This window comes from Epinephelus lanceolatus, chromosome 5, assembly GCF_041903045.1.
Source record: "Epinephelus lanceolatus isolate andai-2023 chromosome 5, ASM4190304v1, whole genome shotgun sequence".
In the NCBI taxonomy this organism is placed as follows: Eukaryota; Metazoa; Chordata; class Actinopteri; order Perciformes; family Serranidae; genus Epinephelus; species Epinephelus lanceolatus.
In genome coordinates, this window is record NC_135738.1 from 601,870 (window position 1) to 746,048 (window position 144,179).

Genomic DNA, 144,179 nt, shown 5'->3' on the forward strand with positions numbered 1-144,179 from the left:
GCACGTTTGTTTCTGCACACGTTTGTTTCAACACGTTTGTTTCAACACACGTTTGTTTCTGCACATGTTTGTTTCAACACATTTGTTTCTGCACACGTTTGTTTCAGCACGTTTGTTTCAACACACGTTTGTTTCTGCACACGTTTGTTTCAACACGTTTGTTTCAGCACATTTGTTTCTGCACACGTTTGTTTCAACACGTTTGTTTCAGCACGTTTGTTTCAACACACGTTTGTTTCTGCACACGTTTGTTTCAACACACGTTTGTTTCAGCACGTTTGTTTCTGCACACGTTTGTTTCAGCACGTTTGTTTCAACACACGTTTGTTTCTGCACATGTTTGTTTCAACACATTTGTTTCTGCACACGTTTGTTTCAACACGTTTGTTTCAGCACGTTTGTTTCTGCACACGTTTGTTTCAACACACGTTTGTTTCAGCACACATTTGTTTCTGCACACGTTTGTTTCAACACGTTTGTTTCTGCACACGTTAATTTCAACACGTTTGTTTCTGCACACGTTTGTTTCAACACACGTTTGTTTCTGCACACGTTTATTTCAACACACGTTTGTTTCAGCACACGTTTGTTTCTGCACACGTTTGTTTCAGCACTCGTTTGTTTCTGCACACGTTTGTTTCAACACACGTTTGTTTCAGCACACGTTTGTTTCTGCACACGTTTGTTTCAGCACATGTTTGTTTCAGCACGTTTGTTTCTGCACACGTTTGTTTCAACATGTTTGTTTCAGCACATGTTTGTTTCTGCACACGTTTGTTGCAACACACGTTTGTTTCAGCACACGTTTGTTTCTGCACACGTTTGTTTCAACACGTTTGTTTCTACACACGTTAATTTCAACACGTTTGTTTCTGCACACGTTTGTTTCAGCACACGTTTGTTTCAACACACATTTGTTTCTGCACACGTTTGTTTCAACAAATGTTAGTTTCTGCACACGTTTGTTTCAACACGTTTGTTTCAGCACACGTTTGTTTCTGCACACGTTTGTTTCAACACACGTTTGTTTCAGCACACGTTTGTTTCTGCACAAGTTTGTTTCAACACACGTTTGTTTCAACACACGTTTGTTTCTGTACACGTTTGTTTCAACACGTTTGTTTCTTCACACGTTAATTTCAACACGTTTGTTTCTGCACACGCTTGTTTCAACACACGTTTGTTTCTGCACACGTGTGTTTCAGCACACGTTTGTTTCTGCACACGTTTCTTTCAACACACGTTTGTTTCAGCACACACTTGTTTCAACACGTTTGTTTCTGCACACGCTTGTTTCGCCACATGTTTGTTTCAACACGTTTATTTCAACACACGTTTGTTTCAACACACGTTGTTTTCTGCACACGTTTGTTTCTGCACACGTTTGTTTCAGCACACATTTGTTACTGCACACGTTTGTTTCAACACACGTTTGTTTCAACATACGTTTGTTTCTGCACAAGTTTGTTTCAACACGCTTGTTTCAACACACGTTGTTTTCTGCACACGTTTGTTTCAGCACACGTTTGTTTCAACACACGTTTGTTTCAACATACGTTTGTTTCTGCACACGTTTGTTTCAACACGCTTGTTTCAACACACGTTTGTTTCTGCACACGTTTGTCTCAGCACACACTTGTTTCAACACGTTTGTTTCAACACACGCTTGTTTCGGCACACGTTTGTTTCAGCACACGTTTATTTCAGCACACGTCTGTTTCAGCACACGATTATTTCGGCACACGTTTGTTTCAACACACGCTTGTTTCAACACACGTTTGTTTCAGCACACGATTATTTCGGCACACGTTTGTTTCAACACGTTTATTTCAGCACACGTTTGTTTCAACACACTTGTTTCAACACATGTTTGTTTCAGCACATGCTTGTTTTGGCACACGTTTGTTTCAACACGCTTGTTTCAACACACGTTTATTTCTGCACACGCTTGTTTCTGCACACGTTTGTTTCAATACGTTTATTTCAACACATGTTTGTTTCAGCACACGTTTGTTTCAGCACACGTTTCTTTCTGCACACGCTTGTTTCAACACACGTTTGTTTCTGCACACGTTTGTTTCAACACGTTTGTTTCAACACACGTTTGTTTCAAAACGTTTGATTCAGCACACGTTTGTTTCTGCAAACGTTTGTTTCAACACACGTTTGTTTCAACACGTTTATTTCAACACACGTTTGTTTCAAAACGTTTGTTTCAGCACACGTTTGTTTCTGCAAACGTTTGTTTCAACACACGTTTGTTTCAACACACGTTTGTTTCAGCACACGTTTGTTTCAACACGTTTGTTTCAACACACGTTTGTTTCAACACATGTTTGTTTCAAAACGTTTGTTTCAGCACACGTTTGTTTCAGCACACGTTTGTTTCAACACGTTTGTTTCAACACACGTTTGTTTCAAAACGTTTGTTACAGCACACGTTTGTTTCAAAACGTTTGTTTCAGCACACGTTTCTTTCTGCACACGCTTGTTTCGGCACGAGTTTGTTTCAACACGTTTATTTCAACACACGTTTGTTTCAAAACGTTTGTTTCTGCAAACGTTTGTTTCAACACACGTTTGTTTCAACACATGTTTGTTTCAAAAGGTTTGCTTCAGCACACGTTTGTTTCAGCACACGTTTGTTTCAACACGTTTGTTTCAACACGTTTGTTTCAACACGTTTGTTTCAGCACACGTGTATCAACACGAGCTTGTTTCGGCACACGTTTGTTTCAGCACACGCTTGTTTCAACACGTTTCTTTCAGCACGTTTGTTCCAACACACGTGTATCAACACGAGCTTGTTTCGGCACACGTTTGTTTCAGCACACGTTTGTTTCAACATGTTTCTTTCAGCACGTTTGTTCCAACACACGTGTATCAACACGAGCTTGTTTCGGCACACGTTTGTTTCAGCACACGCTTGTTTCAACACGTTTGTTTCAGCACACGTTTGTTTCAACACACGTTTGTTTCAACATGTTTGTTTCAGCACACGCTTGTTTCAACATGTTTGTTTCTGAACACGTTTGTTTCAGCACACGCTTGTTTCAACATGTTTGTTTCTGAACACGCTTGATTCAACTCACGTTTGTTTCTGCACACGTTTGTTTCAACACACATGTGTATCAACACGTTTCTTTCAACACGTTTGTTTCAACACACATTTGTTTCAACACGTTTCTTTCAACATGTTTGTTTCAACACACATTTGTTTCAACACGCGCTTGTTTCAACACGTTTCTTTCAACACGTTTGTTTCAACACACGTGTTTCAACACGTTTGTTTCAGCACACATTTGTTTCAACACACTTGTTTCAACATGTTTGTTTCTGAACACGCTTGTTTCAGCACACGTTTGTTTCTGCACATATTTGTTTCAACACGTTTGTTTCAACACACGTTTGTTTCTACACATGCTTGTTTCACCACACGTTTGTTTCAGCACACGTTTGTTTCAACACGCGTTTGTTTCAACACGTTTGTTTCAGCACATGCTTCTTTCAACATGTTTGTTTCTGAACATGCTTGTTTCAGCACACGTTTGTTTCTGCACGTTTTTTTTCAACACGTTTGTTTCAACACACGTTTGTTTCTGCACACGCTTGTTTCACCACACGTTTGTTTCAACATGTTTGTTTCAACACACGCTTGTTTCAGCACACGCTTGTTTCAGCACACGCTTGTTTCAACATGTTTGTTTCTGCACACGTTTGTTTCTGCACACGTTTGTTTGTACACACGTTTGTTTCAACACGTTTGTTTCAGCACATGTTTGTTTCTGCACACGTTTGTTTCTGCACACGTTTGTTTCAACACACGTTTGTTTGAACACACGTTTGTTTCTGCACACGTTTGTTTCTGCACACGCTTGTTTCACCACACGTTTGTTTCAACATGTTTGTTTCAACACACGCTTGTTTCAGCACACGCTTGTTTCAGCACACGCTTGTTTCAACATGTTTGTTTCTGCACACGTTTGTTTCTGCACACGTTTGTTTGTACACACGTTTGTTTCAACACGTTTGTTTCAGCACATGCTTCTTTCAACATGTTTGTTTCTGAACATGCTTGTTTCAGCACACGTTTGTTTCTGCACGTTTTTTTTCAACACGTTTGTTTCAACACACGTTTGTTTCTGCACACGCTTGTTTCACCACACGTTTGTTTCAACATGTTTGTTTCAACACACGCTTGTTTCAGCACACGCTTATTTCAGCACACGCTTGTTTCAACATGTTTGTTTCTGCACACGTTTGTTTCTGCACACGTTTGTTTGTACACACGTTTGTTTCAACACGTTTGTTTCAGCACATGTTTGTTTCTGCACACGTTTGTTTCTGCACACGTTTGTTTCAACACACGTTTGTTTGAACACACGTTTATTTCTGCACACGTTTGTTTCAACACACGTTTGTTTCAACACGTTTGTTTCAGCACACGTTTGTTTCTGCACAAGTTTGTTTCAGCACACGTTTGTTTCTGCACACGTTTGTTTCAACACACACTTGTTTCTGCACACGTTTGTTTCAACACGTTTGTTTCAACACGTTTGGTTCTGCACACATTTGTTTCACTACACGTTTGTTTCAACACGTTTATTTCAACACACATTTGTTTCAACACACGTTTGTTTCAACATACGTTTGTTTCTGCACACGTTTGTTTCTGCACACGTTTGTTTCAGCACACGTTTGTTTCAACACACACTTGTTTCTGCACACGTTTGTTTCTGCACACGTTTGTTTCAACACACACTTGTTTCAATACACTTTTGTTTCTGCACATGCTTGTTTCAGCACACGCTTGTTTCAACACACGTTTGTTTCAGCACACGCTTGTTTCAGCACTCGTTTGTTTTGGCACACGTTTGTTTCGGCACACGTTTGTTTCTGCACACGTTTGTTTCAGCACACGTTTGTTTCAGCACACATTTGTTTCTGCACACGCTTGTTTCAACACGTTTGTTTCAGCACCCATTTGTTTCAGCACACGCTTGTTGCAGCACACGTTTGTTTCAGCACACGTTTCTTTCTGCACACGCTTGTTTCAACACAAGCTTGTTTCGGCACACGTTTCTTTCTGCACACGCTTGTTTCAACACACGTTTGTTTCAGCACACGTTTGTTTCTGCACACGCTTCTTTCAACAAACGTTTGTTTCAACACACGTTTGTTTCAGCACACGTTTCTTTCTGCACACACTTGTTTCAACACACACTTGTTTCGGCACACGTTTCTTTCTGCACATGCTTGATTCAACACACGTTTGTTTCAGCACACGTTTGTTTCAGCACACGCTTGTTTCGGCACACGCTTGTTCCAGCACACGCTTCTTTCAACACACGCTTGTTTCAGCACACGTTTGTTTCAACACATGTTTCTTTCTGCACACGCTTCTTTCAACACACGCTTGTTTCGGCACACGTTTGTTTCTGCACACGCTTGTTTCAGCACACGTTTGTTTCAGCACACGTTTGTTTCTGCACACGCTTGTTTCAACACACGTTTGTTTCAGCACACGTTTCTTTCTGCACACGCTTGTTTCAACACACGTTTGTTTCGGCACACGTTTGTTTCAACACATTAATTTCAACTCACGTTTGTTTCAGCACACGTTTGTTTCTGCACACGTTTGTTTCAACACGTTTGTTTCAGCACACGTTTGTTTCAACACACGTTTGTTTCAACACATTTGTTTCAGCACACGTTTGTTTCAGCACACGCTTGTTTCTGCACATGTTTTTTTTCAACACGCTTGTTTCAGCACACGCTTGTTTCAGCACACGCTTGTTTCAACATGTTTGTTTCTGCACACGTTTGTTTCTGCACACGTTTGTTTGTACACACGTTTGTTTCAACACGTTTGTTTCAGCACACGTTTGTTTCTGCACACGTTTGTTTCTGCACACCTTTGTTTCAACACACGTTTTTTTGAACACACGTTTGTTTCTGCACACGTTTGTTTCAACACACGTTTGTTTCAACACGTTTGTTTCAGCACACGTTTGTTTCTGCACACGTTTGTTTCAGCACACGTTTGTTTCAGCACACGTTTGTTTCTGCACACGTTTGTTTCAACGCACACTTGTTTCTGCACACGTTTGTTTCAACACGTTTGTTTCAACACGTTTGGTTCTGCACACATTTGTTTCACTACACGTTTGTTTCAACACGTTTATTTCAACACATATTTGTTTCAACACACGTTTGTTTCAACATACGTTTGTTTCTGCACACGTTTGTTTCTGCACACGTTTGTTTCAGCACACGTTTGTTTCAACACACATTTGTTTCAACACGTTTGTTTCAACACACGTTTGTTTCTGCACACGTTTGTTTCAACACGTTTGTTTCAACATGTTTGTTTCAGCACACGTTTGTTTCTGCAAACGTTTGTTTCAACACACGTTTGTTTCAACACATGTTTATTTCAAAACGTTTGTTTCAACACACGTTTGTTTCAGCACACGTTTGTTTCAACACGTTTGTTTCAACACACGTTTGTTTCAACACGTTTGTTTCAAAACGTTTGTTTCAGCACACGTTTGTTTCAGCACACGTTTGTTTCAACACGTTTGTTTCAACACACGTTTGTTTCAAAACGTTTGTTTCAGCACACGTTTGTTTCAAAACGTTTGTTTCAGCACACGTTTCTTTCTGCACACGCTTGTTTCGGCACACGTTTGTTTCAACACGTTTATTTCAACACACGTTTGTTTCAAAACGTTTGTTTCAGCACACGTTTCTTTCTGCACACGCTTGTTTCGGCACACGTTTGTTTCAACACGTTTATTTCAACACACGTTTGTTTCAAAACGTTTGTTTCAGCACACGTTTGTTTCTGCAAACGTTTGTTTCAGCACACGTTTGTTTCAACACGTTTGTTTCAACACGTTTGTTTCAGCACACGTGTATCAACACGAGCTTGTTTCGGCACACGTTTGTTTCAGCACACGTTTGTTTCAACATGTTTCTTTCAGCACGTTTGTTCCAACACACGTGTATCAACACGAGCTTGTTTCGGCACACGTTTGTTTCAGCACACGCTTGTTTCAACACGTTTGTTTCAGCACACGTTTGTTTCAACACACGTTTGTTTCAACATGTTTGTTTCAGCACACGCTTGTTTCAACATGTTTGTTTCTGAACACGTTTGTTTCAGCACACGCTTGTTTCAACATGTTTGTTTCTGAACACGCTTGATTCAACTCACGTTTGTTTCTGCACACGTTTGTTTCAACACACATGTGTATCAACACGTTTCTTTCAACACGTTTGTTTCAACACACATTTGTTTCAACACGTTTCTTTCAACATGTTTGTTTCAACACACATTTGTTTCAACACGCGCTTGTTTCAACACGTTTCTTTCAACACGTTTGTTTCAACACACGTGTTTCAACACGTTTGTTTCAGCACACATTTGTTTCAACACGCTTGTTTCAACACATTTGTTTCAGCACACGTTTGTTTCAGCACACACTTGTTTCAACATGTTTGTTTCTGAACACGCTTGTTTCAGCACACGTTTGTTTCTGCACATATTTGTTTCAACACGTTTGTTACAACACACGTTTCTTTCTACACACGCTTGTTTCACCACACGTTTGTTTCAGCACACGTTTGTTTCAACACGCGTTTGTTTCAACAGGTTTGTTTCAGCACACGCTTCTTTCAACATGTTTGTTTCTGAACATGCTTGTTTCAGCACACGTTTCTTTCTGCACACGCTTGTTTCTGCACACATTTGTTTCAACACACAGTTGTTTCAGCACACTTTTGTTTCTGCACATGCTTGTTTCAGCACACGTTTGTTTCAGCACACGCTTGTTTCAGCACTCGTTTGTTTTGGCACACGTTTGTTTCGGCACACGTTTGTTTCTGCACACGTTTGTTTCAGCACACGTTTGTTTCAGCACACATTTGTTTCTGCACACGCTTGTTTCAACACACGTTTGTTTCAGCACCCATTTGTTTCAGCACACGCTTGTTGCAGCACACGTTTGTTTCAGCACACGTTTTTTTCTGCACACGCTTGTTTCAACACAAGCTTGTTTCGGCACACGTTTCTTTCTGCACACGCTTGTTTCAACACACGTTTTTTTCTGCACACGCTTGTTTCAACACAAGCTTGTTTCGGCACACGTTTCTTTCTGCACACGCTTGTTTCAACACACGTTTGTTTCTGCACACGCTTCTTTCAACAAACGTTTGTTTCGACACGTTTGTTTCAGCACACCTTTCTTTCTGCACACACTTGTTTCAACACACACTTGTTTCGGCACACGTTTCTTTCTGCACACACTTGATTCAACACACGTTTGTTTCAGCACACGTTTGTTTCAGCACACGCTTGTTTCGGCACACGTTTGTTCCAGCACACGTTTCTTTCAACACACGCTTGTTTCAGCACACGTTTGTTTCTGCACACGCTTGTTTCAACACACGTTTGTTTCAGCACACGTTTCTTTCTGCACACGCTTGTTTCAACACACGTTTGTTTCGGCACACGTTTGTTTCAACACATTAATTTCAACTCACGTTTGTTTCAGCACACGTTTGTTTCTGCACACGTTTGTTTCAACACGTTTGTTTCAACACACGTTTGTTTCAACACACGTTTGTTTCAACACGTTTGTTTCAGCACACGTTTGTTTCAGCACACGCTTGTCTCTGCACACGTTTGTTTCAACACGTTTGTTTCTGCACACGTTTGTTTCTGCACACGTTTGTTTCAGCACAAGTTTGTTTCTGCACATGTTTTTTTTCAACACGTTTGTTTCAACACACGTTTGTTTCTGCACACGCTTGTTTCACCACACGTTTGTTTCAACATGTTTGTTTCAACACACGCTTGTTTCAGCACACGTTTGTTTCAGCACATGCTTGTTTCAACATGTTTGTTTCTGCACACGTTTGTTTGTACACACGTTTGTTTCAACACGTTTGTTTCAGCACACGTTTGTTTCTGCACACGTTTGTTTCTGCACACGTTTGTTTCAACACACGTTTGTTTCAACACACGTTTGTTTCTGCACACGTTTGTTTCAACACACGTTTGTTTCAACACGTTTGTTTCAGCGCACGTTTGTTTCTGCACACGTTTGTTTCTGCACACGTTTGTTTCAGCACACGTTTGTTTCTGCACACGTTTGTTTCAACACACACTTGTTTCTGCACACGTTTGTTTCAACACGTTTGTTTCAGCACGTTTGGTTCTGCACACATTTGTTTCACTACACGTTTGTTTCAACACGTTTATTTCAACACACATTTGTTTCAACACACGTTTGTTTCAACACACGTTTGTTTCTGCACACGTTTGTTTCAGCACACGTTTGTTTCAACACACATTTGTTTCAACACGTTTGTTTCAACACACGTTTGTTTCTGCACACGTTTGTTTCAACACGTTTGTTTCAACACGTTTGTTTCTGCATACGTTTGTTTCAACACACGTTTGTTTCAACACACGTTTGTTTCAGCACACGTTTGTTTCAACACGTTTGTTTCAACACGTTTGTTTCTGCACACGTTTGTTTCAGCACACACGTTTGTTTCTGTACACGTTTGTTTCAACACACGTTTGTTTCAGCACACGTTTGTTTCAACACACGTTTGTTTCAGCAAACGTTTGTTTCAACACGTTTGTTTCAACACACGTTTGATTTAACACACGTTTGTTTCTGCACACGTTTGTTTCAGCACACGTTTGTTTCTGTACACGTTTGTTTCGGCACACGCTTGTTTCAACATGTTTGTTTCTGCACACGTTTCTTTCTGCACACGCTTGTTTCAACACGTTTGTTTCAACACACGTTTGTTTCAGCATACGCTTGATTCAACACATGTTTGTTTCTGCACACGTTTGTTTCAGCACACGTTTGTTTCAACACGTTTGTTTCAACACACGTTTGTTTCAGCACACGTTTGATTCAACACACGTTTGTTTCTGCACACGTTTGTTTCTGCACACGCTTGTTTCAGCACACGTTTGTTTCAGCACACGTTTCTTTCTGCACACGCTTGTTTCAACACACGTTTGTTTCGGCACACGTTTGTTTCAACACATTAATTTCAACTCACGTTTGTTTCAGCACACGTTTGTTTCTGCACACGTTTGTTTCAACACGTTTGTTTCAGCACATGTTTGTTTCAACACACGTTTGTTTCAACACGTTTGTTTCAGCACACGTTTGTTTCAGCACATGCTTGTTTCTGCACGTTTTTTTCAACACGTTTGTTTCAACACACGTTTGTTTCTGCACACGCTTGTTTCACCACACGTTTGTTTCAACATGTTTGTTTCAACACACGCTTGTTTCAGCACACGCTTGTTTCAGCACACGTTTGTTTCAACACGTTTGTTTCAGCACACGTTTGTTTCTGCACACGTTTGTTTCAACACACGTTTGTTTCAGCACACGTTTGTTTCAACACGTTTGTTTCAACACGTTTGTTTCTGCACACGTTTGTTTCAGCACACACGTTTGTTTCTGTACACGTTTGTTTCAACACACGTTTGTTTCAGCACACGTTTGTTTCAACACACGTTTGTTTCAGCAAACGTTTGTTTCAACACGTTTGTTTCAACACACGTTTGATTTAACATGTTTGTTTCTGCACACGTTTGTTTCAGCACACGTTTGTTTCTGTACACGTTTGTTTCGGCACACGCTTGTTTCAACATGTTTGTTTCTGCACACGTTTGTTTCTGCACACGTTTGTTTCAGCACACGTTTGTTTCAACACGTTTGTTTCAACACACGTTTGTTTCAGCACACGTTTGATTCAACACACGTTTGTTTCTGCACACGTTTGTTTCTGCACACGCTTGTTTCAACACACGTTTGTTTCAGCACACGTTTCTTTCTGCACACGCTTGTTTCAACACACGTTTGTTTCGGCACACGTTTGTTTCAACACATTAATTTCAACTCACGTTTGTTTCAGCACACGTTTGTTTCTGCACACGTTTGTTTCAACACGTTTGTTTCAGCACATGTTTGTTTCAACACACGTTTGTTTCAACACGTTTGTTTCAGCACATGTTTGTTTCAGCACACGCTTGTTTCTGCACATGTTTTTTTTCAACACGTTTGTTTCAACACACGTTTGTTTCTGCACACGCTTGTTTCACCACACGTTTGTTTCAACATGTTTGTTTCAACACACGCTTGTTTCAGCACACGCTTGTTTCAGCACACGCTTGTTTCAACATGTTTGTTTCTGCACACGTTTGTTTCTGCACACGTTTGTTTGTACACACGTTTGTTTCAACACGTTTGTTTCAGCACACGTTTGTTTCTGCACACGTTTGTTTCTGCACACCTTTGTTTCAACACACGTTTGTTTGAACACACGTTTGTTTCTGCACACGTTTGTTTCAACACACGTTTGTTTCAACACGTTTGTTTCAGCACACGTTTGTTTCTGCACACGTTTGTTTCTGCACACGTTTGTTTCAGCACACGTTTGTTTCTGCACACGTTTGTTTCAACACACACTTGTTTCTGCACACGTTTGTTTCAACACGTTTGTTTCAACACGTTTGGTTCTGCACACATTTGTTTCACTACACGTTTGTTTCAACACGTTTATTTCAACACACATTTGTTTCAACACACGTTTGTTTCAACATACGTTTGTTTCTGCACACGTTTGTTTCTGCATACGTTTGTTTCAGCACACGTTTGTTTCAACACACATTTGTTTCAACACCTTTGTTTCAACACACGTTTGTTTCTGCACACGTTTGTTTCAACACGTTTGTTTCAACACGTTTGTTTCAGCACACGTTTGTTTCTGCAAACGTTTGTTTCAACACACGTTTGTTTCAACACATGTTTGTTTCAAAACGTTTGTTTCAACACACGTTTGTTTCAGCACACGTTTGTTTCAACACGTTTGTTTCAACACACGTTTGTTTCAACACATGTTTGTTTCAAAACGTTTGTTTCAGCACACGTTTGTTTCAGCACACGTTTGTTTCAACACGTTTGTTTCAACACACGTTTGTTTCAAAACGTTTGTTTCAGCACACGTTTGTTTCAAAACGTTTGTTTCAGCACACGTTTCTTTCTGCACACGCTTGTTTCGGCACACGTTTGTTTCAACACGTTTATTTCAACACACGTTTGTTTCAACACGTTTGTTTCAGCACACGTTTGTTTCTGCACACGTTTGTTTCAGCACACGTTTTTTTGAGCACACGTTTGTTTCAACACGTTTGTTTCAACACGTTTGTTTCAGCACACGTGTATCAACACGAGCTTGTTTCGGCACACGTTTGTTTCAGCACACGCTTGTTTCAACACGTTTCTTTCAGCACGTTTGTTCCAACACACGTGTATCAACACGAGCTTGTTTCAGCACACGTTTGTTTCAGCACACGTTTGTTTCAACATGTTTCTTTCAGCACGTTTGTTCCAACACACGTGTATCAACACGAGCTTGTTTCGGCACACGTTTGTTTCAGCACACGCTTGTTTCAACACGTTTGTTTCAGCACACGTTTGTTTCAACACACGTTTGTTTCAACATGTTTGTTTCAGCACACGCTTGTTTCAACATTTTTGTTTCTGAACACGTTTGTTTCAGCACACGCTTGTTTCAACATGTTTGTTTCTGAACACGCTTGATTCAACTCACGTTTGTTTCTGCACACGTTTGTTTCAACACACGTGTATCAACACGTTTCTTTCAACACGTTTGTTTCAACACACATTTGTTTCAACACGTTTCTTTCAACATGTTCGTTTCAACACACATTTGTTTCAACACGCGCTTGTTTCAACACGTTTCTTTCAACACGTTTGTTTCAACACACGTGTTTCAACACGTTTGTTTCAGCACACATTTGTTTCAACACGCTTGTTTCAACACGTTTGTTTCAGCACACGTTTGTTTCAGCACACACTTGTTTCAACATGTTTGTTTCTGAACACGCTTGTTTCAGCACACGTTTGTTTCTGCACATATTTGTTTCAACACGTTTGTTTCAACACACGTTTGTTTCTACACACGCTTGTTTCACCACACGTTTGTTTCAGCACACGTTTGTTTCAACACGCGTTTGTTTCAACAGGTTTGTTTCAGCACACGCTTCTTTCAACATGTTTGTTTCTGAACATGCTTGTTTCAGCACACGTTTGTTTCTGCACATGTTTTTTTTCAACACGTTTGTTTCAACACACGTTTGTTTCTGCACACGCTTGTTTCACCACACGTTTGTTTCAACATGTTTGTTTCAACACACGCTTGTTTCAGCACACGCTTGTTTCAACATGTTTGTTTCTGCACACGTTTGTTTCTGCACACGTTTGTTTGTACACACGTTTGTTTCAACACGTTTGTTTCAGCACACGTTTGTTTCTGCACACGTTTGTTTCTGCACACGTTTGTTTCAACACACGTTTGTTTGAACACACGTTTGTTTCTGCACACGTTTGTTTCAACACACGTTTGTTTCAGCACACACGTTTGTTTCTGTACACGTTTGTTTCTGCACACGCTTGTTTCAACACGTTTGTTTCAGCACACGTTTGTTTCAACAGACATTTGTTTCAACACGTTTGTTTCAGCACACGTTTGTTTCTGCACACGTTTGTTTCTGCACACGTTTGTTTCAACACGTTTGTTTCAACACGCTTGTTTCAGCACACGTTTGTTTCAGCACACGTTTGTTTCAATACATGTTTGTTTCAACACGCTTGTTTCAGCACACGTTTGTTTCAGCACATGCTTGTTTCTGCACACGTTTGTTTCAACACGTTTGTTTCAAAACGTTTGTTTCAGCACACGTTTGTTTCAAAACGTTTGTTTCAGCACACGTTTCTTTCTGCACACGCTTGTTTCGGCACACGTTTGTTTCAACACGTTTATTTCAACACACGTTTGTTTCAAAACGTTTGTTTCAGCACACGTTTGTTTCTGCAAACGTTTGTTTCAACACACGTTTGTTTCAACACATGTTTGTTTCAAAAGGTTTGTTTCACTACACGTTTGTTTCAACACGTTTATTTCAACACACATTTGTTTCAACACACGTTTGTTTCAACACACGTTTGTTTCTGCACACGTTTGTTTCAGCACACGTTTGTTTCAACACACATTTGTTTCAACACGTTTGTTTCAACACACATTTGTTTCTGCACACGTTTGTTTCAACACGTTTGTTTCAACACGTTTGTTTCTGCATACGTTTGTTTCAACACACGTTTGTTTCAACACACGTTTGTTTCAGCACACGTTTGTTTCAACACGTTTGTTTCAACACGTTTGTTTCTGCACACGTTTGTTTCAGCACACACGTTTGTTTCTGTACACGTTTGTTTCAACACACGTTTGTTTCAGCACACGTTTGTTTCAGCAAACGTTTGTTTCAATACGTTTGTTTCAACACACGTTTGATTTAACACACGTTTGTTTCTGCACACGTTTGTTTCAGCACACGTTTGTTTCTGTACACGTTTGTTTCGGCACACGCTTGTTTCAACATGTTTGTTTCTGCACACGTTTGTTTCTGCACACGTTTGTTTCAGCACACGTTTGTTTCAACACGTTTGTTTCAACACACGTTTGTTTCAGCACACGTTTGATTCAACACACGTTTGTTTCTGCACACGTTTGTTTCAACACGTTTGTTTCAACACACGTTTCTTTCAGCACACGTTTGATTCAACACACGTTTGTTTCTGCACACGTTTGTTTCTGCACACGCTTGTTTCAACACACGTTTGTTTCAGCACACGTTTCTTTCTGCACACGCTTGTTTCAACACACGTTTGTTTCGGCACACGTTTGTTTCAACACATTAATTTCAACTCACGTTTGTTTCAGCACACGTTTGTTTCTGCACACGTTTGTTTCAACACGTTTGTTTCAGCACATGTTTGTTTCAACACACGTTTGTTTCAACACGTTTGTTTCAGCACACGTTTGTTTCAGCGCACGCTTGTTTCTGCACATGTTTTTTTTCAACACGTTTGTTTCAACACACGTTTGTTTCTGCACACGCTTGTTTCACCACACGTTTGTTTCAACATGTTTGTTTCAACACACGCTTGTTTCAGCACACGCTTGTTTCAGCACACGTTTGTTTCAACACGTTTGTTTCAGCACACGTTTGTTTCTGCACACGTTTGTTTCTGCACACGTTTGTTTCAGCACACGTTTGTTTCTGCACACGTTTGTTTCAACACACACTTGTTTCTGCACACGTTTGTTTCAACACGTTTGTTTCAGCACGTTTGGTTCTGCACACATTTGTTTCACTACACGTTTGTTTCAACACGTTTATTTCAACACACATTTGTTTCAACACACGTTTGTTTCAACACACGTTTGTTTCTGCACACGTTTGTTTCAGCACACGTTTGTTTCAACACACATTTGTTTCAACACGTTTGTTTCAACACACGTTTGTTTCTGCACACGTTTGTTTCAACACGTTTGTTTCAACACGTTTGTTTCTGCATACGTTTGTTTCAACACACGTTTGTTTCAACACACGTTTGTTTCAGCACATGTTTGTTTCAACACGTTTGTTTCAACACGTTTGTTTCTGCACACGTTTGTTTCAGCACACACGTTTGTTTCTGTACACGTTTGTTTCAACACACGTTTGTTTCAGCACACGTTTGTTTCAACACACGTTTGTTTCAGCAAACGTTTGTTTCAACACGTTTGTTTCAACACACGTTTGATTTAACACACGTTTGTTTCTGCACACGTTTGTTTCAGCACACGTTTGTTTCTGTACACGTTTGTTTCAACACGTTTGTTTCAACACACGTTTGTTTCAGCACACGTTTGATTCAACACACGTTTGTTTCAGCACACGTTTGTTTCAGCACACGTTTGTTTCGGCACACGCTTGTTTCAACATGTTTGTTTCTGCACACGTTTGTTTCTGCACACGTTTGTTTCAGCACACGTTTGTTTCAACACGTTTGTTTCAACACACGTTTGTTTCAGCACACGTTTGATTCAACACACGTTTGTTTCTGCACACGTTTGTTTCTGCACACGCTTGTTTCAACACACGTTTGTTTCAGCACACGTTTCTTTCTGCACACGCTTGTTTCTGTACACGTTTGTTTCGGCACACGTTTGTTTCAACACATTAATTTCAACTCACGTTTGTTTCAGCACACGTTTGTTTCTGCACACGTTTGTTTCAACACGTTTGTTTCAGCACATGTTTGTTTCAACACACGTTTGTTTCAACACGTTTGTTTCAGCACACGTTTGTTTCAGCACACGCTTGTTTCTGCACATGTTTTTTTTCAACACGTTTGTTTCAACACACGTTTGTTTCTGCACACGCTTGTTTCACCACACGTTTGTTTCAACATGTTTGTTTCAACACACGCTTGTTTCAGCACACGCTTGTTTCAGCACACGCTTGTTTCAACATGTTTGTTTCTGCACACGTTTGTTTCTGCACACGTTTGTTTGTACACACGTTTGTTTCAACACGTTTGTTTCAGCACACGTTTGTTTCTGCACACGTTTGTTTCTGCACACCTTTGTTTCAACACACGTTTGTTTGAACACACGTTTGTTTCTGCACACGTTTGTTTCAACACACGTTTGTTTCAACACGTTTGTTTCAGCACACGTTTGTTTCTGCACACGTTTGTTTCTGCACACGTTTGTTTCAACACACACTTGTTTCTGCACACGTTTGTTTCAACACGTTTGTTTCAACACGTTTGGTTCTGCACACATTTGTTTCACTACACGTTTGTTTCAACACGTTTATTTCAACACACATTTGTTTCAACACACGTTTGTTTCAACATACGTTTGTTTCTGCACACGTTTGTTTCTGCATACGTTTGTTTCAGCACACGTTTGTTTCAACACACATTTGTTTCAACACCTTTGTTTCAACACACGTTTGTTTCTGCACACGTTTGTTTCAACACGTTTGTTTCAACACGTTTGTTTCAGCACACGTTTGTTTCTGCAAACGTTTGTTTCAACACACGTTTGTTTCAACACATGTTTGTTTCAAAACGTTTGTTTCAACACACGTTTGTTTCAGCACACGTTTGTTTCAACACGTTTGTTTCAACACACGTTTGTTTCAACACATGTTTGTTTCAAAACGTTTGTTTCAGCACACGTTTGTTTCAGCACACGTTTGTTTCAACACGTTTGTTTCAACACACGTTTGTTTCAAAACGTTTGTTTCAGCACACGTTTGTTTCAAAACGTTTGTTTCAGCACACGTTTCTTTCTGCACACGCTTGTTTCGGCACACGTTTGTTTCAGCACAGTTTTGTTTCAGCACACGTTTGTTTCTGCACATGTTTGTTTCTGCACATGTTTGATTCAACACACGTTTGTTTCAGCACGTTTGTTTCAGCACACGTTTGTTTCAACACGTTTGTTTCAACACGTTTGTTTCAGCACACGTGTATCAACACGAGCTTGTTTCGGCACACGTTTGTTTCAGCACACGCTTGTTTCAACACGTTTCTTTCAGCACGTTTGTTCCAACACACGTGTATCAACACGAGCTTGTTTCAGCACACGTTTGTTTCAGCACACGTTTGTTTCAACATGTTTCTTTCAGCACGTTTGTTCCAACACACGTGTATCAACACGAGCTTGTTTCGGCACACGTTTGTTTCAGCACACGCTTGTTTCAACACGTTTGTTTCAGCACACGTTTGTTTCAACACACGTTTGTTTCAACATGTTTGTTTCAGCACACGCTTGTTTCAACATTTTTGTTTCTGAACACGTTTGTTTCAGCACACGCTTGTTTCAACATGTTTGTTTCTGAACACGCTTGATTCAACTCACGTTTGTTTCTGCACACGTTTGTTTCAACACACATGTGTATCAACACGTTTCTTTCAACACGTTTGTTTCAACACACATTTGTTTCAACACGTTTCTTTCAACATGTTCGTTTCAACACACATTTGTTTCAACACGCGCTTGTTTCAACACGTTTCTTTCAACACGTTTGTTTCAACACACGTGTTTCAACACGTTTGTTTCAGCACACATTTGTTTCAACACGCTTGTATCAACACGTTTGTTTCAGCACACGTTTGTTTCAGCACACACTTGTTTCAACATGTTTGTTTCTGAACACGCTTGTTTCAGCACACGTTTGTTTCTGCACATATTTGTTTCAACACGTTTGTTTCAACACACGTTTGTTTCTACACACGCTTGTTTCACCACACGTTTGTTTCAGCACACGTTTGTTTCAACACGCGTTTGTTTCAACAGGTTTGTTTCAGCACACGCTTCTTTCAACATGTTTGTTTCTGAACATGCTTGTTTCAGCACACGTTTGTTTCTGCACATGTTTTTTTTCAACACGTTTGTTTCAACACACGTTTGTTTCTGCACACGCTTGTTTCACCACACGTTTGTTTCAACATGTTTGTTTCAACACACGCTTGTTTCAGCACACGCTTGTTTCAACATGTTTGTTTCTGCACACGTTTGTTTCTGCACACGTTTGTTTGTACACACGTTTGTTTCAACACGTTTGTTTCAGCACACGTTTGTTTCTGCACACGTTTGTTTCTGCACACGTTTGTTTCAACACACGTTTGTTTGAACACACGTTTGTTTCTGCACACGTTTGTTTCAACACACGTTTGTTTCAGCACACACGTTTGTTTCTGTACACGTTTGTTTCTGCACACGCTTGTTTCAACACGTTTGTTTCAGCACACGTTTGTTTCAACAGACATTTGTTTCAACACGTTTGTTTCAGCACACGTTTGTTTCTGCACACGTTTGTTTCTGCACACATTTGTTTCAACACGTTTGTTTCAACACGCTTGTTTCAGCACACGTTTGTTTCAGCACACGTTTGTTTCAATACATGTTTGTTTCAACACGCTTGTTTCAGCACACGTTTGTTTCAGCACATGCTTGTTTCTGCACACGTTTGTTTCAACACGTTTGTTTCAACACACGTTTGTTTCTGCACACGTTTGTTTCAGCATACGTTTGTTTCAACACACGTTTGTTTCAACACACGCTTGTTTCAGCACACGTTTGTTTCAACACGTTTGTTTCAACACACGTTTGTTTCAGCACACGTTTGTTTCTGCACACGTTTCTTTCAGCACACGTTTGTTTCAACCTGTTGTTTCAACACATGTTTGTTTCAGCACACGTTTGATTCAACACACGTTTGTTTCTGCACACGTTTGTTTCAGCACACGTTTGATTCAACACACGTTTGTTTCTGCACACGTTTGTTTCAGCACACACGTTTGTTTCAGCACACGTTTGTTTCAGCACACGTTTGTTTCAACACGTTTGTTTCAACACACGTTTGTTTCAAAACGTTTGTTTCAGCACACGTTTGTTTCAAAACGTTTGTTTCAGCACACGTTTCTTTCTGCACACGCTTGTTTCGGCACACGTTTGTTTCAGCACAGTTTTGTTTCAGCACACGTTTGTTTCTGCACATGTTTGTTTCTGCACATGTTTGATTCAACACACGTTTGTTTCAGCACGTTTGTTTCAGCACACGTTTGTTTCAACACGTTTGTTTCAACACGTTTGTTTCAGCACACGTGTATCAACACGAGCTTGTTTCGGCACACGTTTGTTTCAGCACACGCTTGTTTCAACACGTTTCTTTCAGCACGTTTGTTCCAACACACGTGTATCAACACGAGCTTGTTTCAGCACACGTTTGTTTCAGCACACGTTTGTTTCAACATGTTTCTTTCAGCACGTTTGTTCCAACACACGTGTATCAACACGAGCTTGTTTCGGCACACGTTTGTTTCAGCACACGCTTGTTTCAACACGTTTGTTTCAGCACACGTTTGTTTCAACACACGTTTGTTTCAACATGTTTGTTTCAGCACACGCTTGTTTCAACATTTTTGTTTCTGAACACGTTTGTTTCAGCACACGCTTGTTTCAACATGTTTGTTTCTGAACACGCTTGATTCAACTCACGTTTGTTTCTGCACACGTTTGTTTCAACACACATGTGTATCAACACGTTTCTTTCAACACATTTGTTTCAACACACATTTGTTTCAACACGTTTCTTTCAACATGTTCGTTTCAACACACATTTGTTTCAACACGCGCTTGTTTCAACACGTTTCTTTCAACACGTTTGTTTCAACACACGTGTTTCAACACGTTTGTTTCAGCACACATTTGTTTCAACACGCTTGTTTCAACACGTTTGTTTCAGCACACGTTTGTTTCAGCACACACTTGTTTCAACATGTTTGTTTCTGAACACGCTTGTTTCAGCACACGTTTGTTTCTGCACATATTTGTTTCAACACGTTTGTTTCAACACACGTTTGTTTCTACACACGCTTGTTTCACCACACGTTTGTTTCAGCACACGTTTGTTTCAACACGCGTTTGTTTCAACAGGTTTGTTTCAGCACACGCTTCTTTCAACATGTTTGTTTCTGAACATGCTTGTTTCAGCACACGTTTGTTTCTGCACATGTTTTTTTTCAACACGTTTGTTTCAACACACGTTTGTTTCTGCACACGCTTGTTTCACCACACGTTTGTTTCAACATGTTTGTTTCAACACACGCTTGTTTCAGCACACGCTTGTTTCAACATGTTTGTTTCTGCACACGTTTGTTTCTGCACACGTTTGTTTGTACACACGTTTGTTTCAACACGTTTGTTTCAGCACACGTTTGTTTCTGCACACGTTTGTTTCTGCACACGTTTGTTTCAACACACGTTTGTTTGAACACACGTTTGTTTCTGCACACGTTTGTTTCAACACACGTTTGTTTCAGCACACACGTTTGTTTCTGTACACGTTTGTTTCTGCACACGCTTGTTTCAACACGTTTGTTTCAGCACACGTTTGTTTCAACAGACATTTGTTTCAACACGTTTGTTTCAGCACACGTTTGTTTCTGCACACGTTTGTTTCTGCACACGTTTGTTTCAACACGTTTGTTTCAACACGCTTGTTTCAGCACACGTTTGTTTCAGCACACGTTTGTTTCAATACATGTTTGTTTCAACACGCTTGTTTCAGCACACGTTTGTTTCAGCACATGCTTGTTTCTGCACACGTTTGTTTCAACACGTTTGTTTCAACACACGTTTGTTTCTGCACACGTTTGTTTCAGCATACGTTTGTTTCAACACACGTTTGTTTCAACACACGCTTGTTTCAGCACACGTTTGTTTCAACACGTTTGTTTCAACACACGTTTGTTTCAGCACACGTTTGTTTCTGCACACGTTTCTTTCAGCACACGTTTGTTTCAACCTGTTGTTTCAACACATGTTTGTTTCAGCACACGTTTGATTCAACACACGTTTGTTTCTGCACACGTTTGTTTCAGCACACGTTTGATTCAACACACGTTTGTTTCTGCACACGTTTGTTTCTGTACACGTTTGTTTCTGCACACGCTTGTTTCAACATGTTTGTTTCTGCACACGTTTGTTTCTGTACACGTTTGTTTCGGCACACGCTTGTTTCAACACGTTTCTTTCTGCACACGTTTGTTTCAACACACATTTGTTTCAACACGTTTGTTTCAGCACAGTTTTGTTTCAGCACACGTTTGTTTCTGCACGTTTGTTTCTGCACATGTTTGATTCAACACACGTTTGTTTCAGCACGTTTGTTTCTGCACATGTTTGATTCAACACACGTTTGTTTCTGCACACGTTTGTTTCAGCACACGTTTGTTTCGGCACACGTTTGTTTCAACATGTTTGTTTCTGCACACGTTTGTTTCTGTACACGTTTGTTTCGGTACACGCTTGTTTCAACATGTTTGTTTCTGCACACGTTTGTTTCTGTACACGTTTCTTTCAGCACACGTTTGTTTCAGCACACACTTGTTTCTGCACACGCTTGTTTCTGCACACGCTTGTTTCAGCACACGTTTGTTTTAGCACGCGTTTCTTTCTGCACACGTTTCTTTCAGCACACGCTTGTTTCAGCACACGCTTGTGTGTACCATCCTTAAACCTCCTTAACTTTACTTGAGATGAATAAAGTATTTATCTGTCTGTCTGAGACGAAGATGTTCATTAGTTTTAGTCGACTCTTAGTCCTGAACTTTTATCTGTGTTTTCTCTTTAATCCAGTGAGTCTAATTCATGTGTCAGAAATCAGACTCAAGGTGACAGGTTGTATGAAATAATGTGTGTGTCATTTCTTAAGGGCTGGTTTACTGATCATCATTTGAAAAGCTTAACATTTCTATTCATGCTCTCCACAACTTCATAAACTTCTTGTCGAGCATTGTCCAACTGTCTCATGGAAATACAAACACAACTATTTTAAGACAAAGCATTATTGGATTATTCTCCTGTGCAGTCGGTGCAAAGGAAACGCTTTGCTTGAATTGTGTTGTTTCTCTAGGAGGAAAATATCCAGTCTCATCAAAATCAAGACCAAAATGCAGCTCTGTCTCTGTAGGGCTCCTGTGAAGCACAGATACGTCACATTTATTGTGCACATTTTCAAGAACACTGGTTAAAGTGTGGTTGTGTTTGGTCGCTGGTCAGGAAAAGATCATGCTCTGACTGCTGACACCATCTGTGTCGGTGCAGCAAAGGCTTCACGTCTTTCCTTGACAAAGCAAACCTTCTGTGCAACACCGTCAGGTAATGTCTCCAGCTGAGGACAAGCTAAACATGTCATACATAAGGAGCAAACTAAAGGTGCTGCGACCTGTGACGCTCACACGTATCAGAGTGTTTAAAACCATCCAACAGACAGAAACACAAGGCTGAAATAATTCAAACTGATCTCCACAACATGAGCGTGATGTTCATGAAGGCAGCAGCCTGATGCAGCAGCAGGACACATTGTGGTTAATAAAACAGCAGCTCCTCCCTCTCTAAGCCTCTGCGTCTGTTACAGCATCATCTTTCAACTCAGCATTTAAAGATCATTTTCATTTGTTGCAGCAAAAACACAGAGATTTAAATCTGAGTGTTTGAACTCACCTGATGACATCATGTGACCTCCACCTCTGACACACGCTGCGTGCACTTCCTGTCTCATCACAAGGCTATTCAAGAGAAGGCTGAGACACAGGGTCAAACATGGGGGGATTGCACATGCGCAGTGTAACTTGAGCTGCGATGCTGGAGGGTGACAGCAGGGGCGCTAGATAAAAAGCGCAGGATCCGCTCAGGCAATCAAGGAGTGCGCTTGGTGCGGTCTGCTTGGACTTTTGGACGGCGGCTGCCTGAAGTTGTCGGAATTGCATCTCTGTCATTCTCACCCACAACACAGGCCACCAGTGACAGTTCAGTAATAAGATGTGAAAATGACATGCATGCACATCCCCCTTATTCCGCGGTCTCACGCCATCTACTGAGCCTTTGAGGAAGTGCAGACCAGATTTTACTGTGCATGTGCAATCCCCCCATGTTTGACCCCGTGTCTCAGCCTTCTCTTGAATAGCCTTGTCTCATCAAACATTTCTTCTTCTTCTTCTTCTTCTTCTTCTTCTTGACAGACCAGCTCTCAGGTGCATCACTGCCACCTGCTGGTCTGGAGTGTAGCAGCAGACTGACAGTAGATTGTTAAATAATGAAGCAGCAGTTTGAGAACATACTTTGGTGTCTCCCTCACAGATTCCCTGGTGATGTAACACCTCTTCTGTCTGTCAGTCAGTCAATCTGTCTGTCTGTTAGTTCATGTTTGACTGTGTCCTGTGTGTCACAGTGTGAACACAGTACAGCAGCATGCTTCATGTTCTGTGGTGAGTTTCATTTAATCCTCAGACGGATAATGTCCATCTCTCATCTCTCTGTAATCTGCCAACAGCTCCATGTCTCTGAGTACAGGTGACTTCCTGTGTCTCCTCCTGACAGCTTGTGTCCTTTATGATAGTTTTAACCTTACATGTCATTTAACTGTGGTGTCAGTGATTGTCATACATGTCTCCTGTCTCTTTCCTTCCACCTCTACATGAGCAGGAGATATTTGTCCCCTGCAGTGTAGTCTGAGCAGCACATGGTGATTCTCATACATCATATCCTGTCTGCATGACGACTCTCCAGATTTAATGCTCTCAGAGGTGATCACAACACTGACTGGATATTTTCTTCCATCTGTTGTAACGCTGATCATCAGTTCATCAGCTGTTTCTCTGACAGCTGATGTTTCTGTTTAATTAAACCCTAAAGTCGCCCAACTGGGGGACTTTGAGAGTGACTTTGCAAGCACAGTGTGAAACAATACACTGATCAGGAAGAATATAGTGATGTTGCACATCAAATTAAACAGCAGAACCTCTACATGGCTGTAAAAACCCTTTTTTCATGCCCCAAACACAGCTCAAACAACAACTACATAAACAACAACAACAACAACTAACTCCAACAACTCCATACAGCACCGATATCCCGACCCATTCGGTTTATTTCAGGCTCTAACTCGACCACACGTTATTCAAAACACAGGCTGTTTATCTCAAATGAAAGCTGAGACTCCGCTGTTTCCACACGTATGCTCCAAAGAACCATCGGAGAGCTACAGGCCAAAGAACAACAACAACAGAAATCTTTTCGCTGAAATATATTTGTAATATGTCTCTTACCTTATTATTGTCGCCGTGAAATGCTCATTCTGCTGTTAAATCATGCTCCATTCCCGTATTACCGGATGTGGTCTGTCATTCAAATGAATCCGGGCGGGAAAAAAGGTTCCAGGGGAACCAAAACAATGACCACTCACAGCAGCCGACATCTCCCCACAAGGCGTTCTGCTGACTCTGATTGGCTTACAGTGCTGTCAATCTCGTGTTGGTTGGTATAGCATCATTCTATTGGCTCTAACAAATCAAACGAGGTGTCAATCACTCAGATCAGCCAAGCCGTCGCGGCGATACAGGCCTCCAAAGCTCAGAATAGAAACTCAGGTTCAAATGTAGTAGTAGGTGCATATTGGTCAGTTTGCAGTGGGAAAAAAAACAGTCAGTCAGTTGTATGTGTATATCCTAAACATCAGTAGGGATTTACAGAAACAAAACATGAAAGATATGAGACTGTACATGACAAAAATCACATGCAAACATGGAGCAATTTTGGAGAGCTCTCCTGAATTTTCTGTACTAAAACCTCTCTAATATTGTTCTGCTTCAGTTTATCAGAATCAGCCTTTGCAGAGTTCATGTTCACATATTGTACTATGATGTGATTGAGGTTTAGAGCTGCAGCTGCATCATTACAAACTGATACTCATCCTGAAAATGCTTTTTGTTTTAGGCGAACCTCAAAATGTTTAATTTGTGCTGTGTGCCATCTTCATTTACTCCTCACATATAACACACATACTGATATTTACACATCTTAACAAATGTCACAAGTGTCCCCTTTACCATGACACCAGGAGTATTCAATAGACCTTGTGGTTGCAGAGACATATGCATTTCCTTATGGGGATGCAATTTTCGAGCAGAGGCCTATAAAATATGCTTAGCTTTGAAAAGGTTAATTACTTTAGTTTACTTTAGTCTATTTTCCACCTTATGTACACAAATGTACTAATAGAACACATAAACATTAAGTTATTTCTTTATTAACATCATAAACAAGAGCACAGCAGGATGTAAAGGTGTGAGCTGAAGCCTCAGCTTATCACACCTGCCCTTTAAACATTTACTGTTTATATCAGCTCCCTGTAAATTACACACAGCAACAGGAAACTGACGGACTGAGTATATAAACAGTATATCAGCTGATTTCTGCCCAAATATCACAAACACATTTTATATGTGTTCATCATCCTGTGTTTAAATAATGTCTTAAATCTAATGTGTGTATTTGACATTTTCATTTGTTTCTCACATATTCCATTAATTTTACATCCTGAAACACACACACACACACACACACACTCATACTTTCTTATTTGAAACAAGCTCTGGATGCAGTTTGGTAACATGCTGTTGTGTGCTCTGTACATTAGTGACGCTATTTTAAAATCAATAATAATTTATTTGTCAGTTCACAATAATCGTCTCTGTTTATAATTCTGAAGCAAATAAATCAGGCTGGTGCTTGTTTTATATGTTTTTCCCCAAACTTCCAACAGTCAGTATGTGGACGTATGAAAGACTGATAAAATATCTGAATCTGAGTTAAGATTGTCTTTTGTTTTATAGAACATTACAACAGACTTTGATATTTTGGTTTTTATACGATTAACATGCAGTTTCCAGAATAATTTGTAATCTGTGACGACTCTAAAAAGTTGTTCTCATATACTCTCCTATTTCAGTATTATCTTCCATAATTTGTACTCGTTCATTAATGAGACGCTGGCTCTCATTAAAGGACCCACTGCATGATACATGTGAGAAAGAAAACGAGAACACAATTGTGTTTTCGTTTTCCAAATATTATGTTCTTTCTCACAGTGAGACAAAGACTGCAGGTCCATCATCTGTGAACATGAATATGTGGTGTTGGTGATGATCAGTGTATCTCTGCACTGTCTTAGGGTTCTCTTTTGGTTCCTGTTGTAGGCTTGTATCTATGGAGGCATCATGGATCTCCACAGAGGTGACGTTCAGGCTTCTTCTTCTTCTTCTCCTTCTTCTTCTTCTTCTTCTTCTTCTTCTTCTCCTCTTTCTTCTTCTTCTTCTTCTTCTTGTGTCATCTCTGCAGGTCTCAGTGTGTCACCGCCCCCTGTAGGTCAGAGGAAGAGCTAAACAAAGGAGCGTCTCCGGGTGGGATTGTCCCGTTGTTCCTCCACAGACTCCAGACTGTGTGTTTTTCAGGCGATGACAGTATTTCAGAACCACTTTGTTATTTTATCAAACTCAGTTTAAACAGTTCAAACTCCACTCAGACGCCAGCTGTCATAATTACTTTCATCAATGTTAAATGAAGGTCTAAAAGTTCAGATTTCTTTTCTTTACATAAAGTTTATCTAGAGTTTGTGCTGCTGCAGTCTGGAGGGACATTCACAGGAGTGTGTTTAATCAGAGTTTGTGATGCAGCTGCAGGATAAAGCTGTACGACCACTGTACACAGACCCAGAACATTTTGGCGTTAGCTTTTCACCCTCCACTGACTCCGACCAAAAGTTGTGAACATACAGTGCTGATATTAATTTATTCTCAGTGTATTTCAGCAATTAAAATCCCCAGTGGGTCCTTTAATGGGAGCCAGCTGGGGACTGGACAGTAAACAGGAATATTACTCTGTTAATTGGCTGTCCGACGGGTGACGCCACTTAAAACATAATTAGCACTGTGAGGTCTAAATGTGCTGCAGCACCATGTTAGTGCCAGGCTGGCTCTTTAGTTTCAGAGGCAGCATGATACATGTGAGAAACCGTCCACTCTGCTCAGATCACCAACAGATAACTTTATTTTCATGAGCAGCAGCACAAACAGCTGCAGACCAAGAACTGAAGCTAGGTATCCAGGTATAACTGTAATATTTATTCATTTATCCAAAACCACACCTGAATCTCAAACTGATCTCACAAAATGTCAGCAAAGCTATAACTATAAACTATAACAGTTGTCAGGGTCCTGCAGCAGTCAGGCACCAATGGGTAACCCACTAAAGGGATGGGGGGGGGGGGTGCTTCATCACGGATGCGGCTCAGGTCGCAGGACTTTTGTCAACGAGTGTGAGCAGGTGTGGCTTCAACATAATGACGACCCAGAGCTCCCATTTCTTCAGAAATACAGACTCCCTGCTGGTGAAAAACCAATCGACAGAAAAAAATTGCATTTTACATTTCTGTAAATCACAGATATGTCACTTTTGTTATTTTATAGCAGATACGTTAAAACATTTCAGCAGCACTGTGGTGAATGTGTGGCTGGGTCTGAGCACAGGAAAGATGTTTTAGCTGATAACACATTTGGTGCCTCAGAAGCTGCAGGGACGGGTCAGTGGGAAACACCCGGGACTGCTGGCTCAAACGCTGCAGAGTTACTTTCATGTATTAACATGTTATTAGTGAACCGCTCCACAGAAGCAGCTCAGCGAGGCTCAGTATGAGGTGTGATAACGAGGCTGCAGTGGTGGCAGCATGTTGGAGTGATGTGTGTCAACACTCCAAAGACAGAATTACAGGAGCTTTTCCCATTTTGCTGACACTGTGTGAAAGCAGTATTGAACCACTGCGTTGACTTATTGTGTCACAAATAAAACCTCTCGGCTCCATCAGAAGGCTGGATGAGCCAACAAGCACCTTTGATGGCAATACAGGTTGTGTTCTGCAGCTGTTCTACAAAGTCTCATTGGCACCGCTCATATTGAGCCAAATATACCAAACTAACACACTTCGTCACACCTTGGAAATAACCTCCCTCTCTTTGTTGACGACAGAGCTGTTGTGCCTCTGATCAGTTCAGGTGAAGGTCATCAGCCCACCAAAAACTGATTTATACTCCTGTTACGTATTAAAATAGATACGTCACTGCCCTCAAGGTTATGATGTCATAGATACAGCCAATAGATGGCACCAGAGGGCGGAGTCAAAGGTTTCACACAACAACAAGCAACAGTGGACGAGGTCTTAATGTTGTACCTTTAAATGGAAGCAGTGATGTCATCACACGGAGGACACCTTTACACCATTATTTACATTTCTACGGTCGTATGTCTCCTGAACTACGCTCCGTTGCCTCCATCATCTCTGGTGATTCTGCACCGTTTCATCTGTATCTGTAAGATTTCAGAAAACCTGCACAAATATGGACAAAATGAAGCAGAAGTCTCCGTCAGTCTCCATATCTAACGTTGAGCATAAATGAGTCGCACCACTGGAAACAAATGTCGACACTTCTTTGTGTGAACGAGTGAAGACTCGTTTCACTTTTCATCTCTTTGCTGAAGAAATCCGACTTTTAAGTTTGTCCAAATGATTCGATCCTAATTTGTGAGTTTGAAGTCGTAAAGTTTCGACTTCTGAAAGCAGTTTCAAAGAAAAAGAAAAAGAAGTTTGCGTCCCTGTGAAAAGAAAACGAGTCGGACAGAGACAAAGTTTTGTGTGTCAAAAGCAAAAGATGTGGCCCATGAAATATTAAAGTGTCGGGGGGGGGGGGGGGGGGGGGGTACTTTACACTTTACATCCTTTTCTTCCACAGTGTGTGATTTATGGAGACAGAGCTACTGCCCTCTCATTATCCTGGTTGATTTGTGACGTGCTTTTCGTGTATTAACAGTGATGGTTCATGAGAGACCTCGTCTGATTGGATGATGAAACATTATCTTTTCTCCACCTTGAAACTCTGACAATGATACAGTTGGCAGCAGCATGCAGCGAGCAGAGCGAGAGGGAGAGGGAGGAAAATGAAAGTTCAAGAGCTTAGAAAGTGAAAAACCCAGAGCTACAATCCTCGGCATCGCGGCCATGGTCCAACCAAAACAATATCAAAGGAACCTGTGTTTTTAGGCCGTCTGTTTAGTTCTCCTCTGCGTCAATACATATTTCATTGGGCCTCAACAAAGCCAGGCAGGAGCATATTCTATCACAAAGGCCTGTGAACACAGTCCCACGTGGACACTGGACAACACACACAAAGCAGCTCAATTGTCTCAACTCTGGGTTGGAGTGTAACAAGTCCAGGCTCAGCATCAGTGCCCTTAGGTTAAAAAGAAGCTACAGAGAAGCAACAAGAGCCTCAATTGTCTCTCCAAGGAGAGGAGGCCTGATGGAGGGGGAGATAAAAAAACCTGAGTGTTTCTATCAGAGAGACGACGACACAAAGGACGAGTTTGACTCATCACAGATCTTCCTCTGTAATCAGCCTCTCATGATGATGATGAAGATGATGATGATGATGATGTGTTCAAACTCTCATTAAAACCCGTCTTAAATTAAATTTCCTCTCCATCATGTGTGAAACTGACATTTAGATGACAAGTTGATCTAACGCACACACATACACTCTTCATGCTCTTCCTCCCAACGAGACCTGTGTTTGTGCAAAGTTGGAGGCTTGTAGCAAACAGAGGACCAACAGGTAGACCTCTGGGTCCTCCTCCTCTTCGTCTCTTAGCCTCTTCCTCTCGCTGTGAACCTCCTTCAAAGCTCTTCTCATCCCTGTGCCTGCATCTGTGCAGAAAACAGAGCTCCTCTGAGATAGCTGGAAGTCGGGAGGCCTCCGAGGAGCGCGAGCTGGCCCCTGCCTGGACTCTGCAGAGACGTGTCACTGTGTGTGGCTGCTTTAAATACCTTGTTTACCTGCTGCACGCTCCCTCTGACCACAAACATGAACACTAACTCAGCTGCAGTCTGTCAAGTTAAACTTTACAGTGAGCAAATAAAGGAAGCAAAGATGTCATGTGATGGCGTCCTGAGCAGAGAATGAAGTCACATTACCTCCGTGTGTGTGCGTGTGTGTGCGTGTGTGTGCGTGTGTGTGTGTGCGTGTGTGTGTGTGTGTGTGTGTGTTGTAGTCCGCTCCTCTCTGTGGTAGACAGTCTGGCCGTGTGTCCCGCTGGCGAGCTGATCACGGCGTCCCAACCCACAGAGACTGAACGGCGCGGTCATCGTAGAGTAACACCCACCCTCCAGTTCTCCCCCATGCTAACCCTCATTAGCATTGTTCATGCTGTTAGCATCATTAGCTACTAGCAGCCAGCTCAGCTGCCTCCATTTTGAGAGCCAGATGGAGACAACCAGGCTTTAAATCATAGATATGCTCTGAACATTGTAAAGCGTCGTCACCAGAAACGTCTCACAGCAGATTCTTCAACATAAGTATCAGTTTGAAAACTATGTGGATCTGCACACACACGGCCTGAATGTCCAACAACTGGTTTCAGCCACCAGGGGGCAGCAGACGCCGTTTATAAAGAGTCCAATATTCACTGTCTTTTGTCCTGTTTTTGGTCTCCACGACTTCCTGAAGGAAATATCTGTCTCTGTAGTTTTCACTGTGTTCAGCAGCTGCATCTGTCTGTTGTTGGTGCTGAGCAGGTTGTGTACAGGAGGCTGTGAGGCGCTGAGACTGAAGCTAAACACTTAACAGCTAAAACTCATGAATGATATTTCAGGGTCACTGAAACACAGCAGCATCAGGCTTCAGTCTGAAGCTGTTTGGTTTTTTTTGTCTTCATTTAAGTCCTTTGATTTTCTTTTTATGTTGTCGTCATGTATGTTGTTGTTTTTTTTCTCCAACACATGAACTACGTGTTCTTGTTGGTTCCCCGTGTCGGAGTTATTTCTGTTCTGACTTTGCTTCATGTCAAACTGCAGCTCTGTGATTTTTTCACAGTGACACACTGACCGTCAGCTGACTGCCTTCACTCCATGCGTGGCACACAACAACTCACTCTCTTTAAATAAAGACCATTTATTTAAAATCAAAAGCATTTCTATAGATCCATTCTCCAGTGGCAAATATAATATCTGATATTAATGGCGAACAAGACAATAAGAGCTCAACATGCCATAAAATGCACTTTAACTATATTTTGTACACGAGGCCAAATTGATCCCTTGGCCACGCCATGCATCATCTGAACATCATTTTAAATACTCAACAAGCCCCGCCAAAGTTTACAAGCATGAAAATATGAACTGATCCTAATAAAGTGGCTGCTGACTGCAAACAATAAAGAAACAGGAAATATATTTGAACAGGTGTATGTTTGGAGACATTATAGTGCATCATCCAGAGACGCGTCAGAAACATGATCAGACATAAGAAGACACAAATTAATAATTAATAATTAATAATTGCACATAATAAAGTGTTTTAACCCAGAACAGGTTAAATTTCTCTTTTAGAATCAGCACCTGCTGGAACAAAATGACTGATATGAAATGAGCCTACAACACTGTCACATTCAGCGCCTCTAACATGACCACTGACACATGTATGTACACACAGACGTCTCCTGCAGCCACACACACACACACACACACACACAGATTCACTCCACTCTTCATGTCCACGTTGACATTTGGACAAACAGGAAGCTGCTTGTTAGTCGTCTCTGTGTTGTGAAACGGTCCGTGTTCACGACCTCGTGCACGAGTTCTTCTCTCTGCTAACGGTGCAGGCCGTCACACAAAGCTCTCCTCCATGTTGGAGCACAGCAGGAAGGAGTCGACCAGCCGCGGTTTGATCAGCTGCTGGTGGTCGGCTGCCTCGATGCTGTCTGGACACCCCGCTGCCAGCCTCCTCAGGGCAGCCTGCAGACACACACACACACACACACACACACACATGCATCAGTATGCGTGTGCGCACACACACACACACACACACGCACACACACACACATCATCATCATCATCATCATCACAGACCCTGCTGCACTGCAAACAGCAACATTATTTAAACTCACACACACAGACACCTGTGCACATTTCAGATATTTAACCCTTTAAACTCTGCAGTAGAAACAGCCTGAGCCCACTCTGTATTTTTCCTTAGTGTGACATCATCGCTCAGAGTATCTTTAAACACTCCACATCCCTACAGTGTGCACAGCCGGAGCTAAAAAGATGTGGAAATCAATAAACCATAATGATGATTAAAGTACTGAAAATGCTTCATTAAAAGATTCATAAATCGATTAGATAGATCGATAGATTTTACAAAATAAAAACACAAAACATTTTGATCCAAAAGATTTTTAAATGTAGTAACATACAGTAAATATTTCTCTTGAAGTTATTTTAACAATGATCATTATTTAGTTTTTGAGATATGATCATTTTTATGAATAGACATTCATTTGTTCAGCGGATGAAGTTTTATGTGTCGTATCCGAGGGAAACGCTCCCACTGACCCTCTCTGTCACAGCTACGCTTCTCTGAAGCTCTCTGACTAACAGTGCTTCTATAATTATAATCATATCTGTAACTTTGTATTTCAGCTCAGCAACATGAGACAAAATAGAGAGGTGAAGTTAAGTGCAGGAGCTTCAGTGTGACTCTCAGAGGTCAGCAGGAGGAACGAGACTGATCACAGTGTAGAAATATCATCATCTGTGTCTGTTTTCAAAACCAGTCTGAATGAGCTGCCATGTGTCTCTGTTCATGTTGTGTCACGTATCAAACCAGTTCAGACTGATGGAATAAATGTGTTTAGTAGTTCAGCATCAGGTGAGTTTAGTCTCCAGGTGTGTGGAGTTGTGTAGATTATAAATGTGACTGTATATTATCTGCACTGTCTTTTCTTAAATCTAGATAACATGCCCATGAACACTTTTTAAAATATAATTTATGTCCTGGCTCCTCTCGTCAAGCTTTAGATCCCATTTCACATCTCTGTTATTTATCACGATGAACTGGACTTGTATTTTTTTTATCTGTTTTTGTGAATGAAATGATGAATTAATTGTTCCTCTGGTGCATTTTCATGCAGTTTTGCACCACGAGTCACGAAACGAGGACAGAAGCTTCAGATTCCTGCTGCACAAAGACTTAATGTTGCTGTTACACTTTTAATTTTAGATTTATATAAATCTAGGATCATGCAAACAACTGTTGCAGTCCAGCATGATAATGACAAGATATTATGTTTGTGCTGCATTTAATGTAAAGTAACTTGAGTTAACGTCATGATGACGGAAAGACAGAAGACTTTTTTTGCAAAGGGAATAAATGTTTGAGATATTAAGTTTGTACTTAAAGAGGATCATGCAAACAGCTCCTGCAGCCGTCCTCAGGATGCTCCATTTTACAGCTTATTAATAATAAAAATAAAACCTGTGTGTGTGTGTGTGTGTGTGTGTGTGCAGACTTACAGTAAATACAAACTGCAGAGATCCTGGATTCAGATCTGCCTCAGCAGAGTACTGGAGTAACACGTGTGACGTGTGAGGAGAGCCGTGAGCCTCCCTCCAACATTTACATTTAAGATTACAAACGATGTGTGAAAGCTCAGCACACTTTGAAGGTAAAAACTCAGCACCCACAAACGGCGGACTGGACCGTGGGCTAAAAGGATAAAATAGAATCACATTAATCTGAATAGACGGACGAGTGTGGCTGCAGTGAAGAGGAGGGCATTTCTCAGCCTAATTAAGCTCCTGACCATTACGGGCTGTGAATCCCCTCGTCGGCTCCCAGATCTGCTCTCAATAATTACCAGCAGAATGAGAGGGAGTCCGAGCAGCCATATTATTCATGAGATGTACATATTTAAACATACGACGTTTGAGCTGATGGGGAGCGGTCAGCCATCGTGGCTGCTCACATATATCTGCCCTGTGGATGTCATTAAATCGGACGGTGATGTTCCACCAACAGGCCGGCAGTGTGACGCCCTCAGTTTGTTCTGTGGAAGTACGACATGTCGAGTGCAGCTGGAAACGTGCAGTGTGTCAGGGCTGAAACTGACACCCCAACATTGAACCGCACATTTATATTCAGGACAGGCAGCAGAGCTTTACACATATGTGTAAGGGCATGGACACACACACACACACACACACACACACACTGCGTACGTACCAGGCAGGCGACCAGCACAGAGTCGCTGTTATTCCTCTCAGTGGGGGAGCGACACAGTTCAATCAGACGAGGAACAGCTGAAGAAAATATCAGATATATGAAAGAGATGAAGACACAACAGAGACGTTCAGTCACAGTAAAATCACTTTTCAGCATCTGACTGTTGTCTTCATTTTCTGTGCACTAACTAACAGCCGCCTGTAAAATCTGTAAATGAAATCACCGTCAGCACAAAGTTTCTTCTTCTGCTCCTCTGAACGATGCCGTCTGTGTTTCCAGGTGACGCATCACCTCCACCCAGGTCATCACCTCCACCCAGGTCATCACCTCCACCCAGGTCATCACCCACCTCCACCCAGGTCATCACCTCCACCCAGGTCATCACCCACCTCCACCCAGGTCATCACCCACCTCCACCCAGGTCATCACCTCCACCCAGGCCATCACCCACCTCCACCCAGGCCATCACCCACCTCCACCCAGGTCATCACCTCCACCCAGGCCATCACCCACCTCCACCCAGGTCATCACCCACCTCCACCCAGGTCATCACCTCCACCCAGGTCATCACCTCCACCCAGGTCATCACCCACCTCCACCCAGGTCATCACCTCCACCCAGGTCATCACCTCCACCCAGGTCATCACCCACCTCCACCCAGGTCATCACCTCCACCCAGGTCATCACCTCCACCCAGGTCATCACCCACCTCCACCCAGGTCATCACCTCCACCCAGGTCATCACCCACCTCCACCCAGGTCATCACCTCCACCCAGGTCATCACCCACCTCCACCCAGGTCATCACCTCCACCCAGGTCATCACCTCCACCCAGGTCATCACCCACCTCCACCCAGGTCATCACCTCCACCCAGGTCATCACCCACCTCCACCCAGGTCATCACCTCCACCCAGGCCATCACCCACCTCCACCCAGGTCATCACCCACCTCCACCCAGGTCATCACCTCCACCCAGGTCATCACCTCCACCCAGGTCATCACCCACCTCCACCCAGGTCATCACCTCCACCCAGGTCATCACCCACCTCCACCCAGGTCATCACCTCCACCCAGGTCATCACCCACCTCCACCCAGGTCATCACCCACCTCCACCCAGGTCATCACCTCCACCCAGGCCATCACCCACCTCCACCCAGGTCATCACCCACCTCCACCCAGGTCATCACCTCCACCCAGGTCATCACCTCCACCCAGGTCATCACCCACCTCCATCCAGGTCATCACCTCCACCCAGGTCATCACCCACCTCCACCCAGGTCATCACCTCCACCCAGGTCATCACCTCCACCCAGGTCATCACCCACCTCCACCCAGGTTATCACCTCCACCCAGGTCATCACCCACCTCCACCCAGGTCATCACCTCCACCCAGGTCATCACCCACCTCCACCCAGGTCATCACCTCCACCCAGGTCATCACCCACCTCCACCCAGGTCATCACCTCCACCCAGGTCATCACCCACCTCCACCCAGGTCATCACCTCCACCCAGGCCATCACCCACCTCCACCCAGGTCATCACCTCCACCCAGGTCATCACCTTCACCCAGGTCATCACCTCCACCCAGGTCATCACCCACCTTCACCCAGGTCATCACCTTCACCCAGGTCATCACCCACCTCCACCCAGGTCATCACCTCCACCCAGGTCATCACCTCCACCCAGGTCATCACCCACCTCCACCCAGGTCATCTCCTCCACCCAGGTCATCACCTCCACCCAGGTCATCACCTCCACCCAGGTCATCACCCACCTCCACCCAGGTCATCACCTCCACCCAGGCCATCACCCACCTCCACCCAGGTCATCACCTCCACCCAGGTCATCACCTTCACCCAGGTCATCACCTCCACCCAGGTCATCACCCACCTTCACCCAGGTCATCACCTTCACCCAGGTCATCACCCACCTCCACCCAGGTCATCACCTCCACCCAGGTCATCACCTCCACCCAGGTCATCACCCACCTCCACCCAGGTCATCTCCTCCACCCAGGTCATCACCTTCACCCAGGTCATCACCTCCACCCAGGTCATCACCTCCACCCAGGTCATCACCCACCTCTACCCAGGTCATCACCCACCTCTACCCAGGTCATCACCCACCTCCACCCAGGTCATCACCTCCACCCAGGTCATCACCCAGGTCATCACCTCCACCCAGGTCATCACCTCCACCCAGGTCATCACCCACCTTCACCCAGGTCATCACCTTCACCCAGGTCATCACCCACCTTCACCCAGGTCATCACCTCCACCCAGGTCATCACCCACCTCTACCCAGGTCATCACCTCCACCCAGGTCATCACCTCCACCCAGGTCATCACCTCTACCCAGGTCATCACCCACCTCTACCCAGGTCATCACCTCCACCCAGGTCATCACCTCCACCCAGGCCATCACCTCCACCCAGGTCATTGAACTTTAACTATGCAGAGTCAGCGGTAAAAACATACAAATCTAAATTCTGCTTTCTTTCAATTTATTTGGATTCAGTCAGGATCCAGAGACTCAATTCTGCTGCTGAGCTTTGGTCGACTGTAGAGAAGAGAAGGCAAAACATTTTTTAATTTTCATTCTATTTTTTTCTTTTCTTTTCATTGATAAATGAAAATTGAAATGTTAAAAAATAACCGTTATTTATTTCTGTATTATTATTTTTTGTTATCAAAGTCGAAGGGAGCCACTGGAGAGGAGCCGCCGACCTCTGACCCACACCGTCACCTCCACCTCTCACAGCTTCACGTCTTAGTTCCTCTCGTCGTTTCAAAGCTTTTAAACACAATCATCTGTCAAAGAGTTTTACAGCTGCTCTTTGTCATCAGGTGGAGTTGCCCCTGGTTTGTGGACTTTATTTGGTTCACTTACAGCAGATATTAATCTGTAATCCAATTAGGTGTCTGTCTGTTTTAGAGCTGAGTAGTTCTGATTTTGTTTTAGTGTTCTCTGTCTGTAACTGACGTCTCTGTCTCTCTGTCTGTCTCGGCCAGGACAATCTTAAGAAAGAGATTTTAAATCTCAAGAGGTTTTTCTGGTTAAAATAAAGGTTCAATAAATCCATTTAGAAAATCACCTCCATCAGTACTTGTACTGTGGAAAAGGATCTCCTCCTTGAGGATGAATAAACCGAACGCCACTGAAGTTAAAAGAAAAATAATAATTTCTGTCTTCTGTTATGAAACAGAGACACATGTTATGACATGTTAGGTGTCATAAAGAATCCACAGTGAGCTGCTTCTCATCAGACAAAGACGTCTGCTGACAAATGGACTCACAGTCTATTCTGTCTTGTCCACTGAGGGGACACAGGGACATCTGGACTGTGAGACACTTTTTACTCCTTAAAGGTTCATTGTTTAGAATTTAGTGACATCTAGTGGTGATGCTGCGAACTGCAACCAAGTGAAACTTCTGTGTGCCAAGCGTGTAGGAGCAAACATGAAAATGTGAATGGGCCCAATGAGCATGTGTGTGGTTTATTACTCTGGGCTGTACATGGTGCCTCAGTGGACGAGGACCTGCTCCCTGTGTCGATACAAATGTCTCCTTCAGACGTAAAGAAAACTCAACCATTCTAAAAAAAAAGTGTTTCTCTGAACTGTATTCTTGAAATAAAACTGGAGCTGCACCTTTGAGCTGGATGGCAGTTTGAGCCACATCAGGGTCTCTGCTCAGACGGGCCAAAGTCACTGCAGCTTTCTGCTGAACGCGCTCGCAGGCGGCGCCCTCCGATGGACTGGAGGAGGACGGCTTTTCTCCCAGCAGCAGCAGCAGGCGCTCGATCCCTAACAGACACCACACACAGTGCACATGAAGCAGAGAGGCGTCAGGGAGGACGGCCACAACAGACACGTGCTGTCAGAAGCTACAGACAGACTCAAGGAAACAGAAGAAGACAGGAAGCAGAAACATAACACAGCACAGTGATGAGTTTAAAATATCCACACAGGTTACACACGTCACTGTCAGAGAGGATTCAGACCCACAGGACAGTCGACAGTCTATAAATGTTCAGTGTGCAGGTGGCTTCACACACAGGTCTTCACCTGAGACTCAAACAAAGTGACTTTAATGTGCAGGATGTAAAAGAAGAACTCGTTTCATGGACCCTCACTACAGGAGGCCGGAGTGAGACATGAAGCTTATATGGAAATGTAAAGTGACTGATGGAGCCAGATTCAGCCCCGGCTGCAAAATTTGGTTCCCAAGACATTCTGAGAATATGTGGGAATGAATGGGTATGTTCCCAAAATGTTGTGGGACAGTTCTCTGAAGACATAAAGGTCTGTTTAGTTCAGAATAAATGAAATCACAGAGACAGAGGAACATGTAGAGGAGGATGGACTCATGAAACACACGATTAATGAGTGAAAATATTACAGTTAAAATGTGAAGTTCTGCCAGACTTCCTCACAGACTTTATCTGATACTGCCCTCTTCAGGATCAAAGAGGTATTACACCTGTTTCCTTGCTTGTACTTTAAAATAAAATAAATGTTGCATATTGGGAGAAGTTCAAGTGAAACGTGCAAAGATAAAAGAGTGCAAATATAAAAAGTATAAGAAAACAAGGTTTTAAGGTTCAGTGTGAAATACAACCTGAAATACAAACAAGATATAAAATGATCAAATCAGACTGGATCCTAAAAATGTTTGTCCTTCATCCATCTGCAGATTCACCCATTAAATATAATAATATGTAGGATGTAATCAACAGTAACAGCTGTAATCAGATTACCTTGGTCCTGCAGGACTTCAGAGGCACACTGCTCCAACACTGACAGGTTCGCCAAGATGGTCACCACCTGACAGTAAAACAATAAAGAGTTAATGTTATTTGTTCATCACGATTCACACAGCAATAAAATATTAAACATAATAGAGGATACAGATTATTTACAAAAGAGTAAAGACAGAGGAAGATATTAAAATGAAATACTGAATGAGTTCCAGGTTTAAAAATCACTATTAAAAATATTAAAAGTGCAGACAAGAGGTCAAAGACAAAAAAATTAAAATGATTTAAAATAGAGTTTAAAGATATTTAAGCAGTCATTACAGAGAGGAGGAGGAGGAGTGAGGAAGGAGGCAGCAGGGTGACTCACTGTGCTTCAAAATAAAATCACACATGACAAAAACAATTCAGATAAGAAGGTATTATTATTATTATTATTATTATTATCATTATTATTTTAATATTATTATTATTATTATTATCATCATTATTATTTTAATATTATTATCATTGTTATTATTATTATTTATATTATTATTATTATCAAAGGGGAATAATAGTTATAATAATAACACTGATTGTAAAATAATGTTTGTACCTGTGAACCTCACAGTTTAAACTGAACTGAAGCTTGTCAAAATAAAAAGATGCTTCCAGTGTTCCTGCAGCTCTTCATCATCATCTTCATCATCATCTGCTGCTGCTGTTTCACTACAGAACAAGTTCTGCTCAGTTCAGAGTTATTAATGTTCACCCTCTGTTTAAAGTTCATGTTGTCACTGTTCAATTACTGTTTTTTGTTATCTATAATATTTCAGATTTATTGAGCAGCACCTCGGAGCACAGTCACAGTGAAACAGATTTATTGTCACGTAGCTTTGTACAAATCAATAACCTGAAAAATGTGGAGCACAGAGAGGCAGTCAGAGCTACAGGCTACCGTGAGGCTAAAAACAGAGTTCAACAACTTTTTATGTCGGGGCTTCAGGACACTTGGATCACTACGGACGAGCAGTATGGAGATATTTTGTGGTTTCAATTATGTGTTCTTGGACGTTTGAATCTGGGGCGCCGTCAGCCTCCATTAGGTGTGCTAGCTGCTCCCCTTGGATCTCTGCAAGGGATGTGAGGACTCTGAAACTTCACCTGAGCCTCCCTCGGCATATGGGTGAGTAGATAATGGCTGAATTTACATTTTTGGGTGCACTATCCCTTTAACCAAAGGTCGTCCAGGTAATACTTTGTGTCCTCACATTGTTCCTTTATCTTGTCTCAGTATTTCATAATTACAACATTCAGATTGACCCGTTCATCGCCCTGTTTGGTTGTTCTGAAGTTTCTCTCGCTCTGACACAGACTGGACAGAAGTCCTGTTTACTTCCTGTTTATGAAACGGGTGAAATGTTGTTTTTATTTCAGTCAAGTCTTTGTTTCTCTGCGTGGGTTGAGTATGTTTGTCTAATTTCTGAGGAAAATTAAATATAATATGAAAAAATATTTATGAGTGTGTGTGTGTGTTTTTAAAGTGAGGAGCTGTGTGTGTGTGTGTGACTGTGTGTGTGTGTGTGTGTGTGTGTGTGTTTTTAAAGTGAGGCGCTGTGTGTGTGTGTGACTGTGTGTGTGTGTGTGTGTGTGTGTAGGTTGTGCACCTGGTCTTTGGAGTACGGCGTGTCGACTCTCTGGCGGTCTCTGCAGGCCTGCAGCAGGATGTGGATGGCGTTGAGCTGCAGCAGGATCTCACAGGCCATGCTGTCAAAGAAGGTGATGTTGGCCAACGCTGCAGACGCCAGGAGGAAGACTTCACCACAGGAGGCGCTCTCACACAGCTCTGACACAGGAAGACGTCACTCAGTTAAGATACAGATCATCACATGTGACACTATGAAGAGCGCCGACTGACTGACTGACTGATTCTTATTCACCACAGTCTGAGATGCAGTCTCTGAAACAACAAAGAACAGTCTTAAAATATTTTTAATTTGTTTTATAATTCACTTCATTCATTAAACTATTTGATTATAAAATATTCGTTGTAAAGAAACATCAAATATCTGCTCTGAACCTGATAAAAACTTAACTAAAATAAATCCACAGTGAACGATCCTGAATGATCCTCAGATTGGGTCGAAGGTTCCCTCAAGAGTTTCTGGATCGTTTGTCTCTTTGGGCTTTGACTTCTTCTTTTTCCCCGACCTCATAAAACATTTAAAGATTACATTTTTTAAATCCTGCATTAGCGAAGGAAACCCTGCACCATCTTTTATGGAGGACAGGAGACAGTGGCGTCCCACAGTTCCCTCCAGCAGCAATATTTTAAGTTCACTAACATCCACTGTCACATCACCACGTGGCCCAGTGCAAGTGCAAATGGATTCTCTGAAGCCATGTTCACACTGCGAGCGACAAAGCAACAAGCTACAGGTTATTCTCAGTGACATGAAGCTTCAAACTAACGCCCAACACTTCGCTGCAGACAGGCGTGCCACACTGCAGCGTCTTAATGTTTTACTGCACCAGTACATGAGTGAGGAGTGTGACAGAGAGCGTGTACGACCTCGCCCTCCGCACAGATCCATCACATCACCAGACGACAAAACAATCCTGTGAGTCTAATTTTCTGAACTATTCATTGTTGGTTATTTGTTAACCTGACAACAACCCTTGGTCAGGCTGACTATGGGTCAAAGGTCAAAGGTCAGGGTGACATCATCAGTCCACTCACTGATGAGCGCGGTGACGATGTCATGCATGCTCTCCAGGAAGCTGGCGAGGTGCTGTGTGGACGTGTGGTGAGGCGAGGTGATCTGGGCCACCACCGCCGCTGCCTCCGCCCTGGCTGCTTCCACGCTGCTCTCATCGGTCAAGATGTCCGCCAGGCACAGGATCCCATCCACCTGCACGCCACACAACACACAGGATGCACCGTCATCATCGTCATCATCATCATCATCACCATCATCTGATCTATCAACAGTCATCTGTTTGAGACAGACGAGACGTTAAAGGAAAACAGCTGAGACACTGTCAGTCACTGAGAGTCACTCATGCTACACGGTTTCATCCCGAGCTGCCGACCTGTGTTGGTTTAATTCTTTACCAGGATTACTACGACTACGCGTCAGCTCACAGAGAGACGCAGCAGAGACCCCAGCTACAGATACTGAGCCGCACATGTGATGATTCTCTGGATAGTTTTGGGTTTTCTCTGGTTTGTGTTTGGTTGTAGCTGCAGCTGCAGATGTAGCATGGCTACATGTGTTAGCATCACTGTGCTCGGTGGTTTCTGTCAGAATCTGTCACTCACACAGTGAGTGGTTTGCTTCCTACCTCCAAAGCCGCTCAGCCTCTGTCCAAATTGTTAATGTGTACTCCTCCTCTGCTCCCATCTCCTATGGTGCTCCCCAAGGCTCCATTTTAGGCCCAATTTTATTTTTACTATACATGCTTCCATTAGGCTCTATACTAAGGAAATACAATATATCTTATCACTGTTATGCAGATGATTCCCAGTTGTACCTCCCTTTGAATCCATCAGATCCTTGCAGCATTAATTCACTATTACTCTGTATTAATGACATAAAATCTTGGATGGCACAAAGCTTTCTTCAGCTGAACCATGACAAAACTGAGGTCCTCATCTTTGGCCTTACAGACACTTCTGCCTCTGTTACCAGTGCTCTTGGCCCTCTGTCTTCACATTTAAAATCTCATGTAAAGAATCTTGGTGTCATCTGACTCTGGCTTTAAATTTGATAAACAGATCAACTCAGTTGTCAGCTCAAGCTTCTTCCATCTAAGATCCATTGCAAAACTTGAATCATTTCTGTCCATAAAAGATTTAGAAATTCTGGTTCACGCTTTCATCTCCTCCCGGTTAGATTATTGTAATTCCCTCTACACCGGCATCAGCCAGTCAGCTCTGTCACGCTTGCAGCTCATTCAGAATTCAGCAGCAAGACTCATTACTGGTACCAGGAGAAGTGCTCACATTTCCCCTGTGTTGGCCTCGCTTCACTGGTTACCTGTAAAGTATAGGATTGATTTTAAGACTCTTTTATTTGTTTTTAAAGCACTGCATGGACCAGCACCAGATTATATTTCAGAACTCCTCGCTCCCTATTCCACCTCTCGTCCCCTCACTGACAAATCACTGCTTTCTATCCCACTTACAAAGTTGAAAACCAGAGGTGACAGAGCTTTTTCAGCTGTTAGATCCTCACCCTCTATAAATACATTCAAAGCCCGGCTAAAAATCCATCTCTTTGCCTTAGCTTTTGGTGATTCATCACGAGAACATATTGTTTGATATTCATCTTTTTCATTGAATTTGCTCAAGACGAACTCTACTGTCTTGGTTGATTATCTTTCTTGTTGTGCATAATTGTGTCCATTGTAAAGCACTTTGGTCAGTGATTGTTGTTTTTAAATGTGCTCTATAAATAAAGTTGACTTGACTTGACTCAAAGATCCACTGATGCTCACAGGACACCTGAAATATTAACACAGCTACTTCACCAATATCTATCAATGGTACATAACTGTTGGCTAACCAGCTCATCTCACTGTAGTGGACAGGTGCTGCACTGTCAGTTAGCATTAGTGTTAGCGTTAGCGTCAGCTCGCTAACATATTTATTTTCAATACAACACAGAACAAAGCAGCTGCAACATGACAAATAAACACATAGCTGAAAATAAGACAATAAGAAAGTGTATTTTCAGATATGAATTAATTTCTGAAAACATCAACTTGGTGTCCACAAACAAACAAACAAACAAACAAACAAACAAACACACAGCTACATCTCCATCTCTCAGACAGTCAGCGTGAGTCACCGACACACGACTCAAAATTATTATTTACTTTATTTGTTTGACTTGAAGCGATTTTATCAGGATTATATGTGTCTTTACTGCGCTGCTTTGTTGATCTGCACCTCCTGAAATCAACTTTCATGTTTTAAGGCCTTGAAGCCTCTTTAAGGATCTGCAGACGCTGCGCTCTGGTTGGTTGGCTGACAGCATGATGTCATTGACTGCAGGTATCTTTACTCTCCTCACATCAGCGACCTCGCTGGAAACAAGTTTCAGACTTTATTGTTTCATCCGTGACATTTTTGTAGTTTTGTGTGATTTAATGTCTTTTTTATAACGTCAAATAAAAATGAACAAAAACATAAAAACAGATTTATTGAAAGTTATTTGTTAAACAGTCCGACAGCACAGGAAACAGGTCTGACACGTGTCACAGGGACCTGAGTCCTCGGCGTCCTCAGTGTCAGCTCACAGCTCCGCCCGTAAAACACCATCCCAATTAAAACTGTGATTTAATGGCCGACAACAAACTGTGGTATACGAGTCAGCTGACATCACTCAGAGTGTGAACATCATCATCATCATCATCATCATCCTCATCATCATCCTCTGTTCACAGTTCACTCAGGGCCACAAGCTCATATTTATCTCACCTGGCTGTTTGTGTTTGCTTCTGTGTGTGTGTGTGTGTGTGTGTGTGTGTGTGTGTGTGTGTGTGTGTGTTAGGTAAATGATGAAGATGTAGAGCAGACGTTCCTCCACTGGGGGGCAGTGTTGCTCCAAAGGTTCCTGCAGCAGCTGACTGTAGTTCTTATTAAACTCTGATCACATGTCAGTGTGTGTCATCAGCACACACACAGTCTGATACACACAGTCTGACACACACAGTCTGATACACACAGTCTGACACACACAGTCTGACACAGTCGTCCATATTATCAGTTTAAACTCAGAGTCATGACCTGCAGGATGTTGGTCTGGAGGGTGGAGACCGACACCTTCATCATGTCCTGGAGAAAACTCCCTGACGCATCACAAACATGTTGTTTTCAGTCACTTTTCAGTCTTCAAGTGAAAGTGAGCGTGTTTGTGATGCCAAGCCGCCGCCAGCCGCCTCTCCTGCAAACTAAAGTTTAGAGGATCCAGACGGAGGCGAGGCGTCACACCTGTCAGTCTTATCTGCTGACGAGCATCAGCGCTCAGCTTCACAGGGCACTTCCCTATTTTTGTCTCTGTGGACGTCAGCAGCACTGTGCCATCGCGACCCACTGACGTGGAACAATCCACTCTCCTCCACACCCCCGCCCCTCCTCCTCCTCCTCCTCCTCCTCCCTAAAATAGGATATTCCCCATCTCCTCATTTATCGTAGAGCGGATGGATCTCATTCAGTTTATTTTCTGGGCCCACGCCAAATAACTTTTCTGCATCTTCAGGAGTCACAACAAAGTTTACGACGCCTGCTCTCAGGAAGTGCTCACAGAATCTCAGCCTGTGACCGACGACAGAAAACACCTCGACCTGTGTGTCTGTTTCACACTTTATGAACTCTTTGACTTCATGAAGCACAGAATCTACAGAGAAATAAAGAGCAGCACAAAGAAAAGAAAAGACAAATACATGCTGACGGGATGATTTAACGTGGACATCACATGAATCATGTGACGTCTGTCTCACTGGCTGAATAAACACAACATGTTCTCCTCTGTTTTTCTCACAGCTCTTCTTGGAGTCGTGACGAGCAGGTCGTCTGTTCCACAACATCTAAGTAGTGTTAACAAAATGGCTGACAGTCTTTGTGGAGCCAGGCTTTAGTAACGGCCTCTTTACCTCCTGCCAACGAGGTCTTTAGCAGACAGGGATCATCTTCACTGATCTGTCTGAGACAAAGGGAAGTGAACCTAAAGGTTATGAAGCTCTTGTTGTTTCTTCTGTCCAGAACGTCTGAATAATAGGATGAGAACAGAGGACATGGACATGGACATGGTGGACCATGATGTCTCCACACTGCCTCCAGCAGCAGGACTTGATTCTGAGTTAGTGGACTGTCTTTCTCACATTCAGCAACACGTCCTCACTTATTTCAACATTCAGCTCTTTTCCCATCGTCGTTTCACATCATGTGCAGCGTCCTTAATAACTGAGCGTCTCTCCTTCCTAGAGTCCTCTCCTTCCTAAAGTCCTCTCCTTCCTAAAGTCCTCTCCTTCCTATAAAACAAAATAAAATCATATTTCCAAGATGTTATAATGAACGTCAGTATGAAGATAACATTTTCATGCAGCTTGAACGTCACTGCAGCTGCTGGAAACAGGAAGTGCTGAGTTAATGCCTGTGATCTGTCCGCTTTCAAAGTTTGAGACAGACTCCATGTTGTCTTCTCGTCTGTCCACACACAGCTGATGGCAGACATCTTGTTGTTGATAGCAGAGCCTCCAACAGGTGAATTTGTTGAAGGAAGTTACTGTCGTGCTGCTGAGTTTTACATCCGCCCACAGGACGACGTGTTTCTGTAGTCACACATATATTTGTAATTTAGGCATTTTAGTTTGACGCCTACAACTTTATTGGTTTGTCCTGTTTTGATATTTCTCAGGAAACAGGAATTGGTTTGGAGGTATATTAGTTTCTCAGAATTAAACCCTCCTCTGGAGTCATGTGACCACCCCCTCCAGGCCACCGTAGCCTCACGGCTTCCTCTATCAAACGATTTTGAATTTCATTCTAAGTTTCAGAGCTGGGGGGTAAAGTCAGTCTGAATCTCTGATGGTCTGTACTCCATGTTAAAGTTGTGTTTCTTTATGTGTGTGTGTGTGTGTGTGTGTGTGTGTGTGTGGCAGCTGTGTTCCTGATCAATAATCATCGTGTTGTGGTTACATAATGTTCCAGTTGGGGATAAACTAAGTTAGTGTGCTGAGCAGCACAGATTCGTGCCGGCCTCTCCTCTCCATCACTGACAGGTGTGTTTCTCAAGCCTGAGCGATCTCTGCTGAGCGCTTGGTGGCGCAGACTCGCCTGACAGCGTCTCTCCCGGGACGGACGGGGCTGCTAATCTGGGGCGGACTTTGGTTCCCGTTAAAGAGTTTCCACACTTGGATGATTCACGCCGTCCCAGCTGCTCTGTGCGTGAACACAGACGCCGCTGTGGCGCTCGTCATCATCAGCAGCAGGAATCAGGTTATATTTGTCTTTCAGGTGTGTCTGTTGTTTCTGTGCTTGAATTCTCCACAGAGAACAAACGAGGACAAACAAAGACGCATGTATCATTATCTCTGTGTCTCTGTCTCACACACACACACACACACACACACACACACACACACACAGGAGTGACTCAGGTCTGAGTGTTTGTGACCTGTCAGGAGTTTCAGAGGTATGATGACCTCATCTCTGCACTCTGCACTGTAAATCATGACTCATCTGTGTGTGTGTGTGTGTGTGTGTGTGTGTGTGTGTGTACTGTATCACAGTCAGACACCTGCTTTCTCTGCCATCCTAAAATTATAGGCAGCTCCTGGTCCGCCCTCGGCCAGCTCAACCTGCTCAACTCATTCATGAAAATTTAATCCAGCTAAAGCTTCGAAACGTCGGCTGCTGCAGACGAAAGTTTCCCCTGAACACAGGAACATGACAGAAACATGACAGAAACATGACAGCGACAGAGACGACAGAGGCTGTTTGTGTCAGCTGAACATTAATTATTCATCATGAGACATAAACAGACGACTTCTGACCCAGTCTGTCAGTGTCAGAGGATGAACTCACCTGTAACAGGTGTTTCCTCCTGATCTACAGGACACATGCTGTTGATTCAGGTAATTACCAGTTTCATCATGTTTCAATGGTAATTAAATGGTTTTCTGTACGTGTCAGCATGTCAGTGTTCACTCCGCACTAGGGGACCGACCGTTATGATGAGAGGGGACAGTTTGTGTTGTGAAACATACATCAGATAATGAATGAAGCACTGAGGAGGACGTGTGGTCTTTACCTGGGCTGAGTGCAGAGGCAAACTAATTAAATGGTTTTATTTTTAATAACTTCTGAACCTCAAATACTTTGAAAGACATTTTCTTCTCTCTTTCTTTGCTGCGTGTCACCCTCATTCTCACTCCTCCCTCGTGTCACTCTGTGTCACACCGTAACAAAGGCAGTAAAAAAACAAAACAAACAAACATTAGTACGAATTCGATCCTGTAAAGATCATTATGACCTGTGTTCATTCTGCTGCTGAGCAGAGCTCCATACTTCAGCTGGCTGGATCCAACATGGCGGCCGGGTCACAAATCTGTCTCTGGGAACAGTTCACGAGTTCATGAGCAGCAACTGACGGCTCGACAGACGCTCCTCAGCTCTGATTGGATGTTTTCATTGTGCTGTGGTAGATTCTAGTGAACAGCATCAGGAGCAGCAGGAGGAGGAGGAGGACGAGGAGGAGGAGGACAAGCAGGAGCAGGAGGAGGAGGGACGTGATTGGTTTCACAGACTGTCTCATGCACGTACTTTGGATTATTTCCTGGTATAGAAAGCCTTGTCTTAAATCACTGTGTTTCTGTGCAGCCACAGCCTCCTCCTCCTACTCCTCCTGCTGCCTCTGTTGGCCCACATTCATTCACCTGTGAAAATAAACTGTCCTGGCAGTCATAACACAGAGACGGCGTGCAGTAGTTCAGACGTTACTGAGCTCCGTCAGCTGATCAGGGTAAACACAGTCAGTGTGGACTGAAGGGACGAAGACGTCTCACTGTCTCTGTCTGTCTCTGTCTGTCTCTGTCTGTCTGTCTCACATACATCCACATCACCACTTTTATCCATCACAACAAAACTCATGAGATATTTTACTTCCTGTTTTTATACATTTGGATCTGACCCTGAAATAAAGAGTGAAATCTCTCCTCTGTGAATCAGTGACCTCTGTCCCTCATGTTGTGTGAGCGTGTGAGACTTGACTGACCTTGTCCAGCTGGTTGATGCCCTCCTCCACGCAGCAGATGGAGGCGACGGTCCTCAGAGCGTGAGCGTACAGCTCTCTGAAGCGGTCCTGCCTGCAGATCTTGAACAAGGCCACCACAGCTCCTTCCTGTCGAGGAACCAGACACTCATCAGATCTTTGTAGTAAAAGAGACGTACAGTGATTCATAAATCTGCTCCGACATCAACCTGAGATCAGCTCAGTCCCTAATTCACAACAGTAAAACCATCTCAGGGTTCATCCACTGTGTGTGTGTGTGTGTGTGTGTGTGTCTGTGTCTGTGTGTGTCTGTGTGCGTGCGTGTATGTCTGAACTGACCATGAGTCTCTGAGTTAAATAAAGCTGCTACATCCTGATAAAAACTAATAAAAATAAGTTGATGAGAAATCAAACTTTTTAAATTCCACATGATACAGACAGAAATGTTGTTCATGAACACATCAGTCAAGTTTCATATTTCACATCAAATATCAGCTCATGTAATATCTGCAGGCAGTGAGCGTGCACGACGTGTTCAGACAGGAGCAGCACTGTGTTCAGGTCAGAGACAGATCCTGGTGTTGGTTTGACAAAGAACAAAGTGTCTGCAGTTTTATAGAAATGTATGAAATAAACTACAATCCTCCTCCGTCCTGCACCAGCCGCTGCTGCTGCTGCCTGAACTTAACCACACAGTCTGAATTCTGCTGTAACTGTCTTCACCTCAACTCAGCTGTATTCATACAGCAGCTTTCCTACAAGCGCTCAGTCTGAAGTGCCTCACATGGTCAAACTGGAACGACCCAGACACAAACAGCTGAACACAAAGTTCTCCAGGACCAGAGGGTGACGACAACAAGACAATAAAATATCCAAAAATCAAACCAAACAACACAGAACAAACTGACAACAGAAAAGAGATGATTAACAGTCCAAAAAGAAAGTAAACTAATAAAATGGCGTGACGCCTGTGAGCTCCTTCAGGCCGTCAACTGGAGTAGCACTGACTCACACGTCACACACGTCACACGTCACTCTCCATCATATGTCATCACAAACACACCCTCCCAGTCTGGCGGTCCATTTAAGCTGCAGAATCTTCCCAGCTCTCTCCTCGCCTTGTGAACATGTCCTGCATCAGTGCTGATTCAGCCCCACCTCCACCCAAAGGCTGCGGCTACAGGGGGAAATATTCAGTCATCACCCTCAGTTATCTCAAGTGAACTTCTCTGTGGGGAGCGCTGAGGCCGGAGATGCTCTGCTGTTGAAACAAACATTCAAACCTGAGCTGTCTGACTGAGACACAGTCACAATAAACTCGACACATTTAAAATCCAGATAAAAAAAGATCAATGATCGCAGAGCTGGAGGCGGTGAGGACACAGAGCGCCCTCAGCAGGACTCATCTGGGACACACGAGGAACATTTAAAAACAAAGCAAAGGAGGACGTTTCAGATCTGAGGGGAACATAAACTGATATCTGATGTACGGAGGGCCGAGGGCCGACACAGGGAACCGGTGTAGTGAGGTCAGCAGTGAGGTCATGTGATCCATTTACTTGTTTTAGTTAACATTGAGCTTCGTGTGTCCACCGTCCGTCCCTGATCACCTGTCTCTGGATGTGATGTCAGCCATCACTACATGTGACAGCCACACTAAGTTATTAATATGTAAATGAGGTGTAAAAGAGAGCGGGCTGCACATGTAGACACTGCTCATGTGGAAACACTTTGTGAGACGTTGTGTGTCCAGCAGCAGCAGCAGCTCAGGACCAGGTGTCCAACGTTTGAGAGGATGCTGTGTTTGTTGTGATGTGGGGCTGCAGCACAGAGACGCTGATGTTACTCTTCATCCCTCCGTACGTCATCGTCAGCTCTTGTCTTGAAGCACACATGATTGTGTGACCTGATGGATCAAATATCTGCGTGCTACAGGAGCTGCGGGCTGTGAGAGCCGACAGCGGGACGTTAAAGAGTCCACGGGACCTGATGTGACTGATCACACTCATCCTGTCACGATATACATATTTCCTGAAAACAGATGATGAGCTCTCTGTAATGGCTGAGCATTTTCTGCTGGATGATGTTTGGTGTAAACAAACAGGAACGTGTCGGCTCGCCGTCGACACCACAGCGCCGCTGTGACAACAAACACTTGCAGGTATTGAGTCGTATTCAGCGTGTGGATAGGCTGAATTACCAGGAGGAAGACGAAGCCTGTAACTACCACCATTATCCTAACAAGGCCATTATACCGGGCCGCCGTGTGAGGCCGTGCTGCCGGGGCTCCGAGTGACTAATCATGCTGCCCTCCAGCCTGACCGCCCCGCCCCGCTCGCCGCCTACGCAATAATGTTCCAGCGCCGTACCTGGAGGAACGCTGACAGACAGCTCTCAGTAAACTTTGTCAAACTCCAGAGACTCAGAGGACGATGGGAGCTGAAGAGGGTCAGTTCCTGTGACGCACATGAATCATGCTCTACTGATGCTCAGTTTATTTTGTGACTGTAAAACATTAAAGCTTTTTACAGCTGCGTCACGTTCACCTCTCCTCATCATGCACAGCTTCTCTCTCTTTACACTCATACTGTGAACTTTTCACATTTCTGCACAAAACTACCAAACCCTCTCAAACTGCACATGAAGCAGATTTTATTTCTTATTCTACATAATCTGAATCAGACTGTTTATATTGTTTGTTCTGTTCTGTATTTAATATTTATTGCAGTATTTACTTCTATCTGTATTTCTCTCACTATATTTATCTTTATGCACCAAAACACTGAGGCTAATGTCTTCTATGTGAAAACTTGTTTGTGATTCTGACACCAGAGAGTTGCAGAAACACACCACAGAGGAACCGTCAATCAGTTTGCTGTCAGAAAGGAGACATGTTGGATTCAGCTGACGGTGAGATCTCCAGCTGCACTAACACAACGGCCAATGTGACGAGAGAGCAGATCAAAGTGTGGACAGTAATAACTGAACCTTTCTAACGTGAGTGACGTCGGCAGAAATCCGAACACAAGTGGTGAGCAGATGTGTGATAGACACAGGTGTGTATGGTGACGTGTGCTGGACCTGTGCTCAGATCAGCATGTTAACAGCAGGTGTGACAGCTGGCTCCTCTGCAGGACTCTGTAGTTCACTTTAACTGAAGCTGCTCATACAGAGAGCGGACTGCAGTCACGTGTAGAGTCCTCACCGCGTTTCTGTTCCTAAACCTGACCTCTGTAACTTTACATTAATTATGTCACTGAAGGTTAAAGATGTGACGTCATTCGTGGGGCGCAGATGTGTGGGACATCATGTGACCTGTTCAATGATAAACCTTGTCTAGCTACAACAGTGTCTGCAGTTATATGTGGAGTGATATTTGTACATTTGACGGCAACAGCTTGTGTAGACATGCAGTAAAGCAGCAAGAGAAGCCAGTGTGTAAAAGTCACTCAGCGATGTTTCTTTAACACATCAGACGTCCATCCTGACGACCACTTTGATTCAGACGATCATCAGCGTACAGCAGAGACACCTTCCTGTTTGTTTCCTCCTCACAGACTTCTTCTTCTTCTTCCTCCTCTTCCTCCTGCTGCTTCTCCTTTTCACAGCTGGTTGGTTGTTTCTTGCAGTTGTATTGTTTCCACTGACTTCATCCTCACTCCTTCAGTGAAGCCCACAGAACACATTTATCCTCACACTGCACAAACATCCTCATGTGAGACTCCACGACTCGTCTGAAAACGCATCTCTCTCTGTTGTTTGCATGAAGGCTGACACAGCGTGTAATTTCTTTCCATCTCATCGTTTCCTGAACTGAACTCTGTTCACATGACGCCTGCAGCCTCCCGACACACCAGGCACTTCACTGCTTCATTTACACACAGAAAGGTTTAAATTAAAAATGTTTAGTTTCTGCTGCGTTCAAGAAAAGGTTGGTGGACGAAGCTCAGCCGTGATGCCTGCTGGACTCAGAGACACTCTTGTCTTTGTGCTGATTTAAACTGACACATCTTAAGTTTTTACACCGTATGATGTCGGTATTGATCATTTCTGTAAACCACATACATTTTAATGTTTAATACATGTCAGATCAGGGTGTTTAAAGTGACGCGTAGTATCTGAGGAGGTGGAGGTGATGGTGTGACACTACGCCAATCAACAAGTCATTACAGCAACGTTCTAGCCACCAAAGGCAGCTGTCTCTATCACTGTGTTTCCAAAAAACACGTTTGGTTTTTGAAAGAGAGGTCGCTGCATCTCCTGTCAGGATGAAGCCACAAAAAGTGGTTGTTTTTTCATTGGGTCACAGCTGTGTCTCCAGCAGGGACTGTCCATTGTTCTGACAACCCAAAATCCTGAAGCCTGATTAGTCCAAAAAAACCCACTTTAGATCAAGAGCCAATTTCATGTTTTGACTGAACACAGGCAGCGCTGGGAGCGCTGGGAAAGCAGGAGCAAACTCCTGAGATCAGAGGCTCAAAGTGGGAAACTGAAAGTAGCTGCAGAGACTGTGTGTTTTCAGAGAAACTGGACTCCAGAGTGAAAGGTGTTTGCTTTTGGGACAAGGGTCACATGACTGGTGTGTGAGATGAGGACCTTCTGTCAGTTATCAGCAGTCTGACGAGGAGCCGCCAGCTCCACACGTCACTCTGCATTAAACCCATCTGAACAGCAGCTGCTGATTTGTTTTCTACTGTACCAGATGTGTCGTTGGTCCAGCACACACTCACCTGGACATCTGGGCGTGTGACGACCAATGGGGCGTCAGAACGAAGGCCTGGTTCCTCAGACATGAACATGTAGAGCCATAACATGATCTTTTCCTTTTAACCATAAGGAAGTGTGTCGAACCGTAACACAACATTTACCACAACGATGTCGAAACATAAAGAAGCGTGTTAATGTTCCCGCTGCATAATGACATGTCAATGACACGTTTGCAGAAACATACAGTGGTCATATTTACTGTTGACAGGTAATTGTCTGTGACCTCTCTGCCGGGGTCGGTCTGACCACACGCTGCCTCTCAGCAGGCGTGAGTTATGGCCGCATCATGATGTCATCACAGTGTCAGGGCAGCGAGGACACGTGTGGATGAGTCTGCGTCATGACAACAGGTAAACAGTGAGACATGATGTCACAGTCGCTCTGTGATACTGCAGCTGTGTGACTGATGAAGAGACTCAGTGTTAAACATGTAACAAGCCTGGTGTCTGCTGTGTGGCGTCAGCGTGTTCTCACTCTGTCTGTCAGACTGTGTGTGTGTGTGTGTGTGTGTGAGATTGACCTCTCACTGTCAAACTAAAGAAAATGTTTTGCTGTATAAATGTGAAGCTTTTATTTCGTGGTTATGAGCGGGTCATCAGACGAACTGTTTGAAAATCATCAGCGTGGTACGTTGTGACCCGCTCAGTTCACCTGACGAGTCGGGATCATTCAGTCGAGATGAATCAGTCACGATCATGTGATCAGTATTCACAGTGTGAACAGGAAAACAATTAAAGGATCCTGCAGCAGTTTCAACCAACAGACTCTACGAGAATAAAACTCTGAATATGATTTAACACCACGAGTTTTAATCAGAGAAGGAGAGGAGAGGCCGACAATCGTCTCACACTCGTTTTGTTCACTTCAACAACACAAAGGTTTTAGTTCTCTTCATGTAGATGAGTCGTGCTGCTCTCTTCATCATCATCATCGTCATCATCATGCAAATATTTAATTTAATATGTGCAAACAAATTAAATGACTCATACACAAGTTAATGAAATCTAAATATTACATTTTAATCTGCATGTTAAACATTAAATCTAAATATCGAACTAAAATCTTTTTTAAATAATTTAAATTCTTAGTCTAAGTGTTCATGTGCATATTGGCTAAATGTTTAAAATTAATGTTTAGATTTAATATTAAACATTTAGTATTTACATTTAATTTAAATATTGGCATGACATTTATTTCTTTTAATAAGAAAAGTAAATATGAAGTATGTTGCTGTAAATCTGGTTAAAACTGATTTTTTAAAAAATCCCACCAACTCGTACTACAGCAAACATCAACAGACGCAGCTTCAAACACTCACATCTCTCTCTGAGTAAACTGTAGTGTCACTGAGTCCATCCTCACACTGTCAATCTGTTGTCTGACTTCATGACTTCATGACCCGACAACAACCCTGACGTAATGTGTCAGCAACAAACAAATACAAAGAGCAGAAGGACGTGCTGCTGTCAGACGGAAGGAAATGACCACTTCAGACCTAATTATCACACAGAGTGCTCATTTTCCCCGACGACCTGCCAACGCCTCAAACTGTCTGAGGTCCATTATTCTGCTTAACATTGTTAAAACCATCTGCTGCTTCCAGAGATTATCCACCACCATGCATCTCTGTTCATCATCATCATCCATCTCTGTTCATCATGCTGCAACAGTGACACACACACACACACACACACACACACAGATACACTGGTACAGAAAGTATCAGGTATCATATTACATATATCAAACATGTAAACGTCTCATTAAACACAGTGTGTACACAGAGACGCAGACGGAGCATCACACAAATATTTAAACAGCTCACTGCAGCTTTTCAAAACAAGAGCATGAATAACGTGATGCAGAGATGTGAGCCAGAGAATACTGTGACAGGGAGTCCTCCACCTGCTGCAGACCACAGTGGGTGGAGGAGGTTGTGTAACGACAGGTGGAGGATGTCTGTATTGGGTATTCATTATCAGGAGCCTCTCTGAGGGCCCACAGGACCGGCGGCACTGCACAGCGACTGAAAGAAGGTAAAGATGCCTGAACAACCTGCGTTTGTCACCACTGCTGAGTCCTAATCGGAGCTGACAGGATCGATCTGACTCTGTGTGTGTGTGTGTGTGTGTGTGTGTGTGTGTGTGAGGCCCATCAGGAAGAGTCTTATCAGTGGACTCACTAATGGCTGGTTGAGACTTGCTGTCTGGTGCGTCTGGTCTTATCTCACAGTCAAATAGATTTATGGAGACCTGCACAGAGAGACAGCTGCAGGTCTACAGGTCTACAGGTCTGCAGGTCTGCAGGTCTACAGGTCTGCAGGTCTACAGGTCTACAGGTCTGCAGGTCTGCAGGTCTACAGGTCTGCAGGTCTGCAGGTCTACAGGTCTACAGGTCTGCAGGTCTACAGGTCTACAGGTCTGCAGGTCTACAGGTCTGCAGGTCAGGATCTATGACCTCACCGGTCTCAGCAGAAAGAATTTTGTCTCAGACACATTTCACTGGGTGCTGCTGGGAATTAATCTCCACCCAGTCAGACTGGTGGTCTGGGTGGTGTTAGTGATGTCAGCAGGACACCAGGGTGGTGTTAGTGATGTCAGCAGGACACCAGGGTGGTGTTAGTGATGTCAGCAGGACACCAGGGTGGTGTTAGTGATGTGTGTCCACAGTACCTTGGCGATGATGCTGCAGAGCTGAGGTCCGTCCTGTGTGAGGGACAGCAGGTTACTGATGGCGCTGCCGATGGTGTGAACGCTGTCGGAGGACTCGATCTGTTTGATGAGGACCTGCAGACACACAGTGTGAATGATTTAGCAGCTCGGCACAGGGAACAGGTCCCCGTCTACAGAGGAACTCTGACCAGTTTCAGATGGTTTTACTGGCACCAAACTCGGAAACGTGGAACAGGATCTTTCAGATTTTTTCCTACATCTTATTTTTAATCTCAGTGAACCCAAATCATATCTGAGGGCCGTTTATTAGAGAAACACATCAGTCGCAGTCAAATGTGAGGTGGTGCAGAGGTTAATGAATTACTCTGAAGTTACCATTTTATTTTTATAGACATTGTCTTCAGCATTATCATTCCCACACACTGAGCTGCTGTCCTCAGTTTGAACACCTGTCACAGCTCACGTCAGACAGAGACACAGCTGAACATGTATCGGTCTCTCAGACAGTCGGAGGTCATGACTCAGGTACGTACCCTGATCTCATTGGCCAGAGCCATGTCGATCATGTTACTGAAGGAATCACTGACGTCAGTGAGGATCTCATGGATGGCCTCCCTCATGGACTTCAGGAAGAACTCGTCATCAGTGTGGAGACACCTGTGGGAGGACAGACATGTTGGACAGCATGATGTCCCACAGACACACCTGGATGTTTATCAGTTCGTCTGTGATGTCAGAGTTTTACCTTTCTGTGATGTTGGTCAGCTCCATACATTTGTCCAGCAGAGACTTCTCATACTGCAACAACAGGACACACAGAGCGTCACACAGAGCGTCACACAGGATCACACAGAGAATCACAAAGGGCGTCACACACATCGTCACACAGGGCGTCACACACATCGTCACACAGAGCGTCACACCGAGCGTCACACAGGGCGTCACACAGGGCGTCACACAGAGCGTCACACCGAGTGTCACACAGAGCGTCACACAGAAGGTCACACAGAGTGTCACACAGAGCGTCACACAGAGCGTCACACAGGATCACACAGAGAATCACAAAGGGCGTCACACACATCGTCACACAGGGCGTCACACACATCGTCACACAGAGCGTCACACCGAGCGTCACACAGGGCGTCACACAGGGCGTCACACAGAGCGTCACACAGAGCGTCACACAGAAGGTCACACAGAGTGTCACACAGAGCGTCACACAGGATCACACAGAGAATCACAAAGGGCGTCACACACATCGTCACACAGAGCGTCACACCGAGTGTCACACAGAGCGTCACACAGGGCGTCACACAGGGCGTCACACAGAGTGTCACACAGAGCGTCACACAGAGTGTCACACAGAGCGTCACACAGAGTGTCACACAGAGTGTCACACAAAGCAGCACACAGAGTGTCACACAGAGCGTCACACAGAGTGTCACACAGTGTCACATAGAGCATCACAAAGAGTGTCACACAGAGCATCACACAGAGCGTCACACAGAGTGTCACACAGAGCAGCACACAGAGTGTCACACAGAGCGTCACACAGAGTGTCACACAGAGTGTCACACAGAGCGTCACACAGAGAATCACAAAGGGCGTCACACACATCGTCACACAGGGCGTCACACACATCGTCACACAGAGCGTCACACCGAGTGTCACACAGAGCGTCACACAGAGCGTCACACAGAGCGTCACACAGAGTGTCACACAGGGCGTCACACAGAGTGTCACACAGAGCGTCACACAGAGCGTCACACAGAGCGTCACACAGGGCGTCACACAGAGCGTCACACAGAGTGTCACACAGAGTGTCACACAGAGTGTCACACAGAGCAGCACACAGAGTGTCACACAGAGCGTCACACAGAGTGTCACACAGAGTGTCACACAGAGCATCACAAAGAGTGTCACACAGAGCGTCACACAGAGTGTCACACAGAGTGTCACACAGAGTGTCACACAGAGCATCACAAAGAGCGTCACACAGAGCATCACAGAGCATCACAAAGAGTGTCACACAGAGCGTCACACAGAGTGTCACACAGAGTGTCACACAGGGCGTCACACAGAGTGTCACACAGAGCATCACAAAGAGTGTCACACAGAGCGTCACACAGAGTGTCACACAGAGTGTCACACAGAGCATCACAAAGAGTGTCACACACATCGTCACACAGGGCGTCACACAGAGCGTCACACAGAGCGTCACACAGAGAATCACAAAGGGCGTCACACACATCGTCACACAGGGCGTCACACACATCGTCACACAGAGCGTCACACCGAGTGTCACACAGAGCGTCACACAGGGCGTCACACAGGGCGTCACACAGAGCGTCACACAGAGTGTCACACAGAGTGTCACACAGAGCAGCACACAGAGTGTCACACAGAGCGTCACACAGAGTGTCACACAGAGTGTCACACAGAGCGTCACACAGAGTGTCACACAGAGTGTCACACAGAGTGTCACACAGGGCGTCACACAGAGTGTCACACAGAGCATCACAAAGAGTGTCACACAGAGCGTCACACAGAGTGTCACACAGAGCATCACAAAGAGTGTCACACACATCGTCACACAGGGCGTCACACAGGGCGTCACACAGAGCGTCACACAGAGAATCACAAAGGGCGTCACACACATCGTCACACAGGGCGTCACACACATCGTCACACAGAGCGTCACACCGAGTGTCACACAGAGCGTCACACAGGGCGTCACACAGGGCGTCACACAGAGCGTCACACAGAGTGTCACACAGAGTGTCACACAGAGCAGCACACAGAGTGTCACACAGAGCGTCACACAGAGCGTCACACAGAGCGTCACACAGAGTGTCACACAGAGTGTCACACAGAGCATCACAAAGAGCGTCACACAGAGCATCACACAGAGCGTCACACAGAGTGTCACACAGGGCGTCACACAGAGTGTCACACAGAGCATCACAAAGAGTGTCACACAGAGCGTCACACAGAGCGTCACACAGAGTGTCACACAGAGTGTCACACAGGGCGTCACACAGAGTGTCACACAGAGTGTCACACAGAGTGTCACACAGAGCATCACAAAGAGCGTCACACAGAGCATCACACAGAGCGTCACATAGAGTGTCACACAGAGCGTCACACAGGGCGTCACACAGAGTGTCACACAGAGCATCACAAAGAGTGTCACACAGAGCGTCACACAGAGCGTCACACAGAGTGTCACACAGAGCGTCACACAGAGTGTCACACAGAGCGTCACACAGGGCGTCACACAGAGTGTCACACAGAGCATCACAAAGAGTGTCACACAGAGCGTCACACAGAGCGTCACACAGAGTGTCACACAGAGCGTCACACAGAGTGTCACACAGAGTGTCACACAGGGCGTCACACAGAGTGTCACACAGAGTGTCACACAGAGCGTCACACAGAGTGTCACAGAGTGTCACACAGAGCGTCACAAAGAGCGTCACACAGAGCATCACACAGAGCGTCACACAGAGTGTCACACAGAGTGTCACACAGGGCGTCACACAGAGTGTCACACAGAGTGTCACACAGAGTGTCACACAGAGCGTCACAAAGAGCGTCACACAGAGCGTCACACAGGGCGTCACAAAGAGCGTCACACAGAGCGTCACACAGGGCGTCACACAGGGCGTCACACAGAGTGTCACACAGAGTGTCACACAGAGTGTCACACAGGGCGTCACACAGAGTGTCACACAGAGCATCACAAAGAGTGTCACACAGAGCGTCACACAGAGTGTCACACAGAGTGTCACACAGAGCGTCACACAGAGTGTCACACAGGGCGTCACACAGAGTGTCACACAGAGCATCACAAAGAGTGTCACACAGAGCGTCACACAGAGTGTCACACAGAGTGTCACACAGAGTGTCACACAGGGCGTCACACAGAGCGTCACACAGAGTGTCACACAGAGTGTCACACAGGGCGTCACACAGAGCGTCACACAGAGTGTCACACAGAGTGTCACACAGAGCATCACACAGAGCGTCACACAGAGCGTCACACAGAGTGTCACACAGAGTGTCACACAGGGCGTCACACAGAGTGTCACACAGAGTGTCACACAGAGTGTCACACAGAGCATCACAAAGAGCGTCACACAGAGCATCACACAGAGCGTCACACAGAGCGTCACACAGAGCGTCACACAGAGTGTCACACAGAGCGTCACACAGGGCGTCACACAGAGTGTCACACAGAGTGTCACACAGAGCGTCACACAGAGTGTCACACAGAGTGTCACACAGAGCGTCACAAAGAGCGTCACACAGAGCATCACACAGAGCGTCACACAGAGTGTCACATAGAGTGTCACACAGGGCGTCACACAGAGTGTCACACAGAGTGTCACACAGAGTGTCACACAGAGCGTCACAAAGAGCGTCACACAGAGCGTCACACAGGGCGTCACACAGGGCGTCACACAGAGTGTCACACAGAGCGTCACACAGAGTGTCACACAGAGTGTCACACAGGGCGTCACACAGAGTGTCACACAGAGCATCACAAAGAGTGTCACACAGAGCGTCACACAGAGTGTCACACAGAGTGTCACACAGAGCGTCACACAGAGTGTCACACAGAGTGTCACACAGAGCGTCACACAGAGCGTCACACAGAGCATCACACAGAGAATCACAAAGGGCGTCACACACATCGTCACACAGGGCGTCACACAGAGCGTCACACCGAGTGTCACACAGAGCGTCACACAGAAGGTCACACAGAGTGTCACACAGAGCGTCACACAGGATCACACAGAGAATCACACACATCGTCACACAGGGCGTCACACACATCGTCACACAGGGCGTCACACAGAGTGTCACACAGAGCGTCACACAGAGTGTCACACAGAGTGTCACACAGAGCGTCACACAGAGCGTCACACAGAGCATCACACAGAGAATCACAAAGGGCGTCACACACATCGTCACACAGGGCGTCACACAGAGCGTCACACCGAGTGTCACACAGAGCGTCACACAGAAGGTCACACAGAGTGTCACACAGAGCGTCACACAGGATCACACAGAGAATCACACACATCGTCACACAGGGCGTCACACACATCGTCACACAGGGCGTCACACAGAGTGTCACACAGAGCGTCACACAGAGTGTCACACAGAGTGTCACACAGAGCGTCACACAGAGCGTCACACAGAGCATCACACAGAGAATCACAAAGGGCGTCACACACATCGTCACACAGGGCGTCACACAGAGCGTCACACCGAGTGTCACACAGAGCGTCACACAGAAGGTCACACAGAGTGTCACACAGAGCGTCACACAGGATCACACAGAGAATCACACACATCGTCACACAGGGCGTCACACACATCGTCACACAGGGCGTCACACCGAGTGTCACACAGAGCGTCACACAGAAGGTCACACAGAGTGTCACACAGAGCGTCACACAGAGCGTCACACAGGATCACACAGAGAATCACAAAGGGCGTCACACACATCGTCACACAGGGCGTCACACACATCGTCACACAGGGCGTCACACCGAGTGTCACACAGAGCGTCACACAGAAGGTCACACAGAGTGTCACACAGAGCGTCACACAGAGCGTCACACAGGATCACACAGAGAATCACAAAGGGCGTCACACACATCGTCACAAAGAGCGTCACACAGAGCATCACACAGAGCGTCACACAGAGTGTCACATAGAGTGTCACACAGGGCGTCACACAGAGTGTCACACAGAGTGTCACACAGAGTGTCACACAGAGCGTCACAAAGAGCGTCACACAGAGCGTCACACAGGGCGTCACACAGGGCGTCACACAGAGTGTCACACAGAGCGTCACACAGAGTGTCACACAGAGTGTCACACAGGGCGTCACACAGAGTGTCACACAGAGCATCACAAAGAGTGTCACACAGAGCGTCACACAGAGTGTCACACAGAGTGTCACACAGGGCGTCACACAGAGTGTCACACAGAGCATCACAAAGAGTGTCACACAGAGCGTCACACAGAGTGTCACACAGAGTGTCACACAGAGCGTCACACAGAGTGTCACACAGAGTGTCACACAGAGCGTCACACAGAGCGTCACACAGAGCATCACACAGAGAATCACAAAGGGCGTCACACACATCGTCACACAGGGCGTCACACAGAGCGTCACACCGAGTGTCACACAGAGCGTCACACAGAAGGTCACACAGAGTGTCACACAGAGCGTCACACAGGATCACACAGAGAATCACACACATCGTCACACAGGGCGTCACACACATCGTCACACAGGGCGTCACACAGAGTGTCACACAGAGCGTCACACAGAAGGTCACACAGAGTGTCACACAGAGCGTCACACAGAGCGTCACACAGGATCACACAGAGAATCACAAAGGGCGTCACACACATCGTCACACAGGGCGTCACACACATCGTCACACAGGGCGTCACACCGAGTGTCACACAGAGCGTCACACAGAAGGTCACACAGAGTGTCACACAGAGCGTCACACAGAGCGTCACACAGGATCACACAGAGAATCACAAAGGGCGTCACACACATCGTCACACAGGGCGTCACACAGAGAATCACAAAGGGCGTCACACACATCGTCACACAGGGCGTCACACACATCGTCACACAGAGCGTCACACAGAGCGTCACACAGGGTCACAGTCAAGAATCACCTTCTGCATCTCAGGCGGCGTGCTCCGGGCGGCGCTGTACTCGTGCACCAGTGAGCGCACATGGCAGTTGGCCCTGACGGCGGTGCTGTGGACCCTCTGCCAGCGGCCTTTCTCCAGACGCTGGAACATCTTGCCGAGCTCCGTGCTGACCACCAGCGCTCGGCGGAGCAGCGTCTGCAGGTTGTTTCTGGCCACGTGGTCCCCCGCTCCGACCCCAGAGGCCACGATCAGCTCGCCCTGCTGGGCGTCCTCCTCCACCCCGATGGGTTTGGCCTGGAGGACGCACATACACTCCACCTCCGTCATGTGGCGGAGGTCCTCCATCCAGCGCTGGACTGAGTCCACCTGGAGAGACTGCATGCGGGTACTGTGGGAGGAACAAACACAGGGAGATAAAGGAGGGTTGAGACAGAGCGTTATCAGACAGAAACAGCTGAGTGTGAGGACGACCTGATGAAAGACACACAGGACACAGGAGACATGTGGACTTCACGACATCAAGATTCATCAAATGCTGCAGATTTTTCTAAATGACTCGTCCATGTTTAGAGTTTATTGGAATACAAAGCATCAATATTCAGTCTGTCCATGTGGATCCATCAGACTGAGGTCAGGTCGCTCAGACCAGAGTTCACTCGTCTCCATCGATCTGTGCTCGCAGACTAAATTCATTCTTTGCCTCTGAATCGATTTACAGACAGAAAATCAACATAAACAGTCTGAACGGTTTCACAACAGGAAATCAGTGTTCATATAAAAATACTGAGCTCAAACAGAAACATGTTGCTGCAACACCTGACCTCAGGGACAGACTGTGTCCATGCTGAGGACAGACTGTGTCCATGCTGAGGACAGACTGTGTCCATGCTGAGGACAGACTGTGTCCATGCTGAGGACAGACTGTGTCCATGCTGAAGACAAACTGTGTCCATGCTGAGGACAAACTGTGTGTCCATGCTGAGGACAGACTGTGTCCATGCTGAGGACAGACTGTGTGTCCATGCTGAGGACAAACTGTGTGTCCATGCTGAGGACAGACTGTGTCCATGCTGGGGACAGACTGTGTCCATGCTGAGGACAAACTGTGTCCATGCTGAGGACAGACTGTGTCCATGCTGAGGACAGACTGTGTGTCCATGCTGAGGACAAACTGTGTGTCCATGCTGAGGACAGACTGTGTGTCCATGCTGAGGACAAACTGTGTGTCCATGCTGAGGACAGACTGTGTCCATGCTGAGGACAGACTGTGTCCATGCTGAAGACAAACTGTGTCCATGCTGAGGACAAACTGTGTGTCCATGCTGAGGACAAACTGTGTGTCCATGCTGAGGACAGACTGTGTCCATGCTGAGGACAGACTGTGTCCATGCTGAGGACAGACTGTGTCCATGCTGAAGACAAACTGTGTCCATGCTGAGGACAAACTGTGTGTCCATGCTGAGGACAGACTGTGTCCATGCTGAGGACAGACTGTGTGTCCATGCTGAGGACAAACTGTGTGTCCATGCTGAGGACAGACTGTGTCCATGCCGAGGACAAACTGTGTGTCCATGCTGAGGACAGACTGTGTCCATGCTGGGGACAGACTGTGTCCATGCTGAGGACAAACTGTGTCCATGCTGAGGACAGACTGTGTCCATGCTGAGGACAGACTGTGTGTCCATGCTGAGGACAAACTGTGTGTCCATGCTGAGGACAGACTGTGTGTCCATGCTGAGGACAAACTGTGTGTCCATGCTGAGGACAGACTGTGTCCATGCTGAGGACAGACTGTGTCCATGCTGAAGACAAACTGTGTCCATGCTGAGGACAAACTGTGTGTCCATGCTGAGGACAAACTGTGTCCATGCTGAGGACAGACTGTGTGTCCATGCTGAGGACAAACTGTGTGTCCATGCTGAGGACAGACTGTGTCCATGCCGAGGACAAACTGTGTGTCCATGCTGAGGACAGACTGTGTCCATGCTGGGGACAGACTGTGTCCATGCTGAGGACAAACTGTGTCCATGCTGAGGACAGACTGTGTCCATGCTGAGGACAGACTGTGTGTCCATGCTGAGGACAAACTGTGTGTCCATGCTGAGGACAGACTGTGTGTCCATGCTGAGGACAAACTGTGTCCATGCTGAGGACAGACTGTGTGTCCATGCTGAGGACAAACTGTGTGTCCATGCTGAGGACAGACTGTGTCCATGCTGAGGACAGACTGTGTGTCCATGCTGAGGACAAACTGTGTGTCCATGCTGAGGACAGACTGTGTCCATGCCGAGGACAAACTGTGTGTCCATGCTGAGGACAGACTGTGTCCATGCTGGGGACAGACTGTGTCCATGCTGAGGACAAACTGTGTCCATGCTGAGGACAGACTGTGTCCATGCTGAGGACAGACTGTGTGTCCATGCTGAGGACAAACTGTGTGTCCATGCTGAGGACAGACTGTGTGTCCATGCTGAGGACAAACTGTGTGTCCATGCTGAGGACAGACTGTGTCCATGCTGAGGACAGACTGTGTCCATGCTGAAGACAAACTGTGTCCATGCTGAGGACAGACTGTGTGTCCATGCTGAGGACAAACTGTGTGTCCATGCTGAGGACAGACTGTGTCCATGCCGAGGACAAACTGTGTGTCCATGCTGAGGACAGACTGTGTCCATGCTGGGGACAGACTGTGTGTCCATGCTGAGGACAGACTGTGTGTCCATGCTGAGGACAAACTGTGTCCATGCTGAGGACAAACTGTGTGTCCATGCTGAGGACAGACTGTGTCCATGCTGAGGACAAACTGTGTGTCCATGCTGAGGACAAACTGTGTCCATGCTGAGGACAGACTGTGTGTCCATGCTGAGGACAAACTGTGTCCATGCTGAGGACAAACTGTGTGTCCATGCTGAGGACAGACTATGTCCATGCTGAGGACAGTCTGTGTCCATGCTGAGGACAAACTGTGTCCATGCTGAGGACAGACTGTGTCCATGCTGAGGACAAACTGTGTCCATGCTGAGGACAGACTGTGTGTCCATGCTGAGGACAGACTGTGTGTCCATGCTGAGGACAAACTGTGTCCATGCTGAGGACAAACTGTGTGTCCATGCTGAGGACAAACTGTGTGTCCATGCTGAGGACAGACTGTGTGTCCATGCTGAGGACAGACTGTGTGTCCATGCTGAGGACAGACTGTGCGTCCATGCTGAGGACAAACTGTGTCCATGCTTTGGACAGACTGTGTGTCCATGCTGAGGACAGACTGTGCGTCCATGCTGAGGACAGACTGTGTCCATGCTGAGGACAAACTGTGTGTCCATGCTGAGGACAGACTGTGCGTCCATGCTGAGGACAGACTGTGTGTTCATGCTGAGGACAGTCTATGTCCATGCTGAGGACAAACTGTGTCCATGCTGAGGACAAACTGTGCGTCCATGCTGAGGACAGACTGTGTCCATGCTGAGGACAAACTGTGTGTCCATGCTGAGGACAGACTGTGCGTCCATGCTGACGACAGACTGTGTGTCCATGCTGAGGACAGACTGTGCGTCCATGCTGAGGACAAACTGTGTCCATGCTGAGGACAGACTGTGTGTCCATGCTGAGGACAGACTGTGCGTCCATGCTGAGGACAGACTGTGTGTCCATGCTGAGGACAGTCTGTGTCCATGCTGAGGACAAACTGTGTCCATGCTGAGGACAGACTGTGTCCATGCTGAGGACAGACTGTGTGTCCATGCTGAGGACAAACTGTGTGTCCATGCTGAGGACAAACTGTGTGTCCATGCTGAGGACAGACTGTGTGTCCATGCTTTGGACAGACTGTGTGTCCATGCTGAGGACAGACTGTGCGTCCATGCTGAGGACAGACTGTGTCCATGCTGAGGACAAACTGTGTGTCCATGCTGAGGACAGACTGTGCGTCCATGCTGAGGACAGACTGTGTGTTCATGCTGAGGACAGACTGTGTCCATGCTGAGGACAAACTGTGTGTCCATGCTGAGGACAGACTGTGCGTCCATGCTGACGACAGACTGTGTGTCCATGCTGAGGACAGACTGTGCGTCCATGCTGAGGACAAACTGTGTCCATGCTGAGGACAGACTGTGTGTCCATGCTGAGGACAGACTGTGCGTCCATGCTGAGGACAGACTGTGTGTCCATGCTGAGGACAGTCTGTGTCCATGCTGAGGACAAACTGTGTCCATGCTGAGGACAGACTGTGTCCATGCTGAGGACAGACTGTGTGTCCATGCTGAGGACAAACTGTGTGTCCATGCTGAGGACAAACTGTGTGTCCATGCTGAGGACAGACTGTGTGTCCATGCTTTGGACAGACTGTGTGTCCATGCTGAGGACAGACTGTGCGTCCATGCTGAGGACAGACTGTGTCCATGCTGAGGACAAACTGTGTGTCCATGCTGAGGACAGACTGTGCGTCCATGCTGAGGACAGACTGTGTGTTCATGCTGAGGACAGTCTATGTCCATGCTGAGGACAAACTGTGTCCATGCTGAGGACAAACTGTGCGTCCATGCTGAGGACAGACTGTGTCCATGCTGAGGACAAACTGTGTGTCCATGCTGAGGACAGACTGTGCGTCCATGCTGACGACAGACTGTGTGTTCATGCTGAGGACATTCTGTGTCCATGCTGAGGACAAATTGTGTCCATGCTGAGGACAGACTGTGTCCATGCTGAGGACAAACTGTGTGTCCATGCTGAGGACAGACTGTGCGTCCATGCTGAGGACAGACTATGTGTTCATGCTGAGGACAGACTGTGTCCATGCTGAGGACAAATTGTGTCCATGCTGAGGACAGACTGTGTCCATGCTGGGGACAGACTGTGTGTCCATGCGGAGGACAGACTGTGTCCATGCTGGGGACAGACTGTGTCCATGCTGAGGACAAATCGTGTCCATGCTGAGGACAAACTGTGTGTCCATGCTGAGGACAGAATGTGTCCATGCTGAGGACAGACTGTGTCCATGCTGGGGACAGACTGTGTGTCCATGCGGAGGACAAACTGTGTCCATGCTGAGGACAGACTGTGTGTCCATGCTGAGGACAGACTGTGTCCATGCTGAGGACAAATTGTGTCCATGCTGAGGACAGACTGTGTGTCCATGCTGAGGACAGACTGTGCGTCCATGCTGAGGACAGACTGTGTCCATGCTGAGGACAAACTGTGTGTCCATGCTGAGGACAGACTGTGCGTCCATGCTGACGACAGACTGTGTGTTCATGCTGAGGACATTCTGTGTCCATGCTGAGGACAAATTGTGTCCATGCTGAGGACAGACTGTGCGTCCATGCTGAGGACAGACTATGTGTTCATGCTGAGGACAGACTGTGTGTCCATGCTGGGGACAGACTGTGTGTCCATGCGGAGGACAGACTGTGTCCATGCTGGGGACAGACTGTGTCCATGCTGAGGACAAATCGTGTCCATGCTGAGGACAAACTGTGTGTCCATGCTGAGGACAGAATGTGTCCATGCTGAGGACAGACTGTGTCCATGCTGGGGACAGACTGTGTGTCCATGCGGAGGACAAACTGTGTCCATGCTGAGGACAGACTGTGTGTCCATGCTGAGGACAGACTGTGTCCATGCTGAGGACAAATTGTGTCCATGCTGAGGACAGACTGTGTCCATGCTGAGGACAAACTGTGTGTCCATGCTGAGGACAAACTGTGTCCATGCTGAGGACAGACTGTGTCCATGCCGAGGAAAAACTGTGTCCATGCTGAGGACAGACTGTGTGTCCATGCTGAGGACAAACTGTGTCCATGCTGAGGACAGACTCTGTGTCCATGCTGAGGACAGACTGTGTCCATGCCGAGGAAAAACTGTGTCCATGCTGAGGACAGACTGTGTCCATGCTGAGGACAAACTGTGTCCATGCTGAGGACAGACTGTGTCCATGCTGAGGACAAACTGTGTGTCCATGCTGAGTACAGACTGTGTGTCCATGCTGAGGACAGTCTGTGTCCATGCTGAGGACAAATTGTGTCCATGCTGAGGACAGACTGTGTGTCCATGCTGAGGACAGACTGTGTCCATGCTGAGGACAAACTGTGTGTCCATGCTGAGTACAGACTGTGTGTCCATGCTGAGGACAGTCTGTGTCCATGCTGAGGACAGACTGTGTGTCCATGCTGAGGACAGTCTGTGTCCATGCTGAGGACAAATTGTGTCCATGCTGAGGACAGACTGTGTGTCCATGCTGAGGACAGACTGTGTCCATGCTGAGGACAAACTGTGTCCATGCTGAGGACAGACTGTGTCCATGCTGAGGACAGACTGTGTCCATGCTGAGGACAGACTGTGTGTCCATGCTGAGGACAAACTGTGTCCATGCTGAGGACAGACTGTGCGTCCATGCTGAGGACAGACTGTGTCCATGCTGAGGACAGACTGTGTCCATGCTGAGGACAAACTGTGTGTCCATGCTGAGGACAGACTGTGCGTCCATGCTGAGGACAGACTGTGTCCATGCTGAGGACAAACTGTGTGTCCATGCTGAGGACAGACTGTGTCCATGCTGAGGACAGACTGTGTCCATGCTGAGGACAGACTGTGCGTCCATGCTGAGGACAGACTGTGTCCATGCTGAGGACAAACTGTGTCCATGCTGAGGACAGTCTGTGTCCATGCTGAGGACAGACTGTGCGTCCATGCTGAGGACAGACTGTGTCCATGCTGAGGACAGACTGTGTCCATGCTGAGGACAGACTGTGTCCATGCTGAGGACAGACTGTGTCCATGCTGAGGACAGACTGTGTCAGACTGTGACTCAGTCAAGTCTTGCCATGTCACACCCATCCTGGCGTCTCTGCACTGGCTTCCTGTTCACATTAGATTCCAGTTCAAGGTCCTGGTCCTGACATACACAGCCGTCCACAAAGTAGTCCCCGCTCACACCTGCGAGCTCCTCTACATCCTGAACCGGTCACTGAGGTCTTCTAACCAGGGGCTCCTGGCTGTGCATCGGACGAGGCTGAAAACTCGAGGTGACCGAGCTTTTCAATCCGTGGCCCCAAAGCTTTGGGACTCCTTGGACGTGAGATCCTTACCCTCTGTCCACGTCTTTAAGATGCATTTGAAGACTCAGGTTTTCAGGCAGGCGTTTGGACAGCTGTAAGTAATTATCTAGATTGTTGTTTCAGTTGCACTGTATCTTTTGCTGTTTGTACTTGCTGTGTTTTCTATTTATTTAACTGTTTGTATATTTATTGTGAAGCACTTTGTGACTTCGAGCTGTGAAAGGTGCTGTATAAATAAAGATTTACTTAGTGGCTCACAGTCGTAACTAATGAGGCTTTGTTTGTTTCTGCCGTCTGAAGATTAATCGTTTCAAACCTTTCACAGTAAAATGTGTCATCAGTGTGAGCTGAACGTGGCTGAATGACAAAGATGAACAGGTGCAGTAAATAATGTGTGAGCCGTCAGTTACAGACGTTATAGAAGATTAATCTGACATTATTAATGTAATGTTACAATAAAACGAACCACACTGCTTCAAATATAAGAAATAAATGCAGTTTGTGATGAGAGCTGCACAGACACAGTGTGAGAGTCTACAGTCTTATTAAAATGATCCTTGTAGATGAAAATAAAACCCACGCTCTTCCTCTGTAAAATGACCATTACGTTTGTGCCACACAGTGTAACAGCGGCGCTCACGCCCCCACAGCCTTCCTCAAATCAATGATGTGTGCTCGGGGTCAATTATCCACCAATAACTGCCAGTTTCCACACTCGTTAGTTTGAACACGGAGGCGCTTTAACACTCCTCCCCACTCCAGCCTCTCCCTGCAGCCTCCCTAATCAACGCAGGCTTAAGGGTTCAATCCAGAGTCCCGCCGCCGCTGAGTCAAAGCTCCCTGAGAGAGGACGGGTCGATGGCTTCAACAGCCACCTCTGCTTTGAGTCAACACGTGGGAACAGGTCTCTAATGAACCTGATATTTTCCTCTGGGCTCTCTGGGCTTCGTCTGCAGCTCCATGGAGACTCTGGTTATTGCATTGCTATTGAATATGGGATGGCGTGCTGAATCGTTGTGTCTGTGTGTTCGCTCAGAAACAAAGATCTGTCTTTGACCAGCAGCAGCAGCCAACATCATTACATAACATCTGCAACATATCGGGTTTCAGCTTTTAACCAGAGCTGGTTACACAGCACTTCATCATCAGGACGATATCGACTGTGAGACGACAGCGAGGTCACACACAGCTGCTCACTGATGACACTCATGTTCACTTTGTTAAGGTCAGAATAAACTCTTATTGAGAGGTGATGCAGCTTCATCAGTGAAGAAGTGTCAGTGTATGTTTCTACAAAGATACACAACATTTGTTATCCTGCAGCAAATATCTGCAAACTGTACATTTCACCAGCAGTGTTTAGTTACAGTCTGTGGCTTGAAATGTCTTTATTAAAGACACCCGGCTGTAGTGCCACAGTCACAGCTGGAAATGTCCCAGAGTCTTGCTGAAAAACACCAGCATTTGGTGCAGCAGTCACCGCCTGACGTGCCGTGATGTCTCCCTCGGAAACACCTGTTTGGTGCCACAGTGTGCTGGAAAGGCCCCGATGCCTTGTTAAAAACCCTCCGCTTTGGTGCAACATTCACAATGTCTGCTGAACGCACACCCAGTTCTGGTGGCACCATCGTGGCTGGACGTGCCGCATGTCTTGGTAAAAGACACCTGGTTTGTTAGTTGTTGGTGTTGAGCAGTGGTCTGCAGTGGTGTCATGACTGACAGATGTTACACACGTGTGGTTTACACAACATGAACTTTACTTTAAGAAACGTCACCAGTAGAAACACATTAAAGTCTGTTTCTGAGTCAGCTGAGTCCTGTCTGTAACACAGTCCAACACGTTCAAACTATTTTTACCTGCACACACACACACACACACACACACACACACACACACACATACAGATGCGTATGTATCTGTATTTCACAGTTGATCAGCTGTCGGGTGAGGAGGAGGAGGAGGAGGAGGAGGAGGACTAAGGATGTAAAGCAGTGAAACCTGCAGGTTGCAGATTTCGGTGAAGCTCACCGGTTCAGACTGTGCGTGCACATAAATCTGGATGGTGTGTGAGGGGATGAAGACGTAATTAGCTGTGGATGTAGACTGGAATAAATGAGTGCTCAGTGTTACACAGTGCAGGACTCATTAATATGGAGCTTGTTCTGCTAAGTGGGCTAAATGGCTTCATAGTGATGGTCCTAACTTCTGAAAATGGATGAGATATGAGTTTCAGTTTAAATCTGAGCGATTAAAGAAATTAATTTCTCCTAAACGTTCCCTGCAAATAAAATACGACTGAACCTGCCTCAGGGTTTTTCATGTTTCTCTGCAGGTCTCAGAGTGTGTCTTGTTACAGAGATTAATCACCCCGCGCTGAACAACACTGTGACTCAAACTAAGTGAGTCAAATTAGCCACTGAGGAGGAGATAGAGAGATGGAGGAGGAGGAGGAGGAGGAGGAGATGGAGAGATGGAGGAGGAGGAGGAGGAGGAGATGGAGAGCTCTCACGTCTTAATCGCCATCATTTTCCTACATTTCATACAATTAAGCGACACATTGGTCTCTGCAGAGGAACAGACTCGTATTCTGTTTCTCAGCCATGAGCTGTGTCAAAGTGACACTGTGAGTGTGGACACGTATAAACAGGCAGATGTAAAGCGTGCAGCAGTGTGGAAACAGTCTCTTCATATCATCAGAGCCGCTGCGGCCATTTCAAACCATTTTCCACAGTTATATAACAGCAGCACAGAAGGATGAACCCGTCTTGATTTACACGCCCATCAAGCCACAAAACGTTCCCCTCAGCACTGCGGGGAGAGATGAAAAAAAAAAAGGGAGATGATAATAATAGGCTTGTTTTCCAAAGGAGGGGAAGCGGTGCACTTCAGCTCGCAGGGAATGACAAATATTTACATGCAGGGCCAAGAGAGGGTCAGACGACAGCAGCTCTATTATCCACACAGGGATCCCACCGTGGAGATGAAGCTTCGCACTTTCTCATCTGTCAGTCAGACGGCGACGACGACAGGAGCTGCTTCATCAGAGACGATTCTGTTTTTACACGTTACTGTGAGATTTAAAAATGTTTCTGTCCCTGAGCGTCTGTGTTCAGTGTCCCGTGTTCAGTGTCCCCTGACTGTGTTCAGTGTCCCCTGACTGTGTTCAGTGTCCCCTGACTGTGTTCAGTGTCCTCTGACTGTGTTCAGTGTCCCCTGACTGTGTTCAGTGTCCTCTGACTGTGTTCAGTGTCCCCTGACTGTGTTCAGTGTCCTCTGACTGTGTTCAGTGTCCCCTGACTGTGTTCAGTGTCCTCTGACTGTGTTCAGTGTCCCCTGACTGTGTTCAGTGTCCTCTGTGTTCAGTGTCCTCTGTGTATGACGATCAGACGCAGAGTCTGAATCGACATTTAATGAAACCCAAACTTGTTTAATTAAACCGAGCGGCCTGAAGCTGCTCTGAACTGTCTTGTGAAGTCATATTAGAGACATTTTTAAAGGATTTCTGCAGAATTCTGAGGTTGTTTTACAGCAGAGTTTCTGATCCTACACAGCTGTCAATAAAACTTTATGGCGTGCAAGAAATGAAAGTCCTTGGACACGAAAGGGACGACAGAAAGTACTGAGAGACACTCACACACTGCTGGCACGGGACAATAAGGAAAATATGGAATATCAACAGCTTTAAAACAGGACTGCAGCGTGTGTCTTTAAAATAAATGAATCTTAATTGTAGCGTGTAAACAGGTCTGAGAAAGACGTAAAACCACAAAGAAAATATCTTAAACTTTGTGAAGATTAAAAGACATGATGACATCACCTCTGTCCAGAAACATGCAGAGTCCTGTGAGGCCGTACGGAGGGGCTGAGGCTGGTGCTGGAGCTCTCTTCCTGTCACACAGCAGGTGAAAATAAAACTTGAGCTTTTAGATGATTCACTTTTTTCACATTGTTCTGCAGGATGAGTCACTGAAAGGCTCCACGGTCGTCTGTCCTCAACTCAGCCCCACATTTACCAAAAACAGACAAATGTTTGTGACTTCAGAGTGTGAAGCCTCAGTTACGCCTCTCCACACTGATGGTCACATGTGTGATCTGACGCAGAATCATGGCGAGGAAATGTTTGGGGTTTTATTCTCTGAGTTTCTGCTCCTCCTCACAGTAAACTGATATCCTCCCAAACTGTAGGGGGCAGTGTAACAAACCTCACACCTCAGCATTGTGCTCCATTTTCTTCACTGACTGACATCTGCATAGTTAGGAAATGTCTGATGGTGTGATGTCACACTCGTAGATGCGTCAGGCCCACATTAAGCTCAGAGAGAGCTTGGCTGGTCTGTTAGCATGTAGCTGTGATGGCCGGCTGTGTGAGGGTTCAAATACTCTGCATCTATGTGATCATGGTTCAGACACACAAGGGAAATTTATCTACAATTAACTTCTCTTCAACATGAGGGAAGAGGTGAATAAAACATTCACTTCCTGTGGCAGAGAGAATTTTGCATCTTTGCATCATTGTGCAGTTCAACTCTGGAGAGCTGCAACCAGAAGAGTCGCAGCTTCAACCAACAGCTAACAGGTCTGTGTGGACCGTCGCTGTGTGTAACCAGCTGATGGTTTGATCTCGTCCATGAAACACACAGACGGCCCTGTGAGCAGTTACTGTTGAACTTACAGCCTGGCTCCAACACTGTAACACTGTGGTGGTGTCGTCAGTGATGCATTGTGGGCCGCTCCACCTGAAGCACCAGGACCTGAACAGTGCTGCTGTTTCAATGACAGGACACCACAGTGTGTTTGGAAGCTGGCTGTTGGATGGAGAAGATTAGAAGACAATTTGTCATCAGCTCCTGAAGAGACGTCACAAACTGACATTCAGAGAGCAGCTTCTCCAGAGGACTATGCAGAGTTTGGAGGACGAGTGCTGCACATCAACACATCCTGCTTCATCAGCATCCATCAGGTCCAACATGGAACATGGTCTCAGCAGGTGACGGTGGTGATGATGATCACTCACCTGCAGCTCAGGTGTGACTGTGTCTTACAATAATACATTTAATTTGATTGGACCACACAGCAGACCTGGGCTGATGGAGGCGGGGTTCCTTCAGACTCTTGTGTTTTATTGATTCAGATATATGAGAGAGTTACAAACAGCTGCCTGGACGTGGACTCGCTGCTGTTTACAGGTCAGAGACTCGTTATTACAATAACTCAGGTGTGACACGTATGTAGAGGCCACGCAGTTTGTTTTTATGCTGTTTAACTTATTGACATCACACACACAAATCTTGTACTCCTATCTTTGTGAGGACCCTCACTGACATAATGCATTCCCTAACCCTAGTTCAAATAAACACAAGAAGTTTGTGCTCTAGAGAAAGGATCAACACTCAGTGAATAACCTCCTAAGCCCTACGATAAGCTATTATGGCAAGGCTTAACTATACAGACCAGTGAGCAGTGATAACTAACATGTCTTTGGGGTCATCGGGTGGGAACCTCCTTTCACCAGTGTTTCGTCTAGTTGGTCCCACGACACCTCCAGGAGGCTAGACAGTGATCTCTGGCGTCCCAGAGACACTCCCCTAATGCCAGGTCTCACTGCTCCCCACACCAACCCAATAACCTCCTTTACCTTACTTACACATGGCTTTCTCAGCCCAAACAGCACTGCCACCTTCAACCAAACCCAGGCTCCATACATGCGAGCTCCAGGTAGAGACAGTGCTGATACTACCTTTCCTAGCACATTCACCACACTCTATTTCACACGCTACATAGCATAACTACAATATAAGCTAACGTTAAAGGAAACAGATTAACTCACAGGATCAGCAAACACACTCACCTTGCAGCATGGTCTCAAACAAAATGGATTCAAATAGGCCACTCCCACACTTAAATAACCTTCCTCTTCCTGGATTTCCTCCTGACAGGAAGTGGATCTCTCCACCTGATCTCAAGGAGTTATGTGCCCTGCTTAGTAGTTCCCCCTGCTGCCCCCAACTGACATTATTTCTTCTCTTATAGATGAACTGGCTACATTTAATTGCTTCATCTGACATTTCCCTCACTGTCTTCCTCAAATTCTGTCCCCGCACTCCGAGTTCCCCCAGGAGTGAGACAGTTGATCTTGCTATGAATCCCCTACACCCCACTTCCACTGGACAAATCCTAGTCTTCCATCCTCGCTGCTCAGCTTCTGCTCCTAAGTCTGCATATCTAAGCTTTTTTCTTTCATAGGCTTCTTCCACTGCGTCTTCCCAAGGAACTGTCAGCTCAGTGAAATAAACTATCTGTTGACTTACTGACCACAACACTATGTCAGGCCTCTGTTTGGTACAAACTATTTCCTGGGGAACAACAAGCTTTCCCCCTAAATCTACTTGCATTTCTCAATCACAAGCACCTTCTAGGCAGCCACACCCTTGCCTCCTCACTAACTTATCTCTTCTGTGTTTCTCTCCCTCACGGACAAACTGAATTACTAAACTCCTATCATTAACACCTTCTGAATTCACCTGTCTTCTAACCCTAACTCTACCCCCGACCTTTAACCCTGACTGTAACCTAAACCTAACTGTAACCTTAACTCTAAACCAAAGTCTTAACCCTCAAACTGGCCTCTGAAAAACTGAGGAGCAGCCAGAGAGTCCTCACTTTCCAAAAGTGTCCTTACTCTGTTGGTAAAATAAGTGTATTGGTCCTCACTATGTAGCATGTACAAGTACACACACACACACACACATTACAAGTATATTTCCTTCATTCATATTATTTTGGATTCTTCATCCAGGATTTAAAAGAACAAACTCTGAGGCAGCAACAGGAAGTTAATGACATACATGTTTCTAACAGAGGGAACGTTCATAGTAATTTAAACGACTCGCTGGTTAAAAGCAGCGACTCATCTCAGATATGATGTTCAGACTTTAGCTGAGAAAGTGTAAAACATCAGTCACATGAACCTCAGTAACCCAGTACATCCTTTAAAGACACCCGGCTGCTTTAAAGACGAGATCATCAGCTGACAGCGGAGGGAAACCCTCGCCGAGCAGCGAGAAGGAAAACACCAGATTAACACTCGGTGAAGCACAAATGTGGAGATCTGACAGAATCCTTCATCACAGGAAGTGACTCACTTTGTTTCAGCATGAAAACACAGTGTGAGCATTAACTGTGCCGTCTGTGGGTCGTCCTCTGATCGCATCATAACCATGGACATAAATAAAGCACAGAGTTTACTGTACGAGCTGCAGGTCTGACACCAACCACCTGCTGTCACTCACGTGTGGAGGTTCGTCCACAGCAGGAAGTGGTTTGTTCCTCAGGGTGGTTTCTCTTTACTGGGCATGTTCAACACTTCATACACAGTGACTCAGTTACAGTAAAGACATGCTGTGTGGCTCAGTCGGTCCGCTCTAATGATCCGGTGTCTAATTAACATAACATACAGGTAACACACAGGTACAGACATCAGAGTGGGTATAACTGAATAATTTAAAGCAATTCATCTATTTTGACACGTCATTAATCTTTAAAGTCATTCATCAGTGAAAAAGCAGAACATGTCGTATGTGTCTGAGCTGTAAGAATATTTGCTTTACGTGTCTTTAAACCACAGTCACTGAACATTGTGCAGATACATTAAAACTTTGTCACCAACACTGAGATGAAGACGTAGTCGCATTTATGCACAAAAACCACTCTCGGTGTTTTCTGAATCTCAAATGGTCTCTTTTCACCTTCAGTGTGTCCTGCAGCTGCAGTCTGTCTCATGACATCACACCCTGACCTCTGACCTTACTGCTGTTACCATGGAGATAAAAAATGCCACTTACTGTCTTTACAGTTTTGTCCTTTTGTTGTTTGTAAGATTTGTGGTTATTTAGTTCACCTACACCTACCGTCATCTGTCACTGCAGCTGACAGCTGTCAATCAGCTCATGTGACGTATCGTCCGCTGTGCAGAGGACTGTGGGTCAGAACAGACAGTCAAGCATGCTGACTCACAGACTGCAAAATCAGACCTGATGTAGTAGAACATCCTGGCATACTGCATTTGACAGACTCTGTGCTAGGATATACTAAATCTTTTTCTGGCGTACTGTGCAGTGTGGTACTGTGGGGACAGAAAATTATCACATTGTCGTGGCACACAAGTTGTCGGAAAACGCCATGAAGCATCGGTGAAAAACACCCAGGTGCAGGGCCACAAACACGGCAAGAGGGGTCGTCAAAAAACAAATGAAGCTCAGCGTAAGTTCAGTCAGGAAAACTTTCATCATTTGCTCTCCATCTCACCGCCTCCTCCAATCAGCTGACTGTGGCTGTTTTTACTTTTAGTTATCCAGTCAAACTTCACCACAATCTCCTTCAGCCAATCAGGATGCTACTGTCATCTTTTAAATCTGCTCTCTCTCCTCTGCTGCTGTCAGCTGTTATTTTAGGCAGAACCATCACACCCTCCTCCAGCCTGTTCTCCTCCATCCTCATATCCAGAGCCCAGGACGAGCTCACCAAAATCCCACTCCTCCTCACATTCAGATCATCAACACTTCTTCACTTTCATCTCATCTCATCTCATCTCATCTTCACCACCACTGCCACCACCAGCATCTACACCCTGGAGGAGTTTCCTGTTCTACTACGGCTCTCGATAGGATCTAATCAACAAAGACATTTCTTATTAGTGTGCACAAGTAATAAGTGTTCTGTAGTTTGTTGGTGTTGATCGATGATCTGCAGCTCAGCAGCCGTCTCTCCGCCGTCCCCTCCACCTCCTGCTGACTTCATCAGCTCACATATATCACGTCATAAATGTTGATATCACACGTATGAGACGTGCAAATGTAACACGTTCATGGTTTTACAGAAACACTCAACGCCAACATTTTCTCCTGACGACTGGGCCGATGCAACAAACTGGTTTTACGGCAAAAAATCTTCCTGCTGGCTTTTTATTTAAAATAGAGATACACATAAAACCAAAACATTAAAGGTGAATAAGAGGCCTGGAGACTCTGAATTTGATCCATATTAGAAACCAGTGTGCACTGATGGTACGGTCCAGTGAGGAGTTTGGGAAAATCCAAATGTTTTATGAGGACATCTGGAACTGTCCTCGTCTGAATGCAGCGTCAGTGACGGGCCAAGCAGCTGGTCTGGGATACAAACATGTGTTCGCTCATGTTTTTAGATCTGACTTCTTTCAGTTCACTGTGTTCTTCTCTCACAGCTCTCCGATATGGAAGTCATTCAGCCTCCACTGTCGTCCAGTTTTCATGAATATCTCCGTCTGACGCCTGATGAACTCATGGAAATCTTTCTCAAATACCACCAACAGAACCGCAGTCATCGGGGCCCAGCGAATGGAAATGTGGGCTGAATGAGCTGCAAGATGTCGAGGACCAGACCATTGTGGCTTTGGCTCCGACTGAAGGAGGAAACAAGGACACGCTTGTCCCAGGAAGAATTAAATATGGAGGCACATATACAGAGATGTTAATGCATTCCTCTCCTGCACACAGTTCTCTTTTCACACAGCACTCAGTTGAAAACTTTACAAAACGCTGCCTGGCTGCGTGACGGGCCGACAGATGAGCTCACAAAACGGTGAAAACATATGTCTAATGGTACTTCTTAATGTGAAGGTCACGCCCTGATTTTCTGGGCGAAGGTCGGGCCTGTGCTCCTCCTGAAGTAGCGAACAGTAAGAGGATACTGTGGCCTCTGACTGGTACAGTTGGATGCAGACATCTGAGTCCCAGATGTTTCAGATGGCCTCTCGTGTGCAGCCAGGAGCAGGCTCACCTAAAGCAGCTCTGTGAATCTGTTCCTCTCTCGTTCTGCATCTCTTTGTCTCTAACTTAATTCTGTCTGACTCGCCCTGCTGCCCTCACACAGGCATCAAAGTCCACCTTCTGCAGGCCGATGTGCGAGACATTAAACTGTGGATTCTTTTCTCCTTCTGTCTCAAACCATCTCCAGCTGACGGCTTCTCTCATTTTCCTTTTTCCCTCACATCAGCAAACCCACACTTATGCAACTTCCAGCATTCCTGCCTGAGCTGCAAACACACATCCACAGCTTCATAAGAACACAGAACCGTGGTTAACCTGCTCGCAGCACCGCGACCGAGTCTCTGTTTCAGACTGTGACCTGAGGCCCCGAGTGTCCACACATGTCGTCCTGTTGTTGAGCTGTGTGTGACACACTGAGTGCATGTGTGCCTCCATCTGTGTTTGCTCTTTATTTTAATACTCTTCAGTCCTCTGGTTCCTTTCATCAGATGATTTACTGAGCCGTGCACCGCTCGAACACGATCTCTGTTTGACTGTGAGGGACAGACAAAGACAGCGAGTCACAGATGATCTGTTTGTTTATGTGTCTGGTTACGTATGTATAGTGTGACAGCTGCGCTGATCTGAGATCCAGCAGCATCCATTGCGTGTCTTCTGCGACGCTGTGTAAGCATTCGGAAACACCAAACTGTCACAAGACATATATTCAGATGTGTTATCGATGACTCAAGTGATGAAGAGGAGGATTTCCCCGTATCAGCAGCCAACACTTTCACAACACAGATATAAATCACTGCTGGGTGATAAGAGCTTCGTCTTGTGTCTCTCCAAAAAGAGACGTGTCTGGGAGTCGGCAGCAACGGATTATTTACAGACTGAAAACACACAATGGGCCCCAGAAGAGTTTTCTTTGGATCAGAGTTCATAAAACACAAGAAAAGATGGCTGTGAAACATCTATTAAAGCAACATAAACTGGCAGTTACTGATCTGAAAGACCAGACTGTTCAGCTTGTGATGACGACCTGGATGGACCCAGGCTCAGGGGCCCAACATGTCAGGGGGCCCCGAGCCTTCACCTCCAACATGTCACTCACATTAACACTGACCAACCAGGAGGAGCCTCAAAATGAGCACAAAGAGACACGCAAAGGAACCACAAAGAGACACAACACTGCACAGTTTATTCTTCAGTCTGAGTGGACGTTTGTGCCTAATTTGAACTGATGAAGCTGAAGTGAAAGTTCAGTCAGCAGGGTGATACTTTTCATGCTCAGGCTGTGACTTTCTAGCTCACAATCTGATCTGATCCACAATCAACCAATCACACAGCAACACACCTTCTCTGTCAGCCTGTCATTTTAAATATGGTTCTTTCTCTGCCTGTAGTCCTTTCATGCTGCAGCAGTGCATACTGTCCACCTCCCCATCACCACCTTCAGCCTCATCAGCCTCAGAGTCATCAGCCACCACCAGTATCTGGACTCCATGGAGGGACTTATCCTGCTGCCGCTCAGGTGTCCTTGATCACAAATATCTCCCTCTGGTGCCCAAAGAATTCTGTTAAATCTTAATCAGCACTAATTAATCTCTTCACTCATGATGTGGATTAAACTTTATCTTTGTTTCATTCCTCTGTCTCTGATTGAAATTCCCTCAAGATGTTCTTGAGATATCACATTCACCAGAATGAAATGTATGCAAGGTCACAATGACCTTGACCTTTGACCTATGACCACCAAAATCTAATCATTTCATTGTTGAGTTTAAGTGGACATTTGTGTCAAATTCAAAGAAACTCCTTTAAGGAGTTCTTGAGATATTCTGTTCCCAAGGATGGACTGATGGATGGACTGATGGATGGATGGACTGATGGATAGATGGACTGATGGACTGATGGACTGATGGATAGATGGACTGATGGACTGATGGATAGATGGACTGATGGATGGATGGACTGATGGATAGATGGACTGATGGACTGATGGATGGATGGACTGATGGACTGATGGATGGATGGACTGATGGATGGATGGACTGATGGATAGATGGACTGATGGACTGATGGACTGATGGATGGACTGATGGATAGATGGACTGATGGACTGATGGACTGATGGATGGATGGACTGATGGATGGACTGATGGATAGATGGACTGATGGACTGATGGATAGATGGACTGATGGACTGATGGATAGATGGACTGATGGACTGATGGATAGATGGACTGATGGATGGATGGACTGATGGATAGATGGACTGATGGACTGATGGATGGATGGACTGATGGACTGATGGATGGATGGACTGATGGATAGATGGACTGATGGACTGATGGATGGACTGATGGATAGATGGACTGATGGACTGATGGACTGATGGATGGATGGACTGATGGACTGATGGACTGATGGATAGATGGACTGATGGATGGATGGACTGATGGATAGATGGACTGATGGATAGATGGACTGATGGACTGATGGACTGATGGATGGACTGATGGACTGATGGATGGATGGACTGATGGACTGATGGATGGATGGACTGATGGACTGATGGATGGATGGACTGATGGACTGATGGATGGATGGATTGATGGACTGATGGACTGATGGATGGATGGATGGACTGATGGACTGATGGATGGACTGATGGATGGATGGACTGATGGATGGATGGACTGATGGACTGATGGATGGATGGACTGATGGATGGATGGATGGACTGATGGATGGACTGATGGATGGATGGATGGACTGATGGATGGACTGATGGATGGATGGATGGATGGATGGATGGACTGATGGACTGATGGACTGATGGATGGACTGATGGACTGATGGACTGATGGATGGACTGATGGATGGACTGATGGATGGATGGATGGATGGATGGACTGATGGATAGATGGACTGATGGACTGATGGATGGATGGACTGATGGATGGATGGATGGATGGATGGACTGATGGATAGATGGACTGATGGACTGATGGACTGATGGATGGATGGACTGATGGACTGATGGATGGATGGACTGATGGACTGATGGATGGATGGACTGATGGACTGATGGATGGACTGATGGATGGATGGACTGATGGACTGATGGATGGACTGATGGATGGATGGACTGATGGATGGATGGATGGACTGATGGACTGATGGATGGATGGACTGATGGATGGACTGATGGATGGATGGACTGATGGACTGATGGATGGATGGACTGATGGATGGATGGATGGACTGATGGACTGATGGATGGATGGACTGATGGATGGATGGACTGATGGATGGACTGATGGATGGATGGATGGATGGATGGACTGATGGATGGATGGACTGATGGATGGACTGATGGATGGATGGATGGATGGATGGACTGATGGATGGATGGATGGATGGATGGACTGATGGATGGACTGATGGATGGATGGATGGATGGATGGACTGATGGATGGATGGATGGATGGATGGACTGATGGATGGACTGATGGATGGATGGATGGATGGATGGATGGATGGATGGATGGACTGATGGATGGATGGACTGATGGATGGATGGATGGATGGATGGACTGATGGATGGACTGATGGATGGATGGATGGATGGATGGATGGACTGATGGATGGATGGACTGATGGATGGACTGATGGATGGATGGATGGATGGATGGACTGATGGATGGACTGATGGATGGATGGACTGATGGACTGATGGACTGATGGATGGATGGACTGATGGACTGATGGACTGCTGGATGGATGGACTGATGGATGGACTGATGGATGGATGGACTGATGGATGGACTGATGGATGGATGGATGGATGGATGGACTGATGGACTGATGGACTGATGGATGGATGGACTGATGGACTGATGGACTGATGGATAGACTGATGGATGGACTGATGGACTGATGGACTGATGGATGGACTGATGGATGGACTGATGGACTGATGGACTGATGGATAGATGGACTGATGGACTGATGGATGGACTGATGGACTGATGGATAGATGGACTGATGGACTGATGGATGGACTGATGGACTGATGGATAGATGGACTGATGGATAGATGGACGGATGGACTGATGGACTGATGGATGGACTGATGGACTGATGGATAGATGGACTGATGGATGGATGGACTGATGGACTGATGGACTGATGGATGGATGGACTGATGGACTGATGGACTGATGGATGGATGGACTGATGGACTGATGGACTGATGGATGGATGGACTGATGGACTGATGGATAGACTGATGGATGGACTGATGGACTGATGGACTGATGGATGGATGGACTGATGGACGGACTGATGGACTGATGGATGGATGGACTGATGGACTGATGGATGGATGGACTGATGGACTGATGGATGGATGGACAGATGGATGGATGGACTGATGGATGGACTGATGGATGGATGGATGGATGGATGGACTGATGGATGGATGGATGGATGGATGGACTGATGGACTGATGGACTGATGGATGGATGGACTGATGGACTGATGGATGGATGGACTGATGGATAGATGGACTGATGGACTGATGGATGGATGGACTGATGGATGGACTGATGGATGGACTGATGGATGGATGGACTGATGGATGGACTGATGGATGGATGGATGGATGGATGGATGGACTGATGGACTGATGGACTGATGGATGGATGGACTGATGGACTGATGGATAGACTGATGGATGGACTGATGGACTGATGGACTGATGGATGGATGGACTGATGGACTGATGGACTGATGGATAGATGGACTGATGGACTGATGGATGGACTGATGGACTGATGGATAGATGGACTGATGGACTGATGGACTGATGGATAGATGGACTGATGGATGGATGGACTGATGGACTGATGGATGGATGGACTGATGGACTGATGGACTGATGGACTGATGGATAGATGGACTGATGGATGGATGGACTGATGGACTGATGGATGGATGGACTGATGGACTGATGGACTGATGGACTGATGGATGGATGGACTGATGGACTGATGGACTGATGGACTGATGGATGGATGGACTGATGGACTGATGGATGGATGGACTGATGGATAGATGGACTGATGGACTGATGGATGGATGGACTGATGGATGGACTGATGGATGGACTGATGGATGGATGGACTGATGGATGGACTGATGGATGGACTGATGGATGGATGGACTGATGGACTGATGGACTGATGGATAGACTGATGGATGGACTGATGGACTGATGGACTGATGGATGGATGGACTGATGGACTGATGGACTGATGGATAGATGGACTGATGGACTGATGGATGGACTGATGGACTGATGGATAGATGGACTGATGGACTGATGGACTGATGGATAGATGGACTGATGGATGGATGGACTGATGGACTGATGGACTGATGGATGGATGGACTGATGGACTGATGGATAGATGGATGGATGGATGGATGGACTGATGGACTGATGGACTGATGGATGGATGGACTGATGGACTGATGGACTGATGGATGGATGGACTGATGGACTGATGGACTGATGGATAGACTGATGGATGGACTGATGGACTGATGGACTGATGGATGGACTGATGGACTGATGGATGGATGGACTGATGGACTGATGGACTGATGGATGGATGGACTGATGGACTGATGGATGGATGGACAGATGGACTGATGGACTGATGGATGGATGGACTGATGGACTGATGGACTGATGGATGGATGGACTGATGGACTGATGGACTGATGGACTGATGGATGGATGGACTGATGGACTGATGGACTGATGGACTGATGGATGGATGGACTGATGGACTGATGGATGGATGGACAGATGGACAGACAACCTGAAAACATGATGCCTCCGTCCTCGGCTGTCATGAAGACAAAGGTTTAAAGACGTGACACCAGCTCACAGTCTGAATGTGTGTAGGAGAGGTGGTGGGGCCCTCTGCATGCCTGTGCCCGGGGGCCCACAGTCTGATCCTGCGTCCATGGATGAAGGCTGCGAGGCTGACGGTTCGACAGTTCAGAGTCCAGATCAGGTCAGCTGGAGGTTTAATGACAGCAGCTGTTTTTGCTTCAGGTTCTTTGGTGTGAGCACATTTCTCCGTCTCCATGTTGACGCCACATGTGTCCAAACACTTCTCACATTTCTGGTTTTAATCTTCAGTTTTTTGTGCAGATACTCAGCTCAGATCTGAACTCTAACTGTGGACAGATGTCTTCAGGTCCTGTGTGTGTGTGTGTGTGTGTGTGTGTGTTTAGGAGGAGTGTGTGTGTTTGTATTGTCTCTGAGGTTTTGACCTCTGACCCTCCTGCTGTTGACTGCCTCTTCATTAGTCGATGTCGGATCCTGACTCAGAGCGATTTATTGAACCAACAGCTCTGATCAAACATCAGCTGGTAAATATTTCCCAGGACAGATATGAAGGAGGTGAGGATGAGATTTACCTCAGGCGCCTTGGAGGCATCAGTCCATATGACCTGCCTCGCTCTCCGTCAACACACACATCAACCGTTTAAACTTCATTCAGTCCCGCGGCCACAGCAACGGCGCCGGAAGGGGGGGGGGGGGGCAGGGTGCCATTGGCCCCCCCACTTTTACCCTCCTGCCACATTATTTTTAAGCCGAATCAAAGGTCCCTATATTATACTTACAGTAAAAAAGACTTTCACTCTTCACTTCCACTCATACTGTAGGTAAAATACAGAGAGGGGCCACAGAGAGAAAGATACAGCCTCCAGCAGGCACTCCATTGTGCACACCTGTTACTGCCTCACCAGCCCGGTAAAGCCTTGAGCATCCTCGGCAGGCTCCGGGTAGACTCTCAGCCGTCTGGCTCTATCCAACAGCACCTAGCAGTAATCCCCACTAACCCTGGCACCGTATTGTAAGAACTCCCCAGTTATAAAAAATAGAAATAAATCAAAAAGCGAGCCAAATTGTAGGCCTATCTGGTTCGCAATCAAACATTTCTAGCGCTGGTGTGTTTTATTTTTTTCTCAATGCCCCTCTGCGGCTCCGTAGTACTAAAACACAAAACAAAAAATAAAGAATCTGAATTTAAACTCAATTTGTCTGACTTACATTTATCTCTTTCATATCATGAATGCATAGATCTATGCTTTTGATGTGATATGCAGCCTGCCTGACAACATACAGAGGCCCTGGACCTGCTGTGCACAGACGTGGAGCGGCGTTTTGATCAGGAGGGACTCGCGTAGCTGCAGGGCGAGAGCAGGCACTTCTTGAGGCGGCTCAGGGGAAACGAGAGCGGCTAAGAGAGCTTAGATCGGGCCCAAAAAATCCAGCCCAACCCGGCCCAAGCCCGTGCACGTTATGTCCGGGACAGGATTTAAATTATGACAGGAGTTTAATTATGATTTAAACCCGTCATTTTTCAATAAGTTGGCTGTTATAATTAAGAGTATTAAACCACAATTCTTGTTATTTGAATGACAGAAATAGGATCTTTATGAATGGTGGACCACGGAAGCATGATTATGTAATAAAACAGGTGTTTATTTTAGGATCCAGGTGGTGAAGGGCTGTGTGCGCACAATGTTCCAACAGGGGACAGCCCTCCATTCCAAAACACCGCCATTCCGAACCAGCCCCACTCCGAAATTGATTTTCAATGAAGTTTGAGAATTGTATTGCGGAGTTTTGCACAGCAGCGACCGGATCTTTGCTCTCAAACCACAAAAAAATGTGATGGCACAACAGTCTCCTTCAGTACATTATTCTATGCTTTCTTTTGATTTTCACACTGGCTAGTCATCCTGTTTAATTTGTCTTCTGATTAAATCGGAACCGTTGAAACAAGTTGTAGGAAGCCTCTGCAAGTAACTGGTTGCTGGCAGACACTGTAGAGCCGATGTGCTGCTGGTTCTGTCGGCCTGAATACAATATAATGTCTATAGCCTTACTGTTGTGTACAGCCTTATAGACTGAGCTGAGTAGTGATGTGCGGGTCGACCCGTAACCCGCGGGACCCACAAATGGACCTGCGGGTCGGGCAGCAGTGATCGTCTGTTAAATCGGTCTGTAAATGATATTTTGACATTATTATTATAATCTATTAATCTATAATCTATTACTGTCATGGCATCTGAAGATACTGATGCGTTGAGCAGGTGACAGTCGTTCGTTTTCAAAACACACTTGTGTCACGCACTCCAAAAGAAACTTGTTGAAACTTTAAACAATAATTTATTGTACAAAACGGGGGAAACAAAAGTTGACAAAAACGGTTCCATAATTCATATTAAATTCAAAAGATAATGAAGAAACAGCTAGGCCTATATAAAAATATGTAAAAAGAAAAAAAAAAGAATATCGAATACCAAATTTTCATAACAAATACCTACCCATAGAAACGAATATCAAATATCCAAATATTTGGGTACAGCCCTATCCATAAAGGGTTCAAAGTGTTCAGGTTTCATGCAAACACTGTTAAGAAATAAACTGTTTGCTTTTTTCCTCCCAAGATAAAGTTCGTGATTAAATACATTATCTGACTCTTTGTCTTTCTTCACCATCTTTTTAATGAGAGAGGACGAGCGTGTAACTTGCTGCAAGATACTGCTGCTTTCACTAAAACAGACTGGGCCAAATTCACAAAGAATGAACTGCAGCTGCTGATAGCACCTTGAATTGCACTTCACTTGCACCCACAGTTTGCTCCGTCTTAACGTCCTATTCACAAAGGATATTGCGCTAATGATATACCAGCGCAAACACGCCCACAAAGTTTGGCAGCTGAGTGCAGTTTGCCCCTGATTTGCCCCTGATTGCAATTAGCCACATGGCAAAGTATAAATGCTGGCTTTGCACCAAGAACACCGTGGCAGAACAATGGCAGACTTTGTTTGGCAAAGTACTGAATACTGTAAACCCTCATGTAGTGATGTCTGCTGGTGAGTCAGTCTAACAGTGTCGGATGGATTGAGGCTGTGGATTTGACCAAGTTTGACCACTTTATCACAATTCCCTCTCACCTGTAGCTGTTTTTTCGTTATCTTTTGAATTTAATATGAATTATTTTTTGTTCACGTTTGTTTCCCCCGTTTCGTAAAATAAATTATTGAAAGTTGCTTTTGAAGTGTGTGACATAAGTGCGTTTTGAGAACGACCGCAGACTGTCACCTGTTCAACGCATCAATATCTTCGGATGCCATTAAAGTAATAATGATTATAATAATAATGTCAAAATATTATTTACAGACTGATTTAACAGACGATCACTGCGGCCACGATCACTGGAAAGTCTGGGCGAGAGGCTTCCACAGAGGAGCGCCCAGTTTGCACCAGCTTTCTAAAGACGTTATTTACTTCACTCAAACTGCGTGTGGCTGTTAGCGCTGGTGTTAGTGAATTAGACGTTGTTTATCAATGAGGCTCATTTGCATAGAAATGGGCAGTTTTTCCACCAAATATATGCATATTACCTCATTTAAATATGTGCAAATAACACCGGAGCACCGAGACACAATCTGCTTGGCAGCGCAGTTAGTGGAGCATTTCACCCTCTGCGCGTGCGTTGTGAATTAGACGGTATCTGTTTGCTCCGTTTTTACTGGTTAAGCGGCCGCAAAAGCCACGCAATCCTTTTGTGAATTCGGCCCTCTGTTGCCGCTGTTGTGCAAGCTCACACTCAACTCAGGCTGTACTTCAATCCCTGATCACTATGCACCTGTAACTAGTCCCTATTATTAACTGCACATTACACAGGTAGCCACGCCCACACGGTGAAAAGCCCCAGGTGCACAGCACTTTTTGCCCCCCCCAATTCTGAAATTAATCCGGATGATGTATTTTTACAGTTTGCTTCAAATCTTCAGTAAAAACTAAATAAAAATGATGATGTCATTTCTTTAGTTTGTAAACCACAACAGAAACTCAGAGTTACTGTTCAACTAATGACACATTTAAACAAATGTCCCCTGGGATCTATTTATATATATATGCATAAATCATCTCTGATCATCAGGCTGTGACCTGTGACAGGCCATTAGGAGACATTTGTCCCGTAGGTTTACGTCACCAAAGCTTTCTGACACAATCACTGTGCTGCACTGAAACGACTCGGTTGTATTAAGGGAAGAAAATATTCACGCAGAATGGAAGTAGATTGTAACGTGACATAACGTCATCATCACGTAGGTATGTAACATTTATGTAAGTAAAAATAAGTCAACGTTGACTTTTGGTTTGACATGAGACACAAACAGCCGTCTCCTGGGTAAAAGTCCTGAGTCTGCTGACTCATCCATCACCTTTAACCTTCATCACAGAGTCTCTAAACTACCTCTGAGGTGATGTTGAGCATTCAGATTCACATCAAACATTTCAGGGACTCCCTCAGAGAAACTGCTCCGAAAACTACAGACCTTCAATTTTCAGTTTGCATTCACACCACCACGCTGAAGTGACTGTGAGCTGATCGCTGGTTTAGAAACATCACTTTTACATTGACGAGTCAAAATCATGCTGTATTTCCACCGTTACATATCTGCTCAGTAAAACATGGACTTACAACACAGTCTCACTCTGAAGTCGACAAATACTTGATCAGTGACATCAGCCATCAGACACTGATGAAAAAAGCTGTCCTTTCTAGAAAAGTCTCTCAAAAAGGTGAACTTCAGTTGTTCTTACGATGTGGACACAAAAAGGGAAGTCCTTTGTCCTCAGAACTATAGAGAGGTTCCTTCAGTCTGAAAACACCTACTAACCTCCCACGTGCCGCCGCCACCACGTCATGTGGTGTCGTTGTCATTTCACATATTTCTGTGAGACTCTTTCAACGTGACGATTTTTCCACTTCTGCCAAGTTTTTTACTTTCAGGCGCAAATGAACAAATGCCTTTAACGGTACTGAAATATAGAGCAGGATAAATTTGATGCTGTGAGCAGCACAGAATAAAGTCAGATCCCCTGTGACTGCAGTCAGGTATCTGCAGACTTCTCAGCAAATAAAACCAAACTTCCCCTCGTGTCCACAAACCACCAGGGAGCGGCATGTTGTCTCAGCGCTGTGGGTGCAGTCAGCGGTCACACTGAGCTACTACTCACCTCGTAGGAGATGAAGACAGCGAGCTGCTCTGTCTGGAGCTGCTCTGAGGAGTCGCCATCCTGTCCGAGGCCATCTTACTTCAGCTCAGCACCTGAAACACACCACAGTCAAGGTCAAGGTCAAGGTCACATGCGTCACAGTGACCTCCGTCATCAACTTATATCTGTCAAAACTGTTAGAAATAACCTTAAATAATATGTTTTACTTCCATGTGTTACTACAGATAAACAGCCAACACACACACACACACACACACACAAACACACACACACATGCTGCATCGTCCTGCTGCAGCCTTATCCACTACAATATCTTCTTATTGATCCACCTCCAAGCCTTCTATTCTTGTCTTGTCTTTTTTTCCTGCCAGTAATTTAATTATCAATAAAGCTCACTGTTTTAAATAGCTGCGAGCCGCTGCTGTGCCAGTGGAATAATATTTCTTATCTTCTAATTTATTGGCTGGCTGCCATCCAGTGACTCTCTTCCTCTACACTTTGAGCCTGAGCAAAAGAGGCTGACGCTCTTAAGTGCCCACAACTTTATTCCACTGTTTTATTGATGTATCCCATTTAGATTAGTCCATTTTCAGCGGGGAGAAGCCGCAGACGCCCTCCTGCCTGAAGCACGCTCTAATCCTTTTAGTTAATGATATCCTGCAGTGGTGTGCCTCCAGATTTCATGTTTACTGTGGAGTATAATTAGCAGGTAGTTAGAGAGACACCAACACACACGCTGCTGCAGGTTTCAGCTGCTTTTTATTAAAAGCCTCCAGAGTGTTACGGGATCGATCGACAGGAGAACTCACAGGAAAGAAATGAGACTGAGAGGGAAGTGTGATGCACCAGGGACGTCACTGCTCTGCTCCCATGTCGGCCTGTTTTCAGTGCCGCAGTGTTCACGCCAACTGATCTGTAGAGTTTGGAGATGAAGACGATCAGGCTCAACGCCGCATCACTGCTTCTGTTTTACTGTCTGCTTCAATTCCTCAGAAACTCCCGGGTTACGTAATTATGAGCAACAGGGGAACTATTTGATGATGGATGAGGAGGAAAGAGGTTTTTTGGGGGGTTAGAGACGGAGTCAGAAGCTGTGATGAACAGATGCCGAGCTGGATGAATAGGTGAGGAGATAAAAACAGAAAGAGATGAGGAAGAAGATGCAGGTAGGAAGAGGAGAGAGGAAGAGGAGGGGTCTTTTAACTGCAGTCTTGGCAGAGCTCCTCCGGGGCCATTTTCAGAGAAAGCATCACAGCAAATCAGAAATTATACCAGACCTGTGCCAGGACCACGGACGTCTGGCAGCAGGGAGAAACCCACATCTGTACACTGAGTGCAGTCAGAACACAACACCACAGAAGAAGAGCTGATGTAACTGCAGCGTTACATTATTACAACAGAGGTGTGGATGAATTATATCGGCCCTATCACTGAGTGCAGGTCACCGCCATCGACACACAGATCCAACAGATTCCATTACATGTTCCTCGGGCTCGCTCCAGCACTCTTCTATGGATTACCATACAAATGGAGATGAGTCGTCCAATCAAGCCATTCAGCTGTGAGCACTTAGAGCGTGCCACTAAGTGCCGTGTTAAGGGCCATTGGGCTGAAAGTGATCTCTGTCATTCTGCAGTGAGTGGACGCCGACCGCAAAACGATGCACGAGGGACGACAGCCAAACGTTGCTTATGCAAATGTCAGAGTTTACAGTCGGTGGTCGGTTCCAGCACACTGATACTGCACTGTTTGTCCCAATGAGACATTATTTTAAGATAAGATAATCCTTTATTCATCCCACAGCAGGAAACTCTGCAACATCACAGCAGCTGAAGAAAGATTCAAAAACACAAAGTGACACACAGATCGGTGTAATAATTAAACTGTACAAACAAAGAGCAGTAAAATAATCAAACAATGTAAAAACACAAAGTGATATTAATGAGTAAACAGATTATAATAAAGAGACAGGCTGAGTGGCTTCACATCACTGACTGATGAAATATTACAGATACTGCACAGTTTGTCATTTACTGATCCTGTTGTCGCAGCTGAGTGATGTTTGTAAGCAGTGAAAATAAAAGCAAGATATAATCAGACAGGCTGAATTTACATTATTGTACGTGTCATGTGTAGATATTTCATATGAACAGATGATTCAGTCTGGATGTTCTGATTAATGCTGCGTTTACGTGGAGTCAGGCAGACGACACAACGCTTTCTGAACAGCAGGAAAACTAAACACACATGATGATATGTTGCAATGATGATGCCATATTGTTTACAGAGAACTGAATAAGATATATTATTTTGTGTGATTTTGCTAGTAGTGCCCATTAATGTGGTGGCGTGCTAATTATAGAATATCATATGAACAGTTCTGTGAGGACACATCGATCCATGTCAGCAGCTCAGTGGGAGTATTGTTTGTCTTTTTGGAATAATAAAGTGTAATATGTTGTCAGTCGGTGTCTGTGTGCAGCTGCAGCTTTGATTCATTTTAAATCAACACCGTGTTTCCGAGGAGCTGAGAGCAGCTCAGTTTAAACGTCCCGCAGCACAGGAAGGCTGGAAGTGTTTGAGAAAACCAAGTTTCCTCAGCAGATGGTCAGCTGTGACGGGATCCTGGCTAATTTTCTTGCTGGGGTGGACATTTCTTTTTATGTCTGGGCTGAAACCCGAGCGGCCCTGTGGGTTTCCCCACTCGGTTGCCGTGGAGAACGTGTCGGTTGTAGGTAGGCTACACAAAGGACACCTCTGTCTCGGCCTCATGTCACATGCCGGGTAAAATAACAACCACTCAGAAACTGTGTGTGTGTGTGTGTGTGTGTGTGTGTGTGTGTGTGTGTGTGGGTGGGTGTGTGTGTGTTGGGGAAATGGCTGCTATGTGCGCCCCAGATTTACTGCAGCACTTGTGTTCATTCCTTGCATGTGTGTGTCGGGGATTTAAAGATGGTGCGTGCATGTTTCTGTCACTTGCAGTTTTCCAGTCATGTGTCATGTAACGTCCGTCCCTCGTTGGTCACGCCAACTCCTGCGTTTAACACGAGAGTCATCCTGATTGTGTCTGATGTGAGCTCAGTGGTCTTTATGTTCTCTGGCTGTGTGGATCCAACAGCCTGACTGAGGTTAGACAACAACAGTCACTGTACACAGCCAAGGAATAAATAATGACCTGGTGTTTAAAGGCTCAAACCACGAAGAGCCAAAATCATCCATCTGCAGAGACGGAGAGACACCGTTATAGACGTACGCATGCATGTGTCCGAGAGGGCGGGGCATGTGTCAATCACTTTTTAATGTGGCCAATCAGAGGCTCATAATCACCTGTCAGTCAAACGCATTTCAACAGTATGAGGTAACATGTCTGTTGTCTAATGTCAAGCCTCCTGTCAAGCCTCCTGTCAAAAATCCAGCGAGAGAACAAAGGTTTATGATACTTACGCATTTTGTTAAGAGAAATAATCTTCACTAATGAACACCGGTTTTGTGAATATGCCACATGTGATATGCCGAATAATAAACCTAACGTTAAGCTATAATCTCATTATCAGTCTCGTTCAGTCAGTTAATAGCAACCATCTTTTTTAGGACACACAAAAGCTTCTAAATTCACAGCGGCGTATTTTCTGACGTATTTTATGTTGTGGGACAAATCATTAAAGTCTTTTCAGCTTGCGTTAATCACAGATCTTATGTCAGTGCTAACATGTTAACTTATTCTTGGCTTTAGGATTCTTTCCTGCAGCGCTCTGTATATGCTCACGTCTGTCACTTAAGAAAGCATGTGAAGCATTTAGTGGCATTCAGCTGTGAGGCTGCAGATTTCAACTTCCTCTGCCCACCTCTCATTTCAGGCCTCTGCAGTGGCTTCAGTAATGTAAATGCTAAAGGTCCTATATAGAGCCAGTGTTTGGTTTGTCAGCTCTGGGCTACTGTAGCTAAACTTGGTGGTCCCTCAGAATAGGAGCCAGTCACTGTGTAGATATGAAGAGCTCATTCTGAAGCAGCAGAAACACAATGAATCTTAGTTTGATGTGAATATAAACTAATGAAAACACAGCTATAAATATAATCTTGTATTTGTGCCACACACTGCTCCTCTAACGAACGTATAAAAGGAGTTTAATGAAGCAGGATCTGATTGGTCACTGACCTCACTGTCTGTGCTCTCCATAACTGCACAATCACTGGATAAAAATACATCTGCAGCACTTTTTATAATATTCTGTGGTGAAGCTGAATGCCTTTCACAGATTCTGGGTAAAACCACCAAATGAATACAAAAGCTGCTCTGCAGAAAACAACATACCAAAGTGCTGCGGCTCAGCTTCAGTGCCGGGCCAGAAGCAATGAATTTCTGTTTGACAAAAACAGAAGAAATCAAGCTGAGGAAATCAGGAGGAACAAGCGAAGCCACTCACCATCTTTCAAAGGCCAAAACCAGCTTGAATCAATGAGATGGAGTTCAGGACGCAGTGAGTCAGGCTGTGTACTCCAACTTTAATATCCTCGTTGTTTCAGGAGTGCCTCTTTGTGTAACCCATTCCTTATGGTTTGGCTTTATTTCAAAACTGCCAACGATTAAGTACAAAATGCTTCTTTCTCCTGCTGCTCTTCAAATGTACACAGACTACAGATCACAGTGCAAACTAAAGAAGTTTCCTCTGGCCTTTGGCCTTTAAATACAGTGGACACACTCTGCAGCGGCGACTCGGCGGTGCCGCGCTGCTCACGTCCTATCATTGAGCTGGAGACTGGGTTCACAGGAGGAGACAGTGGTCACAGTCTCACCACAGAGCTGTCATGTAGGGAGGACGGCAGAGCAGCTCGGGTACTGTACGGGTGGTTGGGTGGGAACAAGCTGGAAGAAGGCTGTGCCGAGCTGTGGACCCCACATTCCCATCCCACACACAGTGGGCCGGCTCAAAGTGGGCCCTTGTACTGACACAGAGAGCCACACAAATAATGCCTGATGTAAACTGCTTCTGTCTGAACGTCTAGTGACTCAGCTCCTTTCTCCTCATGCACAACGCTGAGGACACTTTATAGCATCCTTCTTCTTCTCTGAAGTTATCTCATGGTCAGTAAAATAGATTTTTATTTATTCTGAGTGCTTTATAGAAAGATTTCTAATAGTCTCAGTTAAAAATAACCCCATCATCCAGGAAGTTGTCGTGCCCCTCTCGACCCATTGAGCCACACAGTCATAATACAGTGAAGGAGATTTATGCTGTTGAGACAGTTTGATTGTTCTAAACAGCAGAGTAAAAATAGTTTGAACCAGAAGATCAGCGGAGAACAAAGCTCTACACCAAGGCTGAATGCTGTGCCTTGCAGTGTCAACAAAAGTGAAAAATAGTGATTAGGAGCTGGTCCAAAATTCAGTGGGCTCTGAATCGATCCACGCTACACCCTCTGAAAAAGTGTCATGAAAATCCAGCCGCTAATTTTCTGTAACCATGCTGAGAAACACACAGACAGACAGACAAACTGACCTTCTTGTTGGAGATAACAATAACGGAGAGGGAGCACAGAAATAGTTTGTGGTGTGCACTATAGTGGAACCACAGATATTCACATGCAGCGGGTGAATATGTCTGGCACAAACACCTCAACCGTGATGAAGAATTATAAGATAACAACTGTTCATAAAACAGCGACAATTATGTGGACAAAACTGAGAGCACAATATTGAACAAACTGTGGTACAGTTGGAGGTCCAACTTAAGCTGACATCACATAAGTTCATGTAACAGAATGTAATGTAAGCTAACGTAACATGAGCTAACATGATGTAGGATGATGTTACATATGATGCTAACATAATGTAAGGTGATGTAAGTTAAGCTAACGTCACATAAGTTGATGTACGATAATGTAATGTAAGCTAATGTAACATTTGCTAAGGTAATGTAGGATGACGTGCCATGAGAGGACATAACGGTAATATTGCTAACGTAATGTAAGGTGACCCAATGTAAGACACTAACGTAACATAAGCTAACGTCACAAAAGTTAACATATGATAATGTAATGTCAGCTAATGTAACATGAGCTAAGGTAGTGTAGGATGATGTAACATCAGATGACATAACACCAACATAAGATGATGTAACAGTAACGTAACATAAACTTATTTCAGCTAAGTGCTCCTATAGTTGGTGTTTACATCCCGTGACAGTTATCTTGATAATTTTGTCACAAAATAAAAAAATACCACCTTGTCTATCAGTTTGTGTCTTTTACATGAAGCCAGACACTGAAAGACGTACATGTTCTCTCCAGACGCAACAGCCGTTATCTCAGTGAGTCTAAATGTAGTTACATTCCACAGATAAGACTGACGTGGCTTATTTTAGGGTTGGTTTGGTTTGCCCAGCATTTTTTGTGTATGTTTGTGAATGAGGTTTGTTCCTCTAGTTTTGTTGGGTGTTGGGTGCTGAGGAACTGAATTAGGACACAAGAAGATCTGGTTCTTGGTCCTCTCCAGAGTTCATATGTGGCTCATTTCAGAATTGCGGGTACATTTCACGTCTCCCTGAAAAACCTTTTATTATTTCCCCCCTAAAAAATCTTTACTGGGTCAGTTTTAAATAATATTGTTAATTATATTGGACTTCAATCAATAATAATGCTTGATGTGTATTTTAGGCACAATTTATACATAAAATATTAAGTAAATGACCCCCCCCCCCGTCTTCAGCTCATGATTCACACATTCAACTTGAATTAACATGAAATAATTCACTATATTTTGCAGTTTTTCTATCAATAGTTATAAATTCAGTTGCAGAGAGTATTTATTTTCTGTATTACATGGGATTTCAGCTTTAAAAAAAAATCTGTCCCTATGATCTGGTCAACTCTGTTATCTCTGTTATAAAACCACATAAAAAACCCTACAATATTCAAATAAAAACATGTGACCTGCACCCAGTGATGTCACTTCCTCTTGCAGAGAACATTTGGAGGGAATTATGGTGTGTTTTACTTCTTCTCTCATTAATTTGTACAAAATGTTGAGAATACACCAACAGTAGATTAATTATATGTCAAATCTGTTATTGTGATATTATAGTGAATCTCACATTCAATTTTTAAAAACAATAATATGATGAAAAGTCATAAAATTATGTTTTTATACATGACATGTGGTGGAAAATGTCAACTCTGTTGTCATCAACTCTGTTAATCATTCAAAGATTTGAACAATAACAGAGTTGACGATGACTAACAGAGTCAAATGTTCCCAATCACTTCTAAGCATTTTGCTTTAGTTTATACATTTATTATTGATTCTGGGTAATTTTATTATAAAGGTTAGATTTGTGGCTTTCCAGGTCAAGAAAATGGAATCATTTTTGTTCTAGGTAGATGAAGCTGTCAGCAGCAGAAATTTGACTAATTTTTCGAGGGAGTGAGGGTGCTGGTGTGGTGAAGCATGGGGCCAAACCTCCTGAAGGGGCAGCAATAACCACCATTGGCTCTCTAGCCTAACTTGAATATATTGGACTCTTTGGCTGATTGGTTAGTGTGCTTGCCTATGATCTGGGGAAGCTAAGTTCAACTCCTGGCTGTCCCTGAATTTGCCACAATATGATCATCAGTCTAGAAATATTTTGAAAGCTATTTTATCCAGCTCAGTGTTGTTACTGTTCAAGTTCATGAAATACTGAATGCAATTCAGATGTATTTGTTCGGATTAAAAATGCGTTTTTACTTTTAAAAATTTATTTTTTAATTATCAGTAATGCAGGAGATTAATGTTAAAGTTTAAGGGACAGAGTTCATGAGAGATCAGCAATTCAGATGTATTAGTTAAGATTAAATGTTTTTACATTTAAAATGGTTTTAAAAGTTTCAGTCAGGCAAGTAAATGTTACTGTTTTTGGTGTTTTAAATATGGGTTGTCAACTCTGTTATTCATGTCAACTCTGTTACATCAACGTCAACTCTGTTTAAGGTTTTGTTTCAAAAACTGATCATTAAATATGTTGTATTGTTAACAAATTGATCAGAAGCTGTGTCATAACTAACATTCTCACTACATGAAATTTCAAAGCATTTCACTCATTTTTTAAGCCGTATTTAGAGAAAATGCAAACCTTGGCTACTTTTCAGTTGAATGTGTTAATGTTTTTACTCTAGAAAAAAAGAGTCTTTATCTTGCAAGACTTAAAATTGAATTAATGGATGTAAAGACAACAGTTCTCCTTGGGAAGACATGGTTTTAAATTGTATTACATTTGATACTATATATATTTGACCCAACTTGTCTGCAACAGAGTTGAACATTTTTTCTGTTAGTACACTGATTTTCAGATTAAATATTTTAAATCGTACAGATTTAAGGTTAGCAAATACTGGAAATGTTAAATTCAAAGTGTGCTCTATGAGAATGAAAAAAAATTTAATGGAAAAATTCATTCTTTTTTTTTGTTTTCTATCTAAACTTGAAATAAACCCGCAATTCTGAAATGGGCCACGTACATCTACTAAAAATAACACACAAGAATTCATGTGTAACCCACATAACTCTAAAGGCAGCGATCACATTATCAAGCACCGACCGGAGCAGGAAGTAGATGTATAAAGAGTGAAACTCTTTGTAAGGAGGAACAATGAGGTGGTGGATTGGTCAAACAAACACAGGACTTTACCCCGAGAGCATGGTGTTCGTGTCCCGTGTGTAAACTCTGACTTATTCTAAGGTACGTTATTACCTTTTTTTTTCCTTCACATAACTTGCATAACTTTACGTTACCTACAAAACTTTACTTTTTTAAATCTAATCTACGTAACTTTACTTGTCTAAAACTAACCCACATAGCTTAGCTGTAAGTACCTAACTTTAAGTACGTAAAGTAACAACGCTCAGACCTTGTTTTTTTCCTTAACTTAACCTACATAACTTTGCATAATGTAGGCTACGTAAATTTACGTTAAGTACATAACGGGACAACACCATCTGCAGGGCACTCATTCATGAGATATAAACTGTTATATTAGGATAAGTTGATCTTGTTAATTATTCTTGAAACAAACTGACCTGCTCCGTCCTGCAGAATATGGTTGGTTTCACTCGGACAAACAAACACAGGACTTTTCCCTGAGAAAATTTGTGTCCTGTGTGAAAACACATAAACTCTGAGTTATTTTAAAGTACGTCATCACCATGTTACTTTTCCTTCAGGTAACATACAGAACTTTACGTTAAGTATCTGAATCTAATCTAATCTAACTTTACTTGCCTAAACCTAACCTACATAGCTTTACATTAAGTATAGTTATATCACGTTAATTACTCTTGGAACAATCTGAGCTGCACTGAAAACATGTAACATACTGTAATTCTACAAGACTGTTACTTGCTCTTAGAAAAATGATCCTTTAAAACTTCATTTTAGATTAATACATTTTTTAAATAGTTGAGGTTTCATAGTTTGAACCTGTCAGACTAATCCACACTGCAAATACATACAGTCTGCTGCAGACTGTTTAATCTTGATATTATTGTCCCTGTATAATAACATGGATGTACAGTAATATAATCCCTGTAGCTTCATCACCCGTTAGCCTTATTTCACTCTGCTTACATCCAGGTCATCACAGTGGGAACCACCACTGGAATCACTGCCAGCTCCCACAGTTCACTCCACTGTCTCCTCATCACTTTTTTTATTTTAAAGTGAGGACGTATAAATAATAATGCAATAAATAAGAGTACAGTATATGGACTCATTCTGCATGCTGACTGAAGGCTGTTGTTCTTAACATAACTCTGCCCAAAGACACACAACACCACACTGTACAGCAGCTCCATGTATCTGTGGCTAATGATAGAAAACCAGTGTCACCATCCTGACATGTCTCCTGGTGATGGTGACAGCAGCGCCAGGAGCGTCACAGTTTGAGTGTGACACACTGTGATGTCAGGAATAAATGTGCACCGTTCCTGTTTCCATATATTTTTACTATAGATGGTGGCTCCACGATGTTTGGGACGGAGACTGAAAGAGTTGAGAAGGAAGAGGAGGAAACGACCAGTGGAAATATAGGAGATGGATTTGTGGGTAAAGTAGGTGACAACACAGCACTGTGCAAACACTCCTGTAACATGAGCAGCTCTCTAAATACAGCTGATGGGTTCCTCAGAGTTTATTCAATATTTATTAAACAGCAGAAGTTCAGGTTACTGTAAGAGTTCAGAGTCAAGAGGAGCCGGCCGGTATCTCCATGGAGTCTGGTTTTAGTAAACTTCAGCAAAGCGAACAAACACTGACTACGATTTTGCTCTCCAATCAGCCACACTGCCGTCATCTGAATATTTGTTGAATATTATATCTATACATCTGACATCTTTATATCTGAATATAATATGTTGCTTTCTGGTGTCTCAGGTGTCAAGATGTCTAAGACCACTTTAATGTACTGCATTCGAGTCTGATTCAGGACCACCGCCGTCATCTATACTCTCTGTCCCTGTCTTTCCTCTCAGCTCCCCACTGCCTGCTGTCGAGACAAAGACGCCTCAGAAATACACAAATGTTAAGTGAAAGTTATCTATTCACGGGCCGGTGTTTAACCTACTGGTCACTGATCTGATCCGAATGATGTTCCTGTTTTTACGAAGTCAATTCAACCTGCTTTGATCCAACTGTCTTAATTTAACATGAAACCAGAGGTACGACAACTTAAGCATTAACTCACTGGAACAAGACATTAAAACACACTTCTGTTAAACTTCAGTTAGCACGCCGGGCTATTATTTGCTTAAAACATTTAAATCAACAGGCCGATATTTGGGACAGGCCTTTAATTTCTTTCACATAACAACAACTGTTGCACAGCAAAGATCAGGAAATACAATCAAATTATTTATTTAAACCAGTATGAATATTACTGTATATAAAATAAATTAGATAGGTAGATAATGTATTAATTATGAATCATCATCACCAGTAGGTGAGATCACAGGGGTTACGTCCATTATTTTTATATCCATCTATCGTGACAACAAATACAATAAATAAAAACTTCACTGGACTGCATTATATTGCTTTGATTACTGCACCTTTAGATTCACACAAACACACCTGTGTCTGTGAGCGACTGACCGTGTAGCAGGAGATGTGCAGGTTATTAAGACTCACACCAGACACAGAGCCAAATAAAGTGCAGCTGTGGAGTAAACTGTGTTTCAGTAGGAATGAGACAGACTCCAGTGTGTATACAGTGTATTGATGAGTGGTCAGTGTGAGTCATCCGCTCAGCAGTTTACAGGGAGGTTAAAGTTTGAACGGGACGATGGGTGAATCAGAGGTTACCTAAAGTTTCTGTAGCGACGGCACAGGGCTGAAATAGTTCTGAGATGAAAGTGTTATAAAGTTAAACAGCGCAGGGAAGCGAGGGTGGATGCTGCGCTGAGGATGACTCCTTAATGGATCATTTAAGTCTTCCTGACTTTATAAATCCATCTGGGAGCAGGAGAGAGCCGCTTATTGTTCAGCGTCTGACAGCAGCCTCCACAGACGAGATGGACTCGGCTGACATGTGAAATGCTCCCCTGACAGTGCACCTGACAGCACAACCACAGTTTTACTCCCATTGTACTTCTGTCAGTCACACTGCATCCATCCACTGTTACCACGACGTACTCTGGAGCTCAGGGCGAAGCAGGAGCAGCTCACTGTGGTGAACTCGTCTCTGTTTTATAGGAATAAAAGTTTTCTTTCTCTTTAAAGCTGCAATCAGGCAGGAAACAGACACTACTGTGCACTGCACATTTAGAGACACAGCTCAACAAGAGGAGTCATTCTGCTGCAGTTCAAAAGGTTAACAGACGTCTCATCTACAACTTGATGACAGCAGCAAACAGACACATGTATAGACCCTTTTATAAAGATGACATCATGTCATCACCTGGAGGCAAAACCTGCCTCTCCCCCACAGGGCTGTAGGCTCCACAGGAGTGTTAAAATGTGTTTGTCTTGTTGTGTTATTGGGAGCCAGAATAGAAGGAGTCATGGCTCAAAACCAGCCGCCACTGCCCGTCAACAAAAACAAAGACAACTATGGTTAAATGTGATAAGACCAAAGGACTGGACGGAGGCCATCATCAAAAATGCTCACATGTGCAGCGCACACTTCATATCAGGTTAGGGAAAAAGTATTTCCTGTTGTAGGGATGAATAAGGTTATGTGTATTAAGGGTTATCATGTCCACCTCATCAGAAACTGGGGAGGGATTAAGAGGAAGATTGGATTTCTCTGCAACGCTAACTTTTTAGCACATTAGCTAACGTTAGCTTCCATAGCAAAACAAACAAGTGTGGTCCTCCTTTGTAAGATTGGCTTCCTGTGACATCATCCATCCACTGAGTGAGAGCATACGGGTCGGCCAGTCTGGTCCCGTTGGTCAGTGTTTACTTATTCCAGTAACACTGGCGGTCCCGGAGAGTGAGTGACCTGACATGGTGCGTTGGTAAATTCAGTCTGACGCTCTACACTAAAATGAGAGCCCTGTTGGTGGAAGAAACGCAGCGTTATATTTCTACATGAATGAACCAACGGTTAAGTTAATCACACATTCACTCCGCTCGGCGCTCTGCTGCTCCGTCTCCACAGACAGAGTGTCCAGAGTGCGCTCTGCCACTCTGAGAGTGCGCTGCTCTGGATAACCCAACGCTACATTCAGACAGCGCTCCCAATTTATCAACGCTCCAGTTTGTGTCAGAGTGCGCTCCCACACTCACAATGAGTGTTTCTGAACGCACCACTCACATCATCTTCCTCCATCGTCTAAAACAAGACAACAGAACTTGTTAGCTAGCGCTAGCTAATGTCTGTGGAGAACTGTTTTGCCTCCAGCTAAGCCCCGCCCACCAAAAACATCACGTAGTTCACAAAAAGTTAAAGGGTCTACATCTATAGCAGTTCATGCAGTGAACACAGTCTATTAAAGGTTAACTAGAGACTGGGCCTGTCCATACTGGCCCTGCTGTCTCTGTGTGCACCAGTTTGGGAGATGAAAATGTCCCCGTCCACTGACTGGACCAAAAGAGAATATTCCCTTGTAAGGCCAAAAACTGAGCTTTCTATTTGGGTCTGGGAGCATTCTTTCCTCTGGCATAATAATATGGAAGTTAAACGGGCTTCAGTTCTGCAGATGAGATCAGACGGGGTCATGTTGCACACACAGACCTGTAACCTCGACCACGGGATAAAACCAGCTGCCCTGCTGAATGTCACACTAATAAAAGAGGACAGATCGCTACGACTGATAGCACTTACACTTCAGCTCCTCCTCCCTCACGCACCAGAGGAGCCTCAGACACATTTTGTTCCGCAAAAAATGAAATTCAGCTGCATAAATATCACAGCTTCACCACAAGTCTGCTGAAGTGAACACACTGTTGCCCTGGTTCTTTATGATCAGCTATAAAAGAACCCGTAATTCTCATTTTCAAGAAAAAAATAACATGATAGCAGCACCGTACCTCCTGAGAGCTCAAACTGCCCCAACGTCACGCCAAGAGAAATATCCAAATGCATTTTAAGTTTTCTAGTTCCATCGACAGTTGGTCAGATAAATAAGATCCAGAGCTAACGAGGGTTTGGAGCTGAGCGGCTGCAGGAGCAGCTCCTGGAACTGGATCCTGGCTCGGTGTGGTTCAGTGGAGGGTACCTGACACCGGAGCAGCAACGGCCAGCACAACATCAGGAGCTGCTTAATAATGAATGAGCCAGGCCTGCAGAGAGAAACACACACGGACACACAGCACATGGCTAACAGGGAGTCACACTGACATAATTGGAGACAGGCTCACAGCGCGGTCAGGTAAAAGCAGAGTATACAACCATAATCAGCCAGAGACACCTGACACACGCTGCTCACACAGTGCTCTGTCGTCACCCTGCAGCAGGTCACGCTCCTCACACAGCCGGCCTCACAGGTGTTTATACCTAAAAACTTCATTTAGTTTCACTGAGTTTTACTGACATTAAAAACAGAAGAGACACCACTGAAAAAGAAACCAGTCACAGCTCAGCGTGGTGTTCAAAATAACAGAGTTGATGGGTGTTGTCATGTATGACCTAACCTTTACCACACCCGCCTCACAAACTGAACACAACTGGCTGAGACACCGTCCTCGTGGCAAAGACGAGGGGGAAACCAAATCAGAGTTGAAGAATCGTCTGGCCTTCTTCTCTCCTCTGAAACATCAGCTGAGTCACCTCGGTGCCGAGTGTCAACAAACACTGAGGTTAAAACCAGGAGACACAACTGCATCCATCTGAGAACCTGTGGTTTGGACTGACTGGGCCTTTGTCACAAGATTAAGTCAACGCAGGACTCTGAGCCAAAACTCAAATCTAAACACAGCTCAGATTGAACCACAGTGTCATGAAATATGTGGCCGCTGTCCCTGAAAAGTATCGAGGGTTCGTGCACAGAATAACATTCAGGGGCCTGGAGGAGCTGAAACACTCACAGAAATAAACACCATCAAGTTTAATCATGTTTGTGCATTAGAGTCAAGGATATGTTGCACAACACACACACACACACACACACACACACACACACACACACAGACACACCAGGTCAGGACTCTCTGGTGTCCACAAGGTTCAAGGGTCAACGTGATTATCTGTCACATTAACCTTTATTACAGACTCAGGGCACACTCTCCCTCCAACCACTAAAACACTGTATGTATAAATTATAATAACATCGTACAAGCAGTAACAAAAAGAGAATCTAGATATAAAGTGTTACAGGTACGGTGGTTATCATCAGGTTATGTGTTGCACATGGTTTTAACTCTCATTTTAAGGTGCAATGTTTTTTCATAGAACAGTTCGTATGATATCCTATGAATTTTCGGCCCATGAATGATGTTGCGTCCTTAACGTACAGTTACTGAGGTTCGGTTTAGGAAAAGGAACATGGTGACGACGTACCTTAAAATGAGTCAGAGTTCACACTGATCTGAACACGTGACTCCAGGCAAAAGTCTGTGACCCATCCTCCACCCCAACCTACCTTCCTTGTTTACTGCCGTCAGCACATGGGGCATGTGATCACAGTCTTTAAAAACATGCAAGATATGTACGACTTTTTATAGGAACAGCCTGAGGGGCGTAAAAATACACATATTCATACTGAACTGTTTGGTACGAGGCTTTGGTTAGGTACGCACTACAAATATGTTATATACAATATGTTGAATTGTTCTGTTAGCTCGCACCCAAACCATAACATTTCACTGCAGTCAGACACACTGGGAGGGATGCTACGCTACGCTAGCTCCTTACAAGATGGCTAGTAACACCATCACCAGACCAGACACAGAAGACCCTCTGATAACCGACAGGTCTGCTGTTTGGAGCCACGTTGGTTTCACTGTGAATTATGAGGAGACAGAGTGTTGGATAAAAACACACCGAGCTAAAGAACCAGCCGACGCTCAGCCACAGGCTCTCGTCAGGAGCTAACCCAGAGGGACAGTACAGCTGACGCACAGTGGGCTGACAGAAACAACACTGATGCAGTGAGCTCTGAGATCAGCAGTAACAGGTCACTCAGGTAAAACTCAGCATCACATGTAAAAAATAGAGATCAGACTTTAGAGCTCCCTCACACCAACACAACTGACTCCACCAAAACTAGACAAACACAGATGGGCTCAAAAACCCTGAGAATGAGCTGAGGTACAACTAAAACAAAGACTGAGAAAAACACAGACAACTAAGGTCAAGCTGCCCGAGCGACGGAAAGACCATGCTAACACCTGAAGCTAACGACACCACGGCGGTGTCTCAGACCAGCCTGGATGGCGTCGGCAAACAGATTCAGATCATGCAGAACAAACTGAAATCAGACCTGAGATTCGTCAAAGATAAAATTACAACCAGAATGAGAAATGAACTTAAAGATGACATCGACCACAAATTCACCAAAATAACTACTGAGATAAAAACCAAGAGCATCTCTCTGCTAATTCTTCTTTTTCACTGTATCAAAAACAAACTGTGACTCCGCTGTGTCGTATCAAACTGAACCATGAATACTGTGAACTGTTCCTGCCCTGCTGCAGGTGTATTTAAGGGACAAAGTGTTGGTACTGGAAACACCCGGGTTTCTTTCTTATAGTCATAACAACAAACCATGTGTGGCAGCAAGTAAACAGTCCGTGTGAAGAAACAGAACACAGCGGCCGAAATGCAGTCTCAGAACCCATCGGATATCATCTGCAAATATCTTGATTTTAGCTGAAATGACTTGCATATGGAACAGGAAGTCTCAGCCCAGAGGCTCATCATCATCATCATCATCATCATCATCATCAGACCAGTCGAAGGGTCCTGAGATGGTTTTGAGACACCTGGACGTACAGGCTGGACAACTCCAACAGAACTCATGTTTCTCTGATGATGCAGAGGTGAGTGTCTGACATGTCGCTGAATCAAGACACACAACTGTAACACACGGGTGTAGACCCATGGCAGCATGACGGGGCACTGGGTCTCAGTGCTGGTCCATGTGACATCATGTGACCCGTGCAGAGAGGATATAAACCTGACACTGGCGTGCAGCCCAGCGTCCTGAGGAATTATGTCCACACTGGAAAATTCTGCACCTCATAATTTACATCCAGTGCCAACACAGAAAGTGGCGTGCCCTACATGTAGCGAGGTGGAAGGTAAGGGGGACAGTCATGTGTGGAATTAATGTAGGAGTCTGGAGTTTGCTTCCTGTCACAGACCTGCAGTTAATGGGTGGATTTTTATTAACCGTCTTTCCCAAAGCAGAGCCAAGGTTTTTATCTGCCGAGTCCCAGACCACCCTGAGCTGTAAATTATCTCCTATAACTACAACCTGCCCCTGACCTGAGAGGAATATCCCCCCCCCGCCCCCCCCCCCAACGACCATCTGAGTATCAGTTACCCACCCTGTGTTAGTGAAGGAAACTTTATTCCTCCCACACAGCAAGTCTTGATGAATTGAAGTAAACGGGGGCCTCGTACCACAACATCAGTTCACAGCTCGTGCACAATAACCCAAGTCTCATTGTCAGATGCTCAGTTCTTCACAAACAGACCTTTCCAACTGACAGTAGACTCATCTGTCATCTCTTCAAGACTCCACTGACAAAAACAGTAATTGTACCTCACTGAACACAGGAGCTGCCTCCATCGATCAGGCTTGTATGATATCCTACAGATTAGCTCCCATGAATGACAGTGCATCCTGAACATGAAGTTACAGAGGATAGTTTTAGGAAAAGAAACATGGTGATGATGAACCTTAAAATGACTCAAAGTTCACACTGATCTGAAAACACTGGTCTTCTGGGAAAAGTGTTCTGTGACCCATCCACCACCTTAACCTCCAAACTTCCTTCTTTAGTCTGTACTCTCGTCAGTGCATCGGTAACGTGAATGCAACTTTCCCAAATGTGTGGATTATACATTCATTAGTGTTTTCTAGAAAATGACTTTTTGTAGAAAACCTTAAAAACAGAGCAGACAGCCTGATCACTTGGTTTGTTTGTTTGTTTGTGTAACTGTGTGACTCTGGTGAGTCCGAACTAATCTTTAAAAAACCAAGGTAGAATAGTGAAATGCCGCCTCATGTGACTCCATGTTTGTAATCTTTGTTTATCGGAGGCATGCGAGAAAATGTTTTTTTTTTTCAAGTATCCGATGTAACACGAGATAACTGATTTACACGTGGTCGTTGGGGGGTGAAGTATTCCTTTAACCCAACTGTAGTTGCCATTCCATAAAGCATGAATTTAAAGCCAGTAGCAGTGACGACGCCCCCTAGAGGATGAGTGTAAAATCATCTTAAACTCCACAGTACATTTCTTCCAGGCACCATCAGCAACTCCCAGAGACTCTGGAGGAAGACTCAGTATGAGTTCTCTATAAAACAGCGAGACCTCTCAGCTTCCCTCAATGAGAACGCTCCATAAAAACAACTCAACAGGTTTATTTTACAACAAAAAGTCTGTGAGGAATCTGCCTGACTGTCAGGTGGAACATCAAGGAGGGGGTTTTGACACCAGCTGGTGATTTTGATGAAGCTGTTTTTATTAAAGTTGCTGTTTTGCCTGTCTTCTCTTATTCTTTTTAATTTTAGCTGAACTAAACACTCTTGTTAATGTTCTGTATCTCCAGTGATCTCAGCACAGAGCAGGTCTGCTGCTTTTCTGTCCTGAACATTGTGTCCCAAGCTTCAGGGTTAACTTCCTGAGAAACCAGCCTCCAGGTTGGACGTCAGGCACGACGCCAAAGCAATCCTTTGAAGCGGATTCCCGTCAGCAGCTGCAGCTCTGAAGCCTCGCAATCGCTGCCTGATTTTCTTCCTGTCAGTCACAGGGAAACTGACGTCAGTGGCATTTATGTCGTGCAGCTCCTTCAGTTAGATGGAGTGCCTTGGAAATGGCATCGGCCCAGTTACGGCCCACCTTTACATGTCAGAGAGCGCAGGCCGCTGAAAACACTGCCGTCTACCACGATCCATACGCACGATTTATAGCCAGCTGTCTGTCTATCCATCTCCGCCCACACGCACCTTCAATGTAAATCCATGACCTCAGATCCAACAGGCGGATCATAAATAAACCTGGACAGATACTGGGTTCTGATTTGGGCTCCTGAGTGACCTGATATTTGGGGCCACACAGAAAAGGAGAGCAGAGCGGGAAGAGGACGTAACAGCAGCAAGTCAACTCTACAGCTGTTTGACATTAGGAGGTGGGAGTAAATTAGGTGGGCTGGGTCCATGTGTGTGTGTGTGTGTGTGTGTGTGTGTTGAGAGGAGAAGAATCAGGGGTGGAGGATTCGTCCAGCACTCACATCTGAACGGAGTAATGCCGGCACCAGCTCAGGGCAGGGTGGAGTTATTTAAGGCGTTTCCCTGCGCCTGTTGTTGAGCGCTGAGCAGACGGCTCATGCAGGGTAAATGGGACACACATGGTCAGAGTGATAAGTAAATATCTGCTGCAGAAATCACAAGGTATGCAGGAAAAGCTGCAGTGAGAACACACGTGGCACTTCAAAAAAACAAATGCTATTTTCTGCACCTCAGGCACGAAAAGTAAACACAGAGAGATTTCTGGGTAATTAGGTCTGAAAACAGTCGGCCATGTCTCATTTCAGACACACACAATATCCTCAGAAATAAACACTGAACGAAGCTGATTTCAACGTCAGATATCAGAGAGGTGACAGAGGTAACTCCTGACAGTTATTCCCTCTCTTTAAACCATGGTTTAGTTTTTTCCCTGTTAAAGGGTTTTTTTTTGGGGAGTTTTTCCTGATCAGCTGTGAGGGTCATAAGGACAGAGGGATGTCGTATGCTGTAAAGCCCTGTGAGGCAAATTGTGATTTGTGATATTGGGCTTTATAAATAAAATTGAATTGAATTTATTTTCATAAGTTCAGTCAACCAAATGACAATAAATAAATAAAGTCGTGTGCAGTGAGGAAAAATCCAAAAAGGGTCAATTTACATTGTCTAAAGTATAAAGTAACTCATCAACAGAAAATTCATCAAGTACTTTAATTGTTTTAGTATTTTTTCATGCAAAAATAAATATTCTCATGTTAAATGTGAGGATTTGTTCTTTTTTACATTAATATCATTGTAACTTAAATATATTTTGGTTTTTGGTTGTTGGTCAGACAAAACTGGGACTTTGAACACTTCCCCTCGACCTGTGAGGCTGCTGTCAGCCCTAGAGTGGTCTCCTCTGGTCTGAATCAGGGACTCATGTTGTTCCAAAGTTGTATAATTGCCTAGAGTTGGTTGGTGTTCTCACGGCAGCATTTACAAGAGGACCAGATCAAATGCCTTGTGTGAGAAAGCTGCTCTTGATTGGTCAGAATTTCCATGTGGGAAAAATCCAGGAAGTAAAGCAAACGTTGAAGAAGAGGACACTTGCAAGATAAATGTGACACTTTCTAATGTCACAATGGAGGGACAACTACGCAGGTTGATTTTAGCGCTGCTCATCGTGGACTATATTGCTGTCATTGTTCATTTTAGTCAAACCATACAGTTTGAAAACGAGGCGCGGCTCCAACTAGGAGGAGGAGGAGGAGGAGGAGGAGGAGGAGGGAGCAATGAGCTTGTGAATCACAGAGCAAACTGAAGCCTCCATTTCCTCTCATGATCTCCCCAATGAACCGTAACGAGAGCCACAGAGCAAACATGGCAGTGACAGATAAACAGACTGAAGCCCACAGAGCCGTGACCTCCCTCCAATTAGCAGATGAAGATGGAAGGAGAAGGAAAGGAGGTCAGCGCAGGAGGAGCTCTGAGCTGACGCTCTAATTCAACCGGTCTCATATTGATTTATTTCCCAGCCTCGGGCCCCTCGGTGGCTGCCATATTCGGCCCACCTACGCAAAAATTTATACCTGCACTCTCCTAATTGAGTCCCCACTTTGAAGAAGGAGCCTCCACTGAGTCATGAACGCCATCTCACTCAAATGTCCACACTCACAGTTACCCACGATACAGTGGTGTCAAAGATGAACACGTGACACGTGCAGCGGCCATAATCTGACACATTAACATGGGATGTTCTCATCCAGGCATCACGCTGCAGTCCAGCTTTATTTAAACTGTGTCAGCGAAGAAGGTTTGAGTCCTAAATCTCCAGCAGTTTAATTTTAATGTTTATTGTGAAACATTTGATTCTTTGGATGAACGAATGTTTGAATCAGCTTCTGATTTTAACTTTCACTGAACTGTCTTTGATCACAGAGGCTGTAAAAAGTGATGAATGTCAGAGACGAGCAGCTGGCTCCATGTGGAGGAAGATGTTGTCTGGACTCCACCGAGGTCAAAGGTCAGCACCTCAAAGGCAGCAGCCCGAGCCACTGATGTTGTTGTTGTCGCCATGTGTGTGTAGGAATGTACCACATCTGTCACGGGACTCAGCTTCATCACTGAGTCAGTCAGTCAGAGGCTAAACACTGTGTTCATCATTCATTCATTCATTCATTCATTCATTTTCTGTAACAGAGTAGTTGAAAGAGAATAAATGTGACACAGTTGTTTCCCTGAGGTAAACACAGTTCGTGGGCATCTGGATCGAACCCGTCACTGTGTGAGAAATGGCTTGTGGGGAGCAGCAGAGTCGTAGGAGGAGAACCAAGATGAGCCGGCCCTGACTCACAGACACAAAGAAACAACCTCAGCCAGGAGAGAGACGCTGCTGACAGCGAGGGACGGAGGCCTGCAGCGTCCAGCTCACACTGTGGGACCTTATCAAAGCAGCAGCTGTAGAGGACGAACTGACCTCTGTCTCTGACGACTGAACCAAGTCTTCATGTTAAACCAGTTCTGTGTGAACACTGGTCTGACTTCACAATGCTTCGACTCAACTCCTGAAAACCAGACGTGTGTGGAGCCAAGTTCAGCTTCGTGTTTCCTACTTTAGCTGCGGTGTCACGGTTCAGTCACACCCTCAGTGATAGTCTGTAAACTCTGAATGTCTCAGACAATGACTGTGGGTGAGACTCAGCAGAGATGGAAACCCTGACAGCCTCTGCCCCTCCGCCCGCCAAGGAGGAGAAACCTAATTAAACAGTGTGACAGCACAGTGACGGCCACACCTGCACCCGTGGTTCATGTTAACCACGCTAGCTACGCCCTCCTCAGCTGTTCACCAGGCAGGATGCTGCTGGATTTATCCCCAACCGTTCCGTATTATTAGACAGAGGAGCTCGGCAGATGTTTACAGGAAGTGGTCGTCGTAGCTAAATGCACCGCTCAGTTTGAAGCTCTTTTTCTTTACAACTGATGCTAAGCTATCATTTACTGTGAGAGTGATGAACGCAACAATCACATTCTCACAAAGGTTATTTTTGGACCCAAACAGCACCAGGGTTAGGGTTAGTGTGATGTCATCAGTCACCAAATACAGGAATAGCTACTGTGTCGGGGTCAAAACAGGCCGACCAGAGCGAAACACTGACGATGTTTCAGCTCATTCTTATTGTGTTTTTGTGTCTTTAACGTCACAGAGGTCCTCCTTTTGCTTTTCAGAGACAACCAGACAACGCTCCATAATCTAAAGAGGTGTGACATGTAACACAACAGCGTCGGCCTCTAGTGTGACATATAACATATGTGACAGCAGCTCTTTATAAACAACAACAATGAAATCACATGTCAATAACAATCATTTAGCGTCCCTGTTATATGGCGGCTGATCTCGTCCTCTGCTCCGAGGGTAAGGAGCTCCTGGACCTCATTGTTTGTTAGCTGCTAACCGCTAACAGCTGCTGCTGTTCTTCTTCTTTGAGTTAGCTGCTAACTGCTAGCAGCTACTGTTCTTCTTTGAGTTAGCTTCTAACTGCTAACAACTGCTGTTCTTCTTCTTTACGTTAGCTGCTAACTGCTAACAGCTGCTTTTTACATCTCCTGCAGTGGGTCACACACACAGCAAGTCGTCAAAGTGTCAGACCCATCCTGTTTATGCAGACGTCGTCTCGTTGCTGCTGCTACCACCACTGCCGACTTAAAGGTGACACGACCCATTCTGTGATTGTACCTTTTTCACAGAGCATAATGGTGTGAGAGTCCCACCTTGAACAGACAGTGTGAAAGGGTCTACAGACAATGCAAACATGCCACTGCCAGGTGTAATGGTGACCATGTTCACCATCTTATTTAAGCATGCTAACATTAGCTAAACAGCAGTAAACACAAAGTACAGCTATGATAAGAATGTCGTAAGTTTCACAGGTCGTAAATCAAAGTATTAGACAAGTTAAATTTTGATGTGATTATGGCTCCAGATGGAAAGTCGGAGAATCACCGAAGTTATTAAGGTAATTCATCACCATGTTTCTTTTACTAACCCTAATCTACAAATCTCTTCTAAAACAAATCTACTGTAATTACTAACCCTAACCCTGCATAACTTCCCTGTCCTAACACTAATCTACAGAAATTTATTTTCCAAAATGAATCAATGGAAGCTTACTTACCTTTTTCACTTTACGTATAGTGTGTGCCATCAATCGTGGGGAGCTGATTCTTAGGATATTATATGAAGTGTTGTATGAGGATACATTGTACGGCTTGTACGGCTCATTGTCCCGTTGCTGTTTAATATAGCAGTATTATCTGTTCTGTTTTGTGTCTGATATTAATCACCTGTTTTCATCTTGAGCTGCTGTCTGTCTGTTTCAACCAAGACAACCTTTGAAAAGAGATTTTTAATCTTAGTGGGACCTGTTCTGGTTAAATAAAGTTTGTATTTATCCTCTGGGGAACATGAATGTCTGAGCAGAATCTTATGACAGTAACTGCTGAGACATTAAAACGTTCACATGTTGCTCTAAAAACATCGAACACAAAACAGGAACCGGAACAAGTTAAATTATATATCTGAGTACTTGGCTCTGTGTTGTTGTTTGTCACATAATTATATAGGGACAACATGACAACATGGCTGCAGATTTACTTCTGGTCTTTGAAACATATTTACTGTTCAGTTCAGTTCATGTCAGTGTTCAGAGTCTCTGCACCTTTTTCCACTCAGGCGTTAACGCTGAGCACACAGGTGATGTCAATCAGAGCCCATCAGTGAGGGTTCACTGCCTCAAGAGAAGCTGATGGACACTGAGACTGAGACTGAGGAGCAAAAAGAGAAGAAGGAAAATACAGAGCAAGATAATGACACACCTCTGCTGTAATCTCTAATTGTCTCTGTCTCAAACACACTCATTTCTCCTCCACCACATCACACACACAGAAGCCTGGAGTAAAGACATGTGGTCGCCGTGTCCTCATCATCACTGTAATCTTTGTTGTTTTCCAACGTCTCCCACACAAACCAGACCAGCCCACTCTAAACAGACACCACGCCGCTCAGCTCCAGCACGCCGCTCAGCTCCAGCACGCCGCTCAGCTCCAGCACGCCACTCCAGCGTGACTCAGAACAAAAACAGAAAATATTTTCCGATTGAGAGCAGTGAGCAGTTTCCCCAAAGGACCCTTCACATTTATCTTGATGGCATCGATTGGCAAGTGCAGGTTCCCACAGACGGGACGCTGATGGATAGTGTGTTGGATTTAAAATGAAAATGTGTAGCTGCATTAGCATCAGACAGACCTGTGTACAGAAACATGACTGTCTGTCACCCTGCTGTCAGTTGGTACAGTCCTTTAACTGTAAAGGCTTTAAAGCTGCACCTCTCAGTATCTTTATATGAACACCAGACAGAATCAGTGTGTGAGATGTAAAATGATCTTATCACCTGACTCAGTTCAGAGCAGCTCTCCTGACTGTTGTAGCATCTTTCAGCTCAGAGTTTTGGTTTTAAAGTCGACAACTTCCTCTGTTCGGCTTCACTCTCAGCGCTCTCATCATTTCCAACAGCAGCTGCTTTTAAAACAAAAGCTTCAGTAAAGCAGCTGTGCGTTATCTGCACTGCACCCATCAGCAGATACAATCATCACATTCAGCCGCTAAAGACACAGATATATCTGTCAGGAGTTGGTGGAGACCAAACACAGAGCTAACAGAGGGTGAATATTGGACTTACATTCATCAGGTGGACACAAACACAAAGACTCGTAGTGAAAGCTAACGTTACTGCATCTCCGCAGGATGTGTACAGCCATATTTAAAAGGTGATGTCATGGTGTGTTTACAGATTGTTCAGCTGCTCCCGACCTGCTCAGTGTTCTCCGTACAGACGTCAGAGCAGACGTGAAGATCTGTTGTATAAATCCAAACCTTGCAACACATGAATTTTACTGAACTAATGCAAAGTGTGTCTGCAGTCCTGATGTCAGCTGCACTGATCTGTCTCACAGCTAACAGCTAACAGTGACATTCTGACAGCTGATTGGACCTTCCTGCCCGTGTCAGGTGTTTCCTGTAGACTGACTGTGGCGTCCTGTTACAGTATCAGGACTGAATCTGTCATATTGGTCTTAACTCTACAGTTCATTCATTTCAGATCTGCACTCAGCCCCTCCTTACCGTCCGCTCTCTGTTTATCAGACCACAACAGTTAGCTGCTAGCAAACCCTGCAGTCCCTCTGTCTCCCGAGGAGACCATGGATGTATAAAAGGACCTGGATACAGTGTTGGAGGCGGAGCCCCGTTCATTCCTATTAAAATTACTCAGTGGCACATGAAGCCAAGAAAGATGTATTTGAGTGGTATGAAATTACTCAGATCCTCCACATCCTGGGGTCCACAGAGCCGCCACACTATAGACTTACGATGGCTGAGCAGCCGAGCGGCACATGGAAGATGTTTTCCTTGAAGGCTTTCTCCCAGAATGACCTTTCTGACAGAAATCTATTCATTTTAACCCAAACCAGGACTTTTTTCCAAACCTTAACAAAGAGGTCCCTTTCTGGTAGAAAGCCCTCAAGGAAGATTTCTCCCAGCTGCAGCCAAGCACAGCAGAGAGGCTAACTTCCTGTTTGCGCTCTGCTAACTTGAATGTGGATAAAATGATTTAAATGTTTGTCTCTTATAGACTTTCCAAATGTTAGCACATTCATTACATTAAATTCTGATAGTGAAACGAGTCATCTCCACTGATTCACTGACGTCTCTTTCACCATGTGAGTCTATGGATGAAGTCAGTTTGGGGCCTCATGACATCACGTGATGGACCAGGAAGATGTAATTCAACTTCTGGCCACAACGACAAATTGGCTTCACACTGTTCATGTGGGCTTGTAGAGGACGACTTCACCAGGGCCTTCAGTTAGCAACTGTCACAACTTGAATGTAGCTGACGCAAACCCCAGCACCAGGGCCACAGGTCAAAGCTGTGTATATGCAGCAACAGAAAGTTTACTGATCCTGTGGGAGCAGAGAGACTCCTGGGCTGGGATTTGTTGTATGGTATATATTTGGATTACATCCCTTTGACATCTGAGACAAAATGATTTAATGGGAGCTGAAACTCTGAAGCCCCAAAGTAGCTACCTCTGCTGTACCCTGCTTAGAAGAAACACAAGGTCAGGCGCTGGGCGCTACTCCTGTAGCTTTTCTGTGCCAGTTTTCGAGAGCACGGCGGTCGGTTACATCTGAGGTTACTAAGCAACCACAAGAAGCACAGTATCTCAGCCTATTGACCTAGCCTATTGGCTGGTCCTCGTCATATGACTGCGTTCCAAAAGCTAAACTGTCGCGCCCTGTGAAATAGGTGCTCAGGAACGCATGTGCGGTACGACGGCATTGCTCTGGTGTTTGAGCACCTGCAACGTGTTTACACTGAAAACAATGAATTTGAGGTCGCAAAAAACGAGGCATGTGTACGGCCTCTAATCCGATCATTTTGTGTCAGTAATTTTAATGTATTTTTACTTTCATTACTGCAACACACTGGTTTTAGATTTTGATTCAAGGTTTAGTTGAATTCTGAGTGACTTTGCAGTGACACAGTGTTTTTTTGTGCTTCATCTAATTTTTTAGGGGCGACAGTGATATACTGTAATATAAAACCCTAGAGCATCTTAAATGTAACAGTGTGAAAAGAGTTTTGTGTGAATCTGAGAGTCCAGATGATCAGTACTGTCACTTTTATCCTTTTTAAAGCTCTGAAGTAAGAATGCTGCCGACATCTTTAGAAACCTTCAAGGTTTCTGTGATTAAAAAAACAAACCTGGATGTTGCTCAAGAAGCCTTTAACATCCATGAAGTTTCCCCTATTTAAATGCAGGAGTTTGAAAGCAGTGGGAACACCTTGCACAACATCTGCATCACCAATTAGAAAATACTCAGCCCAGTGGACAACTGTGTTACTACACACTGCTCAAGTCACACTTATCTGAAAGACTCTGAACGTTCCTCCCAGCATCATTTCAGTGTTCCCACAGATCAGACCAAAGTGTTTCCAAACTTACCCCGTCAGCAACTGAAAGGTTAACTGTTCCCACGAGGGTTCATGGTCTCAGCTTCAAGGTTCTCGTCTTCTTCACTCTGTGTCTGTCTCTGTCCTCTCTTTCACTCTGTCTCTGTGTCTGTCCTCTCTGTCAGTGACTCCGTCTCTGTGTCTCACTGTCGTCCTGGAGCCCAGCTGGTCCAACCTCCACCACAGGCTGCTGGAGTGGGACTGCTCTCAGTCTAAACGTGACTGGCCTTAAAGGGTTTTCTTGGGGAGAAAAAAGCCCACATCCCACTGTCAGTCAAGCAGCGGAGCATAGTTTCAGCTGGGCCGCCGTCCAAACAGACATGAAACTATTCTATTTCGGTCTGCCGTATGAGCGCTGGTGCTGCTCGGAGGAGGGGGAGAAGGATTCTGTGGTGGGCCGTGTAATTGCAGAGTGACCAGTTATGGCCAGATGTAATTGCAGACCTCATCAGATGGAGAGAAACTGCCAACAAGACAAGGTAAAGGACTTTTAAATAAGACTCTGAAAAAAGAGAAACAACACAGACCACATAAATAAATGAGGAGCTGGGTTCCAGATGTGGCAGCAGAGGGAGGAGGAGGAGGAGGAGGAGGAGGAGGGGGAGGAGGAGGAGGGACAGAGGAGGGGGAGATGAAGGAACTGCCATGGCAGCAGAATGAAATCCACCCTGTGACACGGTGAAAAGGTGTTTACCTTCCCAGAAACAGTCGCACAAAGACGGAGAGGGGGACTGGGGAAGGTGAGAGGATGTCGGGCCGGCCTGGTGTTGTTTCTGGACCTTCACCACGAGCGCTCCCGGGTGTCTGGTTTCACCTCGGCCTTGGAAATGACTACCTTATGGAAAAATTGGGAGCTTTAAAAATGGGGAAGGAAAATGAAAATATAAACGGCAGTGGGCTGGTTCCCATTACGGGCAGGACTCGGCTGCTCCGGGTTACTGCAGTTAATATCACGGCGTATTCTTTAGTGAATAATTATCATGTGATTATGTGAAGGGGGCGGTGCCACACTCTCTCCCACGAGCACATAAGGGCCTGTCACACTGTATAGAGTCAATAAATATTAGCTTTAGCTTCAATCTGAATGTAAACAGATAATTTCCTCCAAATTTTTACCTCATTTCCTGGCAAATACAACAGTTGAGAGCGCTCTGAAACACATTTAGAGACGCATTGCAATGTGTGAAGGTCATTCTCAGGCAGACCTCATCCTTTAAAGGACTAGTTCTACATTTCGGCAAAGACATTTCCACACCAAGAGTACCCCAACCAGAAGATGGTTAGCTTAGCTTAGCATAAAGACTGGACACCATGGATGTGTGAAGAGACCTGGATACAGCCCTGAAGGCGAGACATTCCTGTGAAAGTGGCTCAGTCGTGCATGAAGTGAAAAAAGCTCAGTTTCCACAGTATGAAATTACCCAGATGATCGGCGCTGCCTCTGTATCATCGAGCCCATAGAACAGGCGCACTACAGACTTGTTCAGCACTCAGCTAACTTGAAGGGGGATAAAATGATTTACTCTTGCAGCTCTTCTAGACTTTCCAAATGTTACTGGATCAAATCCAGTGGGAGGAATCATTTTGCGGGTTTGTGACACTCAAAAAAATCATACACTGATTTCACAATTCACAATGTGAGTCAATGGGCAAAGTTTTTTTTTTTTGCCCAATGGCATCACGTGACAGACCCTGGAAACTGCAGTACCACTGTTGGGCCTCTATGAAAATTGGCTTCCTGGAGACAAAGGGAACAGCTGGTCCAGCTTGGTGAAAGGTGAACACAACTGGCAACCTGCACCTCTAAAGCTCACTGATTACTACGGTGTCTTTTCTTTAGGCCAAAGGGTCAGGCTAGCTTTCCCCCCTGCTTCCAGTCTTTATGCTAAGCTAAGCTAAGCTAAACTAAGCTATGACAATTTTTTGTTGGCTCTATCAAGAAAGTGAATAAACCAAACCAGATCATGCAGGTTATCTTCAATGAGTAAAAATAAAATAAAAATATATCAGCAAGCGGCGGTTTAATGGACCTTTAAGACTTAAAGCTGAGTGAGATCAGGACCTTTGATGGTTCATGACGTCTGCATTAAAGATCACCAATGGGTTTTATGACGATCAGACGGATGCTCATTTGTTTACGTCTAAACCTCTCCTGGGCCACGCTCATCTTGGAAACAGTGTCACTTCCTGTTGGTCAACTGCAGAGACATTTTGGTGACATGCTTTAATGGCTTAAAGAGGCAACAGACAGCATCTTTTCCTAAATATATCATGATGAAAATAATGTGGGTTGCACAGGGTAGTGTCCACAGTAAAATCAGACTGTCAGTGTTTACATAGGTTACTTAGTGGCTTTGCAATCTTTGCAATAAGCTTCTGCCACTGGGGACGAAATTTCGCGGAAAAAATCTGCTTTACGGCAGGAAACGCGTCATGTATTGTGAAACTGGTCGGTCAGCCAATCAGGGACTGGAGCTGGTCCTTATGAGGAGTTGGGCATGAGATAGTTGAGTCACGAGCACAATGGCAGACGGACAAAGTTTGGAGACAAGTGAAAAACGGCCTAGCAAAAGAAAAGGAGCTCCTCTGTGTGAGGAGGCAAAGAAGAGCAAAAAGGAGAGTGATAAAAGAAGAGGAAAAACAAGAGTAAACCTCAGTCAGGCGTTCAAGAGATGGAGGGAGCTCCGTGACCAAAGAGGCTTCAAAACCCATGTCCAGCTAGCTTTCTTTCTAATGGATCAGTAAGTAACACGGCTAAATGTTAGCTAGACCAGAGAGGACTGTACTGTACTGGCTGCTAGTTCATTCCTAGCTGGCCAGCATCGCAAATCGCCGCAACCAGGGAGCGGGTAGCGAGTGTTGGTCGGCTGACATCCTGGTTGCCATTCTACGGCAGCCCTCGGACAGTGATACCCCCCTCCCTTCCTTCTGTTCTCTTCTCACGGAGGCAGCTATCCACGGACATCGCCCAGCTAAGTTACGCCCAGCTAAGTGAACACTGGACTTTGTTTCCCATTCAATTTGAGCTCCAACCGGCCGCATGGTTTCCATACGGTAGTGTTTATTCTAGAATGGGGACTGTTTACATGTGCATATTGGTATAATTCCACTGTGTCTACTGTTGTTTGTACTGATACTGTACATATTGGTATCATTTACTGTGAGCTGTTTGTACTGGTACTGTGCATTCTGCTATAATTATTTGCATTACTATTTGTTTTTTCTTCAGATAAATCTGATAATTGTTGCTCGGTCTCTTTACTCATTTATTTAGTAGAGTGTCCACACACCTTCTCATTCTACATATACAGTCATGTGAAAAAATTAGGACACCCCATTAAATATTCAGTTCTTTAATAACAAATGTTCACATATCGATGTCTGATCTTGTTTTTCTTTATCTCTGGGAAAGAAGGTGATTTAATTGCAGGTAAACAACAAAAGTTAACCTTGTTTTACTCATTAAACAAAAGATATCAATAAAAATGCATATTCTAACTGAGGAAAAAGTTAGGACACCCTACCCCCTAATAGCTAGTGTTACCCCCTTTGGCTGAAATAACTTCAGTGAGACGCTTCTTGTAGCCGTCTACCAGTCTCCGACATCGGTCTGAGGAGAGTTTGTCCCACTCCTCAATGCAGTATTCTTTCAGCTGTGAGATGTTTGAGGGGTTTCTTACATGTACAGCCCGTTTCAAGTCACCCCACAGCATCTCAATGGGATTAAGATCTGGGCTTTGACTCGGCCGTTCCAGGACTCTCCATTTCTTAGTTTTCAGCCAGTCCTTGGTGGATTTACTGGTATGTTTTGGGTCATTGTCATGTTGCAGGGTCCAGGGTTTTTACAGATGGTCTCACATGTTCATCACGCACCCTCTGATAGACGACAGAATTCATGGTGGATTCTATGATGGTGAGCCGGCCAGGTCCTGCTGCAGCAAAGCATCCCCAAACCATGACACTTCCACCTCCATGCTTCACAGTTGGTATGAGGTTCTTTTCCTGGAATGCTGTATTGGGTTTACGCCAAACATGTCCTCTCTTCTGACGTCCAAATAATTCAATTTTAGACTCATCTGTCCAAAGAACATTATTCCAGAAGTCCTGGTCTTTGTCTGTGTTCACTCTGGCAAACTTCAGTCTGGCCTTCATGTTTCTCTTAGAGAGCAAAGGCTTCCTCCTTGCACACCTCCCATGAAAGTTAAACCTGTGCAGTCTCTTTCTGATTGTAGAGGCATGCACTTTCACATCAACAGTAGCAAGAGCCTGCTGTAGGTCCCGTGATGATACTTTAGGGTTTTTGGAGACTTCTTTTAGCATCTTGTGGTCTGCTCTCAGGGTGAACTTGGACGGCCAGACCTGGGCCTGGTGGCAGTTGTTTTGAATGTCCTCCACTTGTAGACTATTTTCCGGACGGTGGAATGACTGATTTCATATTCTTTTGAGATCTTTTTGAATCCCTTACCAGACTCATAAGCTGCTACAATCTTCTTTCTGAAGGCCTCAGACAGCTCTTTTGATCTCACCATGGTGTTCACTGTCACTTCAGCAGTCTGGAGCACACCAAACTAAATGTCTGAGGTTTAAAAGGGCAAGCCTCCTTCAAAATGCTGAGTAACGATGTTCTAATCATGTGCACCTGATGTGATACACCTGTGTGTGATTTTAGCCATTTTAAGTGGGAATAAATGTGGGGGTGTCCTAATTTATTCCTCACCAGAAATTGCATTTTTTTAAAATTACATTTTACAGAAAGTTATAAAAATCTTTTCTTAAGTTTTAATTGTTTAGTTATATTACCTGAATCTCCCAGTATTGTTAGGATTGATATTAAATATCCATATGTCCAAAAACACACAGGCTTTCATAGGGTGTCCTAATTTTTTCACATGACTGTACATAGAGGTATACTGGTGGCTTTATGGCCTGCATTTTATTGATTATCTCTGATCCCCACGCTCAATTTGGTCGTTGCGACAGTGCGACGCAACACCACTGACGCTAGAAAAAAAAAAAAAAAAACAAATCCTATCTGTTGCCTCTTTAATTAAAAAAGTCCTCAGAATTTGTTGATGTTTGAAAAAACCCTTATTGATTATGGTCACATTATGCAAAAGGCTGTTTGCACATTTGGAACAGGTGGCGCCCCCTATTGACTGATTTCAAGGAAATTTAACACACGTGGTTCACCACTAGAATTTAATGTATCCTACAAGTTTTGTAATAACTGGACAAACAGTTTCTGATTCATTGTCTGATTTGTGTCATTTTTTGCATACGTGGCGCAACATTTTTTCTCGTAAGCCCTCAACAACGGCGGGTCAGTGCTGCATTCCATTTACCTCGATAGTCCAAGTTCGGAGCTGGGAATGGGTCCATGTCATTGGTCCGACAGCCCATTAGTCCGACTGTCCGCGGTGCTGAACCGGCTTGAGGCGGAGCAGGCTCACGGCTTATGTGTTTGTCACTTTCTTTTTCATTTTAACCCACACCATGATCTTTTCCTGACCCTAACCAAGTGGTTTTTGTGCCTAAACCTAACCAGACCTTAACCACAGGGCATCATGATGATTTCAGAACGGACTTGGAATGGGTTTAATATGGTCGGAACAATGGGATGTCGGAACAATGGGCTGTTGGACCGATGGGCAGTTCCCGCTGGGAATGACGTCACATCCAAGTTGATCACGTTCCCGTTCAACAAGCTGGAAAACCCAGATGTTGTTGGCAGTACCAGTTAATAACAACATGTCTGTGGACAGGACTGTGTGTACGACTGTTTTAATGAGACACAGATGAGACAAATATAAACTCTATTTTACGACAGCTTTCACTGCCGTTGATGCTCGGAGCAGCCATACTGGATTTTTAGGTCACAATTGGTGACGTTCCTCCAACTTTCTGAGTCGGAAATCCGACCTCAGGGGACGTTCCAGTTGAAATCTCTGAGTGGAAACTTGGAAATTTCCAGTTTAAATGGAACGCACCATGAAGGTCACAGTTGGACAGAAGAGTTGAGACACTGGAGAAGTTTTTACTCAGCAGATATTACAACTACAAATCTCTTCAGAGACGTTTGGATGATGCAGACACCTCTGCTGCTGCGCTCGTAGATTTTAATGGGAGCTGTAGTTTTTCTTTGTGACCGCAAAGTTTAAGTTTGTTTAGATCTCAAAGGTTTTAGTTTAACAGCAGCTGCTGTGGTGGACAGGGAGTTAAAGAAAGGCTCAATGAGAGACTGACATCATGACTCAGGCTCTCTGTTTCCCAAACTGCTCCTTTAAAACACAAGAGAGAAGATTGTACCAAAGCCTCAGGTTTTGAAATGAGTTTGCGGTGTGGGTTTCTGGGAAGTGGACTTGTGACACGTCTTCTCTCTGGAGATGGGGTCTCGTTCTCGGTTTCTCTTATTCAAACCATCTAATTTCCAACTGGAAGGGCCCCATTCAAAGCAGCTGTGTGCCATTAGGCCTGCGTTTCTCGTTGGCATGCCGAGGTTGTTTGATTACTGCTGAGAAAGAAGCTCAAAACCAAAGAGACCCACCAAATCAGCCCTCAGCCTCCCGTCCCCCTCAATTATCAGCATGCAGAGAGAGACAGGAGCAGTTTCTCCTCCTCAGTCATGCAGGGAACGGTTCCCTGTGGACTCTCACATGACTCCAGACACACACACACACACACACACACACACACAAACACACACACAGTCAGACAGATACACAGACAGACAGACAGACAGAGGAAAGAACAAGTGCCAGATGAAGCTTTTAACCCTTGAGGTGAACCCCACCAGCCCTAACCCCCTCTGTAGTTCGTCCTCTGATACCATGAGGTCACATATTTTCATGCGTCTCTTCTCAGCTGGGAGTTAACAAGTCACCCAGTTTCCTTCAGAGCGAATCATTTAGAGCTTTAAGTTTTCACAACATGTCCACCGTTGACTCTCTCTTACAGATTTCTTGTATTTCGTCTGAACTGAAGACGTTCTGGTTGCTCGTGTGTTCCTCTGGTGTGATGCACACTGTGACAAATGTCCTGTGTTTGCTCCGTTGCACACTTGGCATTCATCCGTGCAACTAAACAGGATCAACTGTATCCTGTTTTTCAATTTCACCCTTATTGAATGGGCTCATTATCCCCTGAATTTCCAAACTTACATCCCATATTTGTCATCCAAACAACTGCAGGGCCTTTATTTATCCTCCCTGCAGGCTCCTCTTAGCTCTGTGTCTGCTGCAGCTCAGATACAGAGTGGGAATGTTACTGTAATTATGACTTTACAGGATCCAGTTTGTGCACTTAGTCTGATGTATGTGAAATTAATGGTTTACTTCCTGTTACAGGTCTTTGTAAATATTCATCAGGACTATTCTTCACTAATGAAGTTCACCTCGCCTTATGTTTTTTCTTTACTCAACACATAAATGTTCTCTGTAAGAAATCCTCTGAGGAGCTGCCCAGTACAACCAGTTCTCTACTGATGACTGGTTGGAGAAGAAGAAGGTCCACAGGCCCAAAGTGTCAGAACCCCTTACTGTTAGCACCTTACTGTTAGCATCTTACTGTTAGCATCTTACTGTTAGCATCTTACTGTTAGCACCTTACTGTTAGCATCTTACTGTTAGCACCTTACTGTTAGTGTCTTACTGTTAGCACCTTACTGTGAGCGTCTTACTGTTAGCATCTTACTGTTAGCACCTTACTGTTAGCACCTTACTGTTAGTGTCTTACTGTTAGCACCTTACTGTGAGCATCTTACTGTGAGCATCTTACTGTTAGCACCTTACTGTTAGTGTCTTACTGTTAGCACCTTACTGTGAGCATCTTACTGTTAGCATCTTACTGTTAGCACCTTACTGTTAGCACCTTACTGTTAGTGTCTTACTGTAAGCATCTTACTGTTAGCACCTTACTGTTAGCACCTTACTGTAAGCATCTTACTGTTAGCATCTTACTGTTAGCACCTTACTGTTAGTGTCTTACTGTAAGCATCTTACTGTTAGCATCTTACTGTTAGCACCTTACTGTTAGTGTCTTACTGTAAGCATCTTACTGTTAGCATCTTACTGTTAGCATCTTACTGTTAGCACCTTACTGTTAGCATCTTACTGTTAGCACCTTACTGTTAGCATCTTACTGTAAGCATCTTACTGTTAGCACCTTACTGTAAGCATCTTACTGTTAGCATCTTACTGTAAGCATCTTACTGTTAGCATCTTACTGTAAGCATCTTACTGTTAGCATCTTAGTTAGTCTCCAAAAGTAGATCAGGAGCCAGAGCCTTCAGCTATCAGGCTCCTCTCCTGTGGAATCATCTTCCTGTTACGGTCCGGGAGGCAGACACCGTCTCCACATTTAAGACTAGACTTAAGACTTTCCTCTTTGATAAAGCTTATAGTTAGGGCTGGCTCAGGCTTGCCCTGTACCAGCCCCTAGTTAGGCTGACTTAGGCCTAGTCTGCCGGAGGACCCCCTATAATACACCGGGCACCTTCTCTCCTTCTCTCTCTCTCTCTCGTATGCTATTACTGCATCTTGCTAACTCGGCCATTCTGGATGTCACTAACTCGGCTTCTTCTCCGGAGCCTTTGTGCTCCACTGTCTCTCAGATTAACTCATATCACAGCGGTGCCTGGACAGCGTGACGTGTGTGGTTGTGCTGCTGCCGTGGTCCTGCCAGATGCCTCCTGCTGCTGCTGCCATCATTAGTCATTAGTCATACTTCTACTGTTATTATACACATATGACTATTGTCACACATGTATACTGTCAGATATTAATACATACTTTCAACATATTGTACCACAGTAGCCAGAACTATAACTATAATATTATTACTTTCATTAATGTTGTTGTAAGCTACTGTCATTACCTGCATCTCTCTCTCTCTCTCTCTCTCATCCCAAACAAGGTTAGCCTACTTGTAAGCTAACGTTAGCTACTTGAATGTTTGCTATTAGCCGACAAGCAAACCGTAGCTTCATTTCAGCTTCTCTCATATAAGTGGTTAGCTTGTAGGCTAATAGCAAACACTCAAGTACGTTAGCTTACAGGTAGGCTAACCTTGTTTGGGATGGGGACGGTGGTTAGCAAGCTACAGCATATAGCACATAGCACATAGCACATAGCATGGACTGTTTTAACACACTATGAGTGTTTACAACAGCTGATTGTTGAAGTGTGTATAAGTGAGTACAGGTATTCATAATGCATCTTATACAACAGTTAGTTCCAACCGAGTAATCTGATTGGACGAGAGGCATTCCCTGAGTGCTGACATAGAGTATAACATCAATGGGACACGGACACTGGACGAGGAAAAGGAAAGCCAGGGCTCTTGTGTGCAGACCTCCAGGTGTGTTTGAATGCCAACATCCAGGTTTGAACTGGACGAAGTTCCACAGCTGCAGATCAATGTAAATACAAAGTAGCTTGTGAGTTCCTGGCGTGTGTGCTGCGTTGCCTGGCAACAGACCAGGGAACTGTTTGTTTTTTTGTTTTTTTTTTCGCAGAGCTACATAACATACTTAAATAATTTATTTCAACACCCTTTGTTAACATTTCCTTACTCAGCATTGCTGTTTAAGCTGTTGTTGAACTGTTGTATAAAAGCAACATCACACTGGAGGGAGTGACGTTGGAATATATATCGTCACGGCTGTGATTGTCTTCTGTGACCGAATCACAGCCGTGACGATATACAGTCCAACGTCACTCCCTCTCGTGAGATATTGCTTAATTAAACTCCATCAGTCAGCTTCTAGTTTATAAACATCCATGAGACACTTATAATTCATTATAAGTCACAGTCTATAATGTTTAATGACTGTTGATAAAGTGCATCAGGGAGCATCATGTGTGTTTATGAGCGCAGTCATAGCATAAATACAGTTCTTATTTTATCTAACAATGACTAAGAGATGCAAAACAACTACAACAACCGAAATCAAAGAGGTAAACCTGCCAATACTTTTGAAGTGGACAGGGAACCAGTGTCTACACCTGGATATCTGCAGTGGGTCCAGACCTGAGCTCACAGCCTGTGAGGTGTTATTATTGGATGTCTCAGCAGCAGCAGCAGCAGCAGAAGGTGATTTTTAGGTGTCATGTTTTCAAAGACATTAATCAAAACACATCCAAACCACACGTCGTTGTTATGACTCACAGCTCCATGACTTCCATTCATGATGCACCAACAGCAGAGCTCAACAGGTCAGTGTTTTACACCTCACTGTGTTCACACAGCACTGAAGAGTGACGCTATACAAACATCATCAAATCACTGGTGTCCTCGTCTCATCTGTGCAAAGACACAAACCATAAACAGACCATCTGCTGCGGCGGCTGACCGTTCAGCACCAGAGGAGACGTGTTTTTAAAATCCGACCTGTGAGACTCTTCAGATCATTACGATGCCACCTGTTGGAGTGCTGCTGTAAAAACAACATGTTCCGTGCAGCCTGAATGAGACTGAGTAGTATTAATGATTATACATGAAGCAGCTGCTTCTGTGAGCTGTGTCTGAAATAAAGAATAATAATTTCTCTGCACAATAAGACCTGCAGAACATTTGTAACTTCTCCCTCTGCTGACTGTGAGAGGTGATCTGCGCTGAGTCTGGTTAAACACAGGTGTGGTGTTTGTTTCCCTCCGCTGAAGAAGAACAAGTCTGACTACAGGTTTGTCTGCCTTTTATTAAGCTGTTAGCCATGCACTTGTTTCTCTTGTTTCATCTCATCATGCTGCCGTGGAGTCGCTCAGTCAAAGTGATGTGTTTCCACCTGCAGACTGTCGCTGCATACAGAGTGACCCCAACAGTGTTCAACTGTGGGTCTGCTTTTAATGTTTGTTAGATGTGTGCTACAGATATTCAGGGCGTGTGTGTTTCTGGAAATATTCTCATTAACATCAATATTCCAGCGATGAATGTATAAACATGAGCTGTGACGGCTCACACCTCCTCCTACTGCTAAGAGCTTCAAAACCTTCAGAAGAACAACACAAGTACCCCAAACCCGAGTGTATCTAAAATACATTTTAATCTTGCTGAAATTTGTTTTCACAATATTGTTTACAATATTAATGTGTCTTCGTTCTCTTCGTCCCCGCTCAGGTCTTCTTTATCATCTTGAAACACAACTGTACAATCATGTAAATTGTTCTACATCAAGGCACAAGACAACAGCCGTTGTGGGGGGGGCCTTGGGTAGGCTGATCTTTAATGGCGTCCCTCAGGGAACCCTCGGGAGGAGGGGGGAACATGGAGGATGTATGGATCTCAGGAGAAATGTGCTCGCACCAGGTGAAAGGAGAGAAGAAATCAGGTGATAACCACTGCAGCTTTCATTTTATTTTCCAATGATACTCATGTATAAAAAAGAGGAACCATCAGTTCATTTGTTCATGGACAGAAACTAAAGTGCTTTTTTTCTCTTTTTTAACTCTTATTCTGCCAAAAGCAAAAGTTGGACTAACAGGATGGAGACGTGGACGAGAGGTCCGGTGGAGTTTCTTTCCCGTAAGAAGGTGGAGGAGTGGATAAAGGGCCAGTTCACTGTTTTACTTTCTCTGCTTGATTCTGTTTTTGTTGGTTTTTGTTCTCAGGATTTTTTTTCTGATGTTTCTTGTCAGGTTTCAACCTCTAGAAAAAGAAAGAAAGAAAGACAGAGAGAAAGAAAGAAAGAAAGAAAGAAAGAAAGGTGTTAATGTTCATCATTAGTCCTTTTATAGATCTCTGCATGATGAGTCCACAATGCTTTAGTATATTTTCATGTTTTAGAAGATGACATGTATGTAATGATACTCTTCAGGCGCTGCATAATGAAACACTGAGGATGAAGAAAAGGTAGAAATCACAGTCAAAGAACAGACACAGCAGAAACCCTACGTACCGTGTCCCTGAAGGTTTTGAAGTCCTCACATCTGGACACTTCTCCTCCGCCTGCCGAAGGCCTTGGCGCCGACGTTGGTGGGGACGAAGTTGCTGTTGCCCATTCCCCCCGACCGGCTCAGGAAGTCCGCCAGGCGGTGAGTCACGCAGGTTGCCGTGTTGCAGGCTCGCTTCTGTGCTGTAACGCTGCTTCAGGAGAGCAAACGAGGGGTTAAAGCGAGATCAGCTGTGACATTAACACAATACTGACACACAGCCTCACAGTATCTCTGCACACAGATCATTTAGATCAACGTCACAGCACAGAAAAACTACAGGTTGAAATATGCATCAACCATGTGAGGTCTGATGACATATTTATTTTTCTTACCTTCAAGCAGGACGAGAGCTTCACACATCATTTCAAGGATTCTCTAAAGTCCTACACACATGAAGTACCCACTGACTGTTTAACCTTAAGAATGAAAATGAGCTACGGCTTCCTGGTAGAAAAATACGTTTATTGAAGAAGAAACATGGTGTCGCATGAGTGGATCATTTATTAATGGTTTCTACTAAGTGATGTCGCTTTATGCTTAAACTTGAGGGGCTTTGAGACGCCATCTGATGACTCCACGCACAGTACACAGAGATGGAAGTCTGAACTGGCTCCTGATGAAAACTAAATCTGATTGTCTGAAATTAAAGGGACAAATCATTCTCTGACAAACGAGGAGGAGGCAGGAGGAAGGAAGTAAGGGTCATATTCTTCTCAATCAAGCAGGTCAAATCAACATGCGCTGGCACAAAATCCAAAAACAAGAAGGGATAAGGAGGAGGAAGAGGAGCTGAGGGAGGATGAAGGAGGGGTTAGATGCTGTCAAACGTCTCGCCGTAGCTTGCATAGCTGTCGCTCTCAGGCGCACTGCGCTTCTTGCCGGGTGTTCCTGCTCCCACGTTTGTGCGAGGGAACGTCTGCAACTTGTGCAGCTCCTGAGACAGTTTGCCCAACACGCAGGTGCTGAGGTTGGAGCAGCGCTTGGTTAGAGGCCTGTCCATGCTGTCAGGGGAGGACACACAGAGACACATGCAGAGAACAGGCTCATAGGCATGGCAAGAAAAACATGCAACACTCTTCATGTCCTCTGTCTTATCTTTCATTCTCACAGCGTTCGTCTCTCATGCATCTCAGTCTCATGCCATCACACGTATATAAAACAAAACCCCCTCTCTACAGCATCATGCCCCCCCCCAACAATTCAAAGAACCTGTCATCCATCCCATCATGCACCAACCCCCCCCCCCCACCCCAGTCAGCCCCCTCCGTCACATCTTTTCCACCCACAGAACAAACAGAAACCAGTCGCTTCCCACTGTCATGCAACGCCACATAATTGACATCATGCACACTCGTTGGTTCTGTTAGGCAAACACTGTTCATGTGTTCACACCGTTCACATGCCCTGCAGGCAGGCAGGCAGGCAGGCAGCCTGGAAACACTCATCGGCTCAGAAATCAAACTCATCCATGCGGGAGCGGGATCAGGACGGAGAGGAGGGGTTTGTTTGTGTCTTAACGTCTTTTCTCTGATGTTTTTCTCCCATTTGATCAGCTAACAAGCACATACCTCTACGGCTGACTGAACCCGAGCCGGGCGCTAAGAAGACGCATCCTCAGTGGAGTTTAAGTGAAACCAGAGTGTGATACGCTCTCTAAGTATCTGCACAGAGTCCAGCTGCCCCGTTTACTTTGACTTCCTGTTCTTTAAAGGAACCCACTCTGTCAAACAAAGGGTTAAATAAAGAGGAGTGGCGTGTTTGTCGTCTGTGTACCTGTTTCCTTCAGTTGCCTGCTGCTCCAGCTCCTCCGCTGTCATCTGCACAAACTCCTTGACGATGGCGTTGAGTAACCTTCGTGCCTCGTAGTCCGTGAGCGTGACTCGGTCTGACATGGACTCTAAACCCGGTCTGTGGTGAAGAGGAGGGTGAGTGAGGAAGGTTCAGGGGTCAGGGGGGGATTGGGGAGAGGAGGAAGAAGACGTTGAGATGAAGCATTAAATCCTTCACTGGAATGATCACCTGCAGTTAAAGGGAGGGGCGGGGGAGGGGTGGAGGGGTGGAGGGTGGGGTGCTGGCGGAGAGGCTGGATGGATAGGAGGGGTCAGGGGGGTTGACTGGGACGTCACCAACTCAGAGAGGGATGACGTCTGAGTTGGAGGGCCCCCGGCCAACACCGAGAAACAATCTGCGGAAAGTGCCCCATCTGAGAGAAGAGCTGATGTTCAGCCGCCTCAGATTTATGACTAAATCGATAGCTTCATGGTAACAGAGAGTGGAGGGGCTTCATATAAATATATAGATGTCATTTATCTGCTCTCAGTGAATTACACCTTCGCTCCTGTACTGCTTCACTTTTCAATTCTACAGAGAGGAAGAACTAACTTTGGATACTGATGAGGAAATTACATTTATTGAATCTTATTTACTCATAAAACACATTTTAAACCCTGTCAGTCTCAGCTGGAGCCTGAATCTAATCAGCTCACACAAAGTGCTGAAACTCAACATCATAAATTATTAAGATGAACCAGAACAAATAAATGTAAAGTCTCTGTGCATGAATATTGTCACACACTGTCTGTCAGTGAGTCTGCATCTCTGCAAAAACATGAGAAGCACACAAGTTTCATTTTGACAAAATTAAAAATGTACAAAAATGCACAGAAATCACCAGGATGAAATAAATTGAATGTTTGATGCCTAAAATGTTGTGCGAGGACTCCAACACCCCCCCCCCTCCCCCCACCTTCCACCTCCACCCAAACCTGCACCCTCCATCTCTCCCCGTCACCAACATCTCATGTCTTGATATTTTTCCAGCAGCACTGAAAAACACTGTGAACATTTAGCTTTAAAGAAGTGAAAAATATCTGCAGATTTTTTAGGTGCATTTTTTGCCTCTCCTCTCCTCTCCTCTCCTCTCCCACCGGTTGCTTGTGATCCTAACAGTTTGTCGTCCTCTCCCAACATGTGTCTGGTAGGCAGCAGGTAAACGACCCGTCAGCTGGGAGTGTGTGAGGTGTGTGAGGTGTGTGAGGTGTGTAGACAGTACAGCGTCTCACCTGGCGGGGGCGGCTTGTGAGCAGTACATCTGGCAAATGACCAGGGCGTAGGCAACGAGGAAAGCAGAGATCTTCAACATAACCATGGTCCCCTACACGGCAAGAAAGACAGTGTCCATCAGCTCCATCAGACACTCCTCCATCATCACTGCTCACACTCACGCTCAACAAGTTCACAACACATCTACACACATCAACATACGTGTGAATCACAGGAGCCGAGTCTGATCCTGTTCAAAGTTACAGCCAGAGAATCAGAGCTTCCTGTCACTTCTCAGAGAGGTTGAGCTCAGCTCAGTGTGCCGCTGTTTGTCTCCGGTCTCCTGCTGCACATCCTCGCTTTTACCTCAACACCCTCAAACCTGAGACTCTCCCTCCCCCCTCTACTCCTCTACTGTGCTCCTCCAAAACATCCAGCCCACGGCTCAGGACAGGTAGTTCTCTCATGTCGTACGCTCACTGTGACATGCCTGCAGGCAGGAGTGTGTGTTTGCATGTGTGTGTGTGTGTGTGTGTGTGTGAGGGTAGGTGGGGGTCCGACACAGCGCGGTGCATGTAGCACTTGCTGGAAGAGGAGGGGTGAAAAGGGAAGAGAGGGAGGGGGGACTCCGAGCCTGCCAACTCCCTGAGGGAGCAGTGCATTAGTGTAATGAGCTGCCAGCACACACACACACACACACACATACACACACCCGTTCCTCCGTCCATCTCCTCTTCCCCTCTGTCACTCTCTGTCGTTCACTTCAGTCTCTGTCTCTGGCCTTCAGCTCTCAGACGGACCCTCAGCAGACGGTGCTGCTGATACTGCTGACCCTGGCCGCCACGCTCCAATCCCATTAACCACCACCATCACGTCACCACAGCCGAACACAGTGTCCACATCCCCCTCTGATCCACACACACACACACACACACACACACACACACACACACACAAACACACAGGCGTCTCTTACCTTCAGTGAAAATCACCAGCAACAAAAATAAAATAAATGTATGGATCTCTGTGTGAAACTCGATCAGCTGACTTTCTCCCAACTTGCAGAGCAACTCTTGATTCTGTTGCACGCAGCGCCAACGCAGCAGCCTATATATCCCACCACTTGGATTTGTGCATTGACTGTGTAGGTGTTTAATTATCCGCCAGCAGCCAATGGCGTCGCTCTGATGCTACGGCGAGCCAATGGGACGCCTCCCTTCAGCCCTGGCTCACTAATAAGGGATATGGCTTTGCGCTGACGTCATTGCTCAGTCAGTAAGTGCTCCATTCACAAAATCCTTCAGTCATTTGGACCATTTGCTACCCACCCCCATCACCACCCCCCCCCCCCCCCCCCCCCCCCCCCCCATCACCCCCACCCCCCCCAATTTGCATTGATGTCATTAATTAAATAGGAGGCAAAGCAAACTGGTGTCCGTGGAGAAGCATCACCAGCAATAAATATTTTAAGAACCTTCCAAAAATGTTACATTGCACGCTATATCTCAAATGCCAAATCGATAGGGGCCCCCCCTCCTCCCCCCCCAGCGCCGCCGCCACCCTCCCAGCTCAGCCCTGGCAGGCGGGGCCATCTGCTGGGGAGGGATGAATACTACACAGTGACGCACTCCTGAGCTCTTCATTCATAACGCTGTTTGGAGAAGTCCAGCACTACGCCCACCGTGCCTCAGCTCAGCTCAGCGTGCACCACCCAACTCTCCATCAGCTCCTGTGATATCTGCATCTGATCTGGGCCAAGATGATTCAACACAAATCATCAGCTCACTTCACATCCTGCACCAAAACATGTGGATCAACTCTGTCTGATGAACTCCTCTCAGACTCTGAAGCATCTTCATCGTCTGCAGCTTTAACTGTGTGTATGTGTTTCATCATGTGGCAGCAGCGCCTGTATGAAGCATGACAACCTCCCTCCCCCACCTCCACTCAAACATCCAACCACATTGACTTAATAAAGTGATACCACAGTGGGTCCAGTAATGATCACTGCCTCCGCCCACACACTGAGTAAACCAGTGGTCCTTGGCAGAGCCGATCGATGACAGCCTCCGACAACAGCCGTTTCTCAAAAGCAATTACACAACTGTTTGTCGTGCAGCGTCCTCTCAGTTCCCTTCCTTTTCATTAGTGTGCAGGGCGGTGCAGGTGTGTGTGTGTGTGTGTGTGTGTGTGTGTGTGTGTGTACAGTAAGTGTGTGTTTGATCAGTGTGTGTGTGTGTGTGTGTGCACAGAATGAATGGATGTACAGTAGGTGTGTGTGTGTGTGTTGTGGATCATATGTCAGAGTAAGATAAGGGAGGGTTGCGTCTGCGTCATAGAGGAACCCCATTAGACAGGATGAGCCTTTTAGTGCTATTGAGCCGCGCAGCTCGGCCATGTCAGACGCTAAATCACAGTTCACACAGACAGACGCTGGGACTCAACACACCGACCTCCATCACTACTTTCTATCTGCATGTCCTCCGTGCTGCATGACGCACCGCTGCAGACTGACCAGGAGAGCAACAACTGTTTAAACATCAAACTTCAGTTCTCATATTCAGCTTCAGCCCAAACTCTGTGTCCTGCACCGCCGGGTCAGAGCCGAGCAGCGGCCAGGAAAATGTCTTTATTGTACATTTCTACAGCCCACAGGCGACATGTGCATGATATTATGCTAAAACTATAATTTGTTTATGTCGACATCAACACTGCAGTGATGGTCCTGGATCAACACGACGATGGTCCTGGATCAACACAACGATGGTCCTGGATCAACAGGAAGATGGTCCTGGATCAACACGACGATGGTCCTGGATCAACACGACGATGGTCCTGGATCAACAGGAAGATGGTCCTGGATCAACATGACGATGGTCCTGGATCAACACGATGATGGTCCTGGATCAACATGATGATGGTCTTGGATCAAGATGAAGATGGTCCTGGATCAACATGAAGATGGTCCTGGATCAACACGACAATGGTCTTGGATCAACAGGAAGATGGTCCTGGATCAACACGACGATGGTCCTGGATCAACATGATGATGGTCCTGGATCAACATGATGATGGTCCTGGATCAACACGATGATGGTCCTGGATCAACATGATGATGGTCTTGGATCAAGATGAAGATGGTCCTGGATCAACACGAAGATGGTCCTGGATCAACATGAAGATGGTCCTGGATCAACATGATGATGGTCCTGGATCAACATGAAGATGGTCCTGGATCAACACGATGATGGTCCTGGATCAACATGATGATGGTCTTGGATCAAGATGAAGATGGTCCTGGATCAACATGAAGATGGTCCTGGATCAACATGATGATGGTCCTGGATCAACATGATGATGGTCCTGGATCAACACGAAGATGGTCCTGGATCAACATGATGATGGTCTTGGATCAAGATGAAGATGGTCCTGGATCAACATGAAGATGGTCCTGGATCAACATGATGATGGTCCTGGATCAACATGATGATGGTCTTGGATCAAGATGAAGATGGTCCTGGATCAACATGAAGATGGTCCTGGATCAACAGGAAGATGGTCCTGGATCAACACGACGATGGTCCTGGATCAACACGACAATGGTCTTGGATCAACAGGAAGATGGTCCTGGATCAACACGACGATGGTCCTGGATCAACATGATGATGGTCCTGGATCAACATGATGATGGTCCTGGATCAACACGATGATGGTCCTGGATCAACATGATGATGGTCTTGGATCAAGATGAAGATGGTCCTGGATCAACATGAAGATGGTCCTGGATCAACATGAAGATGGTCCTGGATCAACATGATGATGGTCCTGGATCAACACGACGATGGTCCTGGATCAACATGATGATGGTCCTGGATCAACACGACGATGGTCCTGGATCAATACGACGATGGTCCTGGATCAACATGAAGATGGTCCTGGATCAACATGATGATGGTCCTGGATCAACAGGAAGATGGTCCTGGATCAACAGGAAGATGGTCCTGGATCAACAGGAAGATGGTCCTGGATCAACATGAAGACGGTCCTGGATCAACATGACGATGGTCCTGGATCAACACGATGATGGTCCTGGATCAACACGACGATGGTCCTGGATCAACATGAAGATGGTCCTGGATCAACACGACGATGGTCCTGGATCAAGATGAAGATGGTCCTGGATCAACATGAAGATGGTCCTGGATCAACACGACGATGGTCCTGGATCAACATGAAGATGGTCCTGGATCAACACGACGATGGTCTTGGATCAACATGAAGATGGTCCTGGATCAACACGACAATGGTCCTGGATCAACATGACGATGGTCCTGGATCAACACGAAGATGGTCCTGGATCAACATGATGATGGTCCTGGATCAACACGATGATGGTCCTGGATCAACACGACGATGGTCCTGGATCAACATGAAGATGGTCCTGGATCAACATGATGATGGTCCTGGATCAACAGGAAGATGGTCCTGGATCAACAGGAAGATGGTCCTGGATCAACATGAAGATGGTCCTGGATCAACACGACGATGGTCCTGGATCAACACGACGATGGTCCTGGATCAACATGAAGATGGTCCTGGATCAACACGACGATGGTCCTGGATCAACATGAAGATGGTCCTGGATCAACATGAAGATGGTCCTGGATCAACACGACGATGGTCCTGGATCAACATGAAGATGGTCCTGGATCAACATGAAGATGGTCCTGGATCAACATGATGATGGTCCTGGATCAACACGATGATGGTCCTGGATCAATACGACGATGGTCCTGGATCAACATGAAGATGGTCCTGGATCAACATGATGATGGTCCTGGATCAACAGGAAGATGGTCCTGGATCAACAGGAAGATGGTCCTGGATCAACATGAAGATGGTCCTGGATCAACACGACGATGGTCCTGGATCAACACGACGATGGTCCTGGATCAACACGACGATGGTCCTGAATCAACATGAAGATGGTCCTGGATCAACACGACGATGGTCCTGGATCAACAGGAAGATGGTCCTGGATCAACACGACGATGGTCCTGGATCAACATGACGATGGTCCTGGATCAACACGAAGATGGTCCTGGATCAACATGATGATGGTCCTGGATCAACATGATGATGGTCCTGGATCAACACGACGATGGTCCTGGATCAACAGGAAGATGGTCCTGGATCAACAGGAAGATGGTCCTGGATCAACATGAAGATGGTCCTGGATCAACATGATGATGGTCCTGGATCAACACGATGATGGTCCTGGATCAACACGACGATGGTCCTGGATCAACATGAAGATGGTCCTGGATCAACATGATGATGGTCCTGGATCAACAGGAAGATGGTCCTGGATCAACAGGAAGATGGTCCTGGATCAACATGAAGATGGTCCTGGATCAACACGACGATGGTCCTGGATCAACACGACGATGGTCCTGGATCAACATGAAGATGGTCCTGGATCAACACGACGATGGTCCTGGATCAACATGAAGATGGTCCTGGATCAACATGAAGATGGTCCTGGATCAACACGACGATGGTCCTGGATCAACATGAAGATGGTCCTGGATCAACATGAAGATGGTCCTGGATCAACATGATGATGGTCCTGGATCAACACGATGATGGTCCTGGATCAATACGACGATGGTCCTGGATCAACATGAAGATGGTCCTGGATCAACATGATGATGGTCCTGGATCAACAGGAAGATGGTCCTGGATCAACAGGAAGATGGTCCTGGATCAACATGAAGATGGTCCTGGATCAACACGACGATGGTCCTGGATCAACACGACGATGGTCCTGGATCAACACGACGATGGTCCTGAATCAACATGAAGATGGTCCTGGATCAACACGACGATGGTCCTGGATCAACAGGAAGATGGTCCTGGATCAACACGACGATGGTCCTGGATCAACATGACGATGGTCCTGGATCAACACGAAGATGGTCCTGGATCAACATGATGATGGTCCTGGATCAACATGATGATGGTCCTGGATCAACACGACGATGGTCCTGGATCAACATGAAGATGGTCCTGGATCAACATGATGATGGTCCTGGATCAACAGGAAGATGGTCCTGGATCAACAGGAAGATGGTCCTGGATCAACATGAAGATGGTCCTGGATCAACACGACGATGGTCCTGGATCAACACGACGATGGTCCTGGATCAACACGAAGATGGTCCTGGATCAACACGACGATGGTCCTGGATCAACACGAAGATGGTCCTGGATCAACACGAAGATGGTCCTGGATCAACACGACGATGGTCCTGGATCAACACGAAGATGGTCCTGGATCAACATGAAGATGGTCTTGGATCAACATGAAGATGGTCCTGGATCAACACGACGATGGTCCTGGATCAACAGGAAGATGGTCCTGGATCAACATGATGATGGTCCTGGATCAACATGAAGATGGTCCTGGATCAACACGACGATGGTCCTGGATCAACATGAAGATGGTCCTGGATCAACATGATGATGGTCCTGGATCAACACGATGATGGTCCTGGATCAACATGAAGATGGTCCTGGATCAACATGAAGATGGTCCTGGATCAACATGAAGATGGTCCTGGATCAACACGACGATGGTCCTGGATCAACATGAAGATGGTCCTGGATCAACACGACGATGGTCCTGGATCAACATGAAGATGGTCCTGGATCAACACGACGATGGTCTTGGATCAACATGAAGATGGTCCTGGATCAACACAAAGGTGGTCCTGGATCAACATGATGATGGTCCTGGATCAACACGACGATGGTCCTGGATCAACACGAAGATGGTCCTGGATCAACACGACGATGGTCCTGGATTAACAGGAAGATGGTCCTGGATCAACACGACGATGGTCCTGGATCAACAGGAAGATGGTCCTGGATCAACATGAAGATGGTCCTGGATCAACATGATGATGGTCCTGGATCAACACGACGATGGTCCTGGATCAACATGAAGATGGTCCTGGATCAACACGATGATGGTCTTGGATCAACATGAAGATGGTCCTGGATCAACACAAAGGTGGTCCTGGATCAACATGATGATGGTCCTGGATCAACACGACGATGGTCCTGGATCAACACGAAGATGGTCCTGGATCAACACGACGATGGTCCTGGATCAACAGGAAGATGGTCCTGGATCAACACGACGATGGTCCTGGATCAACAGGAAGATGGTCCTGGATCAACATGACGATGGTCCTGGATCAACATGATGATGGTCCTGGATCAACATGATGATGGTCCTGGATCAACACGACGATGGTCCTGGATCAACATGAAGATGGTCCTGGATCAACATGACGATGGTCCTGGATCAACACGAAGATGGTCCTGGATCAACACGACGATGGTCCTGGATCAACAGGAAGATGGTCCTGGATCAACACGACGATGGTCCTGGATCAAGATGAAGATGGTCCTGGATCAACATGAAGATGGTCCTGGATCAACACAACGATGGTCCTGGATCAACACGATGATGGTCCTGGATCAACATGATGATGGTCCTGGATCAACACGACGATGGTCCTGGATCAACATGAAGATGGTCCTGGATCAACATGACGGTGGTCCTGGATCAACATGACGATGGTCCTGGATCAACATGAAGATGGTCCTGGATCAACATGACGATGGTCCTGGATCAACACGAAGATGGTCCTGGATCAACACGACGATGGTCCTGGATCAACAGGAAGATGGTCCTGGATCAACACGACGATGGTCCTGGATCAACATGAAGATGGTCCTGGATCAACATGAAGATGGTCCTGGATCAACACGACGATGGTCCTGGATCAACACGATGATGGTCCTGGATCAACATGATGATGGTCCTGGATCAACACGACGATGGTCCTGGATCAACATGAAGATGGTCCTGGATCAACATGATGATGGTCCTGGATCAACACGACGATGGTCCTGGATCAACACGAAGATGGTCCTGGATCAACATGATGATGGTCCTGGATCAACACGACGATGGTCCTGGATCAACACGAAGATGGTCCTGGATCAACATGATGATGGTCCTGGATCAACATGATGATGGTCCTGGATCAACACGACGATGGTCCTGGATCAACAGGAAGATGGTCCTGGATCAACATGACGATGGTCCTGGATCAACACGACGATGGTCCTGGATCAACACGACGATGGTCTTGGATCAACAGGAAGATGGTCCTGGATCAACACGACGATGGTCCTGGATCAACATGATGATGGTCCTGGATCAACATGATGATGGTCCTGGATCAACACGACGATGGTCCTGGATCAACATGATGATGGTCCTGGATCAACATGATGATGGTCCTGGATCAACATGATGATGGTCCTGGATCAACATGATGATGGTCCTGGATCAACACGACGATGGTCCTGGATCAACACGACGATGGTCCTGGATCAACACGATGATGGTCCTGGATCAACATGATGATGGTCCTGGATCAACACGACGATGGTCCTGGATCAACATGAAGATGGTCCTGGATCAACATGATGATGGTCCTGGATCAACACGACGATGGTCCTGGATCAACATGATGATGGTCCTGGATCAACATGATGATGGTCCTGGATCAACATGATGATGGTCCTGGATCAACATGATGATGGTCCTGGATCAACATGATGATGGTCCTGGATCAACACGACGATGGTCCTGGATCAACATGATGATGGTCCTGGATCAACATGATGATGGTCCTGGATCAACATGATGATGGTCCTGGATCAACACGACGATGGTCCTGGATCAACACGACGATGGTCCTGGATCAACACGATGATGGTCCTGGATCAACATGATGATGGTCCTGGATCAACACGACGATGGTCCTGGATCAACATGAAGATGGTCCTGGATCAACATGATGATGGTCCTGGATCAACACGACGATGGTCCTGGATCAACACGAAGATGGTCCTGGATCAACATGATGATGGTCCTGGATCAACACGACGATGGTCCTGGATCAACACGAAGATGGTCCTGGATCAACATGATGATGGTCCTGGATCAACACGATGATGGTCCTGGATCAACACGACGATGGTCCTGGATCAACAGGAAGATGGTCCTGGATCAACATGACGATGGTCCTGGATCAACACGACGATGGTCCTGGATCAACACGACGATGGTCTTGGATCAACAGGAAGATGGTCCTGGATCAACACGACGATGGTCCTGGATCAACATGATGATGGTCCTGGATCAACATGATGATGGTCCTGGATCAACACGACGATGGTCCTGGATCAACACGATGATGGTCCTGGATCAACATGATGATGGTCCTGGATCAACATGATGATGATCCTGGATCAACATGATGATGGTCCTGGATCAACACGACGATGGTCCTGGATCAACATGATGATGGTCCTGGATCAACATGATGATGGTCCTGGATCAACATGATGATGGTCCTGGATCAACACGACGATGGTCCTGGATCAACATGATGATGGTCCTGGATCAACATGATGATGGTCCTGGATCAACATGATGATGGTCCTGGATCAACATGATGATGGTCCTGGATCAATATAACGCTGAATATAAGTGAACAATATTTTAGCCTATTGGGGAGTTTAGTCGTTAGCATTGCAGTGTTGGTCCAGGAACACGTCCTACTGGGCAAAATCACACTGTGCTTTCAGCAAGACTGTGGTTAAGGTGTGGTCAGCTTCAGGCGCAGAAACACCTGGTTCTGCTTTGGAAAACTTCATGTTTTGGCTAAAAAGGTTTTTGGCTGAGGAGGAAACAGTCGTGCTGACAGATCACTGCAACATACCAAGGTTTGGAAACACAGAGACAAGTCACTGAAACACACTGTTGTTTGTTGGTGTTGAACACTAGCCCCTTTTACACTGCCAGGTTTTCCGCGAATGTTGGGCCGTTTTGCCGGCAAGCTGCGAGCGTTTAGACACACAGAGCTGGATTGGCAAGTTGATCCAAGGTGCCCATTTTTCCTCCTCGTAGGGTAGACATATTGGTGGAACCCTTTTGGTTTAAACAGACCGAGGCGGCCTTCTGTAACGGGAGGGGCTGTTGAAGACTTGTGGGAGGAGCTGTTGAAGACTTGTGGGAGGAGCTGTTGAAGACTTGTAGGAGGGGCTGTTGATGACTTGTGGGAGGGGCTGTTGAAGACTTGTGGGAGGGGCTGTTGATGACTTGTGGGAGGAGCTGTTGATGACTTGTGGGAGGGGCTGTTGAAGACTTGTGGGAGGGGCTGTTGAAGACTTGTAGGAGGAGCTGTTGATGACTTGTGGGAGGAGCTGTTGATGATGCCGCACGTGCGAGCCACTGGCGGTGGATAAACAGGAAACAGCTGATAGCAGGAATTAGCGAGCAGCTAGTAGCAAGAGGGAAACACAAACCTGACAGACACTGTAAAGATGAGCAACTGGGGAGACAAGGAATTGTGCGCCCTCCTTGTCCTCGCAAACGAAGAGGCCATTAACCGTCAGATGACGGGGACGGTGAAGAACGGGCCGACTTACGAGAGAATTGCCGAAGGACTGACCAGCCGCGGCTTCCCTCCCATGTCACTGTTTACGTCACACGCTGAGCTACACGTTTTGTTACTTGCTCACGCCCCCCATTGCCCCGAAAAAGGCACATTCTGTATAAACAAAAGTAGGTAGGCGGCATTTTGCTGCACTCCCCGATTTTGTTTTTATACTGCCAATGCTGAAAAAAGACTGATTGGGCTTTCCTGCAAATTTGCACAACTCCTGTTTAAAAGGGGCTACTGTCTGCAGCTCGACAGGCGTCTCTCTATCACACCATCCACCATCCCCTCTGTCTGCTTTGGGTTGTTTATCTTTTGTTTGTTTGTTTCTGGCTTGTGGTTTATTTGTTTCCTTTGTTGTGATAGATATTTGCCAAAACAAGTATTTGTAATTGTTTTTTATAAATCTTCTGGCTGCTGACAAAAAGCGAGTAAAAACATCTCAAACATCAGTTAACCTTTTAAACTTTTGTTTCAGGAGAAAATCTGTTCCTAAATATCAACATGTGAGCGACTGACCGTTTTCTCGGCCACTGTCGGGCTGAGACGACGTCACTGTTCCTTCCACCTGTTGTAAAACGTACGTCACTGCTGAGTTTATCTCCACGCTGCAGGTGACATGAAACCACGGCTCTGAACTCTCCTGA

General features: G+C 45.0%; 2 protein-coding genes across 6 annotated transcripts; both read right to left on the reverse strand.

Moving 5' to 3' along the window:
* Positions 1-31,290: 31,290 nt before the first annotated feature.
* On the reverse strand, positions 31,291-118,414 carry insc (INSC spindle orientation adaptor protein). 2 transcript variants are annotated; one of them, XM_033634218.2, is made up of 13 exons: positions 117,967-118,414; positions 91,053-91,144; positions 63,101-63,467; positions 57,132-57,184; positions 56,920-57,043; positions 56,387-56,500; positions 48,951-49,076; positions 41,909-42,080; positions 40,836-41,014; positions 39,190-39,256; positions 38,081-38,236; positions 34,428-34,504; positions 31,291-32,155 (listed from the first exon to the last, which is right to left on the reverse strand). In XM_033634218.2, exons 2-13 carry the CDS (start codon positions 91,124-91,126, stop codon positions 32,027-32,029), a joined length of 1,638 nt encoding a protein of 545 aa, XP_033490109.1. In that variant the 5' UTR covers positions 91,127-91,144; positions 117,967-118,414; the 3' UTR covers positions 31,291-32,026. The 2 variants fall into 2 exon arrangements, with proteins under 2 accessions (XP_033490109.1, XP_033490110.1); XM_033634219.2 differs by lacking the exon at positions 117,967-118,414 and adding an exon at positions 95,477-95,880.
* A 10,579-nt stretch (positions 118,415-128,993) lies between these two features.
* On the reverse strand, positions 128,994-134,121 carry LOC117261861 (calcitonin gene-related peptide 1). 4 transcript variants are annotated; one of them, XM_033634414.2, is made up of 5 exons: positions 133,920-134,121; positions 132,964-133,055; positions 131,675-131,809; positions 129,865-130,052; positions 128,994-129,614 (listed from the first exon to the last, which is right to left on the reverse strand). In XM_033634414.2, the coding sequence occupies exons 2-4, from the start codon at positions 133,047-133,049 to the stop codon at positions 129,890-129,892; spliced, it is 384 nt and encodes a 127-aa protein (XP_033490305.1). In that variant the 5' UTR covers positions 133,050-133,055; positions 133,920-134,121; the 3' UTR covers positions 128,994-129,614; positions 129,865-129,889. The 4 variants fall into 4 exon arrangements, with proteins under 4 accessions (XP_033490305.1, XP_033490306.1, XP_033490303.1 ...); XM_033634415.2 differs by having other exon boundaries at positions 129,865-130,049; positions 133,920-134,114; XM_033634412.2 differs by lacking the exons at positions 128,994-129,614; positions 129,865-130,052 and adding an exon at positions 130,347-130,902.
* Positions 134,122-144,179: the final 10,058 nt, after the last annotated feature.

Coding starts and splice junctions, on each gene's coding strand:
- insc (XM_033634218.2), bottom strand. CDS start 91,126: ATGGCCTCGGACAGGATGGCGACTCCTCAGAGCAGCTCCAGACAGAGC. Junction 42,081..48,950: donor GCATCAACCAGCTGGACAAG/GTCAGTCAAGTC, acceptor TGTGGCGTGCAG/GTGGATGGGATCCTGTGCCT. Junction 38,237..39,189: donor TGAAGTCCTGCAGGACCAAG/GTAATCTGATTA, acceptor GGTGTCTGTTAG/GGATCGAGCGCCTGCTGCTG.
- LOC117261861 (XM_033634412.2), bottom strand. CDS start 133,049: ATGGTTATGTTGAAGATCTCTGCTTTCCTCGTTGCCTACGCCCTGGTC. Junction 131,810..132,963: donor TCACAAGCCGCCCCCGCCAG/GTGAGACGCTGT, acceptor TCTTCACCACAG/ACCGGGTTTAGAGTCCATGT. Junction 130,903..131,674: donor CAGGCAACTGAAGGAAACAG/GTACACAGACGA, acceptor CTCCCCTGACAG/CATGGACAGGCCTCTAACCA.